This window comes from Neofelis nebulosa, chromosome 11 (genome assembly GCF_028018385.1).
Source record: "Neofelis nebulosa isolate mNeoNeb1 chromosome 11, mNeoNeb1.pri, whole genome shotgun sequence".
Lineage (NCBI taxonomy): Eukaryota > Metazoa > Chordata > Mammalia > Carnivora > Felidae > Neofelis > Neofelis nebulosa.
In genome coordinates, this window is record NC_080792.1 from 26,765,695 (window position 1) to 26,909,873 (window position 144,179).

At 43.2% G+C, this 144,179-nt stretch overlaps 1 protein-coding gene across 6 annotated transcripts; it reads left to right on the top strand.

Annotated features, from left to right (window-relative positions):
* The first annotated feature begins 458 nt into the window (after positions 1 to 458).
* SMAD2 (SMAD family member 2) lies at positions 459 to 85,270 on the top strand. Of its 6 annotated transcripts, none has more exons than XM_058692179.1 (12): positions 466 to 595; positions 930 to 1,015; positions 24,171 to 24,459; positions 52,243 to 52,332; positions 53,392 to 53,585; positions 54,688 to 54,822; positions 57,629 to 57,703; positions 67,370 to 67,423; positions 68,623 to 68,835; positions 72,020 to 72,157; positions 72,360 to 72,504; positions 76,989 to 85,270. In XM_058692179.1, exons 3-12 carry the CDS (start codon positions 24,224 to 24,226, stop codon positions 77,110 to 77,112), a joined length of 1,404 nt encoding a protein of 467 aa, XP_058548162.1. In that variant the 5' UTR covers positions 466 to 595; positions 930 to 1,015; positions 24,171 to 24,223; the 3' UTR covers positions 77,113 to 85,270. The 6 variants fall into 6 exon arrangements, with proteins under 6 accessions (XP_058548165.1, XP_058548162.1, XP_058548167.1 ...); XM_058692181.1 differs by having other exon boundaries at positions 539 to 650; XM_058692182.1 differs by lacking the exon at positions 930 to 1,015 and having other exon boundaries at positions 459 to 595.
* The last annotated feature ends 58,909 nt before the right edge of the window (positions 85,271 to 144,179 follow it).

The window sequence follows — 144,179 nt, forward strand, 5'->3', positions numbered from 1 at the left end:
TCTCTTCCCAGAGCCTCGTGGGAGCGCGCCCCAGACGGAGTCAACCGAAACCGCGGGCGTCCCACTCCGCCTCATCCTCGGCCGCCCGGCAGCCCTCCCGCCCGGCCGCGCCTCGCCTCACGCTCTACGGGGGAGGCGGGACCAATCAGCGAGCGACGTCTCCCTTCCGATTCGAGGCCCCCGACGCGCGGCTCACACCCCGAGCACCGCGCGCGCTGATTGGCTGCGCGCGCCGCCGGTCCGGCCGGGAGGGCGGGGCGGCCAAAGGGAAAGAAGGTGGGGAGGTAGTGGCCCGCGACTCTCCGAACCCCGCTCGCGCCCCGACCCTTCCCGGGTGCTCGGCCTCCTTCCTTCCCTCCTCCGCTCACCCCGTCTTCCGTGCACGCCGAGCGCTGCGCTCGGCCGGCGTGCCTCGCGCCCTAACGGGCGGCCGGGGGCGCCAATCAGCGGGCGGCAGGGTGCCAGCCCCGGGGCTGCGCCGGCGAATCGGCGGGGCTCGCGGCCCGGGGTGGGAGGCGGGTCTACCGCGCGGCCGCGGCGGCGGCGGAGCAGCTCCCAGCCAGCAGCCAGCGAGCGTCGAGCGAGCCGCCCGGAGGTGGGTGCGCCGCGCCGCTGCGGCCGGCGGCGGAGGGCGCAGGGCGGAAGCGGAGGTGGGCCGGCGGGAGCGGCGGGGGAGGGCCCGGCCGTCCGGGCGGCCCGAGGGGTGGGGGATGCGGACGGGCGCGCGCCTGAGGGGAGGAGGGGCGGCGGCGGCGGCGGCGGGACGCGCGTCCCCACCCCCTCCCTCCGGCGGGCGGTGGCCGAGCCCGCGCCCCCTCCCCGCGCGCCGGGCCGCGGGCCGGGCAGTGGCTGGGGGGCGGGGCGGGCCGGGTGGCCGCGAGAGTGTTTTCAGTTCCGCCTCCAATCGCCCCTTCCCCTCTCCCCGCCAGCCCCTCATCCCATTCGGAAGAGGAAGGAACAAAAGGTCCCGGACCCCCGGCTCTGACGGGGCGGGACCCGGAGCCTCGGCGCGCAGGTAAAGCGGCGGCGCCCGGCGGGCCCTCGGGGCTAGGGGTGTGTTTGTGTCGGGCTCGGGTCGGCGAGGCTCGCCGCGTCACATGGCCGCGGGGGCTGGGGGCCCGGGTGTGGCGGGGCCGGACGGCCCGGAGGGGAAGGGGTCGGCGCCCGAGCTGCTCCTCCGGGAGCTGGGGCCGTCCGGGGCCCGTCCCCTCCGCCGCGAACGCGCTTGGTAGTTTGTGGTTCTGATTTTCAAAGCCGGAGGGACGGAGCTCTCGTTTCGGGAGTTGTTGGCAAGCCGTGTTAGGAGCGTGCGATACTTCGCTTCCACTTTCCTCCCCCCGCCCTCGCCCCGTAACCTTTGTTAACCATTATAGTCCCGGGGTTCTGAATTGCTTGTGTGTACTCTCACAAGCACGCACACGGCTGATACTCTGCCGAGATCCTTCTGCATTCACTTGTGAAAGTTGCTCTGCGAGCGGAGCCCATTAGTTTTTATCACACGCCTTTAGGAAAGCACGCTAATTGATTCGCGTATTTCAAACTTGGTTTACAAATTGCAACTCTGTTTTGTTTTCTCTTGGGGGATACTGTCCTTGGGTTGGGTACTTTGGGCTTTTACTTAACCTTTTTGTGGTTATGGTTTCCTTTTGATCCCAAACAAAAGGAAAACAATACCTAGGTTGGTTTTGTTGTTCCTTCCTCTTGACCCCTTGAAAGTTAAATACTACCGGTTTCTTGTCAATTAAACCTTTAATTAGAAAGGCATCTCCAGGTGAAACGAGTTTGGAAGCATTTTTCCATCAAAATCGTGTCTTGTTTGTTACAGTTTGGAGTGTCCTAAATTTTGTTGTTTTAAACTTCTGAAGTAACACATGTAAAGTAACTGTTAATGGATAAATAGGTGGTCACACAAACTTAACTTGGGAGTAATTACATCTTTCAAAAGTGCTCCTTGAAATTTGAATTAATTTATAGAATTCTTCATAATTCTGTAATCTTTGTTCCTTCTCATTTTTTTCCTGGTTTTATATGAATTGAACCTGTATCACTGATCGTAAGGATGTTTTTCCTTGAGCCTCATAAGATAATTAATTTGCTATTACTCTGAAAATACATTTGCTTTTCTAGTTTTGACCCCCTTTAAAATGTTTTCTTTAGGTAGAAGTGTAAGTTAAGTAGTTAAATGAAGTTTGAAGAGTTTTAATGTAAATACATAAATATGTGAAGCAGATATAACAGAGATGGGAGACATAATGTAAAATAGATTTCATAAATGTATACTCGTTTGAGGATTTTTCTCATTTGCTTTAAAAAAACCATACAGGATATTGGAGGAATTTTCTCAACCAGAAGTTTATTTGGCAAACATTTATATTAAATTCGAAAAGTAACACTGATTTTTGTTTTCAAAGTTCTTTAATTTTTGCCATAAAATTAGTCGTGGTAATAAATAAGAATATGTTGAGTCTAAGTGCTCACTTAGTGCTCTTAATGTTAAAATTGAGTTTAAAGTAGTTCATTGGCAAGTTTTAATCAATGTGATTGGAAATATCCATTTCTGGGCTTGTTTAGTAAGAAATTGCTCTCAGAGCTTTGCTTTTATGCGTTGTAGTTGTGTCTTCTAAAGTGCTTTTACATTGTAGGTGTTCACCAAGAGTTTGCTTTTTCATGGTTGTAACTTACCTGTGCCTAGCCGAAAGTGATCAAATCTACACAATCTGTAAGGTTCGTGTAATAATAGTCCTGTAAGAAACCATGAGGGGTAATTTCCTGTTGTTTGTGGCTTGTCAGGCCTGGTATGTGTCTTAACTAAGTAGGAATTTGGGGTTGGTTTTGTATATTTCAGCAGTCACTCTTTAATAGGAGCAAAGGTTATTTCTACTTCAAGATGGCAAAAGGTCCCCTTTTCATTTTCATATTGTGAATATTAGAATCATATTGTTATATTCACGTTGGGGGGAGATATGTGGCTGCATAGCCTGCTGATCAAAGACCCATTTATTAAGTTTTTGTATTTAGGTGATATTTTCAGTTTTGGCTCTTATAAATGCCTGAATGCTCTCCTTATTCTATTGGTTTTGTACTTTAGGACTCCAAAGGCCTTGTTTTAGAACAGCTTTTTTTATACAGGTGTTTTTGTAATGCTTATAAAAGCTGTATTTGGCGCAGTCCGGCAGATGGGGGCTCATTCATGTTCTTGGGACGAGAGTCATTTTTAGAGGGTGGAGAGGGGCATGTCTTTTAGATCCCTTGTCTTTTGATGGGAGGAGAGGAACCGTTGTTAAGCTTTTAGTTTTTGTGAGATGAAAGCTGTTTTCCACTAAGTATTCCAAGGGTATGTCAGAAGTGAGAAATCCAAAGATTTCAAAACCAATTCAGGAGAGGTTATACATTTATTCAACAAATAACTTGTATTTATTGAACAAGTAGCAATTATTTAACAAGTAAAATAGGCTTTGCTGTGTGTCAGGCCCTGGACTCGGCAGTAAAGTATCTAACAGGGAACAAGTATACCCCTGTTCCTTAATGGAATTAGAAAAGTAGAAACTCCTTCTATCTCCTGCCTTGTCCTCCAGTCCTCAGAGTAAAGAAATCACTTTATTGTACAAATTGAGGGAGCTTGCGATATGTTACTGAGCAAGTTTCTAAAGTATGCTTGCGTTGCATACTTTACTGTAGAGGACATTACCAGGGAAGACAAGTGTTAACTCAGTGTCACTGGGAACAGTCTGTAGTTTGGGGAGGAGCTTGTCATCAGTTTTTCACTATCTATACAACTGAGGATGTGGCCAGTGTTTCAGAAACACATTTGTTGCTGAACAGGTGAACACTTATAGAGCTAAACTTCCTTTGGCCTTAGTTTGACTATCCATTGCCCTTTAGTTATAGAAAGTGGCTGGAGAAAGGAAGCAAACCTGCATCAGACACATTCCAGTGAAAGAATTGGAAATAAAGTGCAAAGACAATGACCGACATTGAGAATAAGGATTGGGCTACAATCTCATGTAGTAGGACGGCCATGGGTTGTGGCATCAGAGAGACAGGCTAATAGTTGGTTTCTCAGTTACTATGTTGGGCAAATTGCTTAACTCCTGAGCCTTGTTTTTCTGGCTGAAAATGATTGTAAGGATACCTGCCTCTTCAGGTTATTACGAGGATTAAATGATTGTGGTTGAAGTACCTAGAACATTGCCTCAGACATAGGGTCCTCCCAGGTGATCTGTTGCTCTCTTGTAGCTTTCTTTTTTCTTTTCTTTTCTTGAGTTTATTTTGAGAGAGTGAGAGCGGAAGCACAAGTTGGGTAGGGGCAGAAAGACTTCCAAGCAGGCTCCACCCTATCAGTGCAGAGCCCGACATGGGACTTGAACTCATGAACCGGAGATCATGACCTTAGTGAGGTGAGATCAAGAGTTGGGCCCTTAACCAACTGAGCCACCCAGGCGCCATGTCTTCTGGTTGTAGCTTTCAGCAGTTCTTTTTAAGCTAAAGTTCTAGTGATAGGAGAGCCATCGAGACCCTTAATCGGAACCTGTTGGCATTTATTTCAGGTGTTTCTAACAAAGTTATCTAGCTTCTAAACCCACAGTAGATTAGAAACAAGTAGATTGTGAGTAATGTGGGAGGTTAAGAGGAGTGGAGGGGGGGTGGTGGGTAGGAGGATGGGGAACTGTTTTAGCCTAGTGTGTCTGGAAAGAAAAAAAACAGATAACAGCCTGGTGAGGATAATAGAGATAATCTACAGGACACAAAACAAATATTCAGAGCCTAACTAGCATGTCTGGGACCATTCAGTGCAGGACCAGACCTGAAAGCGTAGTAATGAATGTTCATCAATTAGCTTAAGCCATGTTTGGGAAAATCTTTTTAAAGAGTGCAGTAATCTACATAATATGCTTTAGATTGTCATTTGGGATGATTAGCAAATATTCTTAAAGGGGTAGAACATTGTGCCATATAGAATGACTTGCGAAAGATCCACAGGACCTACTATGAGCAAGATGTTTTTCATTTGTTGTGCTATTTAGAGCACCACTGTTGGTGACTGAGAAGCCTTTCATGCTAGGCCAGTAGTAAAGAAAGGTGATCTAAGTGCTGTAGCACCCCATGCCACCCCCTTTTTTTGGAGTAGGTCATTCCTTGTCAGTCTGCAGGGGTGTCAGCTAAAACATTTCACTCAGGCTTCAAGATAGTGTGCTAGAGATTTCGAGGACTGAACAAGTATGGACAGTTGGCTAGCCTGTCTGTTGAGGGCTTCTTGCCTCTTATGTGTGACTTTGACCCAGTATTTAGCTTTAATAATTTTTTTTTTTTAGATTATTCTCCTTCCTACCCAGGAAGAGTTACTTTCTAAATCTACTCCGTTAAATGCTAATTGGTGACCTTGTAACACATAGCCTTAGCCATTTTTTTTTTTTCCAGTAGTACACAAGTAATTCAATCTTACTCATTTAAAAATGAGTTTGAGGCTTATGGCTTGTCTCTGATCAATTTTGATCATTATTCCAGATTGTTATAATTGTGATGTATTCAATTAGGGCATATTTCAGTGCTGATTCTAGCTAGTCATGTCAAGGATAGCCCTCAGCTTCAGTTTCTGTAATTTCATGTGGGGAGAATATAATTTTGCCAAGCTAGATGGATTTAGACACTGCCTTTGATTTGGCCAGATAGCCAGAAATATTAAGCTAATTCTGTGACTTACATTCTAGAGTACACAGGGTGTACATTCCTCTTAGATGTAACTGAGCCACAGTAGTAGGGCTGGTGCCTGGTAATTTAGATCTCTTTAAGTTTGGGCTCTTAAGAAAACAGAGATCCTAGTGAATGACTTTAATCCCATTAAAATTTGTGAGTTTATTTCATTGTAATATGAAATGGTCACTAATTCTTCTAGGTAGTCCTGTGATTTTTCTTTTTCTTTCTTTTTTTTTTTTTTTTTTTTAGTCCTGTAATTTTTCAAAATCTGGAATTACTTTGGCCTGAGGATGAGAGCAGTGGAAAGTAAGTGTAGACTTTAGTTGCTATCTGTTCAGTACATGTGCCCAGTTTGCGTCTGAAACCCTGCATTTCCTTAAATCTGGTGTCCTCCTCCTAACTCCCTTCCATTTTGGGGGAGGGCATAGGTTCAGGCTTAATGTGTTCAGTTGGTAAGGAAGAATAATCTTGGGGGGAGCCATTGGAAGTCCATCAAGTTCGTTACCTTGATTCAAAAAAGATGCCATCTGAGCAAGTAACATGGGAAATCTGTGATCTTGTAATTTGCCTGTGTCTAAGGTAAAGTGCATTTTCATATGCTGCTTCAGCTCTTCCAAAAATTCTATAAAGAGATAATGGTTAGGGGCGCCTGGGTGGCTTAGTCAGTTGAGCGTCCTCCTTCGGCTCAGGTCATAATCTCGTGGTTTGTGAGTTCGGGCCCCCGCGCTGGGCTCTCTGCTGACAGCTCGGAGCCTGTAGCCTGCTTCAGATTCTGTCTCCCTCTTTCTCTGCCCCCTCGTCTGCTCATACTGTGTCTCTCTCTCTCTCAAAAATAAATAAATGTTAAAAAAAAAAAAGATAATGGTTAAACTTTTGTGAATATTAAGGAAATGCTCTGTTTTAATGTCATGCTTCTTTACAAAATATGGGGCTGCGAATCTGATTTGCAAAGTTCACAGAATAAACTCCTGATAAATGCTACAATGGAAGCAGGGACGTGAGCTTTCTCCCTTGATTTGAATGACCTATGGAAACTTTTTTGTTGACTAGAGATGTTCTATCTGTGGCAGTGAATGCAAATTTTCCATGCTTAGACCAGCCTTTTACTTCACAGACAGGTGGTTAGGCAGTAGTTCATGTAAACTGGCCATTTAAACTTTTATTTATAAACTGTTTTAAGTATCAGAGGGTTCAGCTTTGGTCTGAGGTTTGTACGTCATTTGCTCTAAGCCAGTAGTTTTCAGACTTAACACGTGCACGCTCGCGCACGCACGTACACACACCCACCCACCCCTGTATGCGCACAACAGCACCCAGAACGTACAAAACGTTATGCAGAATCTCAAAATGTAAGGGGGATGGGCGGTTGCGGAAGTCCTGCCTGCTCAGTTGTCCTCTCCCGGGGGATACCTGTGAAGCTCCCCCTGAGGACTGATAGATCGCGGAGAAAAACCTTGGCTGTAGACCCGAACTAATATGGTAGACACTAGCCACAGGTGGCTGCTTAGCACTTGAACTGTGACTGCAGTAACCGAGGAAATAAATGTTAAATTTAATTTTAATAGAAAGTTTTGTTGAACAAGCCTACTGTAGACTTTGCTTTGATTGCACTTGCACACCCTGAGGACTGTAAGCGGCTGCTTCAGCAGGTCAAGACTCTGGGAGTTGCAGGGCATTTGGAGTACTGAATCTTCATGCCGATTTGAGTCTGGGCCAGTGTGGTCTTCTAATAGTTGGAGATATCTATCTATCTATCTATCTATCTATCTATAGATAGATAGATAGATAGATATATTTTTTTTTTTTTAATCTGGGAATGATAAACCAGCATGTAATTTTATGTTTACAAGCTGCTTATAGACATATAGATTCCATACAACTCTTTCAAGGAGAAAGGAATAGAACTCCAAGAATAGGTAGTCTCTTTACACAGCAGTCCGTATGTAATGTGGCCTTTCACTGAGCTAATGACCTGCTTTCAGGGTTAAATTCATGCTCTCACTTTAGGTTTTAACAGTCCATAAAATTGAACACATGAATGTTTTCTATTTGCTTTCATTTAAAAGACACCCATCGTTCTCTAGTGGGGCCACCTTATGTTTCCAATGGCAGGGTCTTTCCTTCCTGGCTTACAACTTTGGAAAAGAGCACAGTTACAGTGAGAATTGAGAAGTCTGTTTTTCAGTGAGTTGTTGTCTATCTTTATATATATTTTTTAATACTTTTTTTATCCTCATTTCTTTGAGTAAAACCATTGTCAAAATTCAGGTCATTAGTTGTTTTTTGTTTTTTGTTTTTGTCTACCTGTGTAGCACATGTTTGAACAGGATTGCCAAAAATCTTATGGTGATTTTGTACTCTTTCTGGAAGGACCTTAGGTGTTTGAGACAGCACTATTACATTTGAAGTATTTTATGTTGAAAAATCTAGCTTTCTTTTGAAATAAAAATTCATATAGGTATTTGGGGAATATTTTGTATTTGTAATTTGAAGATATTTGAAACCTACATTTGCTTTCTATATTTAATCACTTCCTTTGTTCTACACTTGAACCTTGGAAACGTTTTTTGCCACTCTTTCATATTCGCTTCCTACCTCCCTTTCAGAAGTTACCAGTGAATTCTGAACAGCCAAGTTTAGCAGTCTTTTTTAGTTATCATACTACTTTTTCCAGTGTTTGTCATTATTGACTAAACTCTTCTTTACTTAGATTTCTTAAAATCACACAGACATGCCAAAGCAGACACAGATTAGGCCCATTCCACCTGCTATAAATGTTGAATTAGATGTAAGAGTTTTCCTTGGGTATATATATTTTTTTCTCTTATGTATATAGTTGATCTAGAGAGGGAGGGGGAAAGGAAGGGAGGAGAGGGAGAGAGATGTTTCCAGGTACCAGAAACTTGGAAATCAGTCAGTGTTCAGGAAAAGCTGACTTTGGGGAGTTTACTAACGAATCCAGTTGCTAGGGATGAAGTTGTAATGATATGACTCTGGGAACTATGTGCTAAGTGTGTGTGTGTGTGTGTGTGTGTGCGTGTATAAAAACTACTTCAGTATCATTCAAGTATCTGGCCTCTGGGAAAAACAAGCCTCAACGCTCTCTATGAAGAAACTAGAAAAACACTAGTCTTTATAGATGAACTTACATATCACATGAAGACCAAACATGGTAAATAAAAAGATACCACCTAGATGTAGAATGAGGAGCTTTTAAGATAGGTAATACATTATTACCATTCAAAACTCAAAAAGTCTCTTTCCGAGCCTGTCCCTTGCCACCCAGTTGCCTTTCCAAAGGCTAGTAACGTTACTAGGTTTTTGTGTAATGTTCCAGTAATCCTGTCCATATATGAGCAACTTTGTGCATATATTACTTTTTAGGACAAAGGGTCACGTATTTTATATAATCATCTTATAGATTATTCCATGTCAGTACATAATGAGTACCCATTTACTTTGGTTTCAGAGTATTATTTTGTATGGGTGCTGTAATGTATTTGACCAGTCTTCTGTTGATGGACATTTAGGTTATTTCCAGTCTCAGGGTATTAAAAACAGTGTCGCAACAAATAAACTTAGTTTATTCATCATTTTACACATACATGAGGTAGGTTTCTAGAAGCGGGTCAAAGGATAGCTACGTTTATGTATTTATTCTATGGAATGGACTTTATTCATGTTTTTGAGTAGGTAGTACATGAATATGGTGCAAAATTCAAAAGGAACAAAAAAGTAAATAATGAAAAGTAAGTCTCCCTGAAAACTCCCACCTCCTACTCCCCAGTTCTACTTTCCAGAAAGGGAACCACTGTTATGAGCTTCTTTCTGGTGTATCATTCTAGAGCTGCTGTGTCCCAACATGTGGCCACCGAGCACTTGGAATATAGCGAGTCAGAACTGAGATGGGCAGCAAGTGGAAAATACACAGGAGATTTATAACATTTAGAACAAAAAATAGAATGTAAAGTATTTTACTTTTTAGTACTGATTGTGCATTGAAATAGTAATTTTGGGGGGCGCCTGGGTGGCGCAGTCGGTTAAGCGTCCGACTTCAGCCAGGTCACAATCTCGCGGTCCGTGAGTTTGAGCCCCGCGTCAGGCTCTGGGCTGATGGCTCGGAGCCTGGAGCCTGTTTCCGATTCTGTGTCTCCCTCTCTCTCTGCCCCTCCCCCGTTCATGCTCTGTCTCTCTCTGTCCCAAAAATAAATAAAAAAATGTTGAAAAAAAAAATTAAAAAAAAATAAAAATAAAAAAAAAAGAAATAGTAATTTTGGATATAGTGGGATTAAATTATTTAAATGATTAATTTTATATTTTTACTTTAGTTTTTTAATGTGGCTAGTAGAAAATTTACAATTACGTGTGGATGGCATCCTATTTCTGTTGGGCAGCCCTGGTCTAAAGAAATTGCACGTGTAGACAGACATGTATGAATACATGAGAATTTCTCAGGCGGTTTTTTTCTTCTTTTGCATTGTAGTCTGTGGGAGCAGAAATCTCTTGCTAAGGTGATGGTTAAAAGAGACGTATCGGGTGGTTCTTTACTGTATCATTTACTCTCAATCATTTACGATGATCATTGTGGGTCTCATCACAACGCTTCCATTGACTTTTATGATGTTTGTGCACTTTGGAGAGAAGCCTGGCATTATTCTTGGCTGTATATTTTTGAACTTGCTCCAGTTTGCATTGGTTGCCTGTATACCTAGGACACAGCAGTCATCCTGGGATCCCTCTTCATTCTTGGTCATCTTATGAAGTTCCTTCACCTTTTTTCTTTGTTAGATCCCTTATTCTTTTGGCTCTCCTTCCTTTTAATGAAACATGTCTGTCAAGACTTTCCTTGAGAGAGAATGTATTGGGTAAATATCTGGAGATGTTACATGTTGAAAATACCTTTATTCTACCCTGGTTGGGTAATAGAATTCTCGGTTGGAAGTAGTCCCCCTGCCCCGAATTATGAAGGCATTGCTCTGTTGACCGCACTTACACTGTTACTCTTGAGAAAACCAAAGCTATTGTGATTCTTTTTAAAATAACTTGTTGTTTCTGCCAGGAGACTTCAGACTTTTCTTTGTCATTAGCATTCTGAAGTTTCACAGCCACCCACCTGGATGTATGTGGATGTGTTCTTTTCTATTGTCCTGAGGTCTTGATTGGCCCTTTAGGTCTTTCGGTTCAGGGAGTATTTCTTGATTTCTTTGATTGACCCCTGCCCCGCTGTTATCTCTAATGTCTTTCTGAAGTCCTCTTTGGACATTGGACCTCCTGAATTAAGTCCTTCAGTCCTCTTCACTTTTTCTACTATTTTTCATCCTACTGTGGTACTTTCTGGATTTCCTCTACCTTTCCATCCCTTCTATTGATGTCTGCCCTTTCTGCTATCAAGAACTCTCAAGCTATCCAAAGCTCTTTAATTTTTTTAATGTTTCTTTTATAAAACATGCTGCACTTGCTTCAGGGTTGCTCTTGTCTTCCCTCGTTTCTCTAGCTATGTTGATGATTTTTACAATGATTTCTTCTCTCTGTATGGTCTCAAATTTCTTGAGTTGCGTTTTTCAGGTTTGGGCCATTTTTTCCTCAGATAATGAGAGTCATCCTTGATTACGAAGGTAGGGGTCCAAAAAGCCGATTGAAAACTGAGCCTGTGGGTGAGGCTTGTCTCCTTTCAGTTTCAGTGTAATCTGTGTGGGCTGTTTGTTGGTAAACTCTCAGTATTAGTATCTGTACGTCTTTTCTCCTCGGTCGGGTCAGGCACCCCAGAGAAGAGTCTTGATCTGACTAAATGGTAAAAGTCTGGCTGCTAGTATTTTGGGAGCCAGAACCCAGGGGAGGAAGGGATTGGGAGTCTGCGTTCAGCATGCAGTGTACTCGTGTTCATTTACTCCCTCTCTTTTCCCAGTGATCCCCAGGCCATCTCCTAGTCCAGTGAGACTGTTTTACTTTCTGCTGAGAATAAACATTTAGTCTTCTAGAGAGGGAGAGGAACAGGAACAGGTACTTAGTGACATAGATAGAGTTGGAGAGCACATCTCAGGATCTAATTGCTTCTCAGATATCTCTCACCCAATCCTGCCTTTTTCATCTCCCCTCTCAGAGCCCTCAATTTTTGCTGTGACTAGTGCTGTCTTTTACTTAACCCTTTGAGGATTCTGCTGTGAAAATCAGGATGTTTCCCCATACCTCGCTTAGAGTTAGTAGAGTTAGTAGTCTCTGATCTGTTCATCCATTCATTTTCCAGTTATCAAAATTTTACTTGCTTTCTTTTTTACCCTTCTACATGAGAGTGTCTTTTTCTAATTCCTTTATTATGGTTTTTTAGTAAGCTGTGTTTTCTTTTTTTTTTTAAAAATTTTTTTTTTTTCAACATTTATTTATTTTTGGGACAGAGAGAGACAGAGCATGAATGGGGGAGGGGCAGAGAGAGAGGGAGACACAGAATCGGAAACAGGCTCCAGGCTCGGAGCCATCAGCCCAGAGCCTGACGCGGGGCTCGAACCCACGGACCGCGAGATCGTGACCTGGCTGAAGTCGGACGCCCAACCGACTGCGCCACCCAGGCGCCCCGGTAAGCTGTGTTTTCACCTGCACCCTACTGATGAAAGTTTTCCATTAAATTTTTAAGGGTATCTCCCCACCCTTCCCCCCAAAAAAGACTTGGAATTGAATGTATAACTCCAAATGAGGATGAGGGAGTGGAAATGAAGAAATTTGATCATTCCAACAGAAGGCAAAAAAGGAGGAAAAAGCAAAGAACATGCAGAAGAATTACAAAACACAAAATAAGACGATAGAAAATTGGCCCAGGTATTTTAATAAAGCTTGCTGGTTAAAGGACAGTGGCAACTTAAAAAAAAAAAAAATTTCAAATGCTTTTTATTAGTAGACACAACTACAAGTATGATGACATAGTTTCAAAGTAAAGGAATAAAAAACATACACTAGGCGTTAGAATTTATGTCTGAATCCATTTTGGTCTGCTGTAACAATTCTATAGACTTGGGTGGCTTATAAAAACAAATTTATTTCTCACAGATCTGGAGGCTTGAAGTCCAAGTTTAGGGCACCAGCAGATTTGGTGTCTGGTGGGGACCTGCTTCCTACTTCTTAGACCGCTGTCTTTGCTGTACCCTCATCTGGTGGAAGGGAACAAGGGGATTCCTAGGGTTTTGGTTTTTTTTCCCCCCTAGGGCTTATTTTATAAGGACACTAATCACATTCATGAGGAAATGTTTGTTACTAAAGAACTAAAGATTAATGCGTTAACTATACAATGTGATGAGTTAGGAAAAGGAAGGAAATAAAGTTGAGAAACATTAATGAAAAAAAAAAGTTACAATCGGATCGACTGAACCAAAGGTGCCAAGTTGAAAAGACTACGTTTGCCAAGATTGATAGAGGAGGAAAAAAAGGCACAAATGCATTAGAAATCAAAAGGGGATATGACTACAGACAAATTGAGATTTTAAAGCTGAGAACACTGTGAACAGCTTTTTGCCTTTAAATTTGAAAACAGAATGCACAATTTCTTGTAAAATAAATTACTAAAATTGGCTTAAGAATAAGAAACTTGACTAGATTATAATTTAAAAACTTAAATTAGACAACTACCTACACCAAAATAAAATTAAATAAAAACCCAAAACCAAGAAACCAAACCCCAAGTGAAAACCCCAGATGGGCAAGTTGTATAGAACATACGAAGAATCCATGATTTCAGTCTTACATGAAATGTTATAGGAAATAACAGAAAACATGATTTTGTTAGGCTACGGCAATCTAGATACCCCTGATGGGACGAATGTACTAGGCAAAGGGAAATGAATAGGCCACATCTCACTAATGAACATGGCAATAAACATTTTAGGTAAAATATTAGTATTTGCTTAAAACAAAAAACCATAGCTAGTCAGGGTGTGTCACAGGAATGTAAAGATGATTAAACATAAGAAAACCCATAAATGAAATCACATCAAAGGAAAAAAGCCAAATGATAATCTTGATGGGTGAAGGGGAAAATAGCATATGATTAAATTCTGTACTGATTCTTAGAAAACTAGGAGTATAAGAGAACTTGCTTAATTTGAGCAAAGGGTGTTGGTTAAAAAAAAAAAAACAGAAGTGTACATATGACATGATTCCAATTATATGAATTTCTAGAACCGGCACAATTACTTCAATAGAAATCAGATCAGTAACGGGTGAGGAGGGTAAATTGAAAAGGGACACAAGAAAACTTGATGAGATGGTGGAAATGGTTCTATATCTTGATTAGGATGCTGGTTATGTGGATGTATGTATTTGTCAGAACTCCTCAAACTATACATTTAGCATCTGTGCATTTCATTGTATGCAAACTAAGCCTCAATAAAGTTGATTTTTTTTTTTTTTTTTTAATTTTTTTTTTCAACGTTTATTTATTTATTTTTGGGACAGAGAGAGACAGAGCATGAACGGGGGAGGGACAGAGAGAGAGGGAGACACAGAATCGGAAACAGGCTCCAGGCTCCGAGCCATCAGCCCAGAGCCCGACGCGGGGCTCGAACTCACGGACTGCGAGATCGTGACCTGGCTGAAGTCGGACGCTCAACCGACTGCGCCACCCAGGCGCCCCAATAAAGTTGATTTTTAAAGCCAATACATAAATACCCTGCATTTCTGTATACCAGCGACAATTTAAATTTTAAAAAGTCACCATTTAAAATGGCAACACAAATTGTAAAATACCTAGGAAAAAATAAAGCCAAAATGTGTGGGACCTTAATGGAGAAAATTTTAAGGCTCATATAATTATAGGGAGATGTATATACTTGTGTTTATGAATGGAAGACACTATTATATATGTCAGTTTTCTTTCTCGTATATTTGGTGTCATTCCAATTAAAATCCCAGGAGGTGAAAGAAGTCACTTTCTCCAATATCAAGAAATATACTTTCACTTTAGTAGTTAAGACATGATGGTATTTGCCTTAAATATAGATTAATGGAAAAAAAAAAGGACCCAGAAACACAAGTAGCATTGTAACTGCTAAGGAAGATTCAATATATAGTACTTGTATACTTGGTTATCTTTGTTGGGGAGGGAAAGATCCCTACCTCACAACATACACCAAAATACGCAAAGCAAAACTTGAGACTTTATACCTCACAACATACACCAAAATACGCAAAGCAAAACTTGAGACTTTATGACTTTTAAAAGATGACAACATATGGAGGGATTTTTAAGAAGATACCCACGTCGGGGCACCTGTGTGGCTCAGTTTGTTGAGCATTTGTTCAGCTCAGGTCATGAGCTCGTATTTTGTGATTTCAAGTCCCATGTTGAGCTCTGCTCACAGACCGCTCAGAGCCTGGAGCCTGCTTCGGATTCTGTGTTTCCCTTTCTCTCTGTCCCTCCGCTGCTCGCTCGCTCTCGTGCTCGCTCTCTCTTTCTCAAACGTTAAAAAAAAAAAAAAAAAAACCCACTTCATTTAAAAAAAAAAAAGATACCCATTTATACGTAATATTTAAAATATTGATTAAATTTGAGCACATTAAAGTGAAATCTTAGTGTAAAAAGCCACCAAAAGTCACTTGCTGAGTGAAGAGATGTGGCAAGTGTAATTAACAAAAGGTTGTTATCCAGACTCTATAAATCAATCCCGTGATTTAAGAAAAAGGTGGTGAGTATGAACAAATGATTCAAAGGAATTGAATCCTGAAAAGTCAATAAACATGAAAATATCCTGAGACTTCTCAGTAGTCAGGGAAGTGCAAAACATCAGCAACCCTCCGTGTCACACCCATCCTTTTGGCAAAAGTTCCAAGGGACTAAATAATGTCAAATGTTGGTGACGTGGGGCTAAAGAGGAACTCCTACTTCCCTGGTGGGAATGACAGTTGCTAGAACCCTGTTGACAGTATTTGTAGAGTCTGTGTGCATGGCCTACTCTGCAGCCTTTCTGCTCCTCGGCATATGTCCCAAGGCAGTGGCTTTCGTATGTTTTTTACAGACCCTCTTGAAAATGTATCTTACGTGTGATAAAAACAATTAAAATTTTAAAATAATTAAGTGTACTGTTTTCTATTTTATTGTCTCTACTTTTTATACTTAATTTTTGTCTATTTTTTCTTTTGCTTTTTAAAAGGAATTTTTCAGAACCAACCAGATTGATTTCACGTTCACCAGTGGTTCACGACACTCAATTTAGAGAAATAGCAGAGGGTGACATACAGTAAAATGTCTGTTTTAATTGAGAGAGACTGATGTATTTCTCACTGCAGGTCTGCTCTTTTGATCAAGAAGTTTGAAAGTTTCTGCCCCTGAACAGCTCTCACATACGTGTAAGGAGGTATACAGACTACTCCTGGCAGCTTGTAAGAGTGGAGAATTGGAAACGATCTAAATAGGAATCAAAAGGAGAATGGACAGCTGTAATAGTGACACAGTGGCATGCTCTATGACAGCTGAAATGAGTGAGCTAGAGTTCAGGATTATATATGTATCAATGTGGATAGTAATAGTGCAAAAAGCAAAGTGACATGAGCGGTATTAATGTGTCATAGAAATTTATAAAATGTGCAAGAATTTAGGGGTACAGTATGTACCCAAACCATTTAAGTGGCAACAGGGGAAAATCAGGATGACGATGATCCCTGAGAAGCAAGGAGGAGGGGAATGGAAGTGGAAAGGGGTAGCTAGGGGGATTTGAGCTCTATCCATCTAGCATGTCTTATTTCTTCTATCTGGTCAGAATACCCCAGAATGCTAAGAGATGACAGAGCTGGGTGGGAGGCCCAAGGGTGTTTCCATATATTTTTGGTATGACTGAAATACTTAATTTTTTAGATAAGACACCCATTCACAATGAAACCCAAGATACTTGGAAGAATAAACAAATTAAACAAGATGTGTGAGACCTTTCCGGAGAAAATTCTGCAACTTACTGATGGATCATAAGTTCAAAATAAATAGAAATATCTCATTTGCATAAACAAGGATACTCAATATTATAAACATGTTGGTTCTCCACAAAGTGATGTAATCACAATCCTGTGGGACTTTACAAACTAAAGATAACTAACGTACGTTTGAAAAAGGAGGAGAGAGGGACTCACCCTGCAGATGATCAGCTTCCTAGAGAGGGGAAGGAAGTAAAACATTGGGATTCTGGTGTAGGTGTGAACAAGTACAATAAATAGAATACAAAGCCTGCAGTCAGAGGTTGGTTTCTAGGGATTTGCTTTGTGACAAGAGCCACGTGGATTATTAAAGGAAAGATAAACTAACGGCCCTGATAAAGTAGGCTGTCCTTACAGGAGATGTTTGGTCATTATCTCACGCCTTAACCAAAAGCAAATTCTTGGTATGTTGGAAACTTAAATGTGAAAAGCAGTACTAAAACATCCACAAGAATATCTAGGGAGGGATATCTTTACATCAGGGGCCTTCACGCCTCAGATTCCTCATTCGTGAGCGATGGTAGGATGCTTAGAATTGAGTTAATGCTTAATTACCTGATTCCGAGACTAACCTGTTGTGTCATAGAGTAAGCACTAGGTGCTTGGGGGCAGAAAGGAATTTCTTTAGAAAGAAGCAAAGTGTGTCCTAAAAGAGTCTAAAGTAAAAATTTGTGTACTCTAGAAGACAGTATAAGAAAATGAGAAAACATTCTCAGGATTTGGAGGTTTTTTAAAATCTATATTAAGTGATCAGGTTTATATCAGAATAAAAACAATAAGCAAAGAGCAGCGTTGAGGGCTCAAAGAAATGAACTATAGTTTAATAAAATACGTAGAGAGTCCTATTTGTAAAACTATGTTATACAGTGATTAATAACTTGAAGGCTTTATTTTTGAGTTCAGGATAATCAGACCTTTTACTTAACTGAAACTTTCCAGTGAGTAATCTTCGAATCCTAGTTTTACTGATCTATCACTTGATAAGGTTTCTTATTGAGCTGTACAGATAAAGCCTTCCTGTTGTAATGAACCCTGCTTTGTAAGTCTCACTTATTGCTGGAATTAGGAACAGAATTAGTATCTGAACTTGTTTTTCACTTCTTGCAGATGTTGAAAAAAAAATCTAATTTCAGTACAGAGCTTGCTGCCACACTATGGAAGGAAATCTGTATATTCCGTAAATGACTCATTTTTCAATAACTTGATCATCTAGTTTTCTTATTCCGTTTTGTCTTCAACTTGGAGCACATTGACATGGATACCTTGTAAAAACCTAAATTCAGTCTGTTAACATTTCATTTCAAGACTGTTGGCTAAATACATCTTAGCTATTTAAAACGTGCAACCAGTTGAAATGTATTATCAGCATTACTGAAAAATATTTTACCAAATACTTTAAAAATTCTCTGGAGATAATTAGCCAGGTGTCAGCCAGCCCTGGTTACAAAGACATGACGACTGAAGGCTGTTAACGTTGGGTGGTTACATTGTTCCAAAGTGCTCATAACTGTTTTTCTAAGACATGGGACGCCGAGATTGTGTGGTTCTACTAGGCCATGAGGTCTCACGGATGACCCAGAATAGGCTTAAACTTTTCGGGTATTTATTCCCATGAAGAAATAAAACTAGAAAGGTTTCACAGAAAACTTTTAGATTCCCAAGAATACATCTGACCTCAGAAACATTTCTCCCAGAAGAAGTGTTTCTGTTACTACCTGTTACTGCCACTGGGAATCCCTTTCAGTTTTGCTGATGATACAGTTTAATTTTTATTCATTTTCTTAGGCTGAATTCTCATAAGTGGATTAACCAAGTTCAAGTGGATTAACCTTGAACCAAAGGTATAGATCCTTTCAGACAAATTCTTGTTATATTTTGTTTGTTCTATCAGTTTTTCACAAGGAACAGGGACCCCCCTCATGGAACTCAAGAGTTTCGTTCTAAGGATAAAATGGGTGTGGGGCTGGGACGGACCCGGAGAGTCTTCAGAAACCGACCCTCGAGACTGGCTGCATCTGCTTTTTTCAGCAGGGACGGTTGTCTGCCTTGCTTGGGCACACTCTTGTCTGTGTGCTGACTACCCTCTCCTGAGCCTCTGCGGTCTTCGGTGCTGCCTTCTGGTCACGTGGGGGGCACGGTGACTTACACTAAGGCCTGTGTAGTAGTGACCCCGTAAACTGTAGCCTTCAGACTTGCTTCTCTTTCTGGGTTCCAGACAGCGACTCGTGTGCCACTACACGCTCTTCAGTTTGGTTGGTCAGTGGCAGTTGTCTGAGTCCTCCTTTTCCGGGGAATGTCCTCATCGGGGTGGTGAATTGTCTTGGAAATACCTGAAGGAGGAGACTCTTCTTTGGCTCTGTGCTCTGGGCTGGCCTTCCCCTCCCCTGCGGCGTGCCTACCACATTGTTTCCTTCTACCCCATGTTGTAGCGATACCTACGGATTTTGTAACTCCTGGAAACTCCTTGGAAACACGCTGAACTTTCTGCCTGATGTTCTCTCTCTCCTCTTAGGCTTCTGCGCTGGTGTCCCTTCTGTGATCCCTCTCCCTTCTGAAGGTTGAATTAATCAGCATGTTCTCTGTGCTCCAAAAAGACTATGTCACATGGGCCTGAGGTTTACACAGCTGGCTCCCCTTTAGCATGCTTTGTGGCAGAGGAGGAATTCAGCAGAAGCCACAGATAGGCAGGTATACCTTTGGCTGCCCGGTAGTCCCAAACATCTGCTTCGGTGGATTATTACATGTGTTTGATGGAATTTTGTGTGTTTGCTTTATTTTTCAAGTTGTAGTTTTGTGTACTGGCTTGCTTATTTATGGGTAGTATATAGAGTCAACCACTGTAGACAGCTTAACCGTGCTACTCAAGTTCTCGCTGTGCTTTACTTACCTTACAAATCCCTAGCTCTGGGCAAACCTCACCTTCTCACCATGTCTGCTGTATTGCTAAAGAAAGTCACAGAATCCTGCTTATTGGCTCCCTTCACATTTTTAGTGTCTAAACCACAGCTGGACTTTGAAGAGTGCCAGGGCAGCACTGTTACATGGTTCCAGGAGATGTCCCTAAAGAAATGTACCCATTGGCCGGATAAATTTATGAAACGTGGCATATGGTATTGGCTCTTCTGGGAGACCCTTGGCACAGTGTCCTGAATTGGGGCTGGGGGCCTTAACCTCATTAATTGTTCTTCCCCTTTGAGGGAATGAGTAGGATTATTTATTAGGTTGTGACCATTATTTTCTAGCAAACTGTCCCAAGGCCCAAGTGTCTTCAGTTGGAAGACCATTTTGAGAATGGTCTTTTGAGAATCCAAAGTCCTTTTTTGAGAATTCTATTTCTTTTTTTAGCAAATGTATAGCTTTATCACAGCAACCTTACCACCATGCAGATTCCATGCAGTTTTCCATGGAGACAGTCATATCACCAGAGAATATGCTTCTTTCTTTCCAGTATTTTATTTTATTTTATGTTATGTTATGTTATGTTATTTATTTTTGTCTCTTGCCTTACTGGGCTGGCGAGAACATCCAGGGCTTTATTAAATAGAAGTGGCAACAGTGGACGTCCTTGTCTTCTTTCCAGTCATAAGGAAAAGGGATTTAATGTTTCATCATTACATATGTTGCGAACTCTAGGTTTTTCATAGATGTCCTTTTTCAGAATAAAGAACTTCTTCCTCTTTTCTATTTCCAGTTTGCTGAAACTTTTTAATTGCGGATGGATATTAAATTAACATACCAAATGCTTTCTTTTTTTCTGCATCAGTTAAGAGAATCGTAAAGTTTTTCTTTTTTATTACGATAAATGAGGTGCTTTATTTATTTGTTTATTATTTTACCGTTGAGCCAGTTTTGCTCCGTGCGGTAAACCCTGCATTGTAATGATGTGTTACCTTTTCTGTATGTATAACTGTATGTGACTTGCTGATATTTGTTACAGATTTCCCCATCTAGGAACAGCAGACCTTTGCTTTGTGTTAGTTCAGGGTCTTGAGTCCCAGGCCAGTTTCTTGCTCCTGTGCCAGTGTCCGATAGCTTTGTCTTCTCCTTATTTCTCAGCATCAGTGTATCCTTGTCTGGGACTGGTGGTGACAGTGTTTCCTGCCTTCTTGTAGCACTAGACTGTGGTTATCGTTACAGGGGGAAAGGCTGGTGTGTGTGTAGCAGGTGGGCAAGTAGGTTCTGCCCCGTCCCCCAATAGTACCATGGCTTTTGCTCTGCTCTTCCCCTTGAGGCATGCTCTTTCCCTGGACCCTAGGTGTGGGAGGTTTTCCTGATTCTCTCCTCCTAGTTGAAGGCTTTTGTTTCATTTGAGATGCTGCCAAGGCGGAAGAGCTCTCTCCCATCTTTCGCCCCATGCGAGTCTTTTTCAAGAGATCTCAGTTGAAGCCCTTGGAGAAGAGCTTATGGATGAGTGCAGGTTCCCCTTCTGTCTGGATCTTCAGTGAAGTTTTAGCTGTCATCCTAGCTGACACTCAGCCTTTATCTTTACTTCTGTCTTTAACATTCAGCCCATTGACTGTGACTGTTTCCTTTGCACTTGTGGGTTGATCTCTGCCATCATTTCCAATAAGTTCTTGACCATTATCTCTTCATGTATTTTTTTTCTGTCCCATTTTCTCTTTCATCTCCTTCTGGGACTCCAGTTAAACTCTAGTTAATAGATATTTGGTCTCAGATATTCAGGGTTTTGCCTTTTTTTTTTTTTTTTTTCCCTCTTTGATTTTCAATTTGGGTACTGTTTGGCCTGTTTTCAAGTTCACTGTTCATTACTGTCTTTTATTAAATTCATTTAAAGGAATCTTTAATTTCTGTTACTGTAGTTTTCATTTCTAACATTTCCCTGTGATTGTTTCTTTTCTAGCTTTAGTTCTGTAATGAAGTTCCCCGTTTCTTTAGTGTTTTTGTCATAGCCATTTTAGTCTGTTTGATAATCCTAACATCTGGGCCCTGTCTAATCTGATTATATTAATAAATTCATCTTTTGCCTGTGGTTTGCTATTCCCTGGATCTTCTAAATTTTTTTTTTTAAGTTTATTTTTGAGAGAGAGAAAGAGAGAGAGAGAGAGAGAGAGAGATAGTGTATGGGAGCAGGGGAGGGGCAGAAGGAGAGGGGGAGAGAGAATCCCAAGCAGACTCTGCACTGTCAGCGTGGAGCCTGATGTGGGGCTCCATATCACAACTGCAAGATCATGACCTGAGCTGAAGTCAAGAGCCGGACACTTAGCCACCGAGGCACCCCTGTATCTTGTAATTTTTTACCGAAAGCTGAATATTTATGCAAAAACAGTACGGATTGAAGTAAATACTCTACTTCCAGAAAACTGCCTATTATTTCTCATGTTAGTTTAATAGACAGTGAGGTTAAATCCAGAAGCTGTGTTGTCGGGCTAGTTCAGGGTTTTTTGCAACTTTAGTTTGTTAGTTCCAGTGTTTTGAGAGCAGGATTGAGACTTGACCTTCTGCAAGATTTGTTGTCTGAGTGTGATTTCAGATATCTCTTTGTGCTTTATATATGAGCCTTCAGCTTTCTTGAACCTTGGGTGATTTCTCTGCTTTACAGCCCAATTGTCTGTCCCTTAGTCATTCTGGAGTTCTTTTTGCTCTCGTCCTGCCCCAGGCTTTTGTGCGTGGCGAGATATCTCCGTGCTAGTAACACCATTTCTTTTAGCAGTCCTTCCCCTGGTAGTTCAGTGTCCGGAGTATCTGGGTGGAACTTTTGGCCTTAGCTCTCCTGTCTCACCTCGGCCCTTGGCAGCTGAACGTCTGAAATCTCTGAGGTTGATTTCTCTCCTTTCTGTCCATTCTTTCCCCCTCCTTGTCAGAGGACAGATTACTTGCATTTGAGGGTATCTCTCAGCTTTCCAGGCCCGTCTCCCAGCCTTCAGCATAATTTGGCAAGCCTGCAGTGGGGCCCAGTGGGAGTGAGTGGCTGGGTGGTACAGGTTTGCTCTGTGAAATCCTTGGAATTTTTGTAGATCTTGTCAGCACACATGTTGCTGTTAAAATTTATGAAAGGGTAAGTTGGTTTCTCCTTACCCTCCTCTGTGGTGGGATGATTCCTCCTTAGCCACTGCACCAGGAAGGAAACCATTGGGGCGGCGGGGGGGGGGGGGGGGGGGGGGCTCTCTTTCACGGCTCAACACTTTCTGGAATTTAGTTCCACTTAGGTGGAACTTTTTTTTTTTTTGCATCCTGAGCTTTGACAGGTTCAGAAAAACCATGATTTTGTAGCTTTTATCTGGCTTGTTTTGCTTGTTAAGGTGAAAATGATCGTCTGTTGTCATTTCTTCATCCTGATTAGAAGTGGGGCTCCTCCAAAGGAATACTTTTTACTGTGTAGCCTGGCAAATACCTGGTCAAGTGTGCCACCATCATTCTAGCTGGTTTTCTGTAGATATTTCTTAGAGCTACGTTTCTAAATCTTCATTCTTCTCAAGTCCCAAGTCTCCAGTTCTGTCCTCAAGTGGTAAATGATCTTGTCTCTTATTTTGAGATTAAAGTCATCCGCATTAAAATTTAATTATGGGGGGGCGCCTGGGTGGCGCAGTCGGTTAAGCGTCCGACTTCAGCCAGGTCACGATCTCGCGGTCCGTGAGTTCGAGCCCCGCGTCAGGCTCTGGGCTGATGGCTCGGAGCCTGGAGCCTGTTTCCGATTCTGTGTCTCCCTCTCTCTCTGCCCCTCCCCCGTTCATGCTCTGTCTCTCTCTGTCCCAAAAATAAATAAAAAACATTAAAAAAAATAAAAAAATAAAAAAAAATAAAATTTAATTATGGGGCTTATGAGGAGTGTGGGGAGAATTTATGGCAGGTGCAGAGAAAAACTAAGCACATGACAAACTGAGATAAGAAAGAGTTGTACAAAAAGGGAAACATGATTATATAGTAGTTTACTACCGGTCTCATCAGGTGCTAAACTCCTTTGGGAGATAATTGTTAAGGCTGGAGGAAAGTGAGTGGTTGTGGTGTAAATCCTCACGTTCCGTAATCGGTAGATAATACCACCCTGGATGTTTCAGGGCATACCATCATGAGCCTATTACTTGAGATATAAATAGCAAGAATAAGGGGTAAAGATTTTGAGGAATTGTACCTCAGTGTGAGAAGAGGAAATGTATTTGATTTTAGTCACGACGCATATTGTTACTTAGACAAAAATGAAAAAATATTTTTACAAAGAGGCCTAATTGAAAGTCTTCTTAAGGGATGGTAAAAGTGAACCAGACCTTGTCTTCACAGACTCTGTTTACCTTTATTTTCTAATTCTTGTTGGTTTACTTCACACTTGATGCCTTTTCCCTTCTTACAACTTTAGGTTTTACTTTATGATACTATGACGTTTTGTTTGTTTAAGTTTGTTTCTGCCGTTCATTTAAAGTAGTAAAGACCTTTTCGTAGGAGAAAAAGATCACTTCCGAAAGTCCCTGATCTGATTTTCTGCCTCCTTTTCACGTTCGCTTTAGATACAACATTGAAATTGTTACTGGAGTTTGAAGTTAGCCTCTAAACCATCCTTTCCGTATCTCTTCTAGGTTAGATAGAGAAGCGTCTTTTCTCAGTGTGGGTTGCGGCCTTTGGTAAGAGCATGTCGTCCATCTTGCCCTTCACTCCGCCAGTCGTGAAGAGACTGCTGGGATGGAAGAAATCAGCCGGTGGCTCTGGAGGAGCGGGTGGAGGAGAGCAGAACGGACAAGAAGAAAAGTGGTGTGAGAAAGCGGTTAAAAGTTTGGTGAAGAAGCTAAAGAAAACAGGACGATTAGATGAGCTTGAGAAAGCCATCACCACTCAGAATTGTAATACTAAATGTGTTACCATACCAAGGTAAGTGTCGTTAGAGCAGAAGTTCGATGGTCACACTGTTAAATTGCTTAGAGGAATCCGAAGGAATGTCACTGAAATTGTGTTACCTTCAAGGCCCCTGTAAATCGTGATTTTATTAAAAGATGACAGCTATCTTTAACCTGTCGTTTCAGTTTTGTGTGACTAGTTAAGACTGGTTTATTTTACAGATCCTTTTCTTGAACAATGAGGTTTGACCAAGCAAAATAAAATACTTAGTTGTAGTGTTTCAATCTTCACTGCGTTCATTGCCTAAATGCTTCACTGTAGCTTATCCTCGTGTCTGATTGAATGACATTTGAATAAAGAGTCAGAAAGCTTTTTCTCTCACTAGCGCAGCAGTGACTGACCGTTTTCTCTCCCCTTGGTCAAAAATTTGGTCAGTAAAGAGTTAACGGAAGCTGCTAACACAGTGATGAATTTTACTTCCATAATTTTTGCTTGAGTTGCAGCATGGCTTCTTAGAACGGTCTAGGAGGCAGCTTCTTAGATGTCTAGGGAGTCCGAACCTCACTCAGAGACCTACCTGCCTCTCGTACTGGAAGGGCCTGTTACCTAAGAGGGTGAAGTTTTATTAGCATAAATCTAATTACTCGATAAGTACCACTGTCAGAAATACTGTTTCTTTAACAGAGAGGGTGTTTTTTAAGTGTTTCACTACACTCGTATGCCTTGCAGGGTTTGGGGAGTGGCAGCATACAGCATTTTCTAAAATGACTTGTGGCAGTGTCCTACATGTAGGCTAGCATAAATAACGTGACCTCATTCTACTTCACAGGTTTCCCGTGAGCTGTGTGTGGCAAATGCAGTCAAATGCTTGTTGATAATAGATCCCAGTAACACCAGCCTCTCTACTTGCAGAATCTAACAGTAGGATGTTTCCTGCCTTATTTAGTCGATTAATTACCCGTTTCTTTTACTTTACCTGTTTCATGTATATCTTCCAAAGAGTCACTCTTTTGGTTTATGCTTCTGAGTGCCTGCTGAGTGCAGGGCACTGTTTCTAGACCCATGGGGATACGATACAGTATGACCAAAACAAAGTTCCTGCTCTTCTGAGGGATAGGTCCACGCAGAAAGCAAGTGGACAAATTGCAGAACTTGACACGGTAATGAGTGCAAAGAAGACAGTGACTGAGGGATAAAAAGGCTGCTTTTGATTGGCTTGTGAGCCTCAAACCGGGCTTTGAGAAGTAGCATCTAGCTGGAGGAAGAGTCTTCTGGGAGAGGAAGGAGCCAGTGTAAAGACACCCAGCTGAGAAATAGCTGATTGTATTGGAGGATTTAAAAGGAGCCCTGTGGAAATGGAGGAATACAAAATGAGTACAAGACGTAGAAGGGGTCAGATTATATAGGGCATTGTAAGGCACTGTGGAAGCGTGGAGTTTAGTCTAAATACAACAGAAAGCAAATGAGGACTTTGAAGCCTGGTTTTTAATTTAAAGTGTGTGTGTGTGTGTGTGTGTGTGTGAGAGAGAGAGAGAGAGAGAGAGAGAGAGTGTGTGTGTGAGTGATTGGACAGTGGGTCTGGAAGGAAGGAGATCAAGAGGCTAGTAAAGTGGTCTAAATTCGAGATGCTGGCGGCTGAACTGGCATGGTGGCTGTGCCGATACGTGAAGTGGACAGATTTGGATGGAGTAGACCTGAAGGGACTTGGTAATGAATTGGCTGAGGGTAATTAGCCAGTTAGGACAAGTCAAGCTGCATTTGTTAATTTTTCATCATATGGTGTCTGGTATTTCAGTTCAGTAAACATTTATTAAACAACCCACTACGTGTGTGATAGGCTCTTCCTCACCGGAGTAAAAATTCAGTCTTTGCTTTTGAGTTGTTTCTAGAAAGGGGGATAAACTTGACAAAATAAAGAAAATAATCTCATGAGGTGTCATAGGTGTTAAGAAAGATGTTTGCTCAGGGAGTTATGTCCAGAGGGGAGGAATTTTGCCTACTCTGCAGCTTGTGGAAGTTTCCTTCTGGACTAGCATCGGTGCCAGAGTTGAATCTTGATGGGTGTAAGGGAGGGATTTAGTCAAGAGAGGCCCGGTTTGTCCAGAGTGGCACTGTGGTCTTGAGAGGGACGGTAAGGGGGCTCTAGTTGAAGGATTTTGCGCCAACTAGTGAGTGTCCTGGGAGGCTCTAGATCGGGGGTGGGATGTGGTTGGGCTGAGGCTGTGTGAACCTGAACCTGCACCTGAACCTGAACCTGAGTGGGTGAGGGTGGAGTCGCCGAAGAGTCTTAGCACAGCATCGGGCTGCGGTGAGGAGAATGCTCGTGACACTGTCAGGAGTGGAGGCAGGGAGGCTGGTGAGTAGGTTCTCTTCCTCCTCCAAGGGAGCGTGTGTGCGGGAAGACCTGGCGCCATGGTTTTGTGCGCCATCACTGGAGGCTGAAGTGGCCGGTGCGGGGCAGTCTTGACAGGGCCGAGCCTGAGTAGAGCTCGCGCAGTCCCTTCCTTTCAGGAGATACGGTGGGTGGTGAGCTGGTGATTGAAATGTGTGGGGAGGTCACCTTGGAATTCTTTTCCTATTTCCCATTCTTCTTTTGATAGCCTCTTTGAAAGATCCTTCTAGGGTTCTTCTAGGGTTTATCATCATTAAAAAAAAACATTTATTTTACTCTTTTACCTGAATAGTGAAAGTGGAGTGGTGGTGGTTCATTGTCCTGTCTCTTTTACTGTCCAGAGTTCTTTGAAGCTCACAAATTTGACGTGTCTAATTTGGTGGCTTTTGGTTTTTGCTTTTGGAAGACATGTAGATTTGTTAATATCGGTTGTTGTCATCAAGAAGTCTGAGTTTCTAATACTGTGGTTTGGTTTCGTGTATTTTATAGAGTTTGCCTCATTTTTTAGTAGTAGAACACTTCGGTTGTATCAGATTATTAGCTATTTCTTAACGAAGTGTCCTTAAACGTTCAGGCAACTCTTTATTTATCTAGACTGTAATGTTTGAGGAATAGGAGTGAGAAAGTTCTATTATGGATAAATCCAAACCATAGTTCAGGCAGAATTATTGAAAATACGACACAAAATGGTTTTACCGTGTAAGTTGATGTACTTAAAATTGCAAGGAAATTGTTAACAAAAACACGAAGGTTTTACAAGCCTAAAAATACCAACAAGTTCCTCTGATGAACAGGAAACAAATCCCTTAATTTTTAAAAACAGCAAATGTTTTCTGTTAAGATACCTGTTTTGTTGACTGTTCATACTTTTCCCCCTCGACCCCTCTTCTTTTAAAGTTAGAGTGGACCAAAGTTAGGGCGGAAACCGTCCTGGCTTCATGTCCCTCCCACCCCTCACGCAATTACTCTGCCTCCATGGCTTTGTCTCTGGAGGGATAGAAGCTGTGGTTAGGTATATATGTCACTGCGTCTTCCGTGTTGTTGAAGGTGGTGGTACAAAGCGATTCATTGGTAGAAGAACGTCACCTTCCCAAGCTGCAAGGAGCTGAATAGTATAAAAGTAAAGTTTTGTGAGGTTTTTATATCTCAAACACTTTTGAGACCAAGGAATGGAAGACAACTCTGTTGTAAAATTAGAATGGCATTTGCTATTTGGGTAATGAATCAATCAGAAGAAGAAAAAAAAAAAAAAAGGCTTCCAATGCATATTCTCTACAATAAAGCAAAATCTAAACTGCTGTAGGGTTGGGGTTGCTGTAGGGTCTGAAGTTGAAGGAAAGGGGCTGTGAGGTCTAAAAGGGCCATTTTATAATATCCATTATATGTAAATGTGTAGGAATGAAGAATTCATTTTCGTAGACGTGCATTATAAGGCTTTCCTACGGTGGTGCTTTGACCATATAATCACATTTTTGATCTGTCATCCTAAGAAAATAGGAATATGGTCAGAGGTTGCTGGTGTTCGTTACAGTTTTGTTGGTAATAGCAAAGAATTAGAAAAATCCCAATCCTGATCCTTCATTTTCTTACCTCTGGTTGTAAAGGAAACTTACCAACCCATTTTTATACCAGAATTGAACATGAACAGTACAAGAAAAGTTTATTATACCAGTGTTACTTATAAAAACAGTTGCAAAAATTGTAAATAAATATCAGAAACTAGACTTATTGGGACGCCTGCGTGGCTCAGTCGGTTAAGCGTTCAACTTTGGCTCAGGTCATGATCTTGCGGTTTGTGGGTTCCGGCCCCGTATCAGGCTCTGTGGTGACAGCCCGGAGCCTGAGCCTGCTTGGGATTCTGTGTCTCTCTCCCTTTCTGTCCCCCCGCCCCCACCTCAAAAATAAGTAAACATTAAAAGAAAAAAGTAGGGTTACTAAAAACAAAATCACAAAATCATGACTAGGAAAGGTTTATTGCAGGAAGGCAAATACGATTCAACTGCAGGAAACCTATTAATATGAGATACTCCACAGTCATATTTAGGACTACTCTGGGGCACCTGGGTGGCTCAGTTGGTTAACTGTCCAACTGTGTTTTGGTTCAGGTCATGATCTCATGGTTTGTGAGATCAAGCCCTGCGTTGGGCTCTGCCCTGACAGCATGGAACCTGCTTGGGATTCTCTCTCTCTCTCTCTCTCTCTCTCTCTCTCTCTCTGTCCCTTTCCCCTCTCACACACATGCACACTCTCCTCTCTAAATAAATAAATAAATATTTTTTTAAAAAAAAGAATAACTCTGATCATCTTGATGGATCTAGAAAGAGATTTTTATCAAATTCTGTATTTATTCATGTTAACAAATTAGAAATAGGAATTTCCTTAACTTGATAAAGCATACTTGTAAAAGTGTTAACACTTAACCGTGAATCTTTAGAGAGAATATACCAAATTATTTATGGATACTCTAAAAAAAGGAATGTCCTATAATCTTTTCCTAATATTTATATATAAAAGTATGTTTTATTTTTATAGCCAGCACAATGAAATGTTTAAATAGGACTTTTGGGCAATACATAAACTATTTACTCTTTTTTAGCCCTTAGAAGTCAATTTTTCTGTTAAAGGGTAATTGTATTTTTATTTTGTTAACAGTCTTTAGAAACATATACATTTATATCTGTATTTTCCTTCAAAAAGTGTGTTTCTTAAAAACAAAAAGTATGTTCCTAAAAAACAAAATATAAGGTGTACATGATTCAGAATTCACCCCTGTATGATAGGGTGGGAAAGGTCTCCCCTACCCAAGTGTCCCCATCTCCTCACCCACTTTCCCTCTTCAGAAATCATTGTATTACTGGCTCTCCTGTATCCTTCCAGGATAATGTGTTTCTTTTTAATGCTGTTATTGATTTTTGGTTTTGTTTTCCATCTTCTAAAGTTGTAAACATCAGAGTACTTTAAAGTAAATGTGGATTGTCAACTTTGATTTCTAACTTTGTATTCCTACCCTTTTACTTCTCTGTATAACCCAGGAAGAATTTTTAAAGAGAAGTCTTTTGAACCCGAGCAATGGGTTCTTCTTAAACTAGTTCTTCAGTTCTTCTTAAACTAGTTCCTTTTAATTTTTTAGAAGAGAGTAAGAATAACCCTCTTTCCCTCGTTCATACATAAGATATATGCAACTTGTCAGCGTGTGTGTGTGTGTGTGTGTATCAGCCATAATATGTGTGAGAGAACTCTGAATTTGAAGTCTGGTAACCCATTGAGTCGGCTTCAGTACTGGATGAATGTGGATCCTGAGGCATGTGACTTACTTTTTACTGTTTCTTCACCTGTGAAAAGGGGTGGTAGATACTACCTGAGTACTTCCTCAGTACTATTTTTGGGTCCTTTGAAATCACGTGAGTTTGGTTTGTGAATTGTGAAACACTGTAACCACATGAATGTGATTTGTTTGCGATATTCACATATAATCCGCGTCTTCATTTTCCTTCCATTTTTTTCTAAGAGGACTTTACACTAAGTTGTAGACATTAGCTTGTATTGTCTATACTTAGACGAAGTTTCTGCCAGGTGACATTGCATTATGTATAATTTAGTTTATTCACCCTATAGCATTTAGTCGTAAAATCAATCAGTCAGAACAATGAAGCTTTTCATAGATGCGAATTAGAACCTGGAAATGATGGGTAATAGCTACCTTTTATCAGCCTCAGCATCCAATTTGTCATTTTCTGTGTGTTCCGTGTCTAAGTTGTGAAAGCACTTCTGATGAGGTGCAGGGTCCTGTGAAACGCAGTTGGAAATATGCTTTGCCTAGACCCTGCGCCTTTATCCAGTACCTACGTTTACAGTTAGGAGTTTTGAGGGAGCTCCTGCTGCGGGACACTGGTATTCAGAGCTCTTTTGTGTACATGATATATTCTCACATGGACATTTTTATCACTTACCTTATCAGGGAAAACAGCCACCTGCTCTGGGACTTTTGTCTCTCCATAAAATCACTGAGTTGCACCCAGACTAATTAACGTCTGTAAATATAACATTTAACACCTGATGCAATAAGCATTCTCTCCACTTGTTTTTTGTCCCATTAATGTAATGGCTTGGCTTTAAAGAATACATTGATCAACCTGGCTAAAATAATAGGCATTTAAGAAATTACAACCACCTTTGGTTTTGCCGGCATCCTTGGTCTGTTTCCAGTTGTACCTGGAGCCGTTCCAGCTTTGCTCAGACCATTTCTGTGTTACTAACCACATTCTGGGAGGATTGTAATTATTGGGGATGTTTAACCATACTGTTTACTCCTTCTCTTTCCTGTCCTGTGGTAGAGTGTTTCCAGGCTGATGTGATCCCCACTAGTGGTACACAAGAAAACGTACGACCATCTAAGGGACCTGAAATAGAAAGCACCACACATGGACTGTGGAGATGGAAAATAATAGTAAAACGCCAGTTTAGGATATCCTGCAATCTTGTTTTAAATCCTCTCTGGTACTTGGGCTCAAACGACTAGATGCCACATATTTCTTACGCTCTGTTCTTTTCGTTCTTTTTGTTTTCTTTTGTTTTCCCTTTTTCAGTTTGGATACTCTGTTGACCTGACTTTGTGTTTACTGATCCTGTTTTATGCTGTGTTTATTAGTCTGCTGTTAAACACATTTAATAAGTTCTTAATTTAAAATACCTTATTTTTCTGTTTTATTATATGTTCCTTTGATATTGTAAATTCCAACTCTCATTTGAAATTCTTCATCCATTTCTGTTTTTCTTAATCTTCTTTAATATTATTTATAATTTTTAATTTTTTTTTTTTTTTGAGAGAGAGAGAGTGCAAGTGCGCATGAGATCATAACCAGAGCTGAAGTCGGATGCTTAACCAGCTGAGCCACCCGAGCGCCCCTGTATTATTTATAGTAGTTATTTTAAAGTTTGTTTGCCAGCTCTAATATCTGGATCATCTCTTGGTCTGCTTTCATCATTGTCTGTTCATTCTTGTGATTATTACATTTTCCGGCCTCTTACGTGCCGTGTAATTTTGACCGTGTGCCATATATTGCATGTCAGGGCATTATAGGTGCTGCAAATGATGGTTTTCACAAAAAGTATTTGACCTTTCTTATGTCAGGTGGATGGAGGGGCTGATCGCTTTAATCTGATCGGGGTTGAGCAGGGTTGGGGCTCAGTTGCCATTTATTTGGATTCAGTCTAGCACTGGCTCATACCTTTTCTTTGAATAGTGCTCTCCTGGGATTTTCATTGAAAGCCTGGCAGGTCTCTGTCACCTACTCCCTCAAACACTGCGGGAGATTCACATCTTTCTTCCATGGTTTGAGTTTGGCTAATGAGCCTCCTATTGATTGCATCTTTAAAATCTGGCAGACATCTTTGAGGGAGGAGAATCCTGTGACTGTCCAAAGTTCTGTTATTCAGTAGAGTTTCTCTTCCCAGACCGAGCCTGACCCTTACCCTATTCCTGGAATCTGCAGATGAGCCCTGGGAAGGGAATGGCTCACAGTCCTCAGCTCACCTAGATGGATTCCTTCTTACAACTTTAGTTCCTCCCGATCTCGTTACTTCAGTAGCTTTCCGATGTCTTTGCACAATTTTTTGTGGTTGTGGTTATCTTTTTCCCCCTAGTTGTTGCAACAGTAACATTAGCCTTCTGTGACCTGCTTATATCTTAACTGGAAGTAGAATTGTAACAGTATGTTCAAATGAGAATTCTTTGGTATGTTTTCAGAGACTCCCAATCTGAGATCAATAGATTGCAAGTAACCTACGTTCAAAACTGAGGTGCTATGTACCATTCAGATGTAGGACTTGCGCAAGGGGTTCCATGAGACAGGTGTTGCTCTGGTTAACCCATCACTCATCTCTAGGCGATATTCAAAAAATGCAGGAGCTTGTAAGAGGGATCCCATATGAGAACTTCTTTGGAGAGAATAGTATGTGCTGTGGCATTCCCCCTTTCTTTCATCCATATTGAGAGACTTCAGGGCAACTCACTCCTTTGACTTAGGTTTGGGAAATAGACTGGTACCTGACTTCCTCCTGAAAATGGCCAACCAAGTGGGAGACCAGAGGGAGCTGCCTCTGCATCAGTAGAATGAAGAGTAGTCCCGGTGAGAACGGCCTGCATGTTCAGGGTTTGATGGATCAGAGATGCGTGAATTTTCCCAGGGTCCACGTAGACTTTACTAAGGTAGTGGAAGTTGTCTGGAAGTGATCAAGAGGCCCAGCCTGGAGAGTCAGAGTGACCCGGGCAGATGGGCCGGGGAAGTGCCTGCACTAGGAACTAGCCGCAGGTAAGAGGCAGCCCTGGGTTTCTGACCTTCGAGGGACCTGACCACCACGTTACCATCACATCAGATTTCAGTCTGATCAGCCCCATGAGACTGTTCCCTTTTCCTCAAAAATTCCCTCTTCCTGCTGCTACGGGGCCCTTAACAATGACAGCTGGGGAGTCCCGGAGGAGGTGGAGTTAGCAAAATTGGTAGGATGAAGTTTTCACTTAGATCGGGGTAAAACGTTAGTTTATGAAAAGAGATCTGTTGTTACTCCATGTATCTGGGTATGACTACAACAGCCCCGGGTTCTTTCTGAACTGCCATGCAGGAGCAGGGAGAGCAGACAGACGACCGCTTGTTGGGGGTGAAACGATGTGAGAGAGGGCGGAGTCCACCTAGTCTGGCTTGTCAGGCAAGCGCTCTATGTTCATGTGGTGAACACTTGGGAATACAAGTTTAGTGGTGCTGGCGATGGGTAGAATGTATGAGGAGAATGGAGGGGCATTATATGCCATTCGCACAACACATAAAACGTCTTTTCCAAACACAGAATATTTGACCATGATACCAGTCAGCTTATCCAATGAGGCTTTATTTCCAAAGAGACTGTGTTATTATGATTCAAATTTTCTTCTTTCACCATCTGCCCCCCTCCCCAAACAGTTAGATTAGTCTTTCAGAATCCAACTTTAGCTCTGCTTTTGGGTGGTTATGGGAAGCCCTGTGCAGTGGTGGTCTTCAGGCTCTTCGAAAATTGAGATCCTGAATAATGTTTACATTAGAACAGAAATATGTAAGACTTTTGACTAACCCCCTCACCCTGTGCCTTTTTCTTTTCTGAATTTGGTTTATTTGTAATGGCTTTATATGTCTGTAAGAGGATATAATTTCTCCCTGATTTGATTTATTCCCAAGTTTGCCAGGCCAGTGCCAGAGGGGGTGAAGGGAGGCTGTATTTGTGTTCAGGACAGTGTGAAAGTTCAGAAGTAGATACCGAACAAAAATTTATGATACAAAATAATTTAAGTAACTAGAAAGAACTTTTTCCTCATAGTTTTTATGTGATGGCTTGTATAGTTTGCATTAACACTTATAAATAATACATTTATCTTTATATATTACCTACGCATTTTAACTTCTACATGTAAAAGCATATTGTCAACTTCAAAGTGTGATACAAATGTGACTTGATTTTTATTTTGTAGAATGCTAATTTTTTTAATTGTCAAATTAAAAAAGCTCTCTTTACAACCAAATACAAGCATCACAAAAATGTATGACTTAGAGAGTTGAGTTTTTACAGAATTCTATTCTGTATTGCAGTCCTCGTTTTATGCACTTAATCTTTTAAAAGATTGGAATGGTATGTACTTACATCTTCTGTTGGGATTTTTTTTTGTCATTTATACTTTTTTAAATTGTTAAAAACAACATATATATTAAAATGAATTTAGAAAATCCATCAGCTACATTATTTAAATGAATACTTCTGAGCCCATTTTATCGTCAGTTTTTTTTTTTTTTAAGTAAAAAGTTTGTTTTTGGATGAACTTGAAATATGTGAGCGACTATTTTTAGAATTGATATTTAAATCATTTGTAGGGACTTCTGTGGTGGGGACTGTTTTCTTTGTGTGGGAGACGGTTTTCAAAGGCAGTTGAAACATCTGGCAGAGTCTCAAAGTAGTGTTCTAAACATAACATTTAGAGGTAAAGGTGAAGTAATTTTCCAACCCTTACCTGGTCCTTCTTCTAAGAAGAGCGCTACCAAAACCAGAGAAGAAGAGTATCAACTTTGATTCTAAGGATGCTTTTGTCTCCTTCTATTTTGATTTGTGAGTGGCTGTGCCCATTTACTTGTCTAAAGAATTCTTTTTTCTTGAGAAAGTAACTCTTGGAGCGAAATGTCTAGTTTTTATAATTAAGGATAATCTAATGTTTTCCTTCTCCAGGATACTGTACCAAAGTTGTTGTTATTTTAGTTTTGTCTTGCTATGTTTTTATTACTTCTTTTTAATAACTATATAAGAAGCAGACTAGCGTCGATAATTAAGAATACAGCTGGCTGTCTGGCATGTTCCTTTTTCTTGGTGCTTCTGTTGCCTCCTTTGTCCAGCGGGGTTAACGGGGCCTAATTCGTGGGTTGTTGGAAGCTTAAGTGATATATGTGTCAGGTCTTCATGCTGATATGTACGTTGTAAAATGACATCTCTGAAGTGCTGACATCAGGAAGCCATAAATGTAAACGTGTAGCTGTCTAATAAAAAAGCTTCGTGATACATGTAGTGAAACTTGATAGAATTAATGGATCAGAATCACAAATCCGCACTTATAGTGGAGAGTTCAGTTAGGCCAAAAAAAAAAAAAATCAGTAAAGACACAGAAGATCTAAGTTACACTATTAACTACTGACTTGATATTTGTAGACTACTGAGTCTAATATCGGTGTGATGCACCGTCTTCTCAAGTGCTCATGGTAACCTCCCCAGAAAGACTATTTGCAGGGCACAAGTCTCAGTAAGTTTTGAAAGATTGAAATCGACAGACTATATTCTCTGCCAACAACAGAATGAAATTAGGAATCAATACTGATAAAACATCTATTGAAATAGGGAGATTAAACAACACAGTTCTTTGACCGATGGGTTATTTAGAAGAAAACCCTGAGAGAAGTTAGAATATAATTCAAATTAAATGATAATGAAATTACAGCTTATCTGTTATGTGGGATGCAGCTGAAACAGTGCTTAAAGGGAAATTTCTAGCTTTAAATAACTACTAGAAAAGTTACCTAAGACTTTAGCTAAGAAAGTATAAAAAAAGGTCAGAGAATATGGAGAGTAAGTAGAAGGGAGAGATAATAAAAACAAGAAATTGGTGACTAGAAAAGGGACAGAATTAATTATCAACACCAAAAGCTGGTTCTGTAGAAAGATCAAAAGTCGGCAACCCCCTCTTTGATGACGAGAAAGATGAGAGAGGCCATGAACATAAATTACCTGTTGGAAATGAGAGGGGTATCTTTCTGCTACGTCGTACAGACATTTTTAAAAGCACAATATGCGTACACTTTAGTAAATAACTTTATGCTATTAAATTTGTATGGTCAACTTCCTTAAAAAATGTTACCCCAGCTGATGGAAGAAGAAATGGAAAATTTGGGTAGCCTTATATCAGTTAAAGAAACTGAATTCGTAATTGAAATCTTTATCACAAAGAAGACTCCTGGTATAGGTGGTTTTACTGGTAATTTCAAACACTGGAGCAAGAAATAACCTCAGTCTTGCAGGAACTCAGAAAAAAAGTTATTTTATGAGGCCATCATAACCCCGGTGCCAAAACCTGACAGATATGGTGCCGCCATAATTAAGAAAGAAGAAAATTGATAGATTAATATTTGTCAGGAACATAGATGGAAAAAAACCACAAAATACACTCCAGCAATATACAAAAAGAATACATCATGGGTGAGATGTATCCCCAAAATGCAAAGTTGATTTCTAAATTTCAAAAATTAGTGTAATTCACTGCACTAACAAAGGATCAAAAACCTATCACCTCACTTGGTAAAAAGTAATTGACAGAATTCATCCATTCGTGATAAACACCCCCACCAAACTAAAATGTAAAGAGTTTTCCTCAGTCTGATAAAGGTCATTGAAGAAAAACTGACAGCTAAGAATACACTTAATCATAAAGTAGAGTTTTTTCCCAAGATCAGAAACAGGACAAGGATGTCCACTCTTGTGTTTTCATTTCATTTCATTATTTTAGTGGAGGACCTAGCCAGTGGAATATGAAATGGAAAAGGCATGAAGATCTGAAAGATTAGGTCACAACTCTTGTATTTTATAGATGACATGATTATGTAAGAAACCTTTTAAAAGGAATCTGTTTAAAAAACAGCTACTGAAGCAGATGAGTAAATTTAGCAAGGCTGCACTTTACAGGTCCCATGTATAAAAATCAATCTTTTTCGTAAATATTAATAGCAAACAAATGGAAGTGATGTTAAAACAATGCTATGAGTAGTTGCAGACTTAAAAGTAGTATCATTAAAAATTAAAATACACTTTTTTTAAAAGACACAAGATCTCTACACTGAAATTTCAAAACCCTGAGGGAAATTAAAGACAAATTGAGAATTCTTGTATAGGCAGGTATACTTTTACCAGAACGACACTCCCTCAGATAACAATTAGAAAGTGCACAAGATAAAAAGAAAAACATAAGGCACTAGAAAGTAAACAAAAACAGACATATTTTGGAGGGGATTTGACTCTTATAAGAACGGGTGAATTTTCTGTTTTTAATAAGCTCTTTATATCCATGCAGAATGTGCAGGATAGCCAAATGTCAATCGAAAACCCGCTGTGTTTTTTGTTTTTTGTTTTTTGTTTTTTTTGTCCTGAAAAACCAGAGGTCAGAGTTTGGAACAACCACAATGACTGAAGAGTAAGGGGAGAATCCTAGCGAGGAGAAAGCTACGGAACAGAGCAAGAATCCCAGATTCTGCTTAAGAACTTCACCAGAATCACTAGGCTGACCCTTAAACCCTCACATATGTGGGGTAGACTTAGTGCAGCCTAGCTAATGGTAAAAAATTGATTTGACTTATTCAAAGACATAATTTGCAGTTTGAGTGCAAACAAATTACTGCCTGCTGGAACAAAACCAGGTGAGACTTACTGGAGAAATAAAACAGAATCTAGCATCTTTATCACACCGATAACAGTGTCCAGCATACGGTCCCAAATACTCAACAAATGAAGAACAAAGAAAATGTGATGTTGTTTCAACAGGAAACCGGTGGAGACCAGCTCTGAGATGACCTACATGTTGGAATTGACAGACATATTTATGAGTTGGAACACTCAGTAACATTGTCAGTTTCTTCCAATTTAGTGTGATTCAAATTCATCTCCTAAAAAAGGTGTTTTTGTTTTTGTGGAAATGTAGAAACTTACCCTAACGTTTACATAGAAATGCAGAGGGCCTAGAATATTCAAAGCTATCATGAAAAAGAAAAACCAAGTTAGAGGACTTAAATTCTCTTCCTTCAAGACTTTCCATGAAGCCACAGTAATCAGTACAGGGTGGTTCTGGCATAAAAACGTAGATAAATGGGATAGCATAGCTAACTCCAAAGAGAAACATGGTTATTTGATTTTTGCAAAATGCCACAGCATTCTATGCCAACGTATAATGCTGTGGAAGAACTGGATATCCATATGGAAGAATGAACTTTGACCCCACCCATACACCATTCAAAAAATCAATTCTAGATGGATCATAGTTCTCATCTAAAAGCTTCTACTGGAAAATATATTTGAGTTGGGGATAGGCAAAGGTTAGTGTGATTTTTTTTTTTTTTTTTTTAAGGGTATAGAAAGCTGTGGGAGGAATTTGATAAATTAGTCTTCAGTACTAAAGGGATCTCCTCAAAAAAAAAAAAACACTGTTAAATGAATAAGCAAATCACAAACTAGAACAAAATATTTGAGAAACATATTTCTGACAAGAGGATTGTATCCAGAATTTATAAAGAATTTCTGTAACTCAACAGTAAAAATAAATAAATAAATAAATAAAAACCTAATTTTGAAAATGGGCAAAAGATTCAGCTACTTCACCAAAGAAGATATACAAAGGGCCAGTAAACCATTGGAAAGTGCAATATTGTTAATCATCAGGAAAGTGAAAATTGAAACATTCTGAAATACCACTGCAGAACCACCAGAATGGTTGTAATTAAGTCAACTGGCCACACCAAATGTTGGTGAGGCTGTGGAACAACCAGAAACTCATAGATTGAAGGAGGGAATATAAAATGGTAGTACCCACTTGGGAGGAAAGGTCTGGTAGTTTCTTCTAAAACTAAACACACATCTACCCAGTGACCTCTAAGAATTTCACTTCTAGATATTTACTCAAGACAAAGCACATGTCCACAAAAAGGCACATACTAATTTGAATGTTCATAGCAACTTTATTCATAATATCCCGGATCTGGCAGCAAGTCCGAACCATCAGTAAAAAATGACTTAAAAAATTGTTTATGTAATGAAAAACTCAGCACCAAAAGAGTAGACTGCTGTCACATGGGTGAATCTCAAAATCGTTAATGCTGAGTCAGAAAAGACAGATCTAAAGGAGAATATACTGTATGATTCCATATATAAAAGTTCTGGAAGAGATTAAAGCTATGGCAAAAAATATCCACGGATCGATGATTGCCTCTGAGGATGCTAAAGGGGATGGCAGGGAATGACTGATAAAAGAGCCTGAGGGATTTTCTGGATGGATGTTCTTGACAGGGTTGAGGGTTAACCCATTTATACAATTGATGAAACAAGATGGCACTCTTAAGATGAGTTTCACGTTACATAAACATTACCTCAAAAAAGCCCACAAGGGAGCAATGAATTCTAGTTAACGTATGTATGTTTAAGTGTCTAGATTTGAAATATCTGCAACTTAGTTTTTAATATATCAAAAAATAAGATGGGGGGCGCCTGGGTGGCTCAGTCGGTTAAGCGGCCGACTTCGGCTCAGGTCATGATCTCGCAGTCCATGAGTTCAAGCCCCACGTCAGGCTCTGTGCTGACGGCTCAGAGCCTGAAGCCTGTTTCAGATTCTGTGTCTCCCTCTCTCTGACCCTCCCCCGTTCATGCTCTGTCTCTCTCTGTCTCAAAAATAAATAAACGTTAAAAAAAAAAATTAAAAAAAAAAAATAATAATAAGATGGATTGATAAATAGAGGGGCAAGGACTGAGGACAGCCCAGAACTGTTGTTGGAGTTTTCCAGGGAAGTAATGGGCAATGCCAGGTAGGTATGCTGAGTGAGATTAGGATTGGATAGTTTGAATAGTTTTGGCAGGCTCTGGACTGTAGGGCTCATTCCTAGCTGTCCAGTACCTAGCCCTGGGGTGATTTAGGGCAGGAGGAATAGTGGCATGATGTGTGAGAGTTTGAAAGAACAGTTATGGGTATAGGCCCTGGAATGGTTAATTTTTATGTAAGAGAGGTGCACTCACTAGAGAGTCTCTTGTTACCTCTAAGAGTTAGCCCTGTAATTAGCAGCTTCCCCATCAAGGCCCCCAATGCCAGGGTATTAATACAGAAAATAAGAAAATACAGTCAATACATAGTCCTCTAAAAGATTGAGGTTGTTCATTTATACCATCATCGTGCAGAAATGTGTACCATGAAAAATTTAGGCTCTTAAGCCAGCCAGGGATGGATGTAAGTCCTGGTTCTTATTTCAATAGCTCTGTGACCTTTTGGCTTATTTAACTGTTCACAATTTTTTATTTGAAAAATAATGGTGATGTTAACTTTATAGGGTTGATAGGAGTATAAATCAGATAGTATATGTAAAGTACTTTGAATATGCCAGGTACATAGTAAGTACTTAAAATAAGTGTTGGTAATGTTTTAAGTTTTCTGTAGCCAATGAAAATTTCTTAATTGTTTACTTGGACCTTTCGCTGATTTGTTAAGGACAAGAGTGTTCCTAATGCTCCTTTCTTGGTGATAGAAGGAAGGCAAAAGACCTATCTGGAGGTAGGCATTTTCTTTTTTTCTGTTTCTCAGCTCTTAGCTGTATAGTGATGATGACGTACACAGAGAGGTATAGCATGTGTAATTATAGACGCTTTATTTAAAAAAAAATTTTTTTTTAACTTTTTTAGTTTATTTTAGAGAGAGAGCATGAGTTGGGGAGGGGCAGACAGAGGGAAACGCAGAATCCGAAGCAGGCTCCAGACTCTGAGCCGTCAGCACAAAACCCGACACGGGGCTCGAACACACAGACTGGATGCAAGTTCATGACCTATATGAAATGAAAGGGGTGTTGTAAGTAGAAATAATTATGGATGGGTAGTTTCAGATTTTTCCGTGGAAGTCCGTATTTCATGAGTACATCTGTAAACAAGAGCTGGAGCCTCGAGTGAAGTTTCTTTTGTTGATATCATACTCCTAATTTGTTACCCCCTTTAATGTCACTCAGTGTGTTCAGCATGCCTTGTAGCCTTTCCACTATGACAACCTGGATTCTTCCTCTTGATTGGTAGAAGAAATACACTCTTTAGGCAAGAAGGTAATGAAAAATAATAAATTGGTAAAACAGTGAGGTTTATTGCTTTTGACAGTGGTAGTTGAGCTGCGTCAGTAAATCATGCAAATAAGGCAAGAACAGTAATACTTCATGGTATATGAATCAATAAATATACATGTCCTTAATACAGTATGTTAATTAACAAACATAATGTCTTTTGGAACCAAAGTGGTAAATTGTTAAGAGATGTGCACCTAAAATACTTCTGCATGTATATAGTTGGTAAATTGTACACTAGATTTCAATTTTCAACTTCAGTTTTCAAAGGCTGGTTTATTCTTAGGTGAAGAAAAGCTTCAGTGTGTTAATTTTACTGATATTTACTGTGAAGGTTTACTAGGGAATTCTGGGAATTTCTGCCAGGTTTACTAACAAGTAAACCTAGCTAATCTGGCTGTTCTGTGATCAGTGATACATTGTATGTCACACGACTTTTTCGGCACTTTAGCGTCCTGATGATTTTAATAACTTTTCCAAGCTATTTTTTTTTTAATTCAATCTGTATAAGCAGGAAGTTCACACAGGTGATAGGGGATAATCTGCCTTTAAGAAATTGTGTTGCATACAAAGGACTGCAGGACTTGCATGAGATTCTCACATGGGCACGCTTGCTCATCTGTCTGTGTATTGATGCAGGGACAGCATTGTAGATGATTTACGGTCTATTACATCCAATTTCAACATAGTTTGCAACAGTCTATGTTAATTGCTTTAGTGAACAACATCAAACTTTGGTCAGGCAGAATTTATCTGAGATGTTCATGTTTTTAGCCACTTAGCTTGGTATTTTTTAATACTTAAGAGTTTTTAGAGTGTCTTGAAGTCAGATGGTCAAATAAATTAAGGAAATGTTGAGGGCATGTGTCTGGGATAGTGCTGTCATAATGATAATAATAAAATTCTATACTCTTTTGGGGTATATGACTTCAAGTCGGTTTATTAGTTTAGCATTCTCGGATCTATCCTGTATTATTATTATTACTCCTAAATAGTTTAATGTTGTGCCAGTAGATGCTTTTCACATTCAGGTACTGTACAGACATTTCTTGTGGCTTCCCTTAATACTGTTTAAATATGTAGAAACAGAATGTAGTGTAAATTTAAGCCTATCAAAGAAGGCTTACGTATACCGAGCTCTGTAACCAAGAAAATTCTGATGTCGGTTCAATGAATGATGCTGTTTTTCTGTTGATACTGGTTTTCTGTTTCCATTGTGGTTGTGGTGCCGCACGCCACCCGTGACTAAAGTTCTCAGGAGGTCAGTGTCCTGCCACGTGCCCAGTGTTGCTAAATTCTCCTACTTCTTTTCTCTACAACTGCTGTGAAACATAATTTAAGTAGCACACACCCCGATACCATTTGGCCTTTCTGGTGTGATGTCATCATTTGCACGTTAAGTTGATCTATTTACCCTTGGTGCTGAGGTGCTTGTAACAGATCCAAACCCAGACGTTGAGGTGATAAAGCAATAAAGACTGGGGCTTATCCTGGTGACCCATATCCCAGGGTATGTGGATATGGAAGTTACTATTATCTCAGAATAAAAATGTAACTTAAAAAGTTAGTGTGGGAACCAGACACACCCTTGCAAGTACTGTAGTTGAGATGCCCCGGTATCCGTAGGCTTTAGTCCTAGAAATGCTGATGTAAGTTGGTATTAAAGTAAAAGCTTAGAAAGCTCTTGGTAGAGTGAGAGCATTGTTTGGTAAGATGTGGACTAGAATCCTGGCCCTGTCTCTTGTTAGGTGTATGACCTTGTTCTTTTATTTTCCCTCTGAGGCTGAGTTTTTTTTTAATTTAAAATGAAATGGCAATACATAGCTTGCAGGTTATTATAAGGTCCATAATATTAAAAGTCTTACCTGTACCTGACATGCAGTAGCTAACTCAGGAAGGTAATTGTTAGTCCATATTTCATGGATTCCAAGATGACCATGTTTTCACCTTGGGATGGATCTTGTAAGTAAAATTAGAAGAGTTTTTTCTTTCTCACGTAACACAAAATAATGTATTTTAAATAGGTGACATTCTAGATTTATTGAAATAGGGAATGTGTAAAAGATCTTTTATGTAGTTGTTACCGTCAGTGCTATTTCTTTAACATTTTTCCTGCATTTGTTTCTTTTCACATTTTTATAGGAACTGTCTATACTTGCAATTACAAGTTGCCACTCCTTATTAACAAACTGAAAATCCAAGAGAGCCATTTTTCTGCACTGTTACTTAAAATAGATGTTTTAGTATGATTAGGAGTTTGGTGATCCAGTTTTTAATTTTTTTGTTTTTTTAATGTTTTTTTATTTTTGAGAGAGAGACAGAGCGTGAGCAGGGGAGGGACAGAGAGAGAGGGAGACACACAATCCAAAGCAGCTCCAGGCTCTGAGCTGTCAGAGCGGGGCTCAAACTCACAAACCACGAGATCATGACCTGAGCCGAAGTCTGATGCTCAGACTGAGCCACACAGGCACCCCTGTGATCCAGTTTTTATGCTATAAAAATACTGATTTAGTCACCAGTACCTTGTTACTAGCTGGTAGGTACGCAGAGATCTTTGGGAGCTCAGGGTCTTATGGGCAAAATAACATGTGGTTATAAAGAACCAATGTTTAAGGAAGAGGGGGTGATTGAAACTTGCCTGACTTAAATCCCCTAGACTCCGGTTGGTCTTAAAAATTGACCTGGTTTGGTAGGCAAACCGAAAGAATTAATAGTGAAGTCAAAAGGAGGCTAGGAAGGGGCTGTTGATATAAATGCATGTAGAAGAAAATGGGTTCCAAAGGTCCATGTTAGAGAGAGAAGACATTGTGCCAGAAGAGAATCAACAGGGCTCCAGCTGGCACTTTATCATCTCCTGCAGCGATGCCCAAAGTGAGCTGAAATGACACAGAATAGGAAATAACAATCTGTACTTACGCTTAGTTAACTAAGGTTAGAAGCAGATCTTTTTATAGAAATGTCAAGATGACTTGACTTGCATTTAATTCTGTGGCAGTATTTTCTTTTGTTTCATTTGTTTCATCATAAAAGGCAATATATTCAGTGGCTTAAAAATTCATATACATTTATACATACACATACATGCATGCATACCTACAAACAGCAAACATTGAAAAGCCTTCCTTCTCACCTCAGATAACCTCTGTTCGTGTGTGTGTGTGTGTGTGTGTGTGTGTGTGTGTGTGTTTCCTGTGTGTGTACACAAATACAGATATTTCTATTTGTCCTTTTTTTTTTTTTTAACAGATACCTTACTATACATACTGTATTTGCTTTTTTGCACTTAATATGTATGATATTTTAGAGAGTTTTCCCTGTCAGTTCAGAGGGAGCTTTATCATATACTAAATTACTGTATGAATATTTGTGTGTTGCTACTTTCCATTTTGAGTTTCATTGAGTTCTTTTGGGATTTTTCTTTGGTTTGCTGTTGTTTTTGTAGGTTCAGTTTTCGAATGGCAAAGTACATAAATCATAAGTGCTAAATAAGATGAGATTTGACAAATGCATGTACAGGGTATCAAGATAAAGAATATTTTCATCACCCAGAACATTCTTTCATACTCTTTCCCAGTGGTTTTTCTGAGGCAACCACTATTTGAATTTTATTTTATTTTTTTTTTTTTACTTTCAGTTTGGTTTTTTTCCCCCCTTCTAGAACTTCATGTGAATGGAATCATTCAGTGTCTAGTCTTTTATGTTCATCTTCTTTCAGCCAACTAAGTCTTCCCGAGATAAATATATCTCATCCATGTTGTATCAGTAATTCTTTTTCAGGATTGTTTTGCTATTCGAGATCCTTTGCACTTCTGATCAGCTTGTCAATTGTTATAAAAGTATCTTGCTGAAATCGTGATTGGGATGGATTTGAAAAAAACATAGACCAATATTATCAGGGAATTAGGGAAAATAGACATCTTAATATTGGGTCATTTGATCTTTAGAGACAGGGTAGGTCTTTGTATACTTAGGTTTCTTTTTTTTTTTAATTTTTTTTTTCCAACGTTTTTTATTTATTTTTGGGACAGAGAGAGACAGACAGAGCATGAACGGGGGAGGGGCAGAGAGAGGGAGACACAGAATCGGAAACAGGCTCCAGGCTCCGAGCCATCAGCCCAGAGCCCGACGCGGGGCTCGAACTCACGGACCACGAGATCGTGACCTGGCTGAAGTCGGATGCTTAACCGACTGCGCCACCCAGGCGCCCCTACTTAGGTTTCTTTAAAGTTTTTAGATGTTAGTGTACAGGCCTTATATATCTTGCATTAAACCTTTTGTCTAAATATTTTGGTTTTTGACACTATCATAAATGGAATTAAATTTTTTAATTTTCAAATTGTTTATTGCTAGCATATAGAAATATAATGGATTTTTATAAGTTGCCCTTATATTCTGTAGCATTGCTAAATTTATTAATGAGTTCTAGAAGTTGCTTCAGAGATTTTCTATATAAATAATTATATTATTGTCCACAAAAGCAGGGTTTCTGTTCCAACTTTCTTGAGATTATTGCCATATAACATGTAAGTTTAAGGTTTACAGTGTGATAGTTTGATGCACATTTACTGCAAAATGATTACCTCAATAAAGTTAGTTAACACTTCCATCCCCTCACATTACCTTTTTTTGTGGAGGGAGAGAGAACTTTGTAAGATCTGTTCTCTTAACAGTTTTCCAATATATAGTACAGTATTGTTAAGTATAGTCACCATGCTGTACATTAGATCCGCAGAATTTATTCATCTTATAGCTGAAAGTTTGTATCCTTTGACCAGCATATCCCCATTTTTCCCACTCTCCAGCCCCTGGTAACCAACATTCTGCTCTCTGTTTCTTTGAATTTGGCTTTAAAAAAAAGTGGTTTTATTTCTTCCCTTCCAGCATTTTGTTTTTACTTTTTCTTGCCGTATTGCACTGGCTAAGACCTCCAGTACAGTGCTGATTAGAACTATATCATTGTTGATTACGTCATTAAAGTATTTCTTCCTTCTAACATAGTTTTTAAGCAGTAAGTTTCCCTTTAATCATTACTTTAGATTTAGCACCCCCTCTCCAATTTCTTATACTGTAGATTCATTGTCATGTATTTTCTAATTTATTTTGTGATTTCTTCTTTGACCCATGGGTTATTTAGAAGTGTGTTGTTAATTTCCAAATTAATTGACCCTTCAAAAATTTTTTTGAAAGAGCGAGTGTGCAGCAAGCAGGGGAGGGGCAGAGGGAGAGAAGGGAGAGAATTTTACACAGGCTCCACACCCAGCATGGAGCCCAACTTGGGACTCAGTCTCATGACTGTGAGATCACCACCTGAGCCAAAGTCAAGAGTCAGCTGCTTAACCAACTGAGCCACCTCCGTGCCCCTAATTGACCTTTTTTTTATGGCCCTAGCATACAATCTCTTTTTCTTATTGTTCCCTGTACACTTGAAAAGGACCCTGTACATGTCACTTAGATCAAATGGTTGGTTGATAGGATTGTGCAGCTCTTCTGTGATATGGCTTTTTTTTTTTTTTTTTTTTTCCTTCCTTTTTGGCAGCCTATCCAAAGAGTTACTGAAATTTCTGATTGTCGATGTGTTCATTTCTTCCTTTAGGTCTGTTAGTTTTTGCTTCATGCATTTTAAAACTGTATTTATATTTGTATTTGTATTTATATTTATTTAGAGAGGGCACAAGTGGGGGAGGGGCAGAGAGGAGAGAGAGAGAGAATACCAAGCAGGCTCCACTCTGCCAGTGCAGAGCCCAGTCTGGGGCTCAAACCCATGAAGCCATGAGATCATGACCTGAGCCAAAACCAAGTCGGACACTTAACTGACTGAGCCACCCAGGCGCCCCTAACACTGTATTCTTAGATGCACATAGGATTGTTAATGTCTTCTTATGAATTGACCTTATTATGAAATATGTTATCTCTGATAATATTCTTAGTGTTAAAGTCTTATATTTCTGATACTATGTTTTATTAAGCTTATTGCTTGCATGAATTGTGTATTTCCATTCTGATATTTTCAGCTTATCGGCATACATCTTTTTTGTAGATGTTTTATATCTTGTATTCATTCTGACAAGTGTCTGCTGCTTATTGGAATATGTGGTGTATTTATGTATTGTTACTGATGTGGTTGGATTTACCCTTTTACCCATTACACTTTATTCTTTGTTTTCTATTATCATCTGGTCGTCTTTTCTTCCTTCCTTCCTTTGAGGTTAATTATTTTTTAGTGTTTCATTTTAATTTTCTATATGCATTTTTTCTCTGTCTCTTCCCCTTTTCAGGGGCAAGGGTTGCTTTCCCAATGACAGTATGAATCCTTAGCTTTGTGACAGTATAGCTGTTTTTAACACGTCCTTTTGTTTCTGTTGCTGTTGTCCTACAAATTGCATCCACATACTTTTAGAGTTACAATTTTTGCTGTAACCAGTCATCTCCTTTTTGTAGGAATTAAGAGAAAAATAATTGTCTTTTACATTTTCCTGCATACTTAATACTTTCTAGTTCTCTTAATTTTTCTCAGTGATTGAGAGTTTTCATCTGTTGCTGTTTCTCTTTATCCTGAAGAACTTTCCTTTAGCATTTCTTTGGGCAAAGTCTGCTACAAATGAGTTCTCAATTTTTGTTTACTTGAACATATTTTTGTTTTGGCTTACTATACGAAGGATATTTTTGTGGGGTATAGATTTTAGATTGAGTTTGTTTTTCCGTTCAGCTCTTTAAAGATGTCCCATTGTCTTTTGGTTGCTGTTTCTGATGAGAAATTGTTACTCATGTGCTCATGGCTCTGTGTATGTGGATTGTTCTACTCCAGCTGCTGTCAGAGTTAAAGCCAGATACTGTTTCAAGGTGGTAAAAACAGATTTTATTCAGTAATCACAATGGTAGGAGAAGAGCTGAGCTCAGTTTTGATTTGCACAGAGGTGACTGGGAGAATAGGAGAGTAGGCAGCGGGAATGAATAGAGACTTGAACGGAGTTAGGGAACTGAAAAGTTACCAAAAAAAAAAAAAAATGGGTTAGTGGGTTGGTTGGTCAGTGTCAATGTGGCCGTCTGTGTCTGCTAAATGGCATTTCTCAAGTTAGGCTTCTACCCTCTCTCTGAGGGTAGCCTGGGATAGAGAGGCCTTGTCCTTTCTGGTGACTGATTACATTTCAAAGGAATGGATTTCAGGTGCTTGAGAAAGACACTCCTGAGTTGTAGGAGACACATAATACATCTCAAAGAGACAGGAAAAGGATTGACAAGTGCGAGTTTTTAAAATAAATGCTCTAAGGAAAGGAAGTCAGGGGCCTATGGACAAGTGTTGGTTGGAACAAACGGTAACTTCTTTTGGCCCCCTTGACCTTTTCCAAACAGGAGCTCAAAAGGGTCTGGGTCCTATGAGGGACTTGGCCTTAGGCTCCTAAAAGCCATGCTAGAGCTTAGTTAAGTGTCTTAGTGCAGGAGTTTAGATGGAGTCCTTGTGCCAAGAGTTTTGTAATTCTTACCACTTTGAAGATTTTCTTTTTATCTTTTAAGTATTTCGACAGTGATGTGCCCAAGTGTGATTTTCTTTGTAGTTAAACTGCTTGTTATTCACTGACTTTCTTAGAAGTATCAGTTTAATTTTTCACTGAAGTTGAAGATGTTTTAGGCATTACCATTTCAGATATTTTTTTCCGGTTTTTCATGTTTCCTCTCAGAACTGCACATGTTATTGAGACTATCCTTTTTGTTATTCAGTCTTTTTTATTTTGGTTCTTCTGCTTTGACAATTTCTATTGACTCATCTTCAAATTGACTGACTGTTGTGTCTTCTCCAACCATCAGGTTCATTTTTTATTTTTGATTTTGTAGTTTTCAGTTCTAGAATTGCCTTTTGATTCATTTTGATAGTTTTCATCACCAAGCGAGATTCCTGTCTGTTCATTAAGTCTGTGAACATGTTCACAGTAGTTACTTTAAAATCCTGGTCTTTTAGGATTTTGAGGATCTATTTCTATTGGCTATTCTTTCTCTTGACTAGGGGTAACATTTTCCTATTTCTTCATATGTTTAGTAATTTGTGCTTTTTATACTGGATATTTGGGATGAAATACTGTAGAGACTGAATTCTGTTATCTTCCTCTGAAGAGTTTTGATTTTTGTTCTAGCAGATAGTTTTGGTCGGCCTCATAGTCCAAACTGTCTGCCTCTGATGTAAAAGCAACAGTTGAGATTTTAGCACTTGGTGTTTCCGGATTTCCAAACGCAGGTTTTCGGCAAGCCACATAGTCTCCCCCATGTATATAGTTGACAAATCAGTCGAGGATTTGGGCAGAGTTCACATTCATATTTTGATTCCCCCCCCCCCTCCCCCGCATGACTCCTTCTTTATAGGATTTTTCCTCTTCTTTTTTCAGCCTCTCTGGCAGCCCCAGATCCATTCTCTGATTATTTGTGCAAGTCAGTAAAACTGTGGTTTTCTGCTTAAGGTCTAGTTGCCCTGCCTAGCTTAGACTGTGGGGCTATCCTTGGATACAGGGCCACATAAATGCATCTCATTCACTTTCCCCTCTTGCAAAGGTTTGACTTCCCTTTGATGTTGTCCTTTTGGTCCCTCTCTACCATTTTCAAATGGTTGATTTTATTATATTTTGTTCAGAGGCTGTCATTATTGTCTGAAGGAGGGTTTGCCTAATTAAGGCTACTCTACAGACAGAACCTCTATTTTGTTTTATTCGTGTACTCTTTTGCTAATTGTGTGCAGTTTCCATTGAGAATTTATATTGTGTTTCAGAGTTCTCTACTCTTCTTTGTTAAAGGTTTTCTGATCATTCTTACTTATTTTGGTATGTTATATTTGGAGTAATTTTGTCTGAGCTTTTTACTGAGATTGTATCAAATAATAAATTCGGCAGAATTGATGTCACTATGATGTTGTCTTCCTGAATAGGAAGATATGCGTTTTTCTCTTTGCTTCGTTTCCTTTGTGTTCTTCAGTAATAATGAAAATGTTTCTTTGTATAGTTTTGCCACATTTGTACTTACATTTATTCCAGGTGCTTTTGTGTTTTGTTATAAATTGATGCTTTTAAAAAATACTTTTTCTTATATAAACAAGCAAAAATTTTGCTAGCTAGAAGGAAATTTATTATTTTTAAGTAAACCTTCCAATTGTGGAGAGAGATGTTACCATAAACAGTAGAACTGAGGCTTAACTATACCTTAATATGCAAGTTGGAAAGTGGCAGAGTTAGGCTTGGGATCTAGGTTGGCCTGCCTGTTGATTGATTGCATGTTCTGAACATAATGTTCATTATTTTCTGATTTATTTCAAGGCTTGAATAAAAGCACAACTTAAGCTTTTCTCTCTTTTAGATTCTGGTTCTGTGTCAGTGTCAGAATTACTTTAGTGAAATCTTCATTCTACTCTCATAGGAGCAGAGTTGCCTCTGAATCTAATCTCTTGTTAATAATTTTCCTTGGATTATTTTCAAAGGCTGAAGAGTAAGCTGTATACCTTTCCTTCTGAGGTTTAAATTCAGATTCGTAACACTCCAGAATGTAGGTGATTTTGTTCGTGATTTAAGCTACATGGTGCTATATGTTCTCAGTAGACACTTGATAAATATCTTAGAAGAACCATGTGTGGTCATGGGTTTTATTTATAGTCAGTACGTCTTTGGGGGGAAAAGATTAAATCATTTTCCAGTTTCTTGGCTTTTTCTGACTTTTGTCTTTTGGAAAATGAAAGATCGATTTCTGAAGCCTGAAAAGCGAGAGAATGAATCTGTTAAGTATCTTAAAAGGGTGCTGGGGAGTATCAAAAAATGCATTTGTAAAAGCCAACCAGTATAGTTGCTGTGGCCCCCAAGGCATGGCCTGAAAAGTGTCTGGAGGCCCTGGGAGAGGCCCTGGAGCCCTGGAGCCACAGGATGTGTGTTTTCGGGCCACAGGAAGACGGCACTTCTCACCATTGTCCTTTGAAATGTTGATTCAGTTAGCTCTTTAGCAGTGTGTGCACCTGGAGTTTAATCAGTTGTTTGATTTTATTTTCAAATACTGTTTTCAAACGATTCTTCCTCCTCTTTGAAATTTTGATGATTTTGTAATATGAGAGAAATGGAGTTTGAGTTTGTTTCAGAAATTACCTTTTGACTCTGATTGTAAAAGTACAGCTTCTGACCTGAGACACGTTGACAGGCACAAGTTCCCATTCCAGACTGCCTTTGAAGGTCTCCTTCCCTCCTCCCACAGATAAGAAGTTACTTTGAAATTGTGGCAGGGAAAATAGGGAGAATTATCTCTGGGCGTGCCGATGTTCTGGAAGGAGATGTGGAAGAAAAAGTTTGAGACCTTTCTGGTCTGTCTTTCAGGTGCATTGACTTTTGAAAACGAGACACAGCACATCTTTTATATCCGTCCTGCCATTTTAGAATTTGGTACTTTGACATATCCTCACAGCAGTTTCTCAGAACTTTTAAGGTGGTTATGCTCTGTTAGAATGACTTCAAAATGCACTTCCTTCTCCATCGTAGCAATAAGAGAGCAGTAATAACTTCCAGTAGAACTGAACGTGTGAGTTTCTCAAACAAATGTGAAAATATTAACTTTGGGTATGTATCTAATTTAAGTGAAATTTTTCCTGTATTAAATAAAAAGACCAGTCGACATCCATTTTTAGCTAAGTTTTTAAACTAGATTATAAAACGACGCACTGTTAGTAAGGCTGATGGCATAGGTATTAGATCTTTTGCTGTGAGTAGTGGAAATTGGAAGGGGCATTATAGGTATGATTTCATTAAGCTAGAGAGCATTGGTGTTCACATTTTTAAAACATAATCATAACTTATCTGGAGTCACATGTTCCATTTTATTGGCTTCCTTCATATAGAAAATATAGAAACCAGCACTAAAAGCCCGTGAAAAAGTGAAGCAATGTATATATATTTTCTGGGTGAAGGAAGTATTCTGTACATTTTCCATGTTTTACATCATGGTATTTTGAATAACCATGCTTCCATGTTCACATCAATTTTTTGTTTTTCAATTTATGCACAGCACTTGCTCTGAAATTTGGGGACTGAGTACACCAAATACGATAGATCAGTGGGATACAGCAGGCCTTTACAGCTTCTCTGAACAAACCAGGTGAATATTCTGCCCTCTGTGGAATCCTAGCAATCTTGGGGCGGGGGGGCTGTTTTGGAAGACCTGTAAGGGGTTGCTCAGTATCATTTTGCCTAGGATGTTTCCTTAATGTAAATAAGGCATGGCATTTAAAATACCTGCTTGCCAGTATTAATGATATATTAAATGTGTCAGCTGCTGTTTTGATCAATGAAATTCTACTTTTGAATCTTCTTTAAATTACTGCATCCCCTAAAGAATAGGAACTTCGATAATAACTATATTCTCATTTGATTTTGAGACTAGATTATAATCTGTTGTTGGCCTAATTTTCAAGTAGATACCTAACCAGTTTTTGCTAAATTTCTTGCTATCATCTAAACTCATCTTTTTTATACTAATAAGTACGTAGTTATTTACCAAGCCCCTCCTATCACAATTCACGCTAGGCTAACTCATTTTTATGTTCTCTTTTTTTTTAAAGTCACCTTATTCTCTTTTTGAGCATTTTGGTATATGTCCATTTCATCTCATCATACTCATCACCATCTGCATTTATGTGTGAGCTGTAGGAATATACCTCGGTCCTCAAAACAGTCACAACTGGGTAATGAGTTACATTAGATTGAGTAAGTTACTTTACATCATCGTTGGTACTTCCCATTCTTCACACTAGTTCCTTTTTTTTGATAACTCAGTCACCTACAGTATCAATGCCCTTCAAAGCATCCCTAAATAAGAGTTTGATTTACTCAAGATAGAAGTTGACAAAAAGTTTTTCGAGCAGACTCTATGATCCTTTTTTTAAAAAACTCAATTTCTTCCCAAGTGGTTAGCCATTCATTGACATCTGAGTCATTTATGTAGCCTATTTATGAGAAACATCTGTAGTGTGGTGCTGCTTGCTTTTATATCCGACCCATTAAATAGTACATTTTTCTTCCTTGTACTCACTAAAACTAACTAAATGTCTGTCATTCCTTTCTTTATGCTCTTACTGTATTAATTTAGCCCAGTCAGCTGCGCCTGTTTTTTTTTTTTTTAAAGTTCCCACGTTTCTTTCCCCTTGCTTCTCGACAGGTCTCTGGATGGCCGTCTGCAAGTGTCTCATCGAAAAGGACTGCCACATGTGATATATTGCCGATTGTGGCGTTGGCCTGACCTTCACAGTCACCATGAACTCAAAGCCATTGAAAACTGCGAATATGCTTTCAATCTTAAAAAGGATGAAGTATGTGTAAACCCTTACCACTACCAGAGAGTTGAAACACCAGGTAGAAAAATTAGATTTGTTTCCTTGTTTTAAATTAAATGCTTGAACTTAAGTAAATGAGGCACTGCTATGTAATTGCCCCTGGTAAGTTTTGGTGTAAAATTGCAATAAATCACCTGAAATTTAGTGTATTATTTGGTAATAATTAAAACTACTTTTAAAACGTTTTAAATGTGGGAAAATAAACTTGAGAGGATAAGAGATGTCAGTTTCTTGGGATAGCATACTCTTTGACCTCAAAATTACATATCCAGAAAATTCTTTTTTTTTTTTGTAATGTTTATTTTTTTTGAGAGAGAGAGAGAGTGTGCGTGCATGGGATTATGAGGGAGGGAGGGGCAGAGAGAGAGAGAGGGAGACACAGAATCTGAAGCAGGCTCCAGGCTCTGAGCTGTCAGCACAGAGCCTGACGCAGGGCTCGAACCCATGCATGAACTGTGAGATCATGACCTGAGCTGAAGTCTGATGCTTAACTGACTGAGCCACCCAGGAGCCCCCTATTCAGGAAGTTCTAATCTCCGGATTCACAGTCTGGTTGGAACTAAACTGATACACCTCTCTGTCTGCTGCCTGAGCTGTTTTCAGTCATTGTATTCTTTAGTATTTTCTTTGAAGTACTTTAATGGTATCATCTGTATCTAAGCAGATTGTGAAATCCACAGCAAGACTTTTAGTTTACTTTTAGTTAGCTGCATACTTGAAAATTCTGAAATTTTCAATTTCAGTACAGCTATGTTTCTAGAAATGGCCTAAATCTGACTTCACAGATCTTCCTGCAACTTTTCCAATGGGGATATATGAACTCTTACGGTAATGTTATAGCATTATCAGAATGTCCTTGTTCCTCAAAGTACAGGATAAATTGAAACTTGGAAATTTAGATTCTGGACTCCATGGCAAATTAAAACCAGTCAGATTTGTCAATTTCTTAGGAACTAATTAATATAAGGCTAAATTGATGGACCCTAAATTTTTAAAAACTAAGCAGGCTACTTCCTTTTGTGTGTGTGTGAATTTTTTTAATAAAGGTCTGGTCTGTCCCCCTTCCCTGGTGCCCATCCTGTGCTCTTTGCCATTAACCTGGGTTCCTTTTACTCTTTCAGTTTTGCCTCCGGTATTGGTGCCACGGCACACCGAGATCCTGACCGAACTGCCTCCCCTGGATGATTATACCCACTCCATTCCAGAAAACACTAATTTCCCAGCGGGAATTGAGCCACAGAGTAATTACATCCCAGGTATTTTCACCTTCTGAATCTCCTGAAAATTGGGATAGATAAACAGATTTTGTTCATAAACATTCACATACTAGTAAATTGTGATTTGACTTAAAAAAAAATGCTTCTGGATTTTGAATAGAAAAATCTGCTTTGTTGGTTGATTATTTTGTGAAATGTATAAGCCTCGTACTTTAAACACTTTTGTCTGGAGAAAAGTTTTACTTTATATTTCATTTTCTTTTGCAGTGGCTTTAATCAAAGTACTGTGAGAAGCAGAAAAGAAAAGATCTTAGTAAGTTTGTCTTAGTTGTTGAAGCTAAGAGAGATGCAGAATGTAAGCAAAATAACTTGTTCAGGAAAAAGGTATTCCTGAAGCAAGTGTAACTAAAAACCACCCAAATAAGCATTTTCATAGATAGCTTGATAATGTTAAAGAGAAATGTACTATGCCTATAGACGATAAAATATTTGAGTTCCTACAGATGTAGCAACACTGCTGTACTGAAAATCATAAATCCTCCAATTCGGTTCTTTTTCATCTGGGCCCCAGTCACCTCTGCTGGGAAGTGAATGAATTTAACTACATGGTTCTCAAATCCTGCTCAGATTATTGTAGTACGTGATCTAATAATATGCCACAACGCACTTTTAGTTTTCACTGTTCTTTTAGGAGAACAACTAATATTTTCTTACTTTCTTACTTTGTGTTTCCCTTTTTTGTTTTTTGGGGTTCCCCCCCCCCAGCAGAAATTAAAGGTACCATATTCAAATGGGGATGAAGCTATCCATTGGATATTTTAATGTCTCATTTTTTTTCTCCTTTTGTAACAGCGTCTCCATTCCACTCTTATTTTCAGTATACAACAGAAAATACATAAGGAAGTTAGTTTCCAGTACATTTAAAAAAAGATCTCTTTAATATGTCTCATGGAAGAAATGCTTGTTCGTTGACAATTTAAAGACATAAAAAGGATTTTTAAAAATAGCTAAATTTAAGGTAGAAAGTGTTTCCTGATTGTTTTAATGTGCATAATTTTTTTTTTTTTTTTACAATTATTTTGTTCCAAAAGAGGGCTTAAGACTGCTTTTTAGGTTGCTAGGAAACACGCTTTTTGAGAAGTTAGGAGGGCAGGGCCTAGAGCCGGGTGGAATGCGAGGACCAGCAGGGGAGGGCAGGACTGAAACAGGTCACTCGCCAGGGAAGACTTGGCCGGACATGGTTGTGTGTGGTGTGGGGGGCACATTTTAAGTCTTTGATGTGGGAATTTGTATTATTCAACAATACTAGGAAACCGAGACGTAAGCATACAGTCTTGTAAGACACCTACCCGGTAATTATTTGGAAGGCTGTTAATCAAAACGGTTAGTGGTTTTTCCTTGTGGAGATGCTTGGGTTTATTTTCCTTTCTTTCTTTGTTTAGATTTGGTTTATTTTACAAAGTAGCAAATCAAAAGTGGATCACACCTATTTGCCTTTCTGAACAATGGGGCTTTACCCAGCTCCAGCTGACAGTGAAAGTTAAGGGTTCACTTTTTGTTCCACTTCAAAAGAAATTTTAGTATTTTCTCCAAAATGGTAATAGCTTTATTATTTATTATTTTATACATAATAATGGAGAAAAGCAAAACAGGATAAAGTATTTAAAAGTTCTGTATTTCTTCCTGTTTAGACCTTTGAGACATGGATGGTTAAACTGGCAAAGCGTAGCTCTGTGTAATTTTATTAGCTTTAACCTTGAAGGTAGTGCATATTGATGTGCATTAGTCTTATTTTTGTGTTCTTTATTGCTTGAGCATTTGAAGGTATTTTATTTTATTCTGAGAATTTCATCAGTAACACTTTTAGGGTATTGACACTTAATGAAGAGTTTGAAACTTCAGATTTGCAGTTAGTGTGTTGAAGGGAGAGCGTAAAGGGTTAAACAAAGAAGCCCTTTAACCCCCATTTTCTCCCTCTCCCTTTTGATAATTACATTATCTTGAATTGCTTAAAACTATCCAGGCATCTAAATGTTAAACTGTTGATAATCCCTTAAACTTAGTTTTCCTCCTTGAAATTATAATTGGTAAAATTATAGAAATGTATTTATCTTACACGAAGCCTATTCAGCTCTTCAGATGCCTCCTGAATGTAAACATCTTGTTCATAAAGCATCTTGGAAATGGCACATTAGAAGCTTACTTTTCTTACCTTCAGCGAGTATTTTACCTCAGGTTTGTGCAGTAGTCTGTTTGGATTTAAATTTCTGCTTCAAACACTCAGGATTTACTGGTTAGAAATCCCTGGAGAAGTATACTTTGTAGGTGAAACTCAAGTGAGACCAGGCCTGAACCATATTACCCTATTTTACCCATAGAACCTAATGTGAGCCCGTAGTACTTTGTAATCTGAAATTTCATACGTGTGGTGGGTCCTTTAATCACCTCTTAGGTGTCACCCATCGATGATGGCCATTAGTTTAAAAAAAAAAAAAAAAATTGTAGGTACTAATGTCTTTGAAGCATACTGATTCAGTACTGAGGCATCTTTGAAGTTCTATTTTTGGCTCTTGCCCCAGAAAATATACATATGGGAATGAGCCAGATATGTAAATAATAGCTAAGAAAATATGCCTAGAGAGCTTGATCATATTACAAGTAGGCTTTAAGGATTCACCTATAAGATTTGGATCAAAACCTGAATTTTAAGCCCTTGGTACCAAATATTGCTTTTTATAATAATGTTATATAATATTCAGAGTGATTCTTTAGTTATCTTTGGTAGTAGGACAAAGGTGGTGAGATGAAATTGCAACTGTGCTTGATTTGTTCTGAACTTTTGTAGAAACGCCACCTCCTGGATATATCAGTGAGGATGGAGAAACGAGTGATCAACAGTTGAACCAAAGTATGGATACAGGTAAAACTCACCTTTCTAAATTCCTCAACAATGAGATAATATGTTTTTGTCCTGTTTGGAATCCACAAGAAATATTTACAGCTCTTTTTTTTTTTTTTTTTTTTTTTAATGTTTACTTTTGAGAGAGAAACAGAGCACAGGTGGGGGAGGGGCAGAGAAAAAGGGAGACACAGAATTTGAAGCAGGCTTCAGGCTCTGAGCCATCAGGACAGAGCCCGATGAGGGGCTTGAACTCATGACTAGTGAGATCCCAACCTGAGCCGAAGTTGGATGCTTAACCAACTGAGCCACCCAGGTGCCCCTTATTTATAACTCTTAAATTTAGAGAAGTTGGGATATGCATCAAAAAAAGAACCTTCTATATTGATATAATCATATTTGAACCATTGAAGGGAGGGCCCTCTTGTCAATGAAAAATTAACACATGCTGCTGTGCAGAATAATTGTTACCGGTTTCTCTCCTAGATTAAATGAAAATTTAGAAACCCTCAAATACTTTTCTTTTTAAGTATTCTGTACTTCTGTTTAAAGTTTTAGTTACCCGATGAAAAAACGTGTTTGTGATGAAAAACCATAATGAACCCAGTAACAGATTTTCTGAGGAATTTGCAGATGGGGGATGAGGATCAGCTTTTCAGTACTCCATTTTTTTTTCTAAAGTTTTTGAAATGTTTATTTTTGAGAGTGAGTGAGCATGAGTGGGGGAGGGGCAGAGCGAGGGAGACAGAATCCGAAGCAGGCTCCAAGGTCTGAGCTGTCAGCACAGAGCCCGAAGTGGGGCACAAACTCATGAACTATGAGACTGTGACCTGAGCCGAAGTTGGACACTTACCCGACTGAGCCACCCAGGTGCCCCATTGTGCTCCTTTAACTTAATAGTGAGTTCTGAATGATAGTAGGTTGTTTACACAAAACACCTTGTACCTGACCAGATTAAGTTAATTCTTAATTTTTAGCTCTCCGCCCCAGATGCAGTGGAGAAAAAGTTTCAGCATGTAATAAATATTACATGTCAAAGCCTTAAAACAGTTCTTCTGCAATAAAATGTATAATCCATCAGAACTAATTAGGTTGCCAGTGAGGTAGTTGTGGTGACATGGGAATTGTCTGATTTCCTCTGTTTCTCCCTGTCTGCAGTCTTAAGGATTGGATACTTTAGTATCACAGCCTGTCAAATTACACCATCAGTTTTTCTACACAGTTTATACTAAAGCATTCTGTAGTTATGATAATCTAAGTTATTTTTACATGAATTAGCATTGACGGGAGTGGGGGGCTGGGGACTGGCTTTCACAATGATTCTGTTGTTCACATCTTTCCATTATTTAGACTCCCAGATGAAGAAGCTTCTCCTGTAGCAGATCATACTTGTAACTGTTCAGAGTAGTAGATAACCAAGAAATGTAGATAATCTAATGACCACTGGAAAGAACAGTGCATCTTAATGCACACTGTCTTACTGCACACGTTATTTGGCTTTCCAAATACATCTTCCTGTCACGCCTGTATGCCAAAGATCTGTATTCTTGAACCGGTCGTGTTCCTTTTTGCCCCATGATGGACAACTGCCACTGTGACATTTAAAAGTGAATGCCAGGAAAAGGTGCTCAACATCATTAGTCATCAGGGACATGCAAATCAACAGCACGGTGCCATACCACTTCACACCATTGCATTGGCTAAATCAGAAAGAGACGATAACAAGTGTTGGTGGGGATTCGGACAAGTCGGGAGTCTTCATTTGTTGCTGGTGAGAATGTAAAGTGGTTCGGTTGCTTGGGAAAAGTTTGTTGTTCTTTAAAAAGTTAAATATAGAATAACAATATGACCCAGCAATTTCACTCCTAGGTATATACCCAAGAAAATTGAAAACACGTCCACACTAAACTTGTGCACAAATGTTCACTTAGGTATTACCCATAGTAGTGCAAAAGTGGAGGCCACCCAATTGTCCATCAAATGATGAATGGATAAATTAAATGAGGTGTGTCTGTATGGTGAAATATTATTCAACCGTATAAAAGAATGATGTACTGATCCATGGTAGAACGAAGATGAACCTTGGAAGCATTATATTAAGTGAAAGAAGCCAGACATGGAAGGTCACAAGGATTCCAGTGAGTGCATGAATCCCTATTTGATCATAGGGCTGACACAGGGGAGGAGCGATGAGGTGCAGATAATCATTGGTTATGATAAAGGTCCAGTTTGAGAAGGAGAGAAGAAGTGAAATCAACTACAACGGATTCTGTTTCGGGGTCTTGCTTTGAACCGAGGCTAATATTTCTAATTCCGTTACAGTGGGGAGATGGTACTTTTTCCAAATGATACATGTAAGTTATTTCTCGTAGTGACAGTGTGCATACTTGATTCATGAGGTGTTAAAAGTTGGTTCAACCACCAGGCTTCTACCCGCTATCTACTCCTCTCTCAGCACTGTAGTGAGTTCTGACTGACGCAGGACCCCAATTTAGAGCAAAATTGAACTCTCTTTAAACTCTGGTTTTTCAGAATTGTGGGAGTTTTCTAGATACTTCCTAGATTTCTAACTTAATTCTGTTACGGCCCAAAAGAACATGCACGATTTCAGTCTTTGGAAATTTACTAAAATTGTTTTATGCCACAGCGTGGCTTATTTGTAGAGATAAGAGTTTCATGTATAATTGAAAAGAAGGTCTGTTCTGCACATGTGATGTTCTCTACGTCACTTAGGGCATGCTCAGTGGTGGTGTTTAGATCTTCCTAATCCCCTCTCATTTTTCTCTACTTGTACTGTCAGTAATGGAGAGGAGCATTAATGTCTCCAACTCAGATGTTGGACTTGCCCTTCTCTGCCTGTAGGCCTGTCAGTTTTTGCTTCATGTATTTTGAATCTCAGTCATTGACAGGTGCACATTTAAAATTATTATGTCCTTCTGATGAATTTGGCCCTCATTATAAAACGTGTCTCCTGTTAACATCACCATTTCTTATTTATTTCCTTGGTTGTATGGTAGATTTTTCATCCTTTGAGTTTGTTTGTATCGTTGTGTTTAAAATGTGTCCCTTGTGGACAGCATTGTATGCCCTACTCTGTCCGTCTTCGTCTTTTAATTGGAATATTTAGTCTCTTTTTATTTCATGTAATTATTGCTGTCATTGGGTTTGGGTTACCAGTTTGCTGTTTCTTTTCTATTTGTCCCATCTGTTTTTTGTTCCTCTGTTTATAATTTGCCTGCCTTCTTTCAAATTCATCAAACATATTTATGTTTGAATCCATCCTATTCACTCTCTTGACTCGTTAACAGTAGCACTTAGTAGTATTCGCTCAGTGTTCTAGCGATTACAGTGCCAGTTGGGTCACCTTCTCCTTAGATTGTTAAGTTGTAATACTTCACAGCTTCCTGTGCAGTGTAAGCATTTTACAACACTAATTCCATTCACCTACCTCTGTTATTTGTGCTTCTGTCGTCCTTTATTTTACTTACACGTGTGTATAATCCCCGAAGGGTGTTATTTTTGCTTTAGACTTTGAGGTGGTGGTTTCTTTAAAGGGTTAAAAAGTAACTTTTTGTGTTTACCTACATATTTGCCATCTCTGCCCGCCCTTCCATTTCCCCGGACACTTGTCCAGTCGTTTTGGTGCCATTTGTTGAAGAGACATTTCTTTCTCCTGTTGATTCACCTTGGCACCTTTGTTGGGAGTCAAGTGGTGTATAAGAGGGTCTAACTTTTGGTCTGCCGTTAAGCCAATTCAGTGAATTCATTTCAGGTCATCTATTTTTCAGTTTTACAGTTTCCAGTTGAAAGTCTTCATCTGGTAATTCCAGTATCTGCTTCACATGTAGGTCTGCTTCTGTTGTCTTTTATCTTTTCATTAAGGGTCAGTCTTTCCTGCTACCTTGTATGTCTCATGTGTTCTTTTAATTGGATGCTGAAATAATACGAGAGAGTCCCGTAGATCACATTCTCCCTTGGAAAGCATTCCCCTTTTCTCTCTCTGGTTGCTAAGTTGAGGAGCTGATCTCTTCCACACGATTAGGAGTTGAGTTGGATGCATGATGATTTAATGTTTTAATCAAATCAGATCACCACAGGCTTGAAAGTAGGCGCAGCCTCCTCCCTCGGCAGGTTTTCAGTTAGGAGTGTGGCAAGACTGCAGGACCTCTCGCTACTTTCCAGCCCTGCCCACGACTCCCCCTGCTACCCTGTCCTCAGCCAAAGACCTGTGGGTTAACACTGACTGGCGAAGAGGACTACGTCCGTGCTTGGGCTTTCAGATTCCATTTGCCTGTGCGTGGCCATTAAAATGTTACTTGGTTTTTCCTTTGGCAAGCCCAGTCCTGTGTGTGTCTGTGTCCCGACTTGGCGGGTGCTCTCAGTGATGAAAATGGTTCCTACTCTCTGCTTACATAGGAAGACTTCATCCGCCTCTGTAAACTAGTTCACTTAGGCTTCATAAATAGATCTCCAGCTTTTTGGTAGCTCTAAAGAAAAATATAATTTTTTGTGTGTTTTCAGTATTTTCTTCTGGTTAATTTAGGATCCAGGGTTTTTCTCCATCTTCTACATTCTAATTATAAGGGAAACCCTGTAGAAGTTATTAATAAAACAAAAGAAAAGCACCTTTATTCTCATCATAAACAGAATTCATTCTCATTGAAAATTTGAAAATGCATATAACATAATAAAGAAGCACATTTTTGAGCTGGAATTGACATATTACAAGTGTCTTTTTTCTTTTTTTGCCTTATCTAATGTCTCTACCATTTCGTGTCAAATACAGGAGAATATTTTACAGATGAACTTATGCTGCAACATTTGGAATTCTGCAAGTGGGTGTTCATTATAAAAAATTAAAGATAGGTTAAAAAAAGAAAATACAGACATTCCATGTAATTTACATCATCCAGCAATAATTAGTCTCTTAATTTTAAAAGGTTCAGTGTTTACAAAGAATAAAAATAAAACAACATTGCAGTGAACGTCATAGAAAAAGAGCTGAAAAGTGAGAGAAATATGCACCTAGGATGTCAGATTCTAGACACCTGATTCTTGACTGCTGCACTAGACTTCTCTGGGCTGGTTTCATGACATAGGGAGAAATGAGATTAATGGCTGAGCTACGACTTGCTTGGTAATGAAGTGTAGAGCTAAGGTTGAAGGAGTTACCCCAACATGATTCCCAGTTTCCTGAAAGGTTTGTGAAAGTGATTGGTCTGTATTCAGTAAATTAGGTCCTTTTAAAGCTTGCTTTTCAGCAGGTGTGGTGTAAAAACAAAAGAGTAGATAATTTTAGTTCTTCAGGGTTTTCACTGTAATATACAAGCAAAGACGTTCAGGTGAAATGGCCTTAAGACCTTTAACTGTCCTTTTGTATATGTCGTTTGAAAGAATAATTCTATTTTTGTTGTTTCATTTGAGATCTGTTCATTTATGGTTGACTAATACACTTGAACTTACTAATGTATCTTCAGCCGTTAATTTTGCTCAAGAAATCCAAACTAATACTCCTCAAAAGAAATTGCACGATAACCCTGAACATGTAATTCATCTCATACCAAATGAATTCCATTTGGAGCAAACACTTAAATGTTAAAGATGAAACCCTCTAAGTTTTAGTACGTGACACTGAGGAATTTCCTAAATAATCTGAACGAGAAATACACAAGGTTTAAAACATCAGAGACAATATCGACAAGTTTAAATAAATAAATAAATAAAATTTAAAATGTTACTACCACACACCTATGAGAATGGCCAGAATCCAGACACTGGTGACGCCAAACGCTGGTGACAGCGTGGAGCACCAGGAACTCTCATTCATGGCTGGTGGGAATGCAAAATGGGACAACCCCTTTGGAAGACACATTGTGGCAGCCTCTTACAAAGCTAAACATACTCTTACCTTATGATCCAGCAGTCCCGCTCCATGGTGTTTCCCAAAAGAGTTCAAAATGTATGGACACACAGAAACATGCATATGGATGTGTATAGCAGTTTTTATTCATAATTGCCAGAACTTGGAAACAACTACGAGGTTCGTCAGTAGGGGAATGGATAAACAGACTGGTACATCCAGAGAAAGGAGTATTACACAGCGCTAAAAAGTAATGGGCTACCAAGTCATGAAAAGACATAGAGGAACCTTAAATTCGCAATGCAAGTGAAAGAACCCAAAGTGTAAAGGCTACATACTTTATGATTGCAACTCCATGACGTTCTGGAAAAGGGAGAACTGTAGAGACAAGAAAAAGATAGGTGATATCTAAGGGGCTCGTGGGGAAGAAGAGATGAATAGACAGAGCCCAGGGGATTTTTATTTTTTAGGATATTACATGGTGACTATATGTTATATTCTTGTTAAAACCCATAGAATGTACAACTCCAACAGTGAAGCCCTAGTGTAAACTGTGGGCTTTGGGTGATAACGGTGTGTCGGCATCATTTCCTTGATGGCCACGAGTGAGCCATTGTGCGAGGTGCTCGTTGCAGAGGAGTTTGTCCGTGTGTGTGTACATGGGTATGTGGGAGTTCTTTGTACTTTCATTGTACTCACTTTTGCTGTGAGCCTACTGCTCTAAAAAAGTAATGTCTGATTTAAAAAATTAATGTTACCTTGCAAGCTATGTCAAAAGAAACCAGAAATGTGGGGAAACCGTTGCAAATGAATGACCAGTCTTAATAACTGATTTCAAAGTTCATTTATTTTTTCTAAAGTTTATTTACTTAGAGCGCACGCACGTGGGGGCTGGGGGAGTACAGAGAGAGAGGGAGAGAGAGAATCCCAAGCAGGCTCCTCTCTGTGCAGAGCCCGACGCAGGGCTTGATCGCACAGATTGGGAAATTATGATCTGAACCCAAATCAAGAGTCGGATGCTTAAGCCGACTGAGCCACCCGGGTGCCCCTGATTTTGAAATTTAAAACCACTTACAAATCAAGAAGAAACAGATGGTAGGTAATAGGAAAATGGACAAAAGTACACGAACGTGCTATTTGTAACAAAAATGAAACAAGAAAATAGAGTAGCCTCTTTAACCCTATCAAGTAGGCAGGTGTCAGAAGGTAGAGGCACAGAATGAAGATACTCTGGCTCGTAACTTGTGGGGCCAATCGTTTGGGGAGGTACTTTGGCACTTGTAAAAATGTAATCCGCGTTCTCTTTGATCTAAAATTTCCTCATTGAAAAATGTATCCTACAACTACAGGCAAACTTGTATGCAGAGATACACAAGTATTCCTCTAGATGCTTCGGCTTCCAGTACTGCTAGAAACCACTGCCTGAATACTGAAGATTCTTACTCTCGTTACTGGAAGTCGCAGACTTCAGTAGCAGTGTGAATATATGAGTAGCTAATCGGCTAATTATCCGTTAATCTGCATCTTTAAAAAAAAGTTTCTAATAAATCGTTAGCTTATGTTAACATTTACACATTTTACGAGTGATTACAGTGAGCCATTCTTTCTAGATCTGGTCGCTTTTGATAAGTGACACGTAGTTAATAGAGGAATCAATAGCTGAAAGATAAGAATACTTGGGCAGTTTCTTCCATTTCTCATGGTAGCTTTGTTTATTTTATACCAGCTTCAGGAAACGGTGAGTTTTAGTTCATTGTTCTAAATATATTTTGACCTTTCTTAGTTGGACCTGTTGTGACTTGCCAGCAGATTTTTCAAACTGAAGAACAAAAAAAGAACTCAGGAACTTAATTTTTTGTTTGGGAAGATGGTTCTGTCTTCAGAAAAATAATTGTCACCTGTTCTCTACTTTTGGTTCATCGGTTTCTTCGGGGGTTGCCATCTCACCTGTTGCCGCGTGGTATTTTGTCCTGGTTATAATGGCGTGGGGGAGGGGAGACCTGCGCGAGGCTGGGGTCTCACCTGTCTTATTCTGCATCTGCACTGTTGCTGTGTTGCTTGAAGTGTGCGGGCTGTGGGTCGTGCTTTTTAGCATAACTTTCCCCAAACGTGAAGAGAAGATGACCAGAAAACACAACATATTCTGTAATTGTAAGATTGCTTAACAGCGTTTACGACAAATGCGCTTTAAAATGTAATTGCATGGAATTGGGTCAAGTAGTCTCTGAAAGATTCTGGTTTTTTTCTTTTGTGTTTGTGTATTTTATGTATCTGTGCCCCCTCTCCTTATTGCCTTGATTAGGTTTAACCTGTTTGCCTAAAACAGGAAGAAATGGATAATTTTCTAAGAAAATGTAATTTACCAAAACTGACTCAAGAAAATAGAGCTATCTTAACAGTGAACTTTCATGGAAGGAAAAGAGAAATGTCTTAGGGTAAACCCTAGAAAATTGTTAACTACAGACAATTTTACACAGGCATTCTGTCAAACTATTAAAAATGCTTTATTGCAATGCTATGTAAACTGTTACGGAGCTTAAAAAAGACATAAAGCTTCTAGATTGTCTCCATGAGGCAGTATAACATTGCAGTTAGAATGTAAATCCGCAGACCAGTATTGTTTGAGATTATTGATGCAAAAATGCTAAATAAGGAATTTTATCTCTCATCCCCAAATCAGCGTCCTACTTAATGGGAAAATATTAGAAGTATCCCCTGAAGGTTAAGAGTAAGTCAGGAATATCCAACTGACTGTTTTATCGAAGTGTGACATATCCCAAAATGATTCACGAATTAAAACACATGATCGTTTTTAAAAATTCTGCTTAATCAAAATTAGGAAGAGTCAGTCTTAAGACAGATGACCAAATATTTACAAGCCATATCATAAAAGGACTGATATCCCTAGTACATAAAGACCCTTTTATAAATCAGTGAGGGTGATCAACACCACTGTAGAAACATGAGCAAAAGAAGAGACTGTTCACAGAAAGGAAATGCAATATAAAAAAGTTTAATAAAGCTGTTCCATGTCACTTATGAGAGAAATACACATTAGAACTCTACTTGTTAAAACCATGTTTTCACCTGTCAGTGATAACACATCAGCATCCTCTCACCATTTATGTTGCCACCGGAATGTAAACTGGTACCACCTCTATAGATGACAGTTTTGGCAAAATCTATCAAAATTACGGATGTATAACCCTTTGACCTGGCAGTTTCTCTTAAGAGAATGATATGATTGGAAGTATGCAAGATGTACAAGATTAGTCATTGCAATCTTGGCTCATGAATCAGAAGATCGAAAATAGTCTGAGTATCCGTCAATATGGGATCATAATACACCAATAATGTAAGATTATGCAGCTTATGTTGAGAGAGAGAGAAGGAGGAAGGGAGAGCAATAAATAAGGAAACATCAACATCCTTGATAAAGTTTGGTAGTGAGAAAGCAAAGTTCAGAATGGTTACCATTTGTGAACAAAAATCTGGGTGGAAGGGCACAAAACAGTATATATTTGCTTGTGTGGCTCATAGACTGTTTCTGGAAAGGTACACAAGGAACTGGCAACACTGGATGCCTTTGGGAAGGAGAACTGGGTGGCTAGAAGCTAGGGCTGTTCATACGCTTGTACCTTTTATATATTGAAGCCTCCAAAATTAAATTCACATATTGCAGTTGCCTATTTTGAATTGTTAGGATGTAAACTTTCTGTATTATTTGTGATAGTTACAACCAGATGCAACCAGTTTTAACAATTATTTGGTCAGAAGTTCTGGAAGTACTTGCAGATCTGTTACAAAATTGACTCCTTTTGTTTCAGGATCTCCAGCAGAACTGTCTCCTACTACTCTTTCCCCTGTTAATCATAGTTTGGGTAAGTGGCAAATACTTCCTCTCCCCCACACTCCCCCCGCCCCCCACCTTTTATAATATATCCGTTAATCAAATGTCTTCTCTGAAAATTATTTTTCATCTACATGAGAAACAGATCTCAATGGATAATCAAATGATTGTTCAAATTAGTGCTTTTTAAAGATGATAATTTGCCTTAATACTATTAAAACTCAGTACTATTAAAACCTCAATACTATTAAAACTTTTAATACTATTAAAACAGTCTCAAACCGAATAAATCTATCCATGGAAATCATATTCTTTATGGAAAGTTTTATGATATATTATGGCTAGATTTATATGGGTATGTTTATTTTATGATATTTTGTAATAGCAATTACTAATATAAAAAGGTGTGTGTCTGTATATATACACAGACACACAGTCACAAATATGCATGGGGTATGGAAGATTGTGTGTGTGTGTACATTGTGTAGTTTATCCTTGGCCTTCGTTTTACCTCAGTATTTCCCAGTTTCTCTGCAGTTTCTACACATTAGGAGTTTATTCTACAAAATGTTCATGATACTCCTTGGGTCTTTTAATCAAAGTTACAGAAGTTAAATTCATGTGGTCCATGAAATATGTAGATTCTTTTGATTCTATATTCTGTTTCTACTTACATGCCTTTTGTGTTTTATTACTTTCTGTTTCTTGTATACGCATGGGTTTTCTATTTGTGTAACTAGGGTAACTCACCGAGAATCTCATGTTAAAATAGACAATGTCACAAATACGTCGTATTTTGTGTTCCATGATTATGATAGAATTTTTCTTCTTGTGGCGTTTGACTCAGTCCTTGCTCCAGCTTTATTCCACTTTATCCTACGAAAAATTAGTTTTATTATGTAAGTTGGTTTACTTTACCCGCGATGGTTTTATATTTGAACAGGAACTAGGATAAAACTACTAGTAGAACATGACCCCCCAGAAAGTCTAAAAAAGATGTTTGAAGATTAGATGACCGAATGAGATGGGGGAAATTTGAAACATTGAAAATCTGGTATGATCTAATGGAGACTGGAGTCTGTGGTGTAGATGTTAAGTCTGCTTCCTGAGCTGCAGCCAGTTTAGGCTGGCATAGAGCACGTACAGATATCTGATGATATTCAATCTTTTCTTGGCTTGAACTGTTCACACAACATTTCTTGCTTTTATGGGTTTGGTTTTTTTCCCCAGATTTGCAGCCAGTTACTTACTCAGAACCTGCGTTTTGGTGTTCAATAGCATATTATGAATTAAACCAGAGGGTTGGAGAGACCTTCCACGCATCACAGCCCTCACTCACTGTAGACGGTTTCACAGATCCATCCAATTCAGAGAGGTTCTGCCTAGGGTTGCTCTCCAACGTCAACCGAAATGCCACCGTAGAAATGACAAGAAGACATATAGGTATGTGTTTTTACCTTCTGTCAAGAACCAGTGCCGTATACTCATAATGTGAGCATCGTGCAGTTTGCCACAGCAGAAGATTGTGTGCAGAAACGCCTGCCTTGTCTCTTGTCAGTGTGAGTGCACAGCTTCGCTGCTTTAATAGATCCGCAGACTCTGACCTTCGGCTTCTCTTTATTTGGCACCCTTGGTTCCGGGAAGTCCTTCAATAAATGCATGTTAAAATTACTTTGCTGCACCTCCACCAGCCATAAAAGTGTCCTGTTCAGATTTTCGAATTACAATTTTAACAAACCATGACTTTTTTCCAGTCCCCTAGTATTTCCCCCTTCAGGGAATTAATATACTAAATAATTAAATCTGCTCACCCTTAATCTAAAACAAGATACTTTATTTTATTATTAAAAATTTTTTTTAGTGTTTATTTTTGAAAGAGAGACAGAGTGCCAGTGGGGGTGGGGGAGGGAAGAGAGAGAGGGAGACACAGAAACCAAAGCAGGTTCCAGGCTCTGAGCTGTCAGCACAGAGCCCGATGCGGGGCTCGAACCCATGAACCTTGAAATCATGACCTGAGCTGAAGTTGGACACTCATCCGACTGAGCCACCCAGGTGCCCCCGAAGCAGGATATTATAAATAAGAACTACTGTTTAGTACGTAGGTCAAAAAATAGTTCAGAGGCTCTCAAAATGTGGTAGTCCCAGACACCCTTTCAGCAAGTTCGTGAGGTCAAAACTTCTTTCATAATGGTACTAATGCTATTTGCCTTTTTTTCACTCTCATTCACTCATGAATGTACAGTGAAATATTCCAGAAGCTACAAGGCATGTGATTTTGCAAGAGATTACATGTAGAATCTGATAAGAATCCAACTTTCTTCTCTTAAGCCAGACATTAGAGAGATTTGCAAAAATGTAAAACATTGCTGTTCTCACTAATTGGGGGGGGGGGGGGCGGGAGGGGAAATAGTTATTTTTCTTTTTTCTTTTTCTTTTTTTTTTTTTTTTTTTCAACGTTTTTTATTTATTTTTGGGACAGAGAGAGACAGAGCATGAACGGGGGAGGGGCAGAGAGAGGGAGACACAGAATCGGAAACCGGCTCCAGGCTCCGAGCCATCAGCCCAGAGCCTGACGCGGGGCTCGAACTCACGGACCGCGAGATCGTGACCTGGCTGAAGTCGGACGCTTAACCGACTGCGCCACCCAGGCGCCCCGGGAAATAGTTATTTTTCATAAACATGTTATTTATATTAGTATTTAATAGATGTATTATTTAGAACTTTAAATGAATTATAAATTTTTTTTGAATCTCAGTTTTAATATCTAATGTGCTAAGTTTCCATAGATGCAATCCACATAAACAGCAACTCTTTGAGTCTCCAGTATTTTTTTTGGCAATGAGGTAGAAAAAGTTTGACTAATATAACTGAACATAGTTCTCATTTCCTTAAAGTAACCTCTTTTAACAATAGTGTGCTTCAGTTTCTAATGAATTAACTCTGACCTCTTGTGAGAAATAATGCTGGTCGCTAAAGAGCGAGTATCATTCTGCAAACGTGCTGTAACTTAAAGAGGTCTGTTAATGTTGCTTTGTGTGGAATTTCTCAAATCTTGCTTGATGTATAAATTTTGTGTAATCTTAGGTGTCTTGTGGGTAAGGAAGGCTTCTGACTACCCACCCTACGTTAACTAAAATAATTCTGGTTTATCCTGTGTTTTAGTTGGGGTTCTGCATAAAAATTCAACAGGTTTCCTCTACCGTATTTCCTTCTCTACATAATTTTAGGTTGCCGCAATTATTGGATCTTTTTACTTTCAATTTCTAACTTATTGGGTGGTTTTGATGAGAGGCTATAGCTTGGAAAATCTCTGCTTTTTGGATTTAATCTTTTCCTGATGGTCAAGTGTATGTTTGGTTGTTTTACAAATATTCTGTGGTCACAAGAGCAGGGCATCAGGTTCTGTGTTTATGTATTAAATGTTTTCTTAGTTTTCATTTGCTGTGTAACATGTTACCACACGCTTGCCAGCCTGAAACAACATGGATTTATGATCTCACAGTGTCTGCAGGTCAGGAGTCCAGGCATGGGTTAGGAGTCTCCTCAGGATCTTACGAGGGGAAATCATGGCATTGACTTTGTCGTGTCCTCCTCTGGAGCTTGGAGGGCCTCTTCCAAGCTCACATGATTGTCACAGGGTTCACTTCCTTCAAGTTACAGCAGCGAGGTCTTCATTTCCTGCAGACTGACAGCTAGAAGCTGTTCTCAGCAAGTGGGTGTCCCCTCCATTCCTTGCCTCGCGGGCCCTCTGTCTTCACGGTCAGCAGCCGAGAATCTCTGGTGTTGAACCCTCTCGCTCACACTTTGAATCACTTTCACCAGGGACAGCCCCGTCCTTTTTAAGGGCTAGCACCTGATTAAGTCAGGCCTGCCAAAAGAGGACCTCCCTTTCTTGAGGTCAGCAGATTTGAGACCTTAATTACATCCGAGAAATTCCTTAACGGCAGCACCTAGATTCGTGTTTGACTGAATAATAGAAAAGGTGTCTGCACACCAGGAGTGAGAATCTTAGGTGCTGTCTGAGATCTCTACCTTTCACAGTTGGTTTTTTAAATCCTTCTGTCTCTAATATTTTGTGTGTATTTGTCCGATTCTGAAAAAAGTATATTAAAATCTTTCAGCATAATTTTTTCTCCCCTAGTTCTGCTTATCTACCTAGGGATTTGGTGGTCACCTTAATATAATTGTAAAAATGGCAAATGACACTAACTTCTTGATGATTTTATTCACTTTTTTCTTAACCTTAGTGGCATCTTTAAGGAAATACCGTCTATTATGACGAAGGCGTATTTATCCAAACAGTTAATTCCTTTAGACTTAACTCCATTTATTTTACGTGTTTTAAAATAATATATAATTTGTATGGAATTCTTTACATGTACTTTTTTACATCGTTTACGTACTTTTGACAAGCGTGTATTTTTTCAAATCAATAAAATCATTGTTAAAAAATACTTGGAAAAATACAGAGTGGTATGTTTCAATGTTAGACCTCAGAAAAGCATTGCTATGGAAAAGGTTATCAAAATACCTTCTATCATTTTAATGCTCCTCCAAGAAGACTCTCCCAAAGTCATACTGAAACAGGAGATGTTATGAAACTAATCCCATATGTATTTTGTTTTAGGAAGAGGAGTACGCTTATATTACATAGGTGGAGAAGTTTTTGCAGAGTGCCTAAGCGATAGTGCAATCTTTGTGCAGAGCCCCAACTGTAATCAGAGATACGGCTGGCACCCGGCAACAGTGTGTAAAATCCCACCAGGTATGGATGCGTCTGTGTCAGCAGACCTGTTGTGTCAGCTCGCTGAGCTTCTCTAGTTGCTAGTAATTTTAGGAATCAGGAGATGATTGGCGTCCTTGCATTTTAAGATCTGTAGCCCCTTTAAAATTATTTTCTTGATCATGATATTCTTTTCACACAGTATTTTTTTTTTTTTTTTTTTTTTTACTTTTTTCAATCGTAGGCTGTAATCTGAAGATCTTCAACAACCAGGAATTTGCTGCTCTTCTGGCTCAGTCTGTCAATCAGGGTTTTGAAGCCGTGTATCAACTAACTAGAATGTGCACCATAAGAATGAGTTTTGTGAAAGGGTGGGGAGCAGAATACCGGTATGAAATGCATATTCAGTTCTTCAGTTTCCACAATGTTTGATTCTTTTCTCCCCCATTCTTTGTGTCTTCTGGAGTTCACACGGATCTATTTTCCTTAAGGTTATGGAGTCAGCAGAGCATATGCAAAATCACAAAAGGGAGTTGGAGGTCTCTACGTTCAAAACTGCTGCCAGTTCCTATGCTGGCAGTGTAGAAGACAGAATTAGAACCTGTGCAGACATGCGCTGTAACGTAATGCAGGGTGTTAAATACCATAAAAGGGGTATATTTGAAGGCTATGTCAGTACATGGAAGGAGAGGCGCTTTCACTGAGGCTCTGGGAAGGCTTCTTCTGATAGAGATGCCACATGGTCTGGATTCGGAAAGATGCGTAGGATTTCAGTTAGGGGTTGAAGGGTTGGGCCACAGTGATCCTGGCAACAGAATCCAGTTCCGTGTCAACTGGAGTATGGAAGGTAAAGGAGAAGGCGGCTGGACAGACAAGTTGACCAGTTGAATATAAGGTTAAGAGGTAGAACTTTATTCAGTAATAGAAGGGGGTACTTGTTAGGGGCCAGGCACTGTGCTGTGTTTTTTGTTTTTGTTTTTGTTTTTTAATTTTATTTATTTGTTTATTTATTATATAATTTATTGTCAGGTTAGCTAACACCTAGTGTATACGGTGTGCTCTTAGCTTCAGGAATAGATTCCCGTGGTTTATCACTTACTTTATAAAACACCCAGTGCTCATCCCAACAAATGCCCTCCTCGATGCCCATCTCCACACACACCCGTTCCCCGACCCCCGCCACTCCCTTGATCCTCAGTATGTTCTCTGTATTTAAACGTCTCTTATGGTTTGGCTCCCTCCCTGTTTGTAACTATATATTTATATTTATATTTATATTTATATTTATATTTATATTTATATTTATATTTATATTTATATTTATATTTATATTTATATTTATATTTATATTTATATTTATACTTATATAAATATTTTTCCCCTTCCCCATGGTCTTGTCCTCTGTTTTAAATGCAATATCTCACTCATTTCAGCATGGCTAAGAATTGACTGTTTCTGTTCCCTTTTTTTTTTTTTTTTTTTTTTTTTAATAAGGTTGCAAAAAGTGGTTCAAACGAATGCTTATTTGGAAACAGGCTTAGAAAAGGTTTGATGATTTGCCCAGGGATGCACTGTAAGTGGCGGAGACGGGGGACCTGACGAAAGCTCTCCTTGACTTTTAGCCCCCTCTCCGAGGGTAGTAGTAACAGTCACGTAATTGAGTTTTACAAAGGCTAATGTGTCAGCAGGGGATAAGATAGATTAAGTTATTACCAAATTAAACAGTGGATTGAATTCCACATCAGAGGAAGCAAAGACTTCCTCAGCATAGTTAAGGCTAGAATTTTAAGTAAAATACTTAGCCTTTCTGCCGCTCATACTCCTCACTCTCTGAATGCCTGCGTATGAAAATACTCATATAGTGTAGTAATAGTATTCCTGTCCTGTTTCGTCCAGTAGTTTGGGCCCTTCTTCAGAATGTATTTCATTTCATTTGGACCGGATTCTGTGTCTTGAACAAATTTTGGGAGGTGTGTGCCTCTTGGGATCATGAGACTTGAGGTCGGCTGGTCAAATGTTTTTATAAGAAATATATAGTGTGTTACATGTTTATATCCTAGAATGAAGACTTGTCATTATTTTGTCCAAGTTCTATTGGTAGAATAACTAATTTTGTGACTTTTCTCTTTTGTTTTAATCATTTCCCTTTTGACATATGATGCCTTTAAAGAATGCCGAGTTCCTTTTTGCCTTGGACTTAAATTGACCTGAGTTGATATTAAAATTTAAATTTAAATGGTTACTATCTGATACCAGGCTTTTAGGTCACACGTTTTTTTCTTCAAAAGATTAGAATATTACAGAACATGGGAGCAGAAATTTAGCGGAATTCAATGTGAACTGTAGAGCTCAGGGAGAATTCCACATATGTCCGTAGGTCTCCTGCTAACCACAGCTTTAATTGGTGGAGAGAGGTACTGCCCTTCATGCATGGCGGACTCTGCCGTTCATTAACTCAGAGAGAATTTAAAATCTGTAATTACGAGAAGCAGTAACACACAGTATGTTTTTATTTGCGTAAAGTCCGATAGATCTACCTTGGGTAATAAAGTAGTTTCCTTTAACATTTCCTTTAACAATAATGTCAAATACTCCTATCTGTGAACTATTGGCAGTTACCAGGAACCTTTTATCCTTATTGACAGTGGAGCTGAGGAGGTAGAGCTAATGGTTACATTTCTAAAACTACCTTTCAGTTTCTTAAAATGCCAGCATGTTTGCCAACATTAAAAAAAAAAAAAAAAAAAATCAGGAATTATCGTGAACAGGAAATACAGATGTGCAAAGAATTGATACTTAATTGAGAAATATACCTGAGTTCAGTGGATTGATACTGAAGTGAGTAAATAGGGGGATAAAGAAGTTCTCGGGTGCATTTCTGTGCCCACATACGTACAGTGACAACCTTCTTAAACCTACTTACTTCCCATTCAGTGACCCGGATTAAGAATTATTCCCTAAGGTTAAACTAATCTAGTAATGAATGATCTGATTCAAAACAAACTGAGAAATACCTAGAAGTCCACAAATGACGGGATCAAAATTAAAAGGGATCCTGGCAAAATCCTGCAGAATGCCTGATCTGAGGGAGAGATAGAAGGCAGGGGAAACTTTATGTGAAGAACAACAGAGAACAGAGGGGAAAATGAAGAAGGGTCAGTCTTGCCTCTGCCTCATGGATAACGTGAGTGGACTTGTGAAATGTGCCAGTGCAGTTTTAGGCTGCATCGACCAAAATGTAGTATCTAAGTCAAAATAAGACACTGAGTCTGTGCAGATCAGATTTGAGACTGTTGTATTGTGTTCCGTGTGTCATGTTTTAGGAATGATCACATATCAGCATGTCTTAGTGTACGTCTCAGACCCTGAGACAAGGATTCAAATGCAAGGAGTTTATTCAGGAAATGGAGGAAACACTGGTAAGGAAGGAGGAAGTAGGGAAGTGAGGTAGGGGAGGGAAGGCGGCCAATACCATTATTAAGCCATCTACTATATTGGGTGGGTCATTAGAGCTTTTTCCGCCAGGGAAACTTGGGAAATAGTAACGAACGTACAGAATTATCTGACCCAGAAGGAAAGGAAACTGGACATTTAAATGCCAACCCCCCTGTCATTGGTTGAGGGCTGCTCCAGGGAGGTTATTTCCTAGCACTTGCGGTCTGATACACGTGTGGCCAGAGCAGAGAAGTTCTCAGGCACCGAAATTCAGATACATGCAGTTGGAAGTTGGCTAGACAACACTGAAAAATCCCAAGGTGCTAGTGGGGCACTGACACCATCTGCTACAGAAAACCACATCCTTTGAAATACAGTTTTAAATTCATTGAGCATGTGTCGCTTGGAGATGAAGAGTTGATAACGGCCTTTTCCCATGTTTGAAGGGCTGTCATGCTAAGAAGCAAGCAGACTCACCAACTTACTGTATATAATAAATAAAAACTAAAATCAGTATGTGCAAGTGACAGAGTGTCATTGAACAATTTGTTATTCCCAGAGTCTCCCATTATGTCGAGGTACTAGAGGTGTTTCTTATTAAAAGCCTACATGATGTTTCTAACAGGGATGTTTTTCTTTGGCTTTGTCAGGGAAAAGCTGAACTCCAACTCTTAACATTCTATGATAAGCTTAGGTCAGAATTCTGTTTTGTTTTGGTATACTTGAAATTTGAGCCCTGTTCCATTTAGTCTTTCTTTGGTATTTGAATATCCTCTGTTCTATGGTTGAATAGTAAGTAAGGTATATTCTGGTTTGCTTGGGGGCAGTCTGGTTGGAGTCTCTTGTCCTAGCATGATTATTAATAGTGACTACATTCACTGTTTTTTTTAAAAATATTTATTTATTTTTTAGAGTTAGAGAGAGAGAGAGTGAGAGCGTGTGCGCACAAGCGGGGGAGGGGCAGAGAGAGAGAGGGAAACAGAATCTGAAGCAGGCTCCAGGCTCTGAGCTGTCAGCGCAGAGCCCAACGCGGGGCTCAAACCCACTGTGAGATCATGACCTGAGCGGAAGTTGGATGCTTGACCAACTGAGCCACCCAAGCACCCCTGATTTCCTCTTAAAGGTGTCTCATTTTGGATGGTAAATAGTCAGGTCACCGTCCTAATTTTAATCTGAAGAGAAAAAGATGTTTTTGTTCATCTCTTTAAAAGCAAAAATAAATAAATAAAATAAAAAGTCATTAGAAGTATTTTGTTAGACTTTGAGGATTAAATCGTTTTCAAAGTAATCGCTATCCAGACTGAATGCTTGTTCAAAAGGATGTAGGTTTTAGTATATACAGCCTTTTAATTTATCTGAATTCTTAATGCATGTAGCTAACTAAACATAGCCATGTTCTTTTCATTTCATAATTATTTTCTTGTATTCTCTTAAATAGAAGGCAGACGGTAACAAGCACTCCTTGCTGGATCGAACTTCATCTGAATGGGCCTCTGCAGTGGTTGGACAAAGTGTTAACTCAGATGGGATCCCCTTCAGTGCGTTGTTCAAGCATGTCCTAAAGCCTCGGCACCAGTCAAGCGCCATCAAAAGACTTAACGTAACAACTCTTCTGTCATAGTATTTGTGTGTGGTCCCCACGGACTGTTTACTGTCCAAAAATTCCAGAGAGAAAACAGCACTTGAGGCCTCGTCAATTAAAGCACCTTGTGGAATCGGTTTCCTATATTCGAATATTAGATGGGAAAATTAGTGTCTAGAAATACTCTCCCATAAAGGAGAAAGAGAAGATTTTAAAGACTTGACTGATGTCTTGTTGGGCCTAAAACTGAGTGTCCCAAAGGTTTATTAATAACAGTAGTAGTTATGTGTACAGGTAATGTATCATGATCCAGTATCACAGTATTGTGCTGTTTATATACATTTTTAGTTTGCAGAAATTAGGTGTGTGTGTGCTGCTTCTTGATTTAGGCAAGCCTTTATAAAGTTACAGTACCTAATCTGTTATTCCCACTTCTCCGTTATTTTTGTGTGTCTTTTTTAATATATAATATATATCAAGATTTTCAAATTATCATTTAGAAGCAGATTTCCCTTGTAGAAAAACTAATTTTTCTGCCTTTTACCAAAAATAAACTCTTGGGGGAAGAAAAGTGGATTAACTTTTGAAATCCTTGACCTTAATGTGTTCAGTGGGTCTTAAACAGTCATTCTTTTTGTGTTACTTACTGCTAAATCTCACTGTAACGAAACTTTGCAGAAAATCTTCCCAGACCTCCCAGACCTCTTCTCCGTTCCCGCTTTTGCCCTGATACCAAAACTGTGTAGCATGACATCCATCACTGAAATGGTGGCACTGATACTGCCAGCACCAGTTAATTCTGGGGCACAGTGCGAATTCATATGGAATAAACCCCTCCGTCTCGCAGCGAATTTCAACGGATAGTAATTGACTTGCGTAACCAAGCAGTCTGGTGATTTATCCTTGCACCTCATAAAAACGCAAATGGCAGTATAATTGTTTTCAGGGATATGCTACAGTTATTTCACTATATTTATCCTTTTTTTTTTTTTTTTTTTTTTTTTTAAAGCCAGTCTCTAAATACAAACACTCTTTTTTAAAAGCTATTTTAAAATACTTCAATAGCAGACCTAGGGCTCTTTGAGTTTCGTGTGATTTAGTTACCAGGTTGTATTATGAAATGGACCTTTTTGTAAATGTAATTGCTTCTGCACAATACCCACAAAAGTGATGCTGAGGTATGATCAGCAGATAAGGGCCATTTGTTTTTAAAGTATGTTGTATTAAATTTATAAAGTGTTATTTTACCTAATTGTGAATTGAGAATTTTAAAAATTGGGGGAGAAGCAGTTTAGCAAGCTTTTTTAGCTTATAATTACCTACAGTCGGAGGTGTTCTTAACTAATCCTGAAAATGTGGTTGACTATTATACCCGCTGACGTTTTATGCTCTGCCATGAGAGGAGGTTCCAGACGCTCTGTTTGTAGTCCATGCAGCAGCAGATAATCCTTACGTCTAATGTTAAGTCTGCAGTTTAAACAGTTCTTGTTTGCGTCTCTTTAGAAGTGGGAAACAGCCACTCCTGACCCCCTTCTAGTAAATTTTCATATTTTTGAAGATAGACACCTTTGGTACTTGTTCTTTGAAACCATGTTTAGCTGTCTCTGTAGGTATCCTTTTCAGGACTCTCAGTATTTGATTGTTTCCTATTAGATATTCCCCCATTTTCCTGTATTTGTGTGTACACGTATGTGTTCATGTAAACCTGGTATGGTAATTTTTTATTCTTTCAACGAATACTTACTGTTCACCTGTTACGTGTGCCAGGAACTCTCTTTGCCTTGGGTAAAGGTGAACAAGACAAATCTGGTCCCTGCCTTGGCTGAGACATCAGTTACTGTGACCCTTAATGAGCTTATTTGTCTATGAAGGAGATAAACAGGGTACTGTGGTAGAGCATGGCAGGGAAGGCTTCTCTAAGGAAGTGATGCTCGAGCTGACATTTGATGTGAGAAGGGAGTAAGCCATGGCGGAGAGCCAGGGAGATCGGCCTTCCTGGCCAAGAGAACGACGTCAAATGCAAAGGCTCATTTTGAAGGAAACTCACTATTGAGTATTAATGCTTATGTTGAAGTCTCTGCACAGATCCAAACTCGAGGATCAGAAGGGTTCTATAATTTGTAAGAGTTGAGGGTGGCCTTACTTTGTGATAGATGGCTTCGTGTGTTCAGGTATGACCACTGTCAGGCCGGCTGGAGATAACCCAGACCAGCCTCTGCCCCTTTGGAAGAGTTGAGCTTACTTGAGAACTTGGGGTGATGTTGGGGAGCAGTTCCAGGGACAGAGAACAACCTTGAAAGTGGTAGAAGGTCCTGGTAATCAGCTGCTCTTGCGCCGATGTGTCAAGTGGAGCAGTGCCAGCTCTAGCGTCTCAGGAGTGATGACATCTCTGCAACCGTGTTGGGATTCTTCTCTGCAACATTAAACTGAGACTCAGCTCTTTGGAAATACCTGTAGTACTGGGACCTTGCACCTGTCGGGCAGTTGACTCTGTTGGCATTCGATGACTTTACGTGCTTTTTAAGGAGATGCTGTGTTTACATTCTGTTTTGTCTGCTGCGGCCTAATTTTTGTTGGTTCCCTGTCCCCCGCCTCCCCTCATTGGGGTTGTTTTCATTCTTCTGAGTGATAAGTTCTCCTGTCTGTTGAATTTTGTCTTTATTTAAGTTAGCAACATTATTTAGAATTCCCCCTCCACAGCGCCGGTAATTTTCTCTGTTTCACATGAGAACTGAGTGAACGTATTTTCTGTCACATTTCTAAGATGGATGGTGGTTTGCACAGCAGAGTCCATAGAGAGACGTTGTAGGGAATCAGAGGCTGGTGACGTTCCCACTGACTTTGGTTTAACCAGTGACAGCTTCGTTTTTATCCTATAATGGAGTTCTATTATAGATTTCTTTTTAAAAAAGAGTTTTACTGCTTTAAAAAAAAAAGTTGAAAAGTCTGTGTAAGCACTGTTTAGGATTAGAACACATGACTGGACTTCGGCCCACTTTTTTGGAACAACCCTACCTGTGTTCTTTTCTCCTACTTCAGGGAACCTTCCTGATTTGGTTTGAGCTAACGCCAGTTATACTAATTATACAGCATGCTATCCATTAATTCCGTAAACATTTACTGATGTCTGCTCTTTATCCAGCCACGGTGGAAGGTGCTCAGTAGTGAAAAGATGACTGGGATTTAGTCCTGGCCCTCAAGCTGTGGAGTTATTACTCCTTCTCTCAGGACCTGCCACTTTGCCAGAAGGAAAACTGCCTAATTTTTCTCAAAAGCTAAATATTCGTATTCTGTACTCTTAATTCTGTATCCCAAGTATATAATTGCAAATTGTTTAATACCTAGTTTGTTTGTTTAACTTTAAACCATATCCAACTTTGCTTGATTCTTCTGCCTTTAAATGTGTCCGATTTTCTCCTTTGTTAAAATTACTTTAATTTCAGTTTATTTGTGCCTTTTAGGTCAGTTTTAATGAAGACTAAGACACTGAAGGTGAAGAACAATCAGTCTGGTCTCTTGCTAATTGAAATCAAGGAAAGGATTATATATACCCAGTTGGTTTCTCTACCTCTTCCAAAAGATGTCCAAATATACCTTTAAGATCTGTCTCTCCCCCCCCCCCCCCCCCCCCGCAAAAATGCTTTTGAGCATTTATTCAGTAATCAGCACCCTCCCCAGTCTGGTTGATGGTGAGTTATAAAGTAATGCAAGAGAATGTTCACTTTGCTTAAAATTCGCCTTTATGTCCACTTGCTTTCATGGCTATACATGATAATTTCACAGACTGCCCCCTTCCACACCATCTCCTCTGTCTCTGTAGATAACTAGGTAGTCTGTGGACGTAAGCAACATGTGATCTTTTCTCTTACTCTGATCCAACTCACCAGTGTTTAGACGTGACAAATTTTTGCCCAGTTTCTTTCCTTCATGAGCTTTACTCTGCTAAATTCTTGATAATTCATCAACTGAATTGTATCCTTCCTCCCTTTCTCATGACAGAACGTATCCCTAGTGTTCTTGCTGGCTGCCCTCTTGCCAACCATGTTTTATCTGCAGACATCAGAATGTTTCTCTCCATTGACCTTTACTAAAGACCAAAAACGATGGTGCTTTTCATACCCAGGGTCCTAATTCACCGTTGAAGGTTGATGTTGTTCCAGTTGGTCAATCACTTAAATCTTAACAGATGGCTGAGAAATTCTCTCCAGTTAAATGTCTTTGTGACTAGTAAATAGCATGAATTACAGATTCTATTTTAAATTATGTTTAGGATTAGGAACTTTTCCAGCAGTTGCAGCCAATGATTTTCCTCTAATACCAGCCCATTTCCACCTTGGAGCGTATTGGGTTGTTGTTAGTACGATCAAGAGTAATGACGATAGTGAGTGGTCTCTAGAGGTGGTCAGAATCCTACTGTTGAGTTCCTTTTATGTCTTTTCAAGCTTTCATGAATATTTTATGTGTTCAGACTACCTTTTATGTGTGGGGATTGAGGGACAAATCATCTCTTGGAGTGGAATTCCTGTGTTTGGAGCCTCAACCAGGAAACGTCAGCTATACTAGATATAGACAGCCTCATGATAGCCTTTATGGTAAGAACTTGTCTAATTTCTTGAATAATTTCTTGTAATTTTTTGAATAGGAGCGGTTTTATCTTGGATATTATAGCTAACTTTATATATAGCATAACTGCCTTAAATCTTTTTAGTAGGAAATAAATTCTATTGTGTGTGTGTATGGATTTATAGATACATACACACTCCTAGGAAAACCTTAACAGTAGGGGTCATTTATCTGCTTACATTTTAGCATCACGGAGTAATTCTGTTGTTTAAATCTCAGATCTCACTGAGAGTTCCTTAATTTGCTTGCAGACATTTTCTTTTCAGACCTTCGGAGTAATTTATTTATTCTGCCAGAGTCCTGATTGGCGGTTTGGTTAGTATGCCATTTTAGGCAGCTTGATAATGAAGAATCATAACTGGAATTCTTTAACATCAAGTAAAACTACGATAGACACCCACTGATTAAATTATTATACATCCAGTGGTCTCTGGAAGGTACTAGAGTAGGGTTAACTTTTTTTTTTAAGTGTCAGATTGTCATCCTCTGTTTTCGTCTTAGCTTAAGATTGCTGAGCTGCTTAAGATACCTGGGAGGTAGCACTACCAAGTTAAGTTCTCCTGTAGTTAAGGGCAGCCTGAAGGTGGTTCAGACCTGACTTTCTTAGCTGTGCTCAACAGAAATGGATTTTCCAAAGTTCTTTGGGTCATCTCTGATTCACAGACTCCTGACCAGAGTGTGTTAGCCTAAGTTAACTTCAGTGTCCATTGGTTTGCTGCCATGAGATCTGTAATAGACCACACATTTCAAGCACTGGTGGAGACAGAAGGGCCCTTGGAAGAATAATGCTGCTGTTGATGGGAGTGAGAAGGATTCGTTAGCACCACACAAAGGACGTATAGATTTTTCTCCAAAAAAAATCCTGCAAAATCATCTTCTCCTACCCTTCAAAAAAAAAAAAAAAAAAAAGAAAGAAAGAAAGCTCTTTGTTTCTCCAGAATGTTCAGTGAGAAGTTAAGGATTTACTTCCTATTTCTAATTAAAGATGATCATTTATTGAACCATGAAATCCATAATATACTGATATAAGAACAAAAGTGAAGTCTTAGACCTCGAAAAATACTTCATTATGTATTTTGCGTTTCACACTCCACTTTTCTTCTTTCTCTCTGTGGCTTTAAAGCTTTTGGCTATTTTACACTGTTAGTCACTAGATAACTTGCCATATTTCTGGTTCTATATTAAGTTCTACCCTTTACAATGCCGTAGCAGAAAGTTGATTCTCAGCATCTGTCTGTAGGGATAGAAGTCTTACTAAAAGTCTCTTCCAAAGAGATTTTCATTTTCCTTTTTTCAGTAAGTCCCTTAAGAAATATGTCGGTCTCGTCATTCACGTTCTTGGATTGTTCAAACAAAAGAGTACATTGGTGAGAATAGGGTGCTTTTCTGGTGAATGTATGTACCTGCTTTAAGAATGTATTCATTTGTTGGTTTGTGTAACTACCATACACACAGATTAGTTTAAATTGGGGGAAATCATCACATGTAGCAAGTAGGTAATCTGCATAGATTTAATTTTAAAAATCCTGTTTCTTGGCAAGACACAGAACCCAAATTGGTCACTTTTTAGACCAACTTTACCTCAGGCTTCATTGTTGCTTTTCTGACCCTGACATTTAAGGCATAAATATTTATATCTTTTTATTAGCGATAGTGAAGCTGTGACACGAACCATTTTTACACAAGAGGGCAAAACAAGAAAAACTAGAGATTACGCCGAAAGCAGATGTGCAGTTGTTGAACTAGATCACAGCGTTGTAGGCAAAATAAAAATGTTCATATCTGAGAATACTCTTTGCCATCACTTCCCAAGGCCAGACCTTCTGGCAGAACGCTGTAAAAAGTAACAATTCCGGGCCTTTGTAATCTGAGGGGAGTATCTCCAGTTGGCAGTCTTTTCAATATATGGAGCAAGAATGTGGGAAATAGTTGGCAAAGAGTGTTTTCACCTAAAAAAAGAAAATGAAAAGACATATAAAACTGAATTATTCATTTAGCTCTGAAAATCTCAGAAAGATTCAGTGAAATACTATATAACTGGACCAAACGAGAAGAAGCTTTAGAGGATTTGTCTGAAAACAGGTTTCAAGAATGAACTTTTATACACTGACCACTAATTTGCTTAGGTACCACCAGCTGTTCTTATAATGGACACCATTAAATAAAGAATCCATGGACTTCTAGGAGCTTGCCGTAAGCGATGCCCTAAAAGTGTTTTTTGAGCTGATGTCCTCATAGGTAGCTTTACGATCTTGAAAATTCTTACCTTCTACCTAGGGATACGAGGAGAAGAGTGAGCAGTGTTCTCAGTGTGACCGACGGCCCTGGGACACTTGGGACTGAGATGTTCCCTGCGTACAGGACTTTCAGTTCCAAACCTGGGAAAGTCCTGGGTGCGCCGGGAAGAACTGTCACCCTAGGTGTTCTTACGACTAACCCTCACTCCCTAAAACATTGTGATGGTTACAGTTAAGTTCAGCTGCCTTAGGGCTTGTCAACATTGCTGATACTTGGATGTGTGTCCTCCAGTCACTTACTACTGTGGACGGAACGTGAGATTCATAACAAATAACAGCAAATGGCGCCAACGAGGTGGTGAGACTTCACACTTAGTAATCCACGGAAGGTAACCAGGGGGCTAATGAAACAGAAGAGGCAACTAGATAGCTAAGTTCTTCAGAACCTGTGTGTATATGGAAGTACAAATCATGTCTTTATGGGGTTAAAGCTAATCTGAGATTTACATGTTTCACAGTAAGAGAAAACTGAGTGGTATTGTGGATTTCTCCTCGCTTGAGAGAAAATACGGCCTTGGATGCTCTAGCCTCTGCTACATTCTGCAGACTGTCCTGCTCAAGAGGCCAGAATGTAGTGTTGATTCTCAGTGACTGTTGTATTGAGATTACTAAATGCATCGGCCAATGGCAGGGGAAGAAAGTGGGTGTCCGGATCCAGACTGAGCGGTGCCCTCAGTTTTGGTAGCCCCCTACCCCTCAGGTGTTTACCAGCTAGAGCGCCAAGCACGGGAGGTGAGATTTTTCTAATACAGCATTAATTTTGTAATGCAACATATGAGGGATGCAGTCTGTCGTCGTTTCCCTGTGGTAGTCCTCGGAGCCTGCGTCCTCTGTGCACTGTGATGTAGATGGTAGGTGTGTTCTTTGTAAGCTTTAATCCTATGGTTGTCAAAAGTATGATGTGGTTCCATTTTTTTCTTTTTTAAACGATGAGCTGAGGCTTTATTGCAGCTGGTTTTCAAGTTAAAATTGTGAAATACTGATTTCCTTCCCCTCGCCCACACCAAATATTTTAGTCTATTTAAAGTACAAAAAAAAAATAGTTCTACTTAAGAAAACATTGCTTAAATGTCCTGTGATTTCTGGTCAATTTTTATATATATTTGTGTGTGTCTGTATGTGCTCTCACTTTTTACCTTGTTTGCTCTCTACCTGTGTTAACAGTACTTTCACCATTGAAAGGTGAACATTTTTCCTAGCATTAAAGAAAAAAAGCCATTTGAGTTGTTTACCATGTTATTATGGGACTGATTCTTAATTGTTTTAATTGATTTTAACTTAAACTGATCTTTCTTAGAGGGGATTATATTTTGCTGTCCATGCCCTAAATTATATGGAAACAAAAAAAAAATTGTGTGTGTTTCACATAATGGAAGTATGATACGAAGAGTTCATCTTTTTCTTTAAGTTTTGTATAAAAAGTTTATTCTACTCCCCTGGCAGACAGATACACACTGCTTGATATTACACCCCACAGCACACCCATAACACATACCCCCCCAGTGCCGGTAAGTTACACGGTTTAGTTTCTTTCAGAGCCTGCTTGTGCCAAATTAATGATCTCCAATGCGTATCAACTGCTGTAAACAAAACAGACAAGAAGGGGAAATTCACATTTACTCTCAAAATGTACTCCTAGCAAAAACAACAACAACAAAAACCTTTTAAGCAAGATTCCATTGAAAAAAGAGTAAGCCACAGCTTACTCATAATTATAGTGCCACAAAATAATTGAAAACGCTAAAAACTTTTTAGATGAGCCAATTCCTCTGTGCCTTGCAAGAGCTCAGCTCCTAGGATGAATCAATACTTCTGGTTAGCAGACTGCTCTCTTCAAATCATTTAAGACAGACGCGCTTTAGGATGTAACAAAAGGGACTTCACAAGCGGAAGTACGTGCTACTCTGCTTGGCATTGAACAGTCTAGGAGCTAGCATGGTTGCATCAACAATCTTGAATTGGTAGAAACCTATTTAAACGAATCCTACTTAAATTGCTACTCCATGGAACTTTATAAACCATGTGAAAGGAATCTTCCAGCATTAACTACATCACTGCACTAGATAGACGGCAGGAGAAGATTGTTTTCCATTGTCACCTCACCCTGGGAACGTTCCTGCCTCATTAACCTGTTAGTGACACTGGTTGTCTGCACTGGGAGATTTCCATAATTACCCTAGTCTCCATAATTGCACATGCTCACCAAAGGGCTGAAGAGTAGGGGAGGAGTATGTTGTATGTTTGGGCTTTATCACCATTTGGCAAATCCTTTCCCCTCCCCCCCCGCCCTTGCTTCAAAATAGATTGAAAGCCCCTTAGTTTGGGAAGCAGATCTTTTACTATCAAAATGATGTATTCCAGTGCTGTCATTTTAAGCACCTGATACATCCGAGGGTGAAGACCGTGTTCATCTGCTACTCAAGAACATACTTGTCCTGTGCAGTTGTCCAGCTTCCTTTCCTCCTCTTCATCACCATATAAAGATGAGCCCGACCTGAAAATGAATAGTTCACCAATGTAGGAATCCCAAAGAACAAAGGCATATATAAAAGCTACTTTCTGCTATGATAAATAGGTATGGGAACGTGTAGAATCGGTTTAGCTGATGGTTATTTTGTGTAAAAGCGAATGTCATGTTGGTTTGCACATAGGAAGACGACATTTCCAAAATCAACCACATTACTAGAAGGCAAGAACATTGAATCCGACTTAATGGGTAACAAGTTCAGTGATAACCAGCAACAGACTAAGCCTGCCTTTAGGAAGCTGCAAACAAACCATGTGTTTCTGTGCTCCAGTGCAAGCTACGTGACCTTACGGTTGGTTATGGGATAAATGGAGTTTGAGATAGGGATTGGCCCCCGCTTCTGTGTTCTGTCTTCGATAGTTTTGTTGGCTGCCTCTGCACCTACCTTAATGCTATCCAGTAATAAGATTGCTTAAAAAGTTTTGAAAGTAATTTAGGAAAGATGATCCCGGAGGAGGAAGAAGGTGCTTCTGAATGATGTGCGATAAGAGAATGGACAAAATACCGTCTAAACACAATATTCAAGGATGCACTGAATGTGGACGGATGGAGAGGACTTGAGAAGCTGTTCGAAATGAGGTCTTGGAGCCAAACTCTTGTTTGTGACTTTGTGCACGAAAGCGGGATGTCGCAAAGGATAGGAGAATACCCAACATAACCCTGGCCAAGTATGGGCTGCTTGTTTGGGCATGGGGAGTTGAAACACGTTCGTGTGTGTGTGTGTGTGTGTGTGTGTGTGTGTGTGTGTTAACCGAAACAACTTTTTGCTCAATGTACAGCTGGAGATTATTAATCTAGAGAACCCTCTGGGATTTTATGCAGAATGTTGTGTGTATGTAGGTTTTTCTGACAAAAAGTAGCAATCATCAGAGAGGCCTTAACCACTGCCCAACAGGAATTCTCCATTGAGATCCCCTGTCTTGAACTTAAGCTAGAGTTTAGTCTGATTTTAAGTCTTGTTCAAGTTTTATTCATGAGCTACCTTATCTCTAGACTATATTTGATCACACTTTCAAATATACATGCCATGTAAATAAGATTTTAATGCTAATGATGACCTTCTAAATGATTGCAGTTTTTAAGTATGTTTGGGCTGCGGTGGCTAAAAACAAAGATTTAAACAAGCCTAGCTTAACATCTGGAATAAAAGTATTCTAGGTTGCCTTTTTATGTTGAGAATACTTTCATACTGAAAAAACAGATGAGGTGTCTTCGTTTTACCCAAGAACCACAAGCTACATCGTTCCAACTTTTAAATCAAAATCTTGAATAATAGCATGTGGTAGCACCACATTTTGAAAACGTACTTAGTTGATCACAAACACATTTTCTAAGGAATTGAGTTTTATAGAGATAATTGAATGCTTTCATCTGTAACGGAATTAGCGGCCTGCAAACCACTGTGGTTTCTTCCTATGCTCTGAAGTTGTCAAAGGGGACTTTTCCACTGCAAGATTCTTGTATAAAGGAAGTACGCAGCAGAGGAAATTCAGTTTTTAAACTCAAATGACAACCACTGACAAAATGTTACACTCTAAAAGCTTAACTACTTTTAAACTAAAGCATCTCTTACCATTTCAGTATCCAGGTGCTTAAATTTTACATACATATGAAATCAAATATGTTAATAAAGTCAAGCTAGATTTGGCAAACTAAATTTGGAGTTTCTAGCAACGTCTGTACAATTTCCCTCGTGGTGCAGTCCTCATCTGCCAATGTCAGCTTCTTTCTCCTCTGTGTCCCGTCCCCCCCCCTTTCCCGTTCTGCCCCTAAAACCTCCTGTACATAAGCCCCCAGAAAACTGCCTTATCTTACAATATGTAATGGATTTGTTTGTATGTTTTGTAAGGCCTGAAATCACAAACAGGGGTGATGTCCTAGGATCTGGCCTGTTACTACATTCTTTAAGAGACTGCCTTTGAAAATTGGTGCGTTTGTTATGTTTCTGCTATTCCCTAATTTATATTTACGCGGGGTATTTTTCTCTAATTAGTATTCCCACCAAGCAACAGCTGATCTTCATATATACAATTTACATATTTAGTGATTGGCTGAAGAAGAGGGAGGTTGAACATAAAATCCTTTAAGATAAAACTGGGAAATAGGGGATCTATATGATTTAGTCTCAGGTCGTCTGGGTGTTTCTCAGCTGGGAATAGCATTATCCTAAGGGCCATTGAGGCAACAAGAATGCTGAGTAAGGGTGAAATGCTGTCATGGTCAAATACTTCAGTTATCTTGGATGATGGAATAAAAACTCACTTGTGTTCTTTAAACAAACTTTTTCTGTCTTTGATGACTTTGGACAGAGTACCATTCTGCTAGTTTGAAGCCTTGGTGATCATTTCTGATGTAATGGGAAATGGCACTAGGTCTTGGGTTTGGGCCCTGACTCTGCCAATTAATGGTGACATTAGATAAATCATGTCATCAGACTGCCTCACGTTTCTCGTTTCCTCAGATTCCCTGAAGTGAGGAAGTGACTTTTCAGAGTGCCTATGGGGATTAGCCCAAAGTGGGCGCTCGGTGATAGATGACTGAATCTTCATGGTGTGCAGGAGAGGGGAGGGTAACTGTGAGGTCTCTACTCCTGGATCCTTCTTCTCTCGGAAAAGTTGGGAGACATGTCACACTCCGAGGTGTCAAGCGAGACAATTCTCTCTTGCCACCCAAGTGATGCGTAACAACCCCAAAAGTCCAGTGACGTGCAGCAGTAAACATTTATTTAGTTTAGGAGTTTGATCAGTGATTCGGGGCCGGGCATCTGGGCACTTCTTCTGGTCTTGCCTGGCTCACCTCAAGGCAAGTCGGCCCTGCCTGGGGCAACTCAACCCTTCTATGTTCCTGTCCTCCATCAGCCGGCCCAGGCATGTTTGTGTGGAGGTGGCCGAGGGCAGCACCAGCACCCTAGGCCACAAAGCCCCTTTCAGGTCTGCCTCCTTTATGCTGACCAGCATTCCCCAGAAGCAAGCCACGGGGCTAAGCTCAGAGCAGAAAGTCACCACGGAGTGAAATGGCAAGGGGTTGGGGGGGGGGGGGGGGAGACAAAGAAGGATGAAGAACTGGGGCCCTAAATGCACACTCCACCACACCCATGCTTCGTGTTGTCAGATGGGTCTGTTTGTTTGCCAGTGAGGACTGGAACACGTGGAGAAGCTGAAGAGATCCCAAGCCGGGGTCTGTTTGGTTCAAGTGTGTTTTCATTCCCAGAGCATGCAGTAGACGCCTGTTCTCACGTACACCACGAAGGGGAGTTAAAACCAAAGGAATGTGTTCTCTGTCCGCTCTTGTAGGTTCATCGTCGCCGCTGCTCCCGCCGTTATCACATGACTGGAATTCACACCCGCTCAACTCTGAGCCTTGCTTGTGCAGAGCTAGAAGAATCCACCTCACAAATGAGGTAACAGGAAGCATTCAGTTAAGAAGAAATGTTAATGATAAACATTTACATTCATTAGTGCCACTTCCAAGACATTTGTGGGACTTAAATGTGGTGATGCAGTCTGCACCCCTGCTGTACGTACTGCACGGTGGCCGTTTTGGAAGCATGGAGTGCTTCCGGGGAGCTTCACCAAGACTAATGCTTTAGCAAAGATCTGCTTGACTGATCGTGGTATGCTGTAACCGACACAAATCTTTAAAAAGAACACTGCAATCATCTGTGGCCCATTTCTATATTGCAAGTATCAAACATTGTCTGGGGAGGCTGAGTCCCTGCGATGCAGGAAGTTAGGAAGTGAGCTTCTCTTTGGTGGTACAGCTGTGCTGGGTAGCCCTCGAAAGTAAAGTTGACCTCAGCCTTCAGCTTTTGTGTGTCCAGCATTTATTTACCACGGTTTCTCAGAGCACTGAGTACATTTCTCCTTGAATATATATTTAAATGGGCGCCCCTTCCCCACACTCATTTAATGGTCACACAACTCCCTTTGATTACCACGTTCATGTAAATACACCAAAGTTTTTTGTAGTCTTATTGGCAACCCGGTGAATGGGACTTTTTAACATCTTTGTTGTCTCTAATATACCCATTTTTATGAAATACAGAACCGCCTAACAAAAACCTCACTCAGATCATAACAATCCGAGAAAAACACTGGTGTATGTTTTTTCCATTCTTTACTTTGGATGTGTATATATATTTAACAGGAAATGTTTGGAGCTTCTCTAACAGCATAGTTAGAGCTATTGAAAGTCGTTGAGAAAAATCTTAAAATACATCAACCCATTCAGCAAGCCATAGTGGACGTTTAATATAATTTCTTTTTACTTGCTTTGAGGAACACAAAAGATCTGTGTTGGTTTACTTAAAACTTGGGCTTTGAAATTAAATACAAACATTTTGGACATCCTTTTCATGCACGATTTTTTTTTTTTTTTATGTATCTAAATTGAGCTTCTACTTTGATTAGTGGATTTTTGGCAGCAAATATCCCTTTATCTTAAATATCCTAAAATTGTGCAGTGGAACCAAAGAATTTTAGTGATCAGCTATCAATAAGCATTCAATTATAATGAGTATAGAAAGTGTATTGGACATACAGATTATTCAAGATGTCAAGTGAATCAGTAACGTTACATTAAAACATTTGCGATTACTTGTTAATGTTTTGATAAATTGCTTAGGCAATTATTAAGTCAAGATCTGTCTTTTTTCCAACTTATAAGTGTGTTCAGAAATACTATGCATTTCACATATAATCTGAAAAGATGGTGAGATGCTTTGGGTATTTTTTTTTTAAGCTACATGGTTATATAAGAACATTTTTTTCATAAAAAAACCACAACTTCTGAACAATACATAGGTACAGTTGAAAAAAAAATTATATTTCTTTCCATTCCAGCCCATCTCTACTGCCTTCCCTGAAGAATTTTTGGTATTTTGGTATTTTGGGTCTTTACTAAATGTGGAATGGAAGCTAAAATTTTCAAAGGAAGCTGAACTTGTCTCCGGGTTCTGAGAAGCCCCACCGTGTCTTTACCATCTCTTAGGTGACCCCCTGTGATTCCCACCGTGACTCTCCAAAGCCTTTCTCCTCACCACCGCGTCCTGCTCAGAGGAAAAGGTGTCTTATGGCAGGCCTCAGCCCTGTGCTCTGAGACCTAGTTAGTTCTGCACGGCTTGTCTAGAGTGCTCCCAATCAGACATTCCTTCTCAGATTTTCATTCCAGGTGCCCCTTTGCCCACAGCCTCCACTTTAAAAGACAACAGGAAAATGAAGACAAAGTTCCCTTGCAACCTGCATGAGTACTTCCTGTCTCATCTGTGTGCAGTCAAGTGGATTGAGACTAGCGGATCCCAGCCAGCTCCGGTTCCTGTCCCAGCTCCCCACTGCACTCACCTGCACTTGCCATGGTTGCCCTCGGGCACTGCCCTGGTCTTTTCCCTCAGACCCGGAGGAAGGGATATCTTGTCCCGGGCTGATGCTCGCATCAGTGCTTGTGCTTCCCATATTGGAGTCACAAGGAAAGCTGTTAAAATGCTGCTTCCTTGCCCCGCACCCCCCCCCCCCCCTCTCCCCAAGGATTCTGACTGTGTAGGCCTGGAATTGAAACACTGGGATCTGCATTTTTAGAAAGCCCGAAGCGATTGTCAGCCGGCAAACCACTGCGTTAGACCACGTTCCCTGTGGGCTTTCAGACCTTGCTCCTTTCCCACCTCCCACACGTTCAGACTCAGACTGTGCAAACAAAGCTGTAGTTTCTTCATTCCATACCACTAATTTAAAATCTCTCAGGAGCCCCATCAAGCCTTGGGAGGGGGTGGGAAGAGGTGGATGGCCTTAAACTTGCAAATCAGAGATAACTCCTTCTCTTAGTCTGTCTCCGGCTTCAGACTGCCTCCTTAGAATAAACGCTCAGCTTCGCCGAGCCTCCCTTCTCTTTTCCTCCCCGAGACGGCATCAAACAGATGGGAGAGGAGAGGTTATGAAAGTGGGTCCTCCAAGGCTTGCGCGCAGGTCCTTGGACAGTCTTGCTGCGGTCTCTGTCGTTGGCCTCTGTCAGTGCTGAATCTGCGGGGTGATGTAAGTGACTCCCTGGCTTTTGCTCACATACGTGTTGGCGTTGTCCTGCTGTTGACCACAGCTCTGCCATCACCTCTGGTCTCACGGTCTTCACCTTCAACGGCCTCCAGTTTCCAACACTAAGACTGTTTATCGGCGTGGCCTTTGGGGGTGGGGGATGGGGGAGGAGGTGGGAACTTGGGGATATCCTGAACATCCTGCTTAAGCTTTGGGAAGCCGGCAGTATTTTCTCCGACTAGCTAGACAGCTCCCTCTACCATTGGTGAGCCAGTGCCTCTGTGCTGCTTGGGTGTGTCTCAGGCACAAGGAGCGCTTCTCTTGGGTGCTTGCCGCCTTGCCCAGGCTGTGCCTGGAAGAGCAGCCCGTGAGCCCACCATGTAGCTTCCGTCTCACCCTCCATCCCTACCGCTCTGCCCCCCACGCACCTGGGGTTTGACCCCAGGAATGAAGACACAGTCACACGTGTTCTTAACTTCCTTGCAACCTACTCTTCCTTTCTGAATCTCTCTCCCTGCCTTAGGAGTCATTCTACTTTCTCCCTAACAAAGGGGCTCTCCTTAGATCTCATAGGGGCTAAGTTCCTCCTGTCTGTGGCTTAGAGTAAAATTGCCCACAGAGCCGTCCAAACTTTACCTTTAGTATGGGAATGGGGCCCTTAGAATTTGACGCTCCCCTTTCATCCTCCATAAAACCTGACTTTCAAGACTCCTTATCATCTTTCTAGAGATGCCAGAGAAGAACAAAACCATAAAAGACCCTAAGGGTCACAGCTAAATAGTAACTGTTAACTACCCGAGTACACATCCTTTCCTTTCCTGCCATTGCTAGTCTTCATGGCCTAGCTTTAGTGGAAAGACTACAGATGGGGGAGACAGCCACAAGGAAAACGGGGTCTGTAAGGTTCTCAAAGTATTGGCCCAACAGAGACATGCTCGCCCTGGACCTGCTCTTTCGAACTTCAGTGTTCGCCTGTTCCGTTCTTCCTTAGAGCCTTGAACATCCTTCTGTTGACGGCTGGCTGTAACCCTAGTCGTTCTGCAAAGCCTGCTTCAGATACCACCCCCACCACAGACCTTTCCCCTTTCTTCCCTCACTCTGTTGCCCCTTGTGAGCACTCTCTTCAGAATTTGTTTATACCAGTGAGAGAGCCTTCATCATATTCTAAGTAGGCCTGTACGTGCCTGACATTTAACTAAATCGTGAGCTCCTTTCTGCCTTGGAAAGCTCTCTGGCCTTCCAAATTTATCCGTTCTTCAAGACCCAGCTGGGGGTCCTGGGGGACACTGTCAGGGGCACCTAAGAAAGGAAACTTGGCGGTGAGTATGCATGTACAGGGGGCCTTTAGGAAGAGTGGTTTAGATTCGATTGTACCTCTTACGTTAAAGCTCCGTAAGAGCAGAGGCTAAAATCGGTTTTCCCCAAACGTTTCTTTTTTTATATATGCTACATCTTCGCGTCCATTCCAGCATTTCCAGCAGTGCCTTATGCATAACAGGCAGGCAGTGAATATTTTTGATCAACTGACAGGTGCTCAGAAAACCTAGCCCGATTGATTTTCTTGTGATGCCTTCCTTTCCTGAGAGCCCATTAATTTTTAAGTTGTTTTCCTCGAAATGTTGGTATGCTTCCCCCAACCCCACTTTTTTTTTTTTTTTTTTTTTTTTTTTTTTGCCTTCCACGGGATCCCATCCTGATGAGCTGCTCTCATTTTCTCTTTTGTGATCACAGGTTTTGGCAAGCCTTAAAATGTGCATTTGGGGTGGGAGCGGTGTAGAGAGACAGGATTGGAGACCAACCCATTTTAGCTCATACAAGTGAAGTGGTCCCTGAAGGGCGCAGAAGCGTGTCTGTGAATTTCAGAGATAGCTTCTTTCACAGCCGTGTAGGCTGCCTGATGGGGGAGGCCATAAGCTCTGTGGTTGTCACCCTGTCGCCAAAAGCCAGATAGACAGCAAGTAGTTCTTACCTTCTTTATCGTACATTTGGGCCTGGGGACTAGAGGTTAGACAGGTCTCAGCTGAAGCTGTGGGTACTGCTGAGGGATCCTGACGAACACCCCTTGGTGCTCCAGTCCTTGGGGGATGGTAGTGCTCATTCCGAAGGAAAAACCTCTGAGTCAGTAATTACTGTCTTCAGAGAACGAGGCAGGCGCAGAAGTTGTTTGGGCACGAGAAAGCCGTGATTCGCATCCCCCGACTCACGTGCAAAGAAGACGGTGCTGAGCGCGGATGATGGTGCGAGAGTCTCACGGTTCAGCCGTGGCTGCTATTGCTGATACATGGGGTTATTTTATGTACATTTCGAAATCAAATATATTGGTGGGTCAACTTGTCTTTTCAAAATACTGATTTTGTGCCTAGCACTCTGGTTCCTCCGGGAGAAAGGCACTACCTGCTTGGGAGGGTCTTGATATGCCGTCGTGGATGTAGCCAGTACAGGTTATAAAGCAGTGTGGAATCAAGATCGAAAGCAGAGGCTGGGGCACAAAGTGCCATAGGGTCTCAGCAGGAGTAATGAAGGTGGACTGCCGCAGGCAGAGAGGGTGTAGCATTTGACCTTGAGAACACAGGAGAGGCACGGTGGGGATGTGAGCCATGGAGGAAGGTGGGTGCAGGGGTGAGTGGTAGAGAAGAGGGAGGAGTGGAAAAGAAGAAAGCCCAAGAGGTTCTGGAATGAACAGGGACATGGCTTGAATGGTGGCCACTTTGTTTCTTTTTATGTATATGCACTTTGGAATTTTCTTGGTTCCTCGTATTCCTGGGTCAGGCACCTTCTTTCTAGGATAAGAAGCCATCCCACACACCCTGATTAGCTGACTATAGTATTTTCCAGTGGCTCCTCTGTGACTTTGCTCAGATGAACTGGTCTGGGTGGCCGGGATGACAGGAGCCCTCTGACTTCATGTCTGCAAGGGTATGTGTTTCCAGTATATAATTAGCAGCACTTAACAGACTGTATCAGCCCTCTTTAGGATGGCTTTTGGCAAATGGGATAGAACTCTATTACACATTTAAATTACACTCAGTCTTCTCTTTGAAAGGTTTCCTGCAGCAAGCCCACTCCTCTCCATGTTCAAGTGTATCTCAGACCTTGAGTCAAAAGGAAGTAGGTAGCTTGTTCTCTTGGGTTGAAGAATTAAGAAGAAATCTCCACCCAAATAACAGGTATGTGGCGGGGAAAAAAATAACATCCCTCTCAATGTTTAATCATCAGGCCAGGAGAGGGCCAGGGAAGTGCTTGGTAATGGGGAAACCTCAGAAGATTTAAAGAGAATTACAGCCCAGACAAGGCTGAACGTTGGATGCCATCCAACAAAGCTCTTAAAAGATGGGAGTCACTGCCCTGTTCTTGAGCTCTGACCTGGAGGGAAGAGGAGTCTGGGAGACCTGGCACAGACACAAGAGTGCTTCATTATCTTTCTGCTTCTGGGTCCTTTTTAGCTCCCTGGGAAAGGGGGGCCAGGGGTGGGCTGTTCTTCATGAGTGCACATATCTATACCTGCTAGTCTCATGTGCAATCCCCTGCGGGTTTCCTCAACCTCTGCCCAGTTCAGTTTCCAGACTGGAGGGATGATACAATGCCACTCCCACCCCCGCTGATCCTGCCGGCCTCTGACCTGGAAAGCTGTGACATCCCTTTATGAGCAACTGACATCTACCATATGCTTTAGGGAACTGGATAAAGGCAAAGGTGGGGATCTGGGGCCAACTAGGGAGAGTAGACTGCCTATGTTCATCGTCGTGCAGAACTTCACCCCACAGACCATCTCCCACAGAGGTGCCAGAAGCATTACTGAGACTCTTCCATGAGCACTGCCTTTGACTCCTTTCATCATGTGGGTCAGTGGGCAGACTGTTGGAAATAGCTATAAATCACTGGGTTGATTCCCATAGAAGGTGCTGTTTACTGTTAGCAGTAAAAGTGGCACTGAAGCAATGAAACTGGTTTTCCTTGTGGTTTGTCAATTGATTCTGATATCAATTCTTAGAAGTCCAGAAATATTTCAAACAAGCCAAGGTTCACTGAGATATGTAGATAGCCTTGGGTGTAACCAGTGTTCCAGGCACTATACTATACTACTAAGCACTATGCTATACTAAGGGCTTTACATACATCATTTCCCTGAATCCCTACAACACTCCTAGTAATGTTCCCATTTCACTGCTGGGGAAACTGAATCACACACAGATCAAATGTCTTGCTCAGGGCCACTCAGCTGGTAAGTGCTAGAGTAGGGATTTGAGTCCAGGATTTTTTGAAAGCAGAGCTTAAGCCCTCAATCCTGACACCGCATTGCCTTTCTCTACATTGAAGGGCATCTCTCATTGGAAAATAATAGAATAGATCCGTTAATTTAAGAACTTTTACTCAAGTCACATTTCCTATGTGCCATGAGGTCAGAGGCGGTCTTCTCTTTTGTGCCCCTATGGAGCTGTGCAGAAATAGAGGCTCAACCAGGTTGAGCAACTCCCCCAAAGTCAGCTGGTTTTAAGTGGCAGACCAGGGATTTGAGCTAGAAGCTTCCTGGCTCTGCTCAGCCCCTTTACCACCATCTGGGGGGATGTGGCTCCTATCTTCATGGGAAGGAAGGAGGATCAGCTGAGTTTTCCTCCTGTCACCACCCCTTCCCCATCTCCTTAGTCTTGCCCACTGTTCCACCAGCCTTCCCTGCTCTGTAGGGTCATCTCCCTTGGGGAGATGGAGCTGGTTGGTGATCAGAACAGCCTCAAATTCAGGGTGGAGGATGGGCACAGCTTTGTACAGAGAAGGAAGAAGCAACACCTATGTGGTTTCTCCTCTTTCTGGACAGAGCCCCCCTTTGGGCTGTTGTATTTGGGGCACTCTCTATGGTGAGTCTTAGGTTCTCTTCCCAGGCTATAGCTGATAGAAGAAGAACACCAGGACTAACAGGTAACAATTGTGAAAGTGCTTCACAAACTAGAAAGGGGCCGTAAAGTTTAAAAATGTAGATAATGCTATTTATTCATTTGTTCCTTCATGTATTCATTTTTCCAGATTGAGCCCTCTTTTTTTTATTTTATTTTTTTTTTTATTTTTTATTTTTTTTTTTTAAATTTTTTTTTTTCAACATTTTTTATTTATTTTTGGGACAGAGAGAGACAGAGCATGAACGGGGGAGGGGCAGAGAGAGAGGGAGACACAGAATCGGAAACAGGCTCCAGGCTCCGAGCCATCAGCCCAGAGCCTGACGCGGGGCTCGAACTCACGGACCGCGAGATCGTGACCTGGCTGAAGTCGGACGCTTAACCGACTGCGCCACCCAGGCGCCCCAGATTGAGCCCTCTTGAGATTACCTCTTTTGGGGTATGCTACCGCCACAGATGTATTCAGGGAATATCAGATACAAATTATCTGAGGCAATATATCACAAACACATTGTGAAGGATGGGTGGAAATGTTGCATTAGAGCACTGTGTTGGTTGTGATTTTGCACAGCACATTGAGCTATGCATTGCTAATGGGAGCTATGCATTGCTCATATGCACATGAGCATATGCACATGAGCTATGCATTGCTAAACATGTCATGGGAGGTCACTGAACGTATCGTGGTGCATTATCAATAAAGCCTTTAGTCATGTATATTCGCCTGTGTTACTTGGTGACCCACCCTATACAAAGCACTGAACAAAGGAAAGGGGCGGTAGAGCCCAGAGCCCAAGCTGCTGTGAGCACACAGGGAGTTATTTCCACCTTGAGGTCTGTGGCTTCTTACTTGCCTGCCCCCAGGTCTATCCATGCAACTTTTCTTCATGGTGTCAGTGAGGTCAAAGTACACGGTGTCATGGGATCAAAGGGTTGTCCACGCACGAACAAGAGAGAGTCTATACAAGAAGGCTCCCAGAGTACAAAAGCTTAGCTAAATCCCAAGACCCCTCTAGCCAGCAACACCCCAGGAAGGGTGGAGAGATATTTGATATCCTCGGAGTTAGGTGAAAGCCTGTCCCAGAAAAAAACCCTCCTGTCTGCCTGCCAAGTGACTGTCATTTCCATAATTAGTCATTCTTGTTAGTGGCTCCCAAAGTCTCTGGTTCACATGCTCATATTTATGGGCTGGGGCAGGGTTAATCCACTGATTTCTTAGTTTATTATTAGGATAAGAATGAATAGAATGGGAAGCATAAAACTAACATAGGTCTAGAGACCTATGTCCTATTCTGGGAGCCTTGGAGGACAGTGGTGGTATAGTAGGGAGTGCCCTAGCACCTGTGCTCAGTGGATCTGAAAGGAAACAGCTTGAAAAGCCTGCCCCATATGCTTTTCACCCAGAGCAATGATTGTAAAACAAACATCCCATTACCAGTGCGAGGTGGAGTTGTTACTCATTATATCAGTTAGCAAAAAGGACTCAAAGTAATGGGGACATGGGATGGGCAAATTTTGAGCCTGATGGGTGGAAGAGGATGTTGGTGGGCATATGAGAGAGAGGCTAGGGGTCTAAAGGGTCACCCTGAAAGGTCATTTGGGTGGAGACACTGTGATAGTAGTCCTTGAGAGAGTTTAGTGCTGTGTGTGTGTGCATGCACACATGTGTGGAGGGAGGATCTCCGAGAAGGAATCATGGCATAATTGGCTTTCAAGGCAGGAGTGGGAAGCAGGAAAGAAAGGAAGACTAAGGAGAAAAGACCCTAGAGTTCACAGAACCCGTGCTGCTTCCCATAGGTTAACAGGTAGGGCCAGTGGAAAGGTGGAGTCCTGGAGAGTGGGACAGGAGGCAGGTGGGATTTGGTTTCAAGACTATAATAACTAGAAATGACTCGGTACTGGGTTGGAACCCAGGAGACCTAAGGTCTCATACCCACTTGTCACTAATAGCTATTTGGTCTTGGCAAGACCCTTCTCCTCTCTGGGCCTGACATAGGCATTTTACTGGTATGGTTTCTTCTTCGACATTTAAAAAAAAAATTAATTTATTTATTTTGAGGCAGAGAGCTTGAGCGAGTGTGGAGGGGCTGAGAGAGAGAGGGAGAGAGAGAATCCCAAGCTGTCAGCGCAGAACTTGAGGCGGGACTTGAACTCACAGCTGTGAGATCATGACCTGAGCCAAAGTCAACGCTTAACCGACTCAGCCACCCAGGCACCCCCTTCAGACATATTCTTGAGAGAAAGCAGCACACAGACGTTCTGGAGCAGAAAGGGTTCAGATGGCCATGGAGGACACACTACTTTTCACATGGCCACCCAGGCTCAGTCACCAACAGCTTTCTGCCAAAATACACAACCTGAATCTAATGGTAAACAGTTGAAAAACTCCAGTTTGGAGACATTCTAGGAAATAATTATTAGCAAGAAGGTAGAAGACTAAGTAAGATAAAGAAAGAGAGGTAAAAATGAGTCTTGAAGACTATTTTAAAGGTCTTTGTGGGGTTTTAGGCAAATAAGCCTGAAAGCCAGTGATGGGTTTTGAGCTGAGAGTGGCATATCGGTATAGAGGCAAGGATAGAAGCCATGTGAAATAACCCAGGCAGGAGACATTGAGGACTTGGACCAGGGTGATCATGATAGAGGTGGTGAGAAGTGATTTTATCATATGGTATTTCAAACATTTATAAACACAGAATAGAATAACAGATAACCATATACCCATCACCTAGATGCAACAGTTACCATCTCATGGCTGATCTTGTTTCATTTATATTCCTCCCCACTTTCCCTTTCCATTTTCTTTGTATGCAATTATCAGATGTTTTATTTCATTCTGGATATGCATTCCAGAATTTACTGACAAATTGGATGTGGAATGTGAGGGGGAAAGAGCATGGACGTCTCCAAAGTTTGCTGTGAAGGATGGGGGTACCATTTGCTGAGATGGGAAGACTGTACATGGAGGAATTTTGTGAAGGAAATGATCAAGAGATTCTGTTCATGTAGAGTTTGAAATTCCTATTTGGCATTACAGAAGCTGTTGGACATACAAGTCTGGATATCAAGGAGAGATTGGGGTGTAGATATAAATTTGAGAGTTGTCAGATGATAGCTAGCATCTAAAGCCAAAAGATTGAACCTCCAGCCTCTGGTAATCACAGAGTAGCTTCTCTCAGACCAACTCTTGTGCTGATGATAATGACAACTCTGGAGGCATGGGAGAGCAACCTAAAGCAACCAGCTACTGGAGGAGATTCAACCCTTTAGAGAAGTGAAACACATTAAATGAGACCCATGTTTATACAACTGTTTTCCTAAGGGTGTTCACTGGCCCACACAATACACAGTGGAAGAACTCAAGCAGAGTTCTTGCTGGCTGAGGCTTCTAGAGAAGCTGGAAATTGAGGACGAAAGGGGGAGTTATAGGGCAGGGAGCCCTGTAATATGTATATAAACTTTTCTCAAGTCCTTTCCTGACTTCTTAACTGTGCATGCGGGGCTCAGAACTCCAGGTGCCTCAAGGAAAGCAACAGCTGGAAAGGTGATAGAGCAGAACTGAGCAGAAATTTCAGCTTCTCATTGCACTCAAGTTAGTGGGGGCCTTGGTTTCAGACTTTCCGTGGAAACTCCAGAAAGCCCATGATTTAGGAGTAAAGATATATCCTGGGACTGAGATTCATTCTACAACTAAGGACAAAAGTGAAATAAACCCACTCTTCATTTCTGTACTGTAATAGGTACTAAAACTAGGCCATCTCAGGTTTAAGATGATCTAGTAATTTAACAGCTTGTTAGAATAACACACAATATTCTTCAGAGGAAGATAACAGAATCTAGAGCCTTATAATAAATTTATCATGATGTCTAATATACAATCCAGAATTACAAGAGATTTTTAAAAATAGGAAGATGTAACCCATAGTCGAAGAAAAAGTCAACAGAAGCAGACACAGATATAACACAGATATTGGAATCAGCAGATAAGGTCTCTAAAATAAATGTGATAAGTCTTTTGAATTAATGGATTAATCAGTAACAAGATAAGAAATTTAAGGATTAATAGGAAAACTCTCAAAAGGAACCAGATGGAAACCCTAGAACTGGATTATATAATATATGCAATAAAAAATTCAGAAGATTGGAGGTGCCTGGGTGGCCCAGTCGGTTAAGTGTCTGGCTCTTGATTTTGGCTCAGGTCATGATCTTGAGGTTGGTGGGATTGAGCCCAGTGTCGGGCTCTGCCCTGGCAGCATGGAGCCTGCTTGGGATTTTCTGTCTCCCTCTCTCTCTACCCCTCCCCTGCTCACTCTCTCTTTCTCTCTCTCTAAATAAATAAATAAGCATTTTTTAAAATTAAAAAGTTGGATACAACTGTGTACTTGAAGACAAGCCAATATCCAAATGAAGCACCCAGAGAAAAAGATACTGAAAAAAAAAATGAAGATAGTCTGAATGACCTGTATCAAAAAGTGTGACTTTCATGTTATTGGAATTGCACAAGGAGAAAAGAGAGAATAGGACAGAAAAACATTTGAAGAAATGGTAGCCAACATTTTCCAAGTTTTCTCAAAAATAGCAACCCACAAATCCAGAAATATCCGTGAATCCAAAGCAAGCTTTGAAAAAAAAGTACTAAATACACATACTTAAACTGCCAAACCAACATACCAAATATGGGGGAGGGGGGGCAGATCTTAAAAATAGCAAGAGAAAAAAACATTCATCACATACAGGGGCACGACATTAGGAATGATGACTGACTCCTCATCAGAAAAATCAGTTACTAGACAACGAATGGATCTTTAGGGTGCTGAAAGAAAAAGCCCTTGTCAACCTAGAATTCTATGTCCTGCAAAAGTATGTCTCCAAAAAGGATACAAAATAAAGACATTTTCTGATAAACAAAAGCTGAATTTGTTGCCAGCAGACCCACACAAGAAAAGAGACTTAAGGAAGTTCTTCAGGCTGAGAGAAAATGATACCAGAATGGAAATGGTACCAGGTAGAAAGGGATGAAGAATTCTGGATGGGCAAGTATGAGGGTGTCTTCTTGGTCTGCCATAACGAATACCCACAGACTGGGTGGCTTAAACAATATAAATTTATTTCTCACGTTTCTGGAGGCTGAGAAGTCCAACATCAAGGTGCCAGCAGGGTCAGGTTCTGGTGAGCGTTCTCTTTGTGGCTTGCAGATGGCCACCTTCTTGTCGTATCCTCACATGGCAGAAAGAGAGGGCTGTGGCCTTTTCTTCTTCTCATAAGGTCACTAATCCCATCATGAAGGTTCTATACTCATTACCTAATCACCTCCCAAGCCCCCCCCCCCTCCAGATACCACCACATTGGGGATTAGAGCTTCAACATATGAATTTGGATGGTGGGGAGGGATACATGCATTCAGTCCACAGCAGTGGATAAATATAAAGTCATGGGACAGATGATATCTCCAAGGAAGTGGTATGAATAGAGAGAGAAGAGGTAAAAGGACCCAGCTTCTGGGTAGTCCTTTCTCAAGAGGTTGGGAAAATGAGGAGGAACCAGCAAAGGACACTGATGGGGAGCTGCCTGAAAGGAAACAGGAAAACTAAGTGAATATGGTGGTGGGGGAAGTGAATGGTCAACCCGTCAATTGTTGTGCTGATGTGAGGTCAAGTTAGGTGAGGACGGAGAAGTCATCACTGGGTTTAGCATCCTGGAGGCCAGTGATGTGTATGACAGGAGTTTATCTGGTGCAGTGATGGGAATGAAGGCCTGATCAGAATGAGTTTAAAACAGAGAAGTTTAACAACGGAAAAAAGAAGAATAGTGTCAGTAGTAGCCCGCACTCTATGCTCCCTTCCAGGTGAGGATTAAATGGTAAAATGCATGTAACATGCCTGGCCCACAGCAACGGCCTACAATTACCTGGTTCTTTCTCTATCTCTCTCTAGAAGGAGGCCAACACTGACCTGCCCCTGCAATAGAATGGACCGCCTCTGTGGTGTTGAGGGGGAAAGTACCAGAGTTCTATTGTGACCATTCCTGTCTCTAAGCCCCTTACCCAAGGACCCCAAGCTCTGGCTGATTGTGGGGTCTTGTGGTGCACTGCTAGAACACTGCTGAAATCTGGGACACTGTCCCACCATATTAGAGGTGAACCCGGGAGAGAGGTCCATAAAACCATATCCAAAGTGCCAGCTCCCCAACCCCATGTTACCATGGATGGACTTCTACTCAGCTTGGCTGCTGGCAGGATTCTCCTGCCTGGGTCCTCTTTCTCCCTGCCCAGTGGCCTAGATGGCAGTGATTCAATTAGAATGCTGTTGGCTGAAAAGAACAGACACTCCATTCAAAATAGCCTCAGTAGTAAAGAAGCTTAATGTCTCACAAAATAGAAGTCTCAAAACATCCTAGGCCCCGTGTTGCATGAGAGTGAGTTATTTCCTGTCTCTGCTATTTCCCCCATGGGTTCATTCACACATTCCTTTATCCAACAAATATTTGTTGGGGGCCTACTGTATGCCGAGCACTGCTCTAGGGGCTAGGACTACATCAATGTACAGACGTGCATACAATGTACATCAATGAACGGAACAAATAAGACGTCTGCTTGTGGCATTTACATTCTCTTTTGGGGAGAGAGATGAGAGGAAAAAAAGGAGGGCACGTATGATACACAATATGGAAATAAGTCAGGCAGGGGTCTATAAAGTGACAGCAGTTGTCAAAAGTCTATTTTATATAGAATGGTGAGGGAAGACCTCTCTGATACAGGGACTCCCTCGCAGAGACTTGTGGAAGCAAGCCATGTGGGTCTCTGGGGGAAGAACATTCCAGGCTGAGGGGAAAGCCAGTACAAAGTGCTCCTGTGGGAGTTGCTTAGTGAGTTTGGGGGCATCGGGATGGCTGAGGTATAAACCTGGAGGGACGGAGAGGCAGTAGCAATGCACCAGATCACACAAGACTTTGTAGGTTTTGGAGGGTGCACTGGGTTTTACTCTGCGACGGAAGCCTTGGAGGATTGGGGGAAGAAAATACCTTGATTTAACTTGGCCTTGAAGAATCACTCCATCCTGGAGGAGGACAACGACAGAAGCAAGGAGCCCGGTTACGGGATGTGGAGTCAAGGAACACTCCTAGTTTTTGACCTCAATGACTCGAGGAATGGAGCCACCAACAACTGAGGCAACAGCGAACACAACCACGGAGGTAGGAGCAGTGGGTTTGGGTGTTAAAAATCAAGACTTTGGTTTGGGACATGTTTAATTTTGTCCAAATGGAGCTGTTGGTCGCGTAGCTGCCGCATATGTGAATCTGAAGTTCAGGGGCGACGATGGGCCCAGAGAGGTCAGTGGAGAGATTATCAGGATGCAGGCAGTGCTCAATGCCGAGTGTCTGTGAGCCCACCGAGGAAGTGGGTATGGATGGAAAGGAGGTATGAGGGTCAAGTCTTGGATTCTCTGACATTTAAGAGTCGGATTAACCGTGTGGGGTGGGGTGGGTGCGGTGGAGGGGGGCCAAGGAAGAAGGGCGGTTGAGGAATTGGAGACAGAGCAGAGCAACAGTTTGTAGGAATTTTGCATGTACAAGAGCAGGTGCGAGGTGGGAGCTGGAGAGGGGGTAGGGTCAAGGGAGTGTTTCAGTTTGAAGATGAAGCCTCATGTTTGACTCTAAGGAGAACGGTCCAGCGGAGAGGGGAAAATGGGGGCGTGGTGTCAGGGAGACAGAGAGGTATTCAGGAGTCGGGGACATCTAGTGAACAAACAGAAGAGTCTCTGGATGGAAACACAGAAGGCTCAGATCTGGGGAGAGGAGAGAAGGCAGAGTTGGTCGCTTTGGTGCTGGAAGTATTGAGAGGTTTCTTCTGGTTGCTTCTGTCTCTTCTGTGAATTAAGGACAGTCATTGGCTAGAGTGGAATTGTGTGTAGTGGGGAGCTTGGGCATTTGAGAAGGGTGGGAAAGGCATCAAATAGAGGTAGGGGTGGGGGGGGGACCGAATGGATGGGCCAGATGGAGCCCATTCTAGGTGAATGGCATGCCCTACAAGAGAGGCTGTGTGCCCACCTGTTTGGTAGACTGCATTATTTTGCGAAAATATTCATGAGCGCTCCGGGGGCCGGAGGGGAGAACTCTATTTTCCTGCCCTAAGTCCACTGGGCTTGGCCAGAAGACTTGCACAGATCAGTGGATTAGGAAGGGAGGTGATGTGTGTCCCTTCGAAGCAGAAGCTCTGTGACATCGGGTGTGTTCACCATGTTCCCTTTTCTCTCGACCCCGAGGCTGGCCCTATCCCAGACAGAGGCTGCTCCATCAACCTGGACTGGAGAGAGGACCATGGGCGAGAGCCACCTGCGGCTCACCTGTCCTCTCTGAGTGGAAAGTGAGCCTCTGCCATGGCGGGGCCCTGAGGCCTGGGGGATGTTTGTGACGGTAGCGTGACCGGGGCTGACTGATACAGCCTGTTTGTGTGCTTCTCTCCAGCTCTGTTCCCTGCCCGAGTGCAGGAGCGGAGACGATAGACTCTTGATTTCCCCAGCACTGGGATTTTGCTAGAGAGGCATGACAGAGGGGGCAAGGGACGAGGAGACCGAGGGAGTGTTTAATGAGGCTGAGGCTGGGCGGGAAGGGAAGGAAGAGAGACGTCAGATTCATCCTGAGGTTCTTTACTATACTTATAGCTTCAGGAAGGCTGCCAGAGACAATTGGGAGGAAATCTTTCCTTCTCATGTCCCCGAGGAGAATTGTCCCTGTGCCCAGTTGGAACTTCTGGCAACACGGAGAGTCATCAAGCTTTCTCTTTGCAAGGGCTCATTTTAATTTTCTTTCCAGCAGAGCCCCTGCTGCAGCCATTCCTGGTACCCACTTTTGTTTTGTCCTTTTGAGCTTGAGATTGGAGACTGAGAGAGAGACAGAGACAGAGAGAGACAGAGAGAGACAGAGAGAGAGAGAGAGAACACATGCTCCTTCCTGTCCAGTCAGACATTTTGGAAGCTGGGCAGGCGGGAACCCGGCCTGCCCAACTCCAAGTTGATGTTTTCCTTATACATGGTAGCAGCAAGGGTCTAGAAGGCTCCCATCCTCGTGACCCGCCCCCGCCCCCCTTCTCCTTATTAGAGAAGCCAGATGAGCCTACAGCCATGGGCCCTGCCCACAGACACGATCTGCAAGTTCTGGCACCAGCCTTCAGGCCCTCTGCCCAGCCAGCTCTGGGGAACAGCGGCAGTCCTGCCTGGATGACTCTCCCAGCCACCCACCCTTCTGGCCAAAGACACTGGACAAGAGCCCACATGTTTCACGCTCCTCCTCAGCCTCCATTTGGGCTCCAGCATTTAAAAGAGGCTACAGGACGGAAGATAGGAATGTCCAGACAGGCCCCACTTCCCAGGATCGTAGGGGTACGTGCCTCAGCTGGGCCAAGCCACCCCCCCTCGGCCAGGCATTTCTTCCACAGGAATCCGGTCTCACTCCAGACAGACGGTGTGGGCCTGCCCGGCACCCTCATCTGCCCTTGGCAAAACTCCCCCTGAAGGCAGGGGCACGGCAGGGACGACCCCACAGCCAGGGGTAGGGAGGGGCAGGCTCGAAGAACGAGGGTGTGTTTTACAGAGGGAAAGCTGGCCCTCAGCGAGGGGAAGTGGCCTCATGCCACGGGGTCTGGTGCTCTTTCCACCATGTCTCAGCCCCGGGGAGAGGGCCCTGTGCGCCCAGTGTCGTGTTAGCTCGCGGCCTCAGCCAAGCCGCGCTGCCTCTTCAGGCCTTTTCCCTGTGACACCTGCCTCAGCTGACTGGTAGGCCTTGCCCAGGGCTCCGGGCTGGGCTCTCTCAGGGCATGCTGGGACACTGGGGGGTGGGGGGGCAGGGGAGGCTGCTGCATAGAGCAGGCCAGTGGGGGTGGGGGGCCACCCCTGCCAGACTTCTGCGCGGTTTCCCAGGCTCTCGTAAAGGAGGGAGGCTCCTTTTGTATTTTATAAAAAGCAAGCGTGCCATTTGCTCAGTGACCCCAGATATCACCTCAGGTGCCTTTGAACAAACTCTGTGTGCGCTCGGGTGAGTCGCTTCTCTCCGCCTCAGTTTCCTCATGGGTTTTTGCCTTCAGCGGTCAACCGCGGTGACTCGAGAGGGCAGGACACCGGGCCTGGCTCAGAGGGGCCCCACTCTGCCACATGGGGGGAGTGCCAAGTGGGGGGTCTGGCGGTCGGAGAGGGTCAGTGGGCAGAACTGATACCGGTGCCTGCCAGAGACAGTGACTCACCACCCTGGGGCTCTGGGCAAGTCGGGCAAGCTAGCCTCAGTTTTCCCAGGTGTAAAATGGGTGGCAGGCCATTTTCTCCCGTGGGAGGGCCCGGAGGGCTATAATTACAGCAGGGTGTGTAAAGTCCTGGGAGCCCATGATGGGCGTCCTGAGGAAACCGGTGGGATGGCCATGGGCCTCAACTGGTGAGGGGAATTGAGAAATCCCTTTAGAAGAAAGCACGCTGAGTGGGGGGAGGGACGGTGAATGGCAAGCCAGGGAGAAGGCTCTGGTGCCCTTGGGAAGCCATCTTAGCACACACCCAAACCCTCTCTCAGAATGCAATCAAGTTGTTGCTTCTGTTCATACCAAAAGGGCCTTTTTAAAATACAATTAGGCTCTGTTTTATTATGTGTGACAGACGAGGCCATTAACCATTCCGACTATTAAATCAGACTTCATTAAAAAAAATGGAAGTAACTGTAAATTGCCTTGGGTCACGATCGTTTGGAGCGGAGACATTGCAAAGAAAACCATTAGGGAGCTGTCTACCATCAAGAAGTTAATCAATCTGACACCTCTCGGTGGGGCGTGTGCACCCGAGGAAGGGCTGCTCGCTCGCCTCTCCCCAGAGCCGGGCTCCTGGGGCCAGGAGCGGGGGCCCGACCTCTCTGCTCTCCAGAGGAGAGCCAGGACCCAGGCACCGAAAAGAACCTGAAAATGTGGGGGAAAGGGAATTTCTTTTTCCCAGAGAGGTTTTGTTGGTTTTCTTTGCTGAAAAATTATCTAAATATATCAAATGTGATATCCAGTCATACATAATACATTTTTTTTAATGTGTTTGCACCAAAAAGTGACTTTAGAGCTATAAGGAGCAGTGCTATATATAAGATAATGTGTCTCCCCTACATCCCAAAGTTGGGTGGGGTGACGTCTATGGACTTGCTGGTTGTCAGAGTTTGTCTCTCCACAAGGCCTCCAGAGCCTGATGTTGGCTGTGGGTGGGTCCTGAGGGGAAGGCGCCTGTGTTGGGGTGAATCTTGGCCCCCTCTCCTGTGTGGGGGTGGGAAGGAAGGGGGCTACAAGAGACCAGAGGAGACCCAGCCCCTGCGCCTCCTCTGCCCGCCCAGGCTCCGCTTAGCCTGGAGAGACCCAAACCCCAGTGCCCTCCAAAGGGGAGCAAGGCCTGGCCTGGGACAGAGGGCTCCCAAAGAGGGCCCCCGGGCAGGGTGGGTGGCAGAGTTGTGTCTGGGGCAAGTGGCCAGCCTTGAGTTGGCACCAGGCAAGGGGTGGGCCCAGGATACTCAAGGCCGGCCCAGACAGAGGGGAGGGGTAGGCTTGCCGGGGACGTGGGCCTGTCTACACAGGGGTTTCCCAGCTGGATATTTAGTCCAAGTCCATCTTGGTCGTGTCGGGGGAGTGTGCCCATCCGGGAAGCTGTCAGCTGCTGAGAGCTTGCTCTGGTGCCTTCCTTCTGGCTCTTTCCTCCTTCCCGTCACCCTGCTGAACAAGAGGCATGGGACCCACTGGGCAGGAGCTCTCCTTCCTTCTGGTGTGGTCTGGGGGCCTTCAGAGGCCCGCACAGAGCGTGTCTCCTCCATGAAGCCTCCCAGGCTCTACCTGGGCTGTACCTCTGTGCTTGGGACCCTCTGGCCCCCTGAATTTCCTCCCCCTGCTGGCACTGACAGCTGTTAAATCAAGTAGTTCTTTGCCAATACGTCTCCCTCCCAGGCTCCGTCTCTCTGTTCCAGCACACCCCGCCCTTCCTTGTCTTCTGCTGAACTGCTCTAGACAATTCCCTACAGCCCAGGGACATGGCTTGGACCCTCAGGACCCTTCAGGACCCGTCCCACATACTTCTCTGGCCTTCTTGGCCGCAGCTCTGCTCCAAGCTCTTAGCACTTGGGCTATGGCTCCTTCCAGTCTCCCTAACTCTGTAGCAGCCATTCCCTATGTCTGACTGTCCTCTCTTCCCCCACCCAGGGAAATCCTACTCCTGCTGTAAAGCCCAGCCGTAGGCCACCTCCACCTGGAAGCCCTTCTCAGATCTGCCAGGGTTGATGAGTCACGCTGCCCTCCCTGCCTCCCTCCCTTCCTTCTTTCAACAAAGAGGCACCGAGCAGCTTCTGTGCCAAGCCCTGTAGCGGGAGCTGAGAACTCCAAGGTGAGCAGGACAAGGTCTCTTCCTTCACGGAACTGGCATTCTGGGTGAGATAATCAATCAGTGTAAGCCTAGGAGGTGGGAATAAGTGCCTTGAAGAAACATAAGGCAGGGTCAGGGGACAGGACAGGGGGCCATGGGGTGTGGTCAGGGAAGGCCTCCGGCACTGAGGAGTTTGGGCAGCACCTGAAGGCAGTGGGGGAGCAGATATCCATCCGCACAGAGTGGGACATGCTCTGTGTTCCCACAGCACAGCCCCGGGCCCGGGGCGGCTCTGGGGCCTGCTTTGTATCGTGCTGCCGCAAGCCAGAGTCATTCAAACTTCTGCTTCCTCTGGCCTTGGGAGCCACTCGTGGGCAAGGACTGTCTCATCGCTCCCTGAATCTACGCCGGAGCCCAGCCCGGCATCGGGCACAAGAGGGCAATTGCCACGTGCCCGCAGAGTGGTGGGACGAATGGCTGTATGACACAAGAGGAGTTGAATGAATTTCTGGCCTCGTGTGGGGCACCGCAGTGTCTGTCTCCAGGCATCCACTAATGCTCCCGCGCGCCAGGACAAGATGACAGGGTGCTCCCTTCCCAGGAGCTCCATCCTGGGACTTCCTTCTCTTGCATGAGAGGCTGACCACCCAGAACGTCTCAGGAGCCCCACGCGGCTCTTTCCTCCTGCTGCTCGCCGGGGGCCCACACACCCTGGAGATCGGCACTGTTGCCAACCGTGGTGATTTCAGTCCTTCTGTTTTTCCTTCCTGGAGACCAGGACCTTCCTGAGGTCCGTCCGTGCAGAGCTCCTCCCAGGCGCTCCTCGGGCCTGGCCGAGCCGTTTCCTCCACAGGCTGCTCCCTGGGGAGGAGTGAGTCACCAGACCTGTCTCTGTCCGTCTGCAGAGGGGTAGAGGCTGCGGTGAGGCGCTGGGGGCAGGGGCCTGGCTTCCAGGGGGTGGGGGTCCCCACTCGTGTTGCCTTTGGCCCTTTGCTCATGGCTCAATAAAAAGCAGAGTTCTGTTCTAACTTGGAGCACGTCTAAGTGATGGCCCAAGCCTGGCAGGCCTCTGGTTTTCTCTGGCAGGGAAGGACCTTTTCACAGCTTTCTGCCCGGGGAGGGCCTCTGTCTTTGGAGGGAAAAGACTTCCTGCTCATACCTGCTGTGGCTGGTTAACAATGAGACACCAGGAGAGGGCGCCCGAGGACCGGTCAGAGCTCTCATCCTGGGGTCCCTCCTGCCACTCAGCCCCCAGCCCCAGCCTTTCCGTCCCCTGTCCCTCGGACCCAAACCCGCAACTCCCAGAGCCCTGACGAGCGAGCGGGCCGGATGATTGGCTCCTGGGGCAACGGCCTTTAACAAGCCAAGTCGTCTTTGCAATCATGTCTCCCCCTGGACGCCTGTGTTCTTCACCTGGTAAGTGGGGATTAAAAAGAAGAATGAAAAGAACCACCACCCCGTCTTGCCAACCTCATGGAACATGAGGCTGTGTGGAGCTCCAAGCAGCTGAGGCTGGAAGGCCTGGCTTAGAAAACGCGGGGTACTATGCAGATACAGGCTGGTGGCTATTTTTTCTTTTCCCCAATAAATACAATGCCAGCCTGGGGAGAGACAGCCAGTTAAGGGAAATATATAACCCTTTACAAGGGGAGATAATGAAAGATATTTCCGTCAAGGTGAATTTTCTTTAGCAATAACGAAAAGTCAAGAGCTCAGTATTAGCAGTTAACCAAAAACTGTCACCCAACTTTTTTTCCTCTGCCGTATTACAGAAACACACAGTTTACGGAAAAAGAGAATAGGGAGAATGTTTACTTGTGAAATAAACGGAAGACGGCAAATTACTGAAATACTGCATCAAGCCTACCATTACCGGCCACTGTATTCTTTGATTTCTCCAGTTTGGAATTACGGCATTTTCACACAGCCACTGCCAAGCGCGGGAACGTCCGTGACTCCAGGGGCCTAGTCCTGACTCAGTTCTGACCCTGTCTCTGGTTCAGAGGTGGCCTCCAGCTCTGAGGGCACGGGTCCTCTCTTTGGTGTCACCGTGACTTTCACCTTGAGCGCAGTGATGCGTTACTTCGCAGCTCCCTGGTCCTGCAACATCAGCGAGCGGCCGCGACTTCAGAGTTTGAAACAAGAATTAAAATCCGCATCCAGGAAGTGGTAACTGAGGAAGGGACCGTCCTGCGGGGTTTCTTTAACACGTCCAGCCCTCATTCCCTGCGACCCTTGCGAGCAGACTTCACTCTCCTCAACTGTCCTTTTGTGTCCTTCCATCGCGAGCGTCCGATGGTCTAGTGTCCTGCCCCCAGAAGAGGCAAGAGCAGCCATCAGCTGGGGCCTGGCCTGTGAGCCTTCCAGCCTGCAACCCCCACCCCGCGCCCCGCCCCACCAGACTCCCCCCTTCCCTCCTGTAACAGTAGACGATGGGTCCCTTGGAGGCTCACTCCGCTGGTGCCCTGGCCGCGCCCTGCATCTTGATGTCTCCTTCTCTCTCGGATCAAAATGCTCCAGTCTTTCCCATCCCCTCAACTGCCCACCTTCTGCTCTCATTCCCAGTCGGGGGTGTCCACACATCCTCCTGCCCTCTCTCACCTTTCCTGATCCTCGGTTCACTCCGGGGAGATTCCTGACACTGAACCTGCTCTTTAGGCACTGTCTTTGCAGGGGTCACCAACGGCCTCCATGTTGTTAAACCCATCCGGCCCAACTGAACACCTATCCGACTTGCCTCTGAGTCCCTAACAGGCCAGTTTCCGTCTTGATCCTTCTTGAGTCCCTCCCTCTGGTGAACGTCAGGGACCCCTTTCTACTGGTTGCCTTTCTTCCTTCTGTTTCCTTTGCAGGATTTTCCGCACTCCCCCATCTGACTGCTTTAAACGCTGGAGGTCTTCAAGGCTCTGTGTTGCATCCTTGTTTTCCTTTGAATCTTTTTAGTCTAGAAAATTTCAAACAGACGAAAATCGAGAGAACAGGGTAATGAACCCTTGGGTACGCACCGCCCATCTTCAACAATTGCCAATTTAAGGCGTAAATATTCATAATATTCATCCTTGCCCTGGTTTACTCGTAGGTAAACCCCATGCTACACATTATTTTACATGTAAACATTTTGGTATGTTTGTCTAAAAGATAAGGACTCTCCAAACATAGGCTTGATATCGCTAACGCGCTTCATGTTTATTTAACAATAACTAGTTAGGTTGTTGGGTTCTCTCTCCTTCAGAATCTCATTTACGTCCATGGTGTTAAGCAACCTGCATAGGCCACTGACTCCCAGGCTTAAATCTTCAATCCAGACCTTTCTTTCGACTCCAAAACCCTATTTCTAATTCTCTATTTGACATTTCCACAGGCTGGGCTTGGAGGCACCTCAGGTTTAACGTGTCCCGAGTAGAGTTCATGATTTTCACCCTAACTCTGTTCCTCCTCTGAGCAACGCTGTCTTGGTATACAGCCTTGGTCTCCAACCAGGCGCCCACACCAGGAGCCTAGGCGTTGTCCTTCACACCTCCTTCACCCTCACCCCCTCATCCAACCCATCACCAGGTCCTGTGAATTCTTCCAGCAAAATATACTGACAATCCATTCACTTCTCTCCGCATAGCCGTGCGCCGAGCCCCCACCGCCCGTCCCCACCTGCAGGGCACAAACCTCTTGGTGGCTTTGCCTCTCTCACTTGTGCCCTCTGCTGAGTCTCCGTTACTCACACAGCAAGTGCATGCTGGGTAGGAGAATGTCAGAATAACTAACAGTCCGGCCAGTTAGTAAATGATCACTGCCCTGAGCCACTCCCCACCTCAGGGCTCCACCCCCATCCCAGCCATCAACCTCCTTCCATGGCCAAGCAAGGGACCTCAGTGACCTTGCTGCGATCGGAGGCTATGTGCTCAAATAGTTAAAAAGTTCACATGGTATGAGGATGACATAAGACTTCACGTACCTTCTCTAGTGAGATTCAAGGGAAAATCCAGAAACTTCTGTGCCTCTACCCTCCAACAGCCAGAATTATATATTGACAGTATGTACGTAGCCCTATCTTGGAGGGGAGAGGTGGTAGTGATGGGAGGGGAGGGGAGAGGAACTTTTGGGGTGCTGGCGACTTTCTACTCTAGATCTGGGTGGTGATTACACCAAGGCATTCACTTTATGAAAATTCATTGGTCTGAGCACTTACAACTGTATACTTTTCTACCGGTCTGTTCAATTTCAATAGAGTTCACTTAAAAAATAGCACCCAGAATTTCCCTGTGGTTGCTGCTCAAGAGGGGAGCAGTCTCTTGATCTTACTGTTTCTCTTGTTCACATTCTCTCCAGAAGGTTCCTGCACCATCACGGGCTCCCGTGCCATCACTGAGGCGCTTTGTCTGTCTTCCCACCCCATGGGTCACCACCAGGGGTGCTGAGCTGATGATCGGTGAATGATGGGGTGGAACACAGGCCTCTTGTCTCTTACGTTTGCCCTTCAGCCTCCACAAGATCAACAACTCCAGGCTATTCAAGCAATGGGCAGTATCTTTCTCAGGGGCTAGGAGAGTTTCTGGAGTTACTGAGAGCCAGGCCAAAGATTTAAGTTCAGGTCCTTCTGCACTGCCCCCTTGAACCTCACCAGGAGAGTTACCTAAAGATTCAGGCCGTTAAAATCAAACCATGAAAAGATTCTTGATCTCACAGCTAGTAAGTGGAAATTCACATTCAAATCCCAGGGAGTCACCGTTTCATACCCATTAGCTTGGTAAAAATTCTGAAGTCTGAATACTAAGTGTAGGCAAGGATGCGGTGAGTTCAAACGTTTACAAGTGGGAGTATAAATTGGAGAGCACTTTCAAGAGAAGTTTGGCAATACCCAAAAGAGCCAAAGATGCCCCTGCCTCCCTGACCCAGGCATCTCCACTTGTAGGTCTATACCACGTGGGAGCATGGGAGCCTTATCCCTAGGAGAATCTTCTTTTTTTTTTTTAACGCTTATTTTATTTTTGAGAGACAGAGAGAGCACCAGCAGAGGAGGGGCCCACACACACACACACACACACACACACACAGAATCTGAAGCAGGCTCCAGGCTCCGAGCTGCCAGCACAGAGCCCAACGTGGGGCTCGAACTCGTGACCCGTGAGATCCTGACCTGAGCCGAAGTCACATGCTTAACCAACTGAGCCACTCAGGTGCCCCTGTTGTCCCATTTCTTAGAAGTAAAAGTCTGAGGTAAATATGGTGTATTGGTAACTTTGATAAAGCCAGATAGCAGAAGGGGTTTTATGGTCTATCCTTGTCTGGATGTTTGATGTTTTCCAATAAAATCAAGTAATGGAAAAAGTTACTTACACCTCTCCAAGGACGGAGGGCGGGGGGGGGGGGGAGGGCATGAAGGATTCGTCCCTCTCCAAATGCCTCACCTGACCCAGGTTTGGTCTTTGCTCCCCAGGACCTCCCCCTCTTCTTCAAGGAGCTTAGTTGGAAAACTCTAAAGCACAAAGTGGAAATTTCCACACGTCTCCCAGGCTGAGCCTGTCAGTGGAGTCCTTTCCTCAGCCCCACATCCCACCCTGAGCCCTTTGGCGCCCCCCAATGCAAGCAGCCGCGGTGTTTGGGAGCCAGACTGGCTGGGTCTGAATGTGGGCTCCCCCAGCTACCTGTCTGCGGGGCCTGGGACAAGTCACTCCAGGTCTCTATGTCATAGGATGGAGGGAGACAGCCGGAGAGGGTTCCCTTTCTGCACCAAGGGTTTCAGGGAAACATGGGTAAGCTGGCCACCTGAGCTCTCTGCCGAGTTCTCCAGAATGGTCACGAACCCCGGGCACCTCCAGGCTCCTGCCCCTAGGAGGTGTTACGGCCACATCTCTGTGGCCCTCATGGCCTGAAGACACCACACGGGTCCCTTCCATCCTGTCTGCTTTCTCTGCCCCTAAGTACTTTCACGTGCGTGGCCTTCTGCAATGCTTGTAGGACTTGCTGAGATGGGAACGGGGCCATTGCAGATGTGATGGTTAAGATGGGTGGGCCCTTATCCAATACGGCCTGTGTCCTTATAAAAAGGGGAGATGGGGAGACAGGTGCACAGGGAGAGAACACCATGTGACGGTGACGTCAGCTATCAGAGCGATGTGATTACGAGCCAAGGAAGGCCAAGGAAGCTTCAGCAGCGTCGCGGAACAGACTCCCTCACAGCCCTCAGAAAGAGCCGACCTTGGTAACACCTTGATCTTGAACTTCCAGCACCCAGAACTGAGAGACCGTGCATTTCTGTTGCTTCTGCACCCCATCTGTGGTGCTTCTTATGGCAGCCCTCGCAGACGAATCCAGGGACTGATGTTAACCACTTTATGACGGAGGAACTGAGGACCGCCCCCCCCCCCCCCCCCCCCGAGAGCCGTCAAGGTCACGCAGGTACTGAGAAAACTGAGCTAGCACTTGATTCCTCTGACACTGTCCCAGGGCGTTTGACAGTTTATACGAGGCAATCAGTGATTTCATCAGGGGCTGGGAATAAAAACATGTTGCGATTTATTCTTCCATTAAGCGTGACCAGTTACAACTGCTTTCTGGGTGGTCTGTTCTGAGCTTGATCTAGATGGTATTTGGGGAAAACAATGCTCTCACTTATCACCTGCGTAAGATCATATAACAAGCCAAATGAATGTCTTGGGACCCATCGTAAAGACTGCAGCCTTCAGACACGCTATCAGCATGCTGGGTAATTAGAACGAGTCTGGCATGTTAGGCAGCTTAATTTACGGTACCTTTGGCATTTTGGCACAGCCTTGGCCTTCTGATCCAGGCGTCCTTTTCTGCTTTATATCCTTGGGTGTGGATGATTCTCAACTTCTTTCCTTGGGAGCAACCCCCCCCCCCCCCCTTTCTCCCTGCGACTCCGCTGAGCCGGTTCCCACACCGTGCTGTCAGCCTGCCAGGGGAGTTTTGGAGTGCGTGGAGGTGGGAAGGGCAGTGGCCATCGGTGTGGAGGTCTGCAACACATATTTCCATCGATGGTTGTGTGGCCTTGGCCAAGCCAGCCCCCCTTCTGGGCTCTGGTTTTCCCACCAGTCAACTGAGGGGCTTGGACAGGAAGGTTTGCTCTTGCCAAACTGGGAGGAGCTTGGAGATCTGCAAAGAAGATAGAGGAGGCCAAGAGCGGGGCTGGCTCACCAGCTATTTTTGGTGTTCAGAACTCCCATAAAAGTGGTGGGTTTTTCTCCATCGTGAGCCTGAGCAGGACATCCGGAGGCTGGGTATCCGTCAGCTCAGCTTGGTCCTCTAATTTTGCCCATGCTCACCGGACCCTCTTGGATGAAAAATGCAGGAAACATGAATTAATTCTAATTTGTACAATGTAATTGGTAAGGAACTCTTCCAATAGACGTCTTTTATTAAAAGACATCTTTGATTCTGAAAACGTGGAGAACAAGGGGGCTGGCGGGCCCCAGATGGCTGTCCGCTCTAAACGCCTGTGATCCCAGTCCTACACCGGACTGGTGCCCTCAGGCTCAGCGGTCCAGGTGGCGGGAGCCCAGCATCTGTGACCCGTCTCTGATGTTCTCAACAGCTGTGTCCCGTAACATCCCCCCCTCCCCTGGTCATGCCACATCCTCTCTCTTCAGGTTGTAATTGAGGGTCGTATGCTCTGGAAGGGTTTCCAGCCCCAGCTGGTTGCCAGTTGCTGAGATCATCCTTGGCTGTGTTTGTGTACCTCTCCACGTTGAGAATGACTCTCGAATATGTCTTCGTGTTGCATGTGGCACCCCTTCGCTGCAAGACGTGCAACTCCTTGAGTATCGGGACGGGGCTGTTGACAGCCCGTAACTGGATCTGGGGCCATGGATTATTCCAGCCTCTGGCCAAGACCTCTGCCTCTGGCACTGTGGCGTCAGCTTCCATGAGGAAGGGTCTCGGGGGGAGTGAATGGGTGATGGCCAGCGCAGCTAGTGAGGGGCCGAGTCGGAAAACAAACCCAGGCCTGGCTGATTTGGTAAGCAGTGTTCCCTTGTCTGTAATGACGTCATATGCCACACCACAGCCCATCTAGCTCAGGGGGACTGGGGGTGATGGACTCAGGGGGCAGGACCGGCTTTAGTGGGGCTTAATAACAACATATAACCTTCGTGGGGCAAGAGAAGTGCTTTCCTGAGCTCCTAAGGCATCCAGAGGAACAGCAGGGTCAAGGCCAGCTTTAGAGGCCAGTGGGGAGGTCTGCTTAAGGTCTGGGCGTGGCTGATGCGGGTGGTCCACCTGAGGTGAGTCCCAGAGGCTCACTGGTGCAGCGTGGAGAATCAAGATCACAGGGAGTGCTGTTGTCTATCCATTTCCTTCTTTTCCTCTAATGATAGAATTCCCTCCCTTTTTTTGAAGTTGGGCACGTCGCTGCCCCGCCTGAGGGCTACTTTCCCCCAACTCTCTGGCGATGTGACTAAGTACTAGCCAGTGGGTTGCAAGCAGTAGTGAGGAAGTTTTCTTAAAGAGAAGGAATGTTCCTTTACCTTCCCCTTTCCTTCTTGTGGCAATCTGGAAAGCAGACGTGATGGCTGGTGTTGGAGCAGCAAACTTGGCCTTGAAGTGACCTCGTAAGCCTGGGAGGACCACAGCATGGAAGGTGCCGCTTCACAACACTGTGGAGTATTATACTAACTAGAGTCCATCTATCTCTGGATTTGTGGGTGAGACACACAAGTTTCTTTTCCTTTTTTTAATTTTTAAGCTTATTTATTTATTTTGAGAGACAGAGAGAGATCAGGGGAGGTGCAGAGAGAGAGGGAGAGAGAGAGAATCCCAAGCAGGCTCTACAGAGTACAGAGACTGTCATGGGGCTTGAACCCACGAACCGTGAGATCATGATCTGAGCCGAAACCAAGAGTCAGGCATTTAACCCACTGAGCCACCCAGGCGCCCCAGAAATAAGTTTCCATTTTGCTGAAGCCGTGGTTCCTGTGGGGTTTCTGTCTCCTTATCCCAAATTCCAGAGAAAACTTAATTCTTTTGTTTTTTCTTTTTTTTTTTTCCAGTTTTTCTTTCTTTCTTTCTTTCTTTCTTTTTTTTTTTTTTTTTTTTTTTTTTTTTTTTTTTTTGTAATTCTTCTGATTACCTTTTGGTGCTGGTCTGTCCTGAACGCCTCTCTCACACTTGCTAAATCTCCCCTGTTTCAGCGAAGAGAACAGAGCTCGCTGAGGCCCAGAGCCTCTGGCAGGAACTAGCATCTAGCCGTAATTTACTGACATTGTTTTGTTTCTATGGTATTTATTTTTAGGTTACCATCTACTTAAGGTAGGTGATACCCTTTTCCATTTACAATAGTGACGTGAGGTCACTTTCCTTTTAAAATAATTTGCTTAAGCAAAAACAATTGAATTGATTTAACAGACATTAAGTGACTAAGAGTACAGTTTATGGCTATGATGGCAGAATTGAGGAGGTTATGGCTATGATGGCAGAATCGAGGAGGTTATGACGATGGCAGAATCGAGGTTATGGCTACAATGGCAGAATCGAGGAGGTGGCTGGAAGCTGATTAAAGCTGGGGAAATACGGGTGTCGCTTGTGCTGTTTTAGAAAGGATTTCTTCCTTCAGTATCTTATGGTTTTTGTTTTTGATGATTCACAGTATTCTCGTAGTAGAACTACCTAATCCTTGAGGGCAATAATTTGGTAAATACTCCCACGGACCAAGCATGATAGGTAAGAGTATGAGCACTGAAGCCAAACTTTCTGCGCTCAATACTTTGCTCCTGCAATGATCAGCTGTGTGACCTGGGGCAGGCAACTGTACGTCTCTGTGCTCGACATCTCACCTGTACGATGGAGCTGATGATAGCATGTGAGGCACTGAACTGGGTAGCTGACATCCATTAAGTGTGCAACAAATGGCCGCTGTTATTCCTGATGCTATGTCTGACTTGAGCACATCAGGAAGTCCGTGTTGAAGGCTTTATACTAAGCTCTTGGGTATCGAGTAACTCTGTCCCGATGCTCAAGAAGTTTTACATCTTATTTTTTTTAAGTCAAAAAAAATGTCATTTATTTCGAGAAAGAGATAGAGAGCAGCTGGGGGAGGGGTCAAGAGAGAGGGAGACAGAATCTAAAGCAGGCTCTGAGTTGTCAGTGGCCTTGAACCCATGAATGGAGAGTTCCTGACTTGAGCCGAAGTCAAGAGTTGGAGGCTTCACCAACAGAGCCTCCCAGGCGCCCCAAGAAGTTTTACATCTTGAAGATTTTCCCCAGTTTTTCTACTAACATTCTGTTCCAGCTCTCGTCCAGGATACCACATTGCATTGATCTTCACATTTACCTTATTTACCTCTCTTCTGTAACGGTTCCCCGTTTTTTCCTTGTCTTTAATGATCTTGCCACTTTTTAGCAGCACTTAGGAGTCTGGTATTTTACAGAATTTCCTGAAGTTGGTTTAGTAAAATGCTTTCTCACAAGTAGGCTGATATTATAGATTTGGGGGAACAATACCCAGAGGAGACATCTCACTGCATTATATCATGGGGTATATGATGCTGATATGTCTTATTACTGGTGATATTAACCTTGAGCCCTTGGTTAAGGGGGTGTCTGCCAGGTTTCTCCACTATACAGTTAGTATTTTTCTCTCTTTATACTCTATTTATTAGAAGAGAGTCTAAATTCAGCCCACACTCATGGGGAGAGAAATTAAGGTCCACCTCCTGAAGGAAGGCATAACAAAGAACCTGTGAACATATTCCACCACAGTCATAAACAAATATTTTGAGGAAGATATTTTGAAGCTATATCCTGTTTTCCCTTAAACTTTCACCCACTAATTTGAGCATTCGTTGATGGATCTTGCCTGCAGCCATTGCCATTGAGATGTCTGAATGGTGATTTTCTATTTTTCCGATTCATTCTACGTTTATTCGTTATGTGTCTCATTTCATCCCCACCCTGTTCATTTATTTTTTCAATTATTTGTTTATATCAGTATAGACCAAAGGATATTTATTTTATTATTTGGGATATAATTCAATATTAACACATTGGGAGCTCTTTTAGAGTGGCCTAAAGCCTTTGACATGCTCCCATAATTTTTTTGAGTACTTCCTTACTTTCAGGTACCATAGGATGCTCAAAGTTCATCTTGTATTTTCCCTGCCCCAGCCCTGGGAATCAACTGTTTCTCCAAAGAACTCTGCTTCAGAAAATGGTATTTAGAAACCAAGATCTGAGCACTAGGTGTTATCACTGCAATTGTGGTGTTTCTAAATCCCTTCAGTGAATAGATTTAGGAATGTATGTATATGTACTAACTTGCGTGAACCCACCTCTCTCTCTCTCCCTCTCTCCCTCCCTCCCTCCCCCATCATCATCATCATCATCGTCATCATCATCATCATCAATTAGTTTCTGATATCTCCAACACTAATACAATACAACCAAGTTTATTCTAGCCTTCCTTTATTTCTCTTGCTTAATTGTAACTTCTTTCTCCAATAGTGACAAACTTCACTCTCAGGACTAATAGCAGAATGGAGAAGGCAGAAAAAAGAATCAGTGAATGTAAAAGTTCACCAGTAGAAATGTTCCAATCTGAAGAAGAAGGAGAAAGATTTCTTAAAAAAGAACAAGCCTCTAGGATTTGTAGGACAATAGCAGACATCTGCTGATGTCTCAGAAGAAAGGAGAGAAATGATGGGGCAGAAAAAATATTTGAAGAAATAGTGACTGAAAATTTCCCCGATCTGCTGAAAGTCATGAATTTATAGATTCAAGAAATCCAGTGAACCCCAAGAAAAATAAATGTAAAGAAAACCACATCTGGATGCATTATAGTCAGAATGCTGAAAACTAGAGAGAAAGAGAATATTTGAAAGCAGCGAGAGAAAAACAACACATTACATAGTGGCCAACAGTAATTTTGACACCCACAGACTTCTTGTGAGAAAACATGGAGTACCAGAAAATAGTGGAACAACATCGTTAAAGTACCAGAAGGAAACATAGTCAACCTACAATTCTATATACAGCAAATATATCCTTCCAAAAAGAAAGCAGACACTCTTTTACAATGCCAGCAGATCTTCACTGGACGAAAAGCAAAACAAGTTCTTCAAGCTGGTGGGAAATTATACCAGAGGGAAACTTGGACCCCCAGAAAGGAATAAAAAACACCAGTAATGGTAAATGTCTGGGTAAATATATACAACTATTTTTTCCTCTCAATTTCTTTAAAATACATGCGGTTATTTTAAAAAGAAATTATAATAGTGTAGATGCAGATGTAATACACATGACAACTACTGTGTAAAGAATGCTGGGGGTGGGGTAGTGTAAGGGGTAAATGATGGAACTATACAGTTGTAAAGTTCCCGCATCTTATGTGAAATGATAGAATACTGACTGAAAAATCAAGAGTGTGTGCTATAATCCTTGCTGCAACCTCTAAAAATCATGCAACTGTTTATATTTAAAAGATATATTAAATAGATATATTAAATGTAATTCTAAAATACATTTAAATTGTCCAAAGTAGAAAGGAAAGGGGGAGTAAACAAGCAAGAACAGAGGAGACAAACCGGTAACAAATCATAAAATGGTAGACCTGATTTCAATCATGTCAATAATTAAATGTTAATGGACGAAGCAGTCCAGTTAATACATAGTAATTCTTGTTATGATTACAACCATTATCACTGTGGGTTGCAGGAGAGTGAGGACATCTTTCTGATCTGATTAATCTTCTAGAATATCATTCAACCCTGAGCACCTAGGGTTTGCTTTGGGTTATCTGCTGCTTCTGGAAAAGGCTGCCTTGTCTCCCCACCAGGCAGTGTGCTCCTGAAGGGACCATCTCTCTGCTGAGTTCCCAGGCCTGAGGACAGAATTGGATGCTTATGGCATGGTCCTGACCAAATGCAGAACATCCCAGAATCAGCACCCAGGAGGACACAGCCGTCACGGAATCCAACCTGACGAATGTCTCAGTCTCCCTTAATAGACATCTCTCATCTAAGATTAGTTTTCAAACAGATTTCTTAAGGTAATTAACATGCACATCATATTTTTAAAAACTTGGCCATTAAAAGTCAGCCTTCCTCCTATCCTGGAACTATAAACGAATAAACACAAAGTTTTGCTATGTGTTCAGTCTGAACCCCCTCCTGGGGGACAGGTGGCAGGGCGTGGGGTGGGGCTGGACACACCAGTGACAGGAGCAGTTGGGTTTTGCATTCTTCTCTGCTCAAGCAGATGTCTGCCTCATGTTCTTTTTTTAGCTTTGGAAACCAACTTCCTGGAATCTGTGTCCTCACCATGGGCAAGCAATAATAGTATTCCAGAAAGCTTGTTTTTATGGAGGAAAATCCAGCTAAGCATAGTGGGCTGGTCCTGCCAGTTTCATAAAACGCAGAATTTGCATGAAGAGGAAAGTCCTTCATAACTGAGAGTTGAAGGAGTATGGGTGGGGGAGTGTAGCTAGAAATAATCTCTGCTGGTTAAATTTAGGGATTTAAAAAACAAGCCACTGGTGAAACGCTATTTAATATTCAAATGGTTTGGAATTGTTTCTCTTCAGAGGACAGGAAAGAGTGGAAAAGTGAAAAGGTCATGGGCTATGGAATCTGATAGAATTGGTTTCATTCCCATTCTGTCGCTCATGGCGGTAGCAAGTCACTAAGCACTAAGCCTCAGTTTTCCCATCTGTGAAATGATCCCGGCATATAGTAAATACTTGACAAATACAGTTTTCCTACCCATCACTTCCATCTCCCTGTGCTGTGGTGTTTTCTGGCTGCCGAATAACAAACCATTCCCAAACCGAGTGCCCTCAATGGACGAGGCGTTACTCGTGCCGAGTGCTCAAGCAGCATCCGGTCATGGCTTCTGGTATTCTCGCCCTTCTTTGATCCTCTGCCCTTATGTGTGGCTGGACACAGTGACTTTCTTCTAATGAGTGGATGTGGCAAAAGTGATGGGACGTCACTTCTGTGATTAGGTTACAAGACCGGTGGCTTCGATCTTGCTCCCATTTTGGTTCAACTGCCATGGCTTGCGGGAAGTAAGCCACCACGTGATATTGGGCTCACCCGACAGGGAACTGGAGGCCATCCTGCCAGCAGCCACAGGAGTGAGCTTGGACTGCAGCAGCCTTCCCCAGGGGCACCTTGTGACAATTAAAGCCCCAGGCAACACCTTGATCACAGCCCTTGAAAGACCCTGGTGCAGGGGACCCAGCCAAGCCATGTCCAGATTCCTGATCTGCAGAGGCTGTGGGAAAATAAATGTCTCAAGCCACAGAGTTATGGGGTAATTTGTTATGCAGTGATAGGTAACTGTAGGAATCTGCAATTTGGAGAGGACTCAGCAGGGAAGCTTGCCTGTCTTTTACTTGTCAGCTGGGTGGGTGTGGAAGCTGGGAACTGAAACTATGAAAGCTCCCTCCCCCTCCTTCCTTCTGTCTTTCCTTCCCTCTTTTCCTCCCCACTTCCCTCCTGCACTTGTCTGGAGGTCAATGCTGGCTGTGGGCTGAGACTTTCGCTTACTGTTGGCTGGAACACACGTGTGTGGCTTCTCTATGAGGCCGGGGTTTCCTCAGAACAAGGAGGCTGGGTCCCAAGGGAGAGAGAGAACAAAAGAGAGGAGGGGTAGAGAGAGAGAGAGGGAGACAGAGTGAGGGGCAAAGGAAGGGACAGAGAGAGGGGGAGTGCCATATGGAAGCCGTATCACTTTTTCTAACCTAGCATCAGGAATTTGACTACATCACATCCGCTGTGTTCGATTCATTAGAAGAAAGAAAGACCCCAAGGCTGCGCAGTATTCAAAGGAGGGGAATTCTATTCTACTTTTTTAAGAGGGTTGTTCAAGAACTCGGAAGAGAATGTGGGATCCGAAATATTGCTGTAGCCACCTTTGGAAAACGCGATCTGCCGCATTTGGGCAACTCCGTCTTCCTGCTTTCGTCAGGTGTCCCCTCTGCCCTTGTTGGCCTTACGTGACTTGGCACCCTTTAGAGGATAGGGCACCTGAGTAAGAGAAGATTTCAGAAAAGTCTTCCTAAATGGTTCCATTTGCCGAGGAATCAACTTGGCCATACGCTCTATCTGCCTTAGGGGCCCTCCTCCCTTTGCTCTTTGAAGACGCAATCTAATGTGATGTGGCAGATAGACTTGGGTAATTCCTAAGTGACAAGGGGGAAGACCTGAAGTTCACTGACTCACTGAAAAGCCACTTGCTTGGTGGCTTATCAGCTCTCTATGGGAGCAAATCTGCAAAGGCAGCACTTCTTGGTGAGGGAAAGAAATGAAGTAGGGAAAGGCTAAGAAAGGAGAGAGAGAAAGAAAAAGAGAAAGAGGGAGAGAGAGGGATGGAGGGAGATCACCAGATCAGACATAAGAAACAAATCCAGATAGATGAGTGGGCTTTCAAATATAGAAAGAGGAAAAGAATGGAAAACATGAAGTATAGAAAAGCAATGCCCCAATACTACCCAGAATAAGGAAGCGAGTAGAACGCTGTTTTTGAAAAACAGCTTTATTGAGATGTAACTCACATACTACACAACTCACTCACTTAAATTGCACGATTTGATGGCTTTTAGTATGTTCACAGAGTGGTTCACAATCAATTTCAGAACATTTTATCACCCCCCAAAGAAATCTCGTACCCACTGGCACTCACTCCCCACCCCCTCCCAGCCCCTAGGCAACCGCTACTCTACTTTCTGTAGATTTGCCTGTTCTAGACCTTTCATATAAGTAAAGTGATACAACACGCGGTCTTCTGTGACCGGCTCCTTTCAATTAGCGTAACGATTTCAAGATTCTCTCGTGTTGTAGCGCGTGTCAATACTTCATTCCTTTGTATCACTCAATAATATTTCATTGTGTTCATACACCGTCTTTTATTTATCTATTCATCAACTAATGGGCTTTTGGGTTGTTTCCATTTTGGGGCCATCGTGGCCCATGATGACACAAATACGCACGTGTAGGTTGTGGGGGTATGTTTTCCTTTCTCTTGGCTCTATACCTTGGAGTGAAATCGCTGCATTACATGATACCTCTGTGTTTAACATTTTGAGGAGCTGGTAATTTGTTTTCCAAAGTGGCTGAGCTATCTTACATTCTCACCGGCACTGTATAAAAGTTCCAGCTTCTCCACATCTTTGCCACAGCCTCTGTCTTTTGGGTTATAGCCCTTCTAGTGGGTGTGAGGTGGCATCTCACTGTGGTCTTGATTTGCATTTCCCTGATGGCTGATGATATTCTGAACCTTTTCTTGGGCTTATGGACCATTTATACATTTTTTTTTTTCAAGAAACGTCGACTCAGATGCTTTGCCCACTTTGAAATTGGGTTATTTGTCCTTTTATTGTTGAGTAGTAAGAGTTCTTTAGATGGTCTGGATGCAATCCCTTATCAAATACATAATTTACAAATGTATTGTCCCATGATGTAGGTTGTTTTTTCCCCATTTTCTTGATGGTATTGTGTGCATCGCAGGAGCTCGTAATTGCGATGAAGTCCATTTCATCTGTTTTTCCTTTTGTTACTTGTGCTTTTGGTGTCGTATCTAAGAAGATTTTGCTTAACCTAAGGGCATGAAGATTTACTGCTATGTTTTCCTTTATGATCTTTATTGTTTTAAGCTCTTGTACTTAGGTCTTTGATCCATTTTGAGTTAACTTTTGTGCAGGGGTAGGGAAGGGGTCCAACTTCATATTTTTGCATGCGGCTCTCCACAATACTATTTTTTAAAAATAATAATAACTTATATATCCACCTTTAACATTTTTTAGTGTTTATTTATTTATTGAGAGAGAGAGGGGGAGGGAGAGATGGTGTGAGCGGGGTATGGGCAGAGAGACAGGGAGACACAGAATCCGAAGCAGGATCCAGGCTCCGAGCTGTCAGCACAGAGCCAGAGGCGGGGCTCGAACTCACAAATCACGAGGTCATGACTTGAGCTGAAGTCGGATGCTTCACCAACTGAGCCGCCCAGGTGCCCCTATATCCATCTTTGAAATACTACTTTTCTGGACTAAGAAAGAGAAAGTCAGATCCCCTTTTCTCTAAGTTCAACCACATTTTAAACAAGAAATTTCATTGACCCCTGCTCTTTCATCACAAATCTTTCAATTTGTGTATAATGTGAATATGCATACATTTCTGAGATATATAATTTTGTAAAAGGGCCTCAGCCATTCCGTCTATTAAAAAAACTAATGATTCTCAACCCTGGCTGTTCACTGGGATCATCTAGGAGCTTTACAAAGTACCCATGATGGATTCTTGTGCCCAGATATTCTGATCGCGTTTGTCTGAACATAAGTATTTTTCCAAGTGTCTCCGGTGATTTGATTGTGCAGCCAGGATCATGCCCTTGGCTTTAGATGGTCTCTTTAGGGCTTCCCAGGACTCTATGGTTCCATGGAAGTTCTGAATAGTAGGACCCAAGCGAGTTTTGTCACTGATAACCCACAGTGGAGAGCGCCCCACAAGTAGCTGGTGTTTCTCGGTGGGTCGACAGGGCCGGTCTGCTCCTCTCTTCCAAGAGCAGATGGCAGTGTTCCTGCCTGGTCCCTGACCCCTGCAGTAGCCTTGAGGGCACCTCTGAAATGGTGCAGACCCCTGACAATATTTATGGGGCCGCTGCTCCAGCCACACTGGCTTCCCCCGGCCGTACGGCTTTATTCTCGCTGCTCCCTTTGCCTGAATATTGTTCTTCCCTTCTCCACCTGCCTTCCTCCTACCCAGCCCCCAGCTCAGCTTAAACATCACTTCCTCAGAGAAGCCTTTCTTCCTTCCTCTCCTCTCCACCGGGTTACCTCTTATATATTCCCATAGCGTGATATTTTTTGTTCCCCATGTCCCAGCTGTGATTCATTACGAGAGTAATTATTTTCTAGAGTGTCTTTCTCACTAGGTGGTAAGACAGGGGTTGTGTCCATCTCGATGGCCGCTGTCGCATCCCCAGTGCCTGGCATACACATGGCCGTCACTCGGTCAACAACTGTGGAGTAAGTAGATGACCTTCTAATATGGACTAAAGTCTGACCTCGGCTCAGCGCCCTCTGTTTAGAAGACAGAGTGGCCCCCAGGGTACCTAGAAGGGGGAAGTCTGTCCTCTGTCCTAAGTTCTGCCTTTCTACCTCCTTCCCTCTCCACTGTACCCTTGTCTCTGTGCCCTTATACGCAGGTGGTAGTGGGGTGATGGTTTCTCTTGGCACAAGAGGCATTGGTTATTGATTTAAACAATAAAATCTAGGTCTGGGGCTCATAGACAATTAGTTCGCAATTCCCCAAACCACAAAGTCCCTCCCTACTTTGATAAGCCCCTTCCTTTACACTGGCTAATCTTTGGTGACTTTCTTTTTAGGTTTCATTGGTGGCGCAGCTCAACCAGATTTCACCAGGATGGATATAGGCATGGGTCTGATCACAGGGGTTGGAGGTAGACGGGCTCATTTATCACCTAGACAGGGGGCGAAGTGGCCACGGTCGGGGGCAGGGATACCTAGGCTGAGTTACAAGAAATTCTAGAGGATCCGTGGATGGGTTGCGGTTCTGATGCTGCATGACAATATCGAATATACATGCTGGGGCATTTTCCTGGGGGAGGGGGTCAATAATTTGCATCCGATTCTTAAAGTGGTCTGTGGCCTCTGAATGGTTGAGGAGGCTCGCCTGGATTTTCTCTGGGGCGGTCTCTCTGCTTCAGGCTCCTGTACTTTTAAAATAATTTGTTGTCGGGGCGCCTGGGTGGCTCAGTTGGTGAAGCGTCTGACTTCGGCTCAGGTCACGATCTCGTGGTCTGTGGGTTCAAGCCCTGCGTTGGGCTCTGTGTTGACAGCTCAGCGCCTGGAGCCTGCTTCAGACTCTGTGTCTCCGTCTCTGCCCGTCCCCTGCTCACGCTCTGTCTCTCTGTCTCTCTCTCTCTCTTAAAAACAAATAAACATTTAAAAATTAAAAAAAATAACGTGTTGTCTCAGGAGCCCCTGGAGCCGAGTTACAAGCAATGGCTGACTCCTTGGGGCCACCTGGTGGTGCTGGGGTGCATAGCATCCTTTGGGCAACAGGAAAAGCCCTGGCCAACTTCCTGTCCCACAAGTTGTAGGAAAGGGTGTGATGCCCTCCTCTCCACCCACTCTGCACTCAGCTTCTTCTGAGGCCCCCTGGGAGGCCACATGGGAGTCCAGAGTCAGGAACTGGGTGAGCCTGGGTCTGGTCTGGGTGGAGGCTGTGCTGAGAGCGGCCTTGGGTGGGGAGGGAGGCGTCTCGGCCCGAGTGGAGATAGAGGGGCTGGAAACCCCTGGCCAGACTTGAGAACAAAGACTGAGCTTTGCATCTCTCAGAGGGCTTCCTTGAACCAGCTCCTTCACCCTGTTTGTCTCCCGAGAGGCAGGCATGTCTATGCCCAATTCACAGAGGAGGAAGCTGAGGCCAGAGGTATGATGTGACTTGCCCAAGACCACCCAGCTAGACAGTTGTGGAACCGGTCTCCCCACTATAGATGCACACCTCCCCCTTTCCCAGCCTCCTTGCCTCCTCTCCTGGTGCCCCCCAGATTGGGCTGCCTGGGCTCCAGAGTTTGGACTGGCCTTGCATGCTTCTGGTGGAGGGAGTTCCGGGTGGCAAGACGGGAGTCTAGTTCCTTCAGTTGTGCTTGTCGTGCAGCAGGCCAACAGACCAGACCCCCTGCCAAGGGCCCAGGGCAGGACAGGACAGGCACCTGCAGCCACCAGCTCAGCGGGACGGCTCCCCGTGCTGTAGGACAACCCAAAGGAAGGCCCCAGTGTGAGACAAGCATAGCGCCAAACAGTGGGGCTCACCACCGCAGTGGGAACTGGAGACTGACTACTGGAGACAGGAAAGGTTTGGTCCTCGGGTGTCAGATCGAACTATTGTTCTGGAATCTGAGTGAGGTTGATGCTGGGAGGTGGCATCACAGACCCTCCCCTCTGCCTTCTCAGCCATTGTGGCCAGGCTCCCTATCTCCACCCTGAGTTTGGAAACCTTCCCTGTCTTCTCCCCCCATGCACAGAGCTCACACCCTTCCCGTATTTAACATTCTCTGTTGCATTTGCCTGTTTGCTTGTCTACAGCGCTCTCAGGCTCTGAGCATCTGGGAGTGGGACTGCGTTTGTCATATTTCATTGTGGTATCCCTGGCAGTCAGCCCACGGTCAGGCACATGGCAGGTATTACCAAAAAATGTCTGAAATGAGAAAGTGACAGAGGCACATAGCGTCATGGGGATTCTTTTTTTTTTTTTAACCTGGACAGGAATTCTGAGATGCCCAGAGTAGAGCAGACATCTATCAGGCTCACTGGAAAAACAAAAAGGAACAAGGATCCATCCCTTGGTCTAGCCTCAAATCCCCAGCATGAGAGTACCTCCTGGCTGCAGTGGTCATGAGCAGTTCTGTGTCTTTGTTGGGCTATGTTGATAGAGACTTGACCTTGTAGGATGCTACAAGCTGGTGTTTGTGAAGTTCGTGGCAATCCCAGGGGGAGGCCTGTCTTCTCGTGGTGCCATTGCTGTGCTTTTCCTCTGGGTCAAGAGCACATAAGCTATCAGGATTTCAAAAATTTTAAAATAATTATTGAATTTTAAACACGTCAGAAAGGATATTATACATATGAACTTATAAAAGGTATAAAGAATACAAAGAAAATGAATATGCATCTATTGTGCATTAAGCTTAAGAAATTGTTTTCACGTATCATTTAATTCAAAATATACATCTCAAAAAATATATAATTCAAAAATAAGTTTCCATTGCCATAACTTTGAAACCTCCTGGTACCCTTTCCAAATCCCTTCCCCATCTCCAGAGAAAATTTTATTGTTTTCTTTTTTCTTTATAATTTATCACAAAGGGATGTATTGCAAATAATATATTTAGTTTGGAGTGCTTTTGAAATTTATTTAAGTGGAGTCATATTGCGTGCATTCTTTTATGACTGGCTTTTTAAAAAAATCAACATTCTAGGGGCGCCTGGGTGGCTAGTCGGCTGAGCGTCCGACTTCGGCTCAGGTCATGATCTCATGGTCTGTGGGTTCGAGCCCCGCGTCGGGCTCTGTGCTGACAGCTCAGAGCCTGGAGCCTGTTTCAGATCCTGTGTCTCCCTCTGTCTCTGCCCCTCCCCCACTCTCACTTTGTCTCACTCCGTCTCTCAAAAATAAATAAATAAATACATTTTTTTTTTAAATCAACACTCTAGTAGTCTGTCCTGGTTGGCGAATATTGCTGTGGTTTACTCATTTTCATTGCTGGATGATACCCCACTCGACCAAATCACAATGTATGTAGCCAGTCTCCTTTCCTTTGAATACTATTTTGATGGTTTATTTACATCTTCCATCCTTTTACTTTCTGCATCTTTGTGTTTTAAAAATGTCTCTTGTGGATGGCTTGTACCTGGATGATTTAAAACTTCATTGATACAAACTTTATCTTTTAACTGGCAAGTTAATGAATCCACTTATGCTTATCACTACTGATGAGTGTGGATTTATTTATATTATGCTGCATTTCCTACTTGCTCAGTTTCCAATTATTTTCCCCCCTTTTTTGTTTGCTTTTGTACTGAGGACTCTGGTCCCCCCTTCATTAGTCTGGAGTTATATATCTTAGTTCTGTCCTCTTGGCGGGTACCCTGCAAACTTTAATAAGCGTACTGAATCTAATCTAATCAAAAGCTGATCAGTATCTTTCCTCTCCGGTTCAAGGCCCCTGGATTTAAGTGCAGTCACCTGCCTGACTTACTGTAATAGCCACACCAGGTGATCCATATTCCTGTACAGCCTCCTGTCCCAGAGTGTGGCTGCGTCCTGTGACTTGCTTCTCATCAACAGAATACGGCAGAGACGATGGGAAATCACTGCCGTGATTACGTTTCTTTATAGAGGATTCTGTGCGACTGGAAGAGAAAGACTTTTCTGCTAGTCCTGAAGAAGCAAAAACTCTCATGTATGAGCTGTCAGTGGAGAGGGCCATGGGGCAGGGGGCTGTGAGACGCCTCTAAATGCCGAGAGACCGCAGGAACACAGGGCCCTCAGTCCTGAGCTGTGAGAAGATGAATTCTGTTGACAGCCCAGGGGAGCGTAGAGGGACTGATTCTCCCCCCCCCACCCCCCCCACCCCCCCCCCCACCCCGCCCCGTCAAGCATCTGATGAAGACTGCAGCCCTGCTGTTTCCTGGCTCACCCTGTAGGGGGCGACATCCTGGAGATTCTGCCTGCTGAGGATAGGCTCCTAGCAGATAGCCTTGACCTTTGCCTTCACTGGTTGGGGTAGGGATTGGGGCCGGGAAGCCATCCACCTCTTCTCTCTGTGATGTGAGCCAGATTGCGATTTGGGGGTTGGTGACTATATCTCCTTGTCTCAGAGGCTCCAAAGCCTGGCACCCGGTGGGTGTGTGATTCATGTTAATCGCGGAAAGATGTTAGCCTAAGGATTATCTGCTGGAGTCTCTACCTTCCAGTACTTTGTCTTATTCTCAAAGACAAGGTCTGAAGAGGTTTACTGGCTTGCTTACCGGCCCCACATTTTCCACAGGGTCCTACTCAGTTTTTCACCTCTCCTGTTAAGCTCTCTGTCATAATTCCAATTCAACGCTGGGTGGACATTCTCCCGAATTCGTACACGTTTTAGCCTGAATTAATCGTTTCATCGTCTCAATAAGAATAGCATCCACTGAAAAAAACTCGTGTACCGCCTGCCAAGCTCTGTGCTAAGTGTTTTAATTTTTTTTTTTTTAACGTTTATTTATTTTTGACACAGAGAGAGACAGAGCATGAACAGGGGAGGGTCAGAGAGAGGGAGACACAGAATCTGAAACAGGCTCCAGGCTCTGAGCTGTCAGCACAGAGCCCGACGCGGGGCTCGAACTCACGGACTGTGAGATCATGACCTGAGCCAAAGTCGGACGCTTAACCGACCGAGCCACCCAGGCACCCCTGTGCTAAGTGTTTTAATCCTTCAGCTCAGTTCATCTTTACATCTTTTTGAGAGAGGTGCTTGTCATATTACCATGTTACAAAAGAGGAAACTGGGGCACAGAGAGGTTAAACAACATGGCCAGGGTAACACAGCTAGTAAGTGTTGTAGCCGGGATTCATGATGGTCTGACTCACGCTCATGCTCAAAGTAGGGGCCTTCTGGTGCGAGGAGCATGCCTTGGATTTTTATCTGTTTGTTTGCCTTTTCTTCCCCTTGATCTTCTGCCTATTCTTGATCTGCCTATGACGGCCTGGCGTCATGCCTGTGTCTTGATGTTTGATAAATTTGTTGACTCACTGACATTTCACTGGTGGCACTGTCATGCTGCAGCCTACCACTAGGTGGTGCTACATTCCAGAGAGTGGACGGCAGGCTTCCCCCGCCCCAGCTCCGGGCACTGGGGAAGGAGCCTGGTCTCTCCATCCAGAAGTGGGAAGGCTGGGGTGCCTGGAGGAGGGGGATGCCACACCTCTCAAGCAGAGAAGGGAGGCGAGAGAAGCCGGCACTCCACCCGGTGCCTGGCGCTGCTTGCTCGAAAGCAGGCTGGCAGAAAAAAATGGGTGGACAAGACGGCAGAGGGACCAGAAAGTGGGTCTGTGGGTCACCGTGGTGGGATGGAAATGAGTCGGGGCCACAGCCTACCAGAAAAGGAGCCTAGAGGATCTTGCTAGAGAGGGCCTGGCCGTCCCCCTCTTCTCAGGACCGTAGGATGCAAATGGTCAAATCAACCTTTGAATTCCAGCCCCATCCGGATGTGTGGCTTCCCCATCTCCCCGTCGGGCCTCCAGCCGCGGTTGCGTTTCAGATCTCAGGAGAGAAATGTGCAGTGACTGATCCCAGACCCCGACCTTCTGGCCTCTGCCACCCTTCCAGCATCCTCTTCCACGCACCCCCGCCCACACTCTGGCAATTTTGGTGGAGAAACAGGTCAGGGAGGGAGAAACAGGATTGGGAGGGCGGGGCTCGGATTCGGGCGGGCCCCTGCAGGCTGCTGTCGGTCGTGGGCTTCCTGCAGGAGGAAGGTTCCAGTGGGTAGGGGGCCTCCAATTTTGTGGACTTGAGTGCCAGCCAGGTCTAGGCGCGTGGTTCAGCGCAGCAGGAAGAACACAGCATGTCAGGGGACCTGAGCGTGACCACCCCTCTCCTCTTCTGCAGGGGAACATAACAGTTACTGTCCACAGTGCAAAGGTGGTCTTGTGAGTGGAAGGCAGTATTATTAACAATTACCCTGGGACAGTAGGTGGAAACTGGGACAGCTATCTTGACAAACCAGGAAACTGTGGCCACCCAGCGTATCCGTAAAATGAGTTACCTTCGAAGAACCATCTAAAGCTGACGTCCTCCATGAGATGCAGAGAAGCTTCTCGTGGAGCTCACTCATTGATCCCTGGAGCCAATCAATCTGTCTGTTGGTCCCTGGATTATACGGATCCAATAAATACGTATACAGTGGCTCGGGTCCCAGGCCCTGGAGTGTTATGCAGTCACACCCCTGTCCTCAGGGGAGAGGCCAGGTCCTCCGCTTGGCCAGGGTCTTCGTCTTGGGGTCATTGAGCCCATCCCTCCCTCCCTGATCCCATCCTAGCTCTGCTCCCAGGAGCCCTTGGCCAGTCCACTCTTCTGTCTCCGGGCTTCTGGTGCATGGAATACACCTCCCCCGGGAGGGTTTCCAGGAAGTGCAGGGAGAGTCCCTTGCCTTGCCCGCCCTTCCGAATCCCACCCTAGCTTCCCCATCCTAACAACCCCATGACAAATTATCCCACGGCCAAGCTAAATTGGCCGCTCCATCAAATACCGTGGATTATAGGGAAGGAAGGCACATAGCTCATTAACTCAAACCAGCCCCTCCCCCAGGCTTCATCTTCCCTCCCTCCCCCTCCATTTACTTCTGGAGGAGACTTGGCCAGAGGACTGTGGCCTCGAAGGGCTTCCTGGATGAGAGGGGAACTTGAGGGCAGGGGACAGTTGTTTGGACCCTCAGAGTCAGGACAGGGCATGGAATTGGCCATTCTCAGGTGGCATGGGACCCCCCAGCAGAGGGCGCCATGGCAGAGCGTGGCCCCTTCCCTTCCAGACTTTTCACCCAGTCCTGCCTGGGTCTCCTGGGGTGGGGGGGTGGGGGGGGGGGAGAAGAAGCTTGGGGTGGGTGCTTCCTCCTGAGGCCATTCTATTCGGAAGGAGGAACAGCTCTCTCCCTGGAGACCCTTTTTGGAGCCGGGGAGGGGACAGCTCCACCAAGAACCAGGGTCTCACCCGGTGGTCCCTGAAGCCTTGATCAGCTGCAGGTGCTGTGGTGTGGAGGGAAGTCGGGGAGGGTCTCCCAGGATGCTGGGGCGACCTTGCCTTGGCCTGGCAGTGGGGATTCTGGTTTCAGCTAAATTGCATGGTTGGCATTTCCAAGGGGAGGAGGCTGTGGGAAGGAGGTGCGGGCAGCCCTGTTCAAAGACTCAAGAAAAGAACCAGGTTGGTTGAGAAAATAAAGCGCTTCTCCATTCAAGGGCCCACCTGTGCGCAATGGCCCGAAGGCCTGGAGGAATCACCCTTTCAGAGGGTAATGAAGAATTCATCAGGCTTTTGTATCTGCCTGCCCCTGACCTCCTAGAGCCCAGACAATGGTGCGCTGGGGGCCTTTGTCTCCCTCCCTAGAGAGGCAATGTCAAATGTTGGCCACATGTGGGTGGGGAGCCCGCCCCTCTTGGAAAAGGGGCAGTCCCGTAACTTGACAAGGGGCACCAAATTCAGGGCTAATTAGCTGGAAATTAAATTTTCCATTTGGCTGGGGCAGAGACAATTGGGGGTGGGGCCTGGAGTGAGGAGAGACCCCTGGGAAGAGAGACAGTGTCCGCTGTGCCTTGGTAAACCTCACATCATGAAGAAAGCAGGGGGTGCCCCGCAGGTACCCATCATCAGAAAACCAGTCAGCCAGCCAAGCAAACCGACCACCCAACACCAACACAACGGTGACTGTACTTTGAAAGTCTTTCTAGTGAAGACGCGCGCCATCCACCTGCCTTCAGATGGAGACAAAGGGTGCTGACAGAGACATCAGGAAGTCACTTTATTCTTCAGATCTTCTCTGGCACCCACTCTGTGCCCGTCCAGCAGCAATGCATAAAATTCCACCATTAGAAATCCATTTCTTTGTGACTTCACACCGGGCAATGAGTTTCACGTATATCAAACATTTACTGAACCCACGTTATGTGACAAGTATTATTTCAGGTGTGGGGATGCCTGAGTGAACAAAAGGCACAATGTCTGCTTTCATGGGCTTTCAGTCTAGCTAAAAAATCATGAAATATATATACCACGTCAAGTGAGGAAGTTCTGTGAAGGGAAACCAAGATGGGTCGAGGGATAAGGCATGATTGGATGTTCTTTGAAATATGGCAGTCAGGACCGGCTTCTATGAGGAGGGAGATCTGAACAGCGATTAAAAAGCTGGGAAGATGGGGAGGCTGGGTGGCTCAGTCTGTTAAGTGTCCAACTCTTGATTTCGGCTCAGGTCATGATCTCACGGTTCGAGGGATCGAGCCCTGCATTGGGCTCTACGCTGAGCATTGAGCCTGCTTGGGATTCTCTCTCTCCCTCTCTCTCTGCCCCTCCCCCACATGCATACACTCTCTCTCTCTCTCTCTCTCTCTCTCTCTCTCTGTCTCTCTCTCTCTCTCTCTCTCTCTGTCTCTCTCTCAAAATAAATAAATAAACATGAAAAAAAGAGAAAAGCTGGGAGGGAGTTAGCCACGTGGCTATCTGGGGGTAGGGCACCCAGGCAGATGGAAAAGCCTAGGTGGGACCGTGCCTGGGGTCTGCAAATATCAAATGGGCCCATGTGGCAAATATCAAAATGAGCGGGGAGGAGAAGTGGGGAGGACGAGCTCGGGGTCTGAGCATGCGGGACTTTGGGAGCCGCTGGAAGGACTAGGCTTTAACTCTGAGTGAGATTGAAGTCTTGTGTGGGCGGTGACTTGATTTGAGCCATGTTTCTCACCAGGTCCCTGGCTGCTATGCAGAGGATGGGCTAGAGGCGGGGGCACCCATGGAAGCGGGGAGTAGAAGCTTCTGCAGTGGTCCAGATGTGAGATGATGCCCACAGATCGCCTCGGAAATGGTACTGCCTCTGTGTCCGCGTGCGCGCATATATGTCTTTCCAGCAATTCGCTCCATGCCTCTGTGCCTCAGTTTCCTCATCTGTAACCTTAATGTAACATCAACAGACCAATCAATTCTAGGCCGAATGTGGGGAAGGCGAGAGTTGACCCCCTGAGCTCTCCAGGCTCCTAGGAGAGACGAGGAAACAGATGAGGGGGACAAATCATAATGGGGACCCGAGTGCCAGGAGCCTGTGGGAGGAGGGGCAGACCGCCTCTGCCTGGTGGGCGCCGGTGGGGGGCGGGGAGAGAAAGCTGCCCCTGGGAGGGACGGTAGAGTGAGGCAGACGAGGAAGCCCGCCAGGCAGGTAGGAGGAGATCGTGTGTTGGGCAAGGAACAGCAGGGGCAAAGGCTCAGGGGGTGGGAAAGCGAGTAAAGGAAAAGAAATCATTTTAAAATCCTAGACTTTTAAAGCCGGAAGAGACCTTGGAGATCGTTACATGCAGAGGTTTCCAGGCAGGTCTTCGTTCAAGCACGGTACGTCTGATTCTATTACACAAATCAGATAGTATTAATAGCTAAACCCTTATTGAGTGTATCCTGTACTCCAGACGCTTTACACGTGCGGATTCGATTAGTTTTCCCAATAACCCCATGAGTTAGCCTACTACTGTTAGTATCCTCATTGTATTGATGAGGAAAATGAGGCACAGAGAGGTTAAGAGACTTGTCCATGGGCACACAGGGAGTCCGTGGGAGAGCCAGCCACGTGGCTGCTAGGCCGAACCCGCCTCTGTATTATGTGAAGGTGGGGGCTGCTCACTGGAAGGGCAGGGGCCGGCAGCCGTGGTTCCATCCCTGTGCGGACATGCCCCTGAGGCACATGGGTAGAACCTGTCCCAAAGCGGCTCCCTCTGAATACCACCAATTAAGAGCCACCCTTCACCTGACGTAGAAGCCATAACCCTCCCCCCCACTTCCCCTCCCTCCCCCACTTCCCCTCCCCCCCCCTCCCCCGGCTGCCGGCCCTTGTGTATTCCAAGGTTGTTCTGTGATGACAGGTAAGTCAGGGAGGCCTTCCTGGAGGGAGAATTCACATTTCATGTCATGGTCGTCTGTTTCTTTACCTATTGGGATGCTTTCTGAGCTGAAAGCTTCCGCCTCCCGGAGAGGAGGTGAGCAGGAGGGCACCGTCTCTCACTCCTTGGTCTTCGGGTTTCCCTTAGGACTAGAGTAGTTTCAGGTGCCGGGCTTGGGAGGAGACGGCAGGAGGGGCCAGACCGTCCGGGCGCTGGATGCGGTTGGCGATGGGGCCAGGTGGCGTTGGGGATGTGGGTGACAGGTCCGGGGTTTCTGGGCCCCAGGCAGAAAGCGCAGTGCCGGCACACGGTGCCCGAGGGAGGAGTGATGCCCCCGTCACGCTCCCCCCTCCTTGGCTTGGGGGCGAAGAGGAGGGTGGTGGGCACTGGTGTCAGGAAGGGGGTAGGGTGATGGGGGGCCTGGGGGCAGGGGAGCAGCATTTTGGTTTCCTTGGGCGCACATCCCTCCCTGTTCCCTTTGCTGAGGGGTGAGCCCTACCAGAATCCATCCAAGCTCTCATCCTCGTTCTAAACCTCTGGCATGAGATTCCAGGGGCCAGGCTGGGACCACGCCTCCCCCAGAAGTCCTCCCTGACCACCCAGCCGGCGGTGTACTCTGTCCCGCTCACATCGGAGGACGCCCCCCTGCTTCTTGCTGGCCTCTTTGGCTTCAGCCCTGCTTTCGGGCCAGGGGGCACGCCCTTCTCCCGCACGTCGGGCCCCAGCACGCTCTGGGCATTCATCCACCACGCACTTACTGGGTGGCAACCGCAGACTTCCGGCGCCGTGGACGTGGAGCCGAGCGTGCTCTCAAGCCGCCGTGAGCGGGGAGGATACGCGCGCGCGAAGGAGAAAGACGATGCCTGGGGTTTAGCCTGGGGTGGGCTGGCAAAGAGGCGCACAGGCTGAGGCTCCCAACTCACCCTGAAAACTATCGGCTGACCCCAGGAGCACCGGCGGCAGGGGCGGGCATGATCTTGTGAGACATCCTGTCCCTGCTCCGCATGCGTGAGGATGACGCTGCATCCTTGTTAATTTCAGGCCAGGTCAAAAGCAGTCGTGCCCCCTCAGGGGACTCCAATGCTGGTGGAGCTGTCCCGGCCCTCTTCCCGGAACATTCCATCTCCCTTGTAATATTGAGCTCCCACCTCCGAGGAAGGCCCCCTTTCTTTGGGATTGTCTGTTTCAACCCCATTGGCAAAGCAATCCCCCAAATCCACCCCATCCTGAACCTCGAGGACTCTTTAGAGGTCTATTCACTCCATTGTGATTTTGACCCCGTCCTCTCTTCCTTGAGTCCAGCCACTGTGTCAGCCGTCCTCTGGGAGAAAGGCTGAGGGCAGAGGAGAAAGTCCGAGTAGGAGTTCTGGGGTTCTCCCGACTTCCGGCCCGTCCGCAGGTCAGTACGACAGCGCGGCCACCAGGGGGCGCCCGAGCGTCGGGGTTGGCGCGGCGGCCCTCGGAGGCCAGGCGGGCGCGGCGCGCGGCGGCCGCCAGGGGGCAGCAGAGCGCGGGGCCTCGGGCCCAGGGCGCGGGGCTGGGCCGCGGCAGCTGCGTTCCCGGCTCCGAGCGCCGTTCTCTGTTAGGAGGGTAATTTAGAGCAATTACACCGATTATTATTGCTTTTCTAATTAGTGCTTTTCCTACAGAATTAGCCGAGTGTTTATTAGGAGCTGCTTGTTGCCAGCAGCTTAACTGCTTCGCTGCCGCGCGCGGGGCGCCGCGAGCGGGGAGGGGCCGCGCGGTCGTCGCCGCCGCGTGGGGCCGGTTGGTTATGTGGTTTCGCATAAAAGCACGGATTAAATATTCATTCTGCTTTGTTACATATAGCATTAAATTTTTATCAGCTGTATGTTTTCCTTGAAGTTTTCCCTGCGTGTTAACATTCAGCCGGGCGGCAGAAAAACTCCCGGGCCTCGGCGGCAGATGGGGACCCGGCGGGCGGCGTTGGGGCCAGAAGGACCAGGGAGGAGAGGGATGGTCACCTCCCTGACGTCTGTAATAAGCCCTCCACCTTTCCTAATCCCTGTGTCCTCAGATCCTTCTAAGACTCCCGAGAGGTAGAGAGGAGAGGAATTCCTGACCCCATCTGATGGATGAGAAAACTGAGACCCCATGGTGAGGGGCGGTGGTTGTCTTCTCCATCCAGCCCATTGTCATTTGGGGGAGCTTCCAAGCCTTTGGCCCCTCTGACACCCTGGGACATCGCTTAGGTGTCACACCCAGGGCTCCCCTCCTGATTTTTCCGGGCCAGATCCCAGCTGAACCCAGGACCCTGCCAGCGGGCGAACAAATCCTTACATTGTGGTCCTGGATGCACCACTGCCTGTCTAGTTAGTTGCTCCTTCAGGAGCCCTTCACCCAGAGTCGCAGGGAGGGGGTGGTGAGAGGCAGAGGAGAGAGATGTGGGGTTTATTCAATGCACTGCCTTCATGTTGGGTCGTGGCTAGTTGCTTCTTGGATTGGGGAGAGGGTATCCTCAACTCGTGCGCTGTGGGGACCCCACGTGAGCAAAAACACGCACATGCACCCAGAGCAGAACCAGAAGCTTCTGGAAAACCATCCTCCTAGCGCATCCAGGTGTTTGTTTACAGCTCATTAACTGCGTGATGGAAAGGCTGGGGTGGGGGCGAGGCAGGGAGATATTGACAGAAAATCAATCAGAAATGAAGATTAACGTTCCTGTGGGTCAATAGGGGAATGGGATTTGAGTTTGAAAAACAGGGACTGATGAGCTGAGGTTTCGTTCCCCCCACCCCCACCCCCCCCCGACAAAGTTTGTCGCTGCGCAGAACCGGGCCCACCAGGATTCAGCCTGGCTGTGGGGAGGTGTGGCACACTCCCAGGGCTTCCGGGCTGGGGCTCGGGCTGGGGACCGCGGGCAGCCCCCGGTGTCTCCCCCTTCTGGCCTTGGGTCCCGGTCGGCAGGCGAAGGATGGAGGAGAGAGAGGGTTGGTTCACCTCGCCGCTCCTGTGTGACTGATCACACTGGGCTCAGGACATGTGCCACGGTGGGGGGGGGGGGGCTTTCCCCTGAACACAGCTGGGTAGACCCCTCCCCGCCAACCCCTCTCATCCCCCCCCTACCCTTTAAGGCGTGCTTTCCTGTGGCGAGGCTGTGTTCCCAGCCTGGGGACAGCCTCTGCAGGTGCACCACACAGCCGGCCGCCCCCACATCTGGCTGCCTCCCTCTGGTACTGCCATTTCCGGCCACCTGTCCTGGGGTCCTTTTCTGCTCACCGCCCTGCAGGACTCCTTGGGGCTGAGGAGCAGAACGGAGCACGGCTACCTGTCTGAGACGGAGAGAAGGAGACACAAAGGGGGAACTCCCACATTTATATGCTGCACGTCCTGTCTCAAGGGGCTTTGCCCAGCGGATGTCAACTTGGTGCTAAGGGACTTGTGTGTGGAGTCTGGGGTCGGTGGGGCTGACAACCTCTGGGACAGAACAATGTGTCACTACAGCTCTCCGGCCTGGGAGGGACGCCTGTCCCTCGCCTTGAAGGTCTGTTCTGTCATGACAGTGGCGACCTGGGCCCACCCAAGCCTTTTGGGGATGCTCTCCTGCACTTCCCACTGACATTGGTGACTTGTCGCCACGGGCTCACAGGGCTGGAAGAGGTTTTAGATGCCCTACACCACGGTGTCCCTGCCTCGGCACAGCTGATGCTTGGGCTGGACCATTCTGGGCATCCTGTGCATGGCAGGACGTTTAGCAGCATCCTGGCCCCTACACACTAGATGCCAGAAGCACCTTCTTCTCTCCCCTGTTGTGACCATCAATAATGTCTCCAGACATTGTCAAATGTCCCCTAGGGAACAAAGTCATTCCCGGCTGAGAACCACTGCTCTACACTAATCTCCTTTAACAAATGCACCAACTGATATCTAGAGATGGGCTGTGATCTGTGCAACATAATTCAGGGCAAAATAATGGAGTGGCCAAGTGCTCTGGTTCTGGAATGAGCCATACCTACGTGCAGATTCCATCTCTACTACTGACTAGCTCTGCTGTGATCAGGGCCGAGTAAACTCTACCTGCCTTAGCTTGTCCATCTATTAAATGGGGGTATTGATATTACCATCTTTGTGGGAACATTAAATAAGTGATATTAAATAGGGTGATGCATATGAAGTGCTCTGCACATTGCCTGGTGCCTCACCCAGGTGCAATCAACAGTGGTCAATGTCCGAATCGGAGATCCGTTCTGGACTCTTCTGATTGCAAATAGGAAGACCCGAGGAAGGTTCCAGATGATGGCGTTCTGGGGACACACGGCAACTTTTCTTCCAGCCGGAAGGTATCTCCGAAAAGATAGGGAGGCTCTTTGATCCGTATCATCAGAAGCGACTAGAGAGCAGGGAAATTAAAAGTTTGGTTTTTTTTAAATTTTTTTTCAACGTTTTTTATTTATTTTTGGGACAGAGAGAGACAGAGCATGAACGGGGGAGGGGCAGAGAGAGAGGGAGACACAGAATCGGAAACAGGCTCCAGGCTCCGAGCCATCAGCCCAGAGCCTGACGCGGGGCTCGAACTCACAGACCGCGAGATCGTGACCTGGCTGAAGTCGGACGCTTAACCGACTGCGCCACCCAGGCGCCCCGAAAGTTTGTTAGCTGAAGTAACAAAATCTCAAAATTGATGCACTGAATTGCAGAATGAGCGAGGCTAAAGGAAGAATTGTTGAAAAATCAAGGCAAGAATTTCTCCAGGAAGGCAGTGCAAAAGCTAAGGAGACAGGAAACAGGAATGAAAAGTTCGCGAACACCGAGGATGCAGGAATAAAGAGTACCAAAAGGAGACAAGAGAAATAATGGAGGAGAGGCAACGCTTAAGGAATCAATCGAAGGGAATTTTCCAGAACCAAAGAAAGATAAAAGTCCTCAGACATAAAGGGCCCATTCACGTGGCCAGCAAAATTTTAAAACCCACCAGCATAGACATATCACCGTGAGATTTTGGAACACAAAAGGTACAGGGAGGATTCTGAAAGCCTTCAGAAAGAAAAAACAATTCCGGGCACGGATGTTAGTTTCCTGTAACAAAGTATCTCCAACTCGGTGGCTTCAAACAACAGAAATATAATGATCACCCTTCTGGAGGCCGGAAGTCTGAAATCAGAAAGTTGCTACAGTTGGTTCCTTTTGGAGGCTCTGAGGGCGCATCCGTTCCACGTCTGTCCCCGGGCCCTGGGGGCTCCCGCCACTGCCGGACTTTCACTGGCTCACAGCCATGTCACTGCCATCTCTGCCTTCGCCCTCCCACGGCCTTCTTTCCTGGGCCTCTTTGTGTCCTCTCGTGTTACGAGGACACTACTGATCAGATTTAGGGCCCGCCCTGTAGGATCTCACCTGGAGATCCTTAACTTAATTATATCTGCCCAAAGAAGGTCACTCTCGAAACAGTGGCTGGGAGTCACGACGCGGACGTGTCTTTTCGGGGGGACACGCTGTTCGACCCACTGCACATGGGCACGAGAGCTGGATTGACGCCATGCTCCTCATCAGCAAAATTGGATACAAAAAATATATATATATAATGGAGCGTATTTTCAAAGCTCTGAGGGGAAATGGCTTCGAACATAAATTATCATTCAAGTGTGAGGGTAAAATGAAGCCGTATTGGACGAGTGCAGACTCAGAACATTTACCAGCCTTCCAATTCCCCTTTGGAAGAATTAATGTATTGGGGCTAGAGCACGAGATGCCTTCTTTCCCCATCACCTCCCCTGCCAACAAAGAAAAAAGTAGCCCCAAATTGCCTGGCGTTAATATATTTCTTTAAGTATATTTTGATTTATATTGCTCGGCAAACTGGGACATTTGTACAGAAAAGAGGTATTACTGGGGGAGTAATGCAAAAGAGCAGTGTGCCCCCGGGTCTGTCTCTGCACCCTAAGTTCACACTCCCCGAAGCTACTGCCGTGAATCCTTTCGGCTGCCTCTTGCGCCGTTTACTTCCGTATTTCTCTGTTTCCGGTATATGTCGCTATTTATTCGTTTCTCAGTTTTAAGAGTTATCTACTGACTCTCAACTGTGGAAAGTGAGATTTTAGTTCACTCGTGGGCTTAACGTGTCCATTTCCTCCCTGGCAAACACACGTATCTGTCCCTCCCCTGCCAAGGAAACTCCAGCGTAAGTTTTGGTGAAAATCGCTACTGGGTGACCATATAAATACTACTCACAGCTAAGCTGTGCGGTGGGTTA

Excerpts from the sequence above, each read along its gene's own strand:
- SMAD2 (XM_058692182.1), top strand. The coding sequence starts at position 24,224 with ATGTCGTCCATCTTGCCCTTCACTCCGCCAGTCGTGAAGAGACTGCTG. Across the intron at positions 52,333-53,391 it reads AGCTTCTCTGAACAAACCAG|GTCTCTGGATGGCCGTCTGC; the intron begins GTGAATATTCTG and ends GCTTCTCGACAG. Across the intron at positions 72,505-76,988 it reads GGGTGGGGAGCAGAATACCG|AAGGCAGACGGTAACAAGCA; the intron begins GTATGAAATGCA and ends TCTCTTAAATAG.